This window comes from Mchenga conophoros, linkage group LG13 (assembly GCF_057382185.1).
Source record: "Mchenga conophoros isolate Kocher_MC1m ecotype Shallow Benthic linkage group LG13, M_conophoros_male_GT1.1, whole genome shotgun sequence".
Classification (NCBI taxonomy): Eukaryota; Metazoa; Chordata; class Actinopteri; order Cichliformes; family Cichlidae; genus Mchenga; species Mchenga conophoros.
This window is the reverse complement of record NC_140538.1, coordinates 2,310,592-2,432,487: the sequence shown is the minus strand read 5'-3', so window position 1 is coordinate 2,432,487 and position 121,896 is coordinate 2,310,592. Positions and strand designations below refer to the sequence as shown.

At 45.3% G+C, this 121,896-nt stretch overlaps 4 protein-coding genes, 1 long non-coding RNA gene and 2 other non-coding genes across 19 annotated transcripts; 3 read left to right on the top strand and 4 right to left on the bottom strand.

The window, feature by feature from the left end:
* Positions 1 to 8,942: 8,942 nt before the first annotated feature.
* LOC146560647 (clathrin heavy chain linker domain-containing protein 1-like) lies at positions 8,943 to 19,183 on the bottom strand. 5 transcript variants are annotated; one of them, XM_085296040.1, is made up of 12 exons: positions 18,703 to 19,170; positions 18,203 to 18,390; positions 17,920 to 18,008; positions 16,259 to 16,457; positions 14,938 to 15,053; positions 13,281 to 13,377; positions 13,086 to 13,192; positions 12,642 to 12,813; positions 12,374 to 12,576; positions 10,852 to 11,034; positions 9,816 to 10,027; positions 8,943 to 9,580 (listed from the first exon to the last, which is right to left on the bottom strand). In XM_085296040.1, exons 1-11 carry the CDS (start codon positions 18,892 to 18,894, stop codon positions 9,831 to 9,833), a joined length of 1,743 nt encoding a protein of 580 aa, XP_085152166.1. In that variant the 5' UTR covers positions 18,895 to 19,170; the 3' UTR covers positions 8,943 to 9,580; positions 9,816 to 9,830. The 5 variants fall into 5 exon arrangements, with proteins under 5 accessions (XP_085152166.1, XP_085152169.1, XP_085152168.1 ...); XM_085296039.1 differs by lacking the exon at positions 8,943 to 9,580 and having other exon boundaries at positions 9,612 to 10,027; positions 18,703 to 19,169; XM_085296041.1 differs by lacking the exon at positions 8,943 to 9,580 and having other exon boundaries at positions 9,616 to 10,027; positions 18,727 to 19,155.
* Positions 19,184 to 19,196: 13 nt separating this feature from the next.
* Positions 19,197 to 22,348, top strand: rps27a (ribosomal protein S27a). The gene is made up of 6 exons (XM_085296054.1): positions 19,197 to 19,284; positions 19,394 to 19,458; positions 19,846 to 19,900; positions 20,703 to 20,788; positions 21,949 to 22,080; positions 22,164 to 22,348. The coding sequence occupies exons 2-6, from the start codon at positions 19,411 to 19,413 to the stop codon at positions 22,311 to 22,313; spliced, it is 471 nt and encodes a 156-aa protein (XP_085152180.1). The 5' UTR covers positions 19,197 to 19,284; positions 19,394 to 19,410; the 3' UTR covers positions 22,314 to 22,348.
* A 1,141-nt stretch (positions 22,349 to 23,489) lies between these two features.
* Positions 23,490 to 64,173, bottom strand: LOC146560645 (bone morphogenetic protein receptor type-1A-like). Of its 3 annotated transcripts, XM_085296051.1 has the most exons (13): positions 63,881 to 64,173; positions 47,350 to 47,448; positions 33,996 to 34,289; positions 28,676 to 28,838; positions 28,487 to 28,589; positions 28,291 to 28,390; positions 28,059 to 28,146; positions 27,274 to 27,418; positions 26,852 to 27,044; positions 26,225 to 26,522; positions 25,973 to 26,148; positions 25,736 to 25,866; positions 23,490 to 25,380 (listed from the first exon to the last, which is right to left on the bottom strand). In XM_085296051.1, exons 3-13 carry the CDS (start codon positions 34,060 to 34,062, stop codon positions 25,255 to 25,257), a joined length of 1,590 nt encoding a protein of 529 aa, XP_085152177.1. In that variant the 5' UTR covers positions 34,063 to 34,289; positions 47,350 to 47,448; positions 63,881 to 64,173; the 3' UTR covers positions 23,490 to 25,254. The 3 variants fall into 3 exon arrangements, with proteins under 3 accessions (XP_085152177.1, XP_085152179.1, XP_085152178.1); XM_085296053.1 differs by lacking the exons at positions 47,350 to 47,448; positions 63,881 to 64,173 and adding an exon at positions 35,869 to 36,405; XM_085296052.1 differs by lacking the exons at positions 47,350 to 47,448; positions 63,881 to 64,173 and adding an exon at positions 34,473 to 34,614.
* Positions 64,174 to 82,041: 17,868 nt separating this feature from the next.
* Positions 82,042 to 85,992, top strand: LOC146560644 (uncharacterized). The gene is made up of 2 exons (XR_014894773.1): positions 82,042 to 82,455; positions 82,554 to 85,992. It is a non-coding gene; the product is annotated as an uncharacterized LOC146560644 (long non-coding RNA).
* Positions 85,313 to 121,454, bottom strand: LOC146560641 (LIM domain-binding protein 3-like). Of its 7 annotated transcripts, none has more exons than XM_085296033.1 (15): positions 121,344 to 121,454; positions 116,873 to 117,060; positions 105,815 to 105,966; positions 103,448 to 103,517; positions 100,670 to 100,692; positions 98,440 to 98,628; positions 96,216 to 96,379; positions 95,960 to 95,999; positions 92,774 to 92,830; positions 90,687 to 90,955; positions 90,216 to 90,609; positions 89,852 to 90,032; positions 89,586 to 89,706; positions 89,135 to 89,250; positions 85,313 to 89,026 (listed from the first exon to the last, which is right to left on the bottom strand). In XM_085296033.1, exons 2-15 carry the CDS (start codon positions 116,966 to 116,968, stop codon positions 88,937 to 88,939), a joined length of 1,962 nt encoding a protein of 653 aa, XP_085152159.1. In that variant the 5' UTR covers positions 116,969 to 117,060; positions 121,344 to 121,454; the 3' UTR covers positions 85,313 to 88,936. The 7 variants fall into 7 exon arrangements, with proteins under 7 accessions (XP_085152159.1, XP_085152164.1, XP_085152158.1 ...); XM_085296038.1 differs by lacking the exons at positions 100,670 to 100,692; positions 121,344 to 121,454 and adding exons at positions 102,522 to 102,688; positions 117,147 to 117,282; XM_085296032.1 differs by lacking the exon at positions 121,344 to 121,454 and adding an exon at positions 117,147 to 117,282.
* Positions 106,756 to 106,829, top strand: trnat-ugu (transfer RNA threonine (anticodon UGU)). The gene has a single exon. It is a non-coding gene; the product is annotated as a tRNA-Thr (tRNA).
* Positions 107,164 to 107,237, bottom strand: trnat-agu (transfer RNA threonine (anticodon AGU)). The gene has a single exon. It is a non-coding gene; the product is annotated as a tRNA-Thr (tRNA).
* Positions 121,455 to 121,896: the final 442 nt, after the last annotated feature.

Genomic DNA, 121,896 nt, shown 5'->3' with positions numbered 1-121,896 from the left:
CTCCTCGGCCTCCTTTAGCAGTAATGATATCTGTAACAAATGTAGCATATTTGCAGCTCTGGAGGCCAGGATTACTGAATTGGAGACTCGGCTTCGCACCCTTCATTCACCCGTAGCTAGCCAGGCCCCTGTAGCTGGTGCAGCCGAAGATAGCGTAGGCCCCGCTAGCTGTTCCCCGGCAGACCCCAAGCAGCTGGGGAAAGAGGGCGGCTGGGTGACGGTGAGGAGGAAGCATAGTCCTAAACAGAAGCCCCAGGTACACCAGCAACCCGTTCATGTGTCTAACCGTTCTTCCCCACTCGGCGACACACCCGCCGGGGGTCAAACTCTGGTAATTGGTGATTCTGTTCTCAGACATGTGAAGCTAGAGACACCGGCAACCATAGTCAATTGTCTTCCAGGGGCCAGAGCAGGCGACATTGAAGGAAATTTAAAACTGCTGGCTAAGGGTAAACGTAAATTCAGTAAGATCATAATTCACGTCGGCAGTAATGATACCCGGTTACGCCAATCGGAGGTCACTAAAATCAATATTGAATCGTGTGTAACTTTGCCAAAACAATGTGGGACTCTGTAGTTTTCTCTGGTCCCCTCCCCAATCAGACCAGGAGTGACATGTTTAGCCGCATGTTCTCCTTAAATTGCTGGCTGTCTGAGTGGTGTCCCAGAAACTATGTGGGCTTCATAGATAATTGGCAAACCTTCTGGAGGAAACCTAGTCTTGTTAGGAGAGACGGCATCCATCCCACTTTGGATGGAGCAGCTCTCATTTCTAGAAATATGGACAAATTTATTAAACCCCCCAAAATATGAGTATCCAGAGTTGGGACCAGGAAGCAGAGTTGCAGTCTTACACGCCTCTCTGCAGCTTCTCTCCTCCTGCTACCCCCCAAACCATCTCCATAGAGACTGTGTCAGCTTCCAAAAAGACAAAAAACAAACTAAAAACCAGCAACAAACAACTTAAACATAAAAAATCACAAAGAAAGAACAATACAGTATCCACATCTGAACCAAAGAGTAAAACAGTGAAATGTGGATTATTAAATATTAGGTCTCTCTCGGTCACGTGGTACGCCCGCCCAAGATGGCAGCTTAAGTTGGAGACGCGCACTCCTCTTCCCCCGAAACCTCGTTAAAAATAGGTCAGAGCCGGGTATTTGTCTTATTTGGGATCTGCCCTGGTAAATTCAGTGGAAGGAGTCAGAAGAATCATTACGTTTTACGCAACGATTCGATTATGCCGCGAGGAAAAACACACAACACTCAGGCTACTTCACTAACTACTATGGCGGAGACACCTGATGGAGTCGATGCCAGGTGTCCTTCCCAAGATGGTGTGGCGGCCGAGCTGACTTCTATAAGATCTCTGCTTGAGCAGGTAGCACAAGACATGACGGCGGTGAAAGGTGGTATCGAGTCTCTCAAGGAAGCTGTGAACAGTTTGGGTGTGAGAGTGGATGAAACAGAGACAAGAATTTCTCGATTGGAGGACGAAGAGGCTAAAGCCAGCTCAATATGTAAGATCTTGAAGATACAGAACCAGCGGCTGCAGGAAAAAGTAACGGCGCTTGAGGGTTCCTCACGGCGCCAGAATATTAGAATATCGGGTATTAGAGAAGGATCCGAAGGCAGTAATATTGAGGATTACGTGAAGAATCTGCTGTCTGAGGCTCTGGACATTGAGATGGGAGATTACTACGAAATAGATAGAATCCATCGAGTGGGGCCAGCTTTTCCGAAGTCCACTGCGGACTCCAGACCGAGACACATTATTGTTCGCTTCCTACGGGATAAAGCCAAGATGTCCGTGCTGGCGGCTGCCAGAAAAAAGGGGCAGATCGTTTGGAAAGGCATGAGAGTTCTTTTTTTCCAGGATTACGCTCAGGAGGTACAAGAAAAACGCAGGAAGTTTGATGAGGTGCGCCGCTTGTTGCAACAGTACAAGATTGGCTATTCTCTTCGTTTTCCGGCTGTTATGACTTTTTCAGTGGATAACCAGTATCATCAGTTTTCCAACCCAGCTGAGGCTAAGCAATTTCTAAGCGGCTTGGATTTGGTTAACATTCCGGGTGATGTAGATTAAGAGGATTTGATAAGCTATGGGTTGGTTTACTTCTGAGGGGGGGGGAGACGTAAGGAGGGACACCATCTGGGAATTTTTTTTGAGTGCCACGGACCTGCAATTTTTTATGTTTTCATGTTCTTTGGTTTTTTGTTTTTTTTTTTTTTTTTTTTTTTTTTTTTCTCGTGTTTGGTTTTGTTGTTGGTTTTGATGGTATGGTACCAATTGTCCTGTACAGACCTAATTTTTGGATCATTGGGTTGTCTCATGTTACTGGCTCTAAGAGTTGTTATATGGGTAAATGGGATATTCCTCTGGATAAATTTGTATAATAATTCGGCTCACATGGTGTTATGGAGTTATGTAAAATTGTGTCGTGGAATATAGCGGGTTGTCATAATGTTATTAAAAGGAAGAAAATCCTCACATATCTGAAACAGAAAAAGACTGATATAGCCCTGATTCAGGAGACCCATCTTGATGAGGCCGAATCATTAAAGCTTAAAAGAGACTGGGTGGCGCAGGTTTATTTTAGTGCATTTTCGGCTAGAAAAAGAGGGGTGGTCATATTGATTAGAAGAAACTTGGATTTTCAGGTCTTTAAGCATTATACAGATCAGGAGGGTAGATGGGTGGTTTTGGATGCATGTTTACAGGGGCGGAAAATGACATTGGTTAATATATATGCTCCTAATTCTCCTCAGCCACAATTTTTTCATGAACTCTGTAACATGGTGCGGACTATAGGTAACACACACATTGTAATTGGGGGAGATTTTAACCGGGTCAGGGATGTCTTATTGGATAAATCTTCCTGTACTGGACTAAGCAAGGACCCAACAAACGCGGCGGTGGACGTGATGTCAGAGGAACTGAGTCTAGTAGATATATGGAGACTTCTTCATCCTCAAGAAAGAGATTATACCTTTTTTTCGCATCCTCACTCAACCTACTCCAGGATAGATTACTTTTTGGTGTCCCGTTCTTTGGCAAGTCAAACTATTGGGTCCTCTATTGGTAACATTGCTATATCGGATCATGCTCCCATTGACCTTGTTCTTACTGACACTGATAATATTAAACCGTCACCTAGGTGGCGCTTGAATAACTCAATACTGAAGAATAAGGGTCATTGCGAATGTATAAGGGAAATGATAAAGGAGTTTTGGTTGTACAATGAGGGCTCTATTGACGACGTTGGAATGACCTGGGATGCTTTTAAGGCCTATTTGAGGGGGCGCCTTATTCAATATTGCTCCTTGATTAAAAAAGCTGAGAGGGATAAGCTGATGAAGTTGGAACAGGATATCAAGGAGCTTGAAAAACAACATATGTTGCTCCCAGAGAGGGACTTATGGAACAAATTAATTAAATTTAAATTTGAGATGAATAGCATATTGGAGAAAAAAGTGGAATATGCAATGTTTTGTCTAAATCAGAAGTACTTTGAACAAGGGGAGAGAACAGGTAAAATGTTGGCACACAGGGTTAAGCAGATAAAATCTAGTAACCTTATACCATCTATTTCTGATCCTAGTAATAATAATAAGTTGACTACTAGTAAAAAAGAAATAAATGATATTTTTACTAAATATTATCAGGAGCTGTACACTTCTAATGGACTGGTGGAGGAACAGAGGCTGTCAGATTTCTTCTCTTCTATTAAAATTCCCAGCCTGTCGGAAGATCAAAGAAGTATATTAGAAGGTAAGATTACATTAATTGAAGTTAAGCAGGCAATCGGCAGCCTTAGAGTGGGTAAATCTCCAGGTAATGATGGATTTCCATCAGATTTTTATAAGGTGTTTGTGGACGAACTAGCTCCAAGACTACTGTCGGTATATCAAGATGCGTTTCAAAGAGGGAGACTACCGTTTAGTATGCGATCGGCAGTGATCACGTTATTACATAAAAAAGGGAAAGACCCACAGCATTGTGGGAATTATCGCCCAATTTCATTAATTAATGTGGATGAAAAAATTATTTCTAAGATATTAGCTTTTAGGCTTGAAAAAGTTCTTCCGTATTTGGTGCATAGGGATCAGGTCGGTTTTGTGAAAAATAGAAGCTCTGCGGATAATCTACGTAGGTTATTGCATATACTCTGGAAGAGCAGGACTAAGCTAGACCCTGTTGTTGCCTTCTCTTTGGACGCAGAGAAAGCTTTTGATAAAGTTGAGTATCCTTTTCTGTTTCATACCTTGAAGAGATTTGGTTTCGGTCCCTTTTTTAGGCAGTGGATTCAGGTGGTATACACAGATCCAATGGCTACAGTTATTACCAATGGGATAATGTCACCCTCATTTTCGTTAAGTCGGGGTACTAGACAAGGTTCACCCTTATCACCTCTCATTTTTGCTCTGTTTTTGGAGCCTTTAGCCATAGCTTTACGTGAATGTAAGAAAATTAGAGGGGTGGATTTGGGTCAAGAAGAACATAAAACTTTTTTGTATGCGGATGATATGTTACTGATTTCAACTAACCCAGAACAGGCCGTTCCTGCAATTTCCTCAATTATTGATTCTTTCTCTGTAATCTCTGGATACACTATAAATTGGTCTAAGTCTGAAGCTATGCCTATTTCTAAATTGTGTCCGCCTGCTATGAGGAGTTCATGGCATTTCAAGTGGATGCCCGAGGGTCTGACTTATTTGGGGATTAAATTGACCCCTGGTTTAGACAACATAATGAAAGTAAATATTTCCCCAGTGATTCAAAATATCCGTTCGCTGTTGCAGAATTGGGTTAAAATAAATCTGTCCCTTTTGGGCAGAATTAATTTGGTGAAGATGATTATTGCCCCTAAACTTCAGTACTTTCTTCACATGTTACCGATAGCAGTCCCACATAATTTGCTAAAGCTTTATAATACATGTGTAGAGGGTTTTGTGTGGGCAGGTAAAAAGCCATTGTTCAATCGGTCTAAATTATATGCTGCTAAAGAGAGTGGTGGGTTGGCATTGTCTAAGATGGTCTGGTATCATTATGCTTTCTCCCTCTCTCAGTTAGTTAAGATACATAATTCCTCTACTGATAAGCCATCATGGGTTGGGATTGAGGAAAGTCTTGTGGCCCCTTCGTCTTTAGAGGCCTTCCTTACTCAGAAGGGAAGGCCAGTACCGTTTAAAGATCCAGTACTGTCTTTCATGCAAGAGACCTGGCTTAGAGCTCACCAATATACCAACAGCAGCCCTTATCTCACCGCTAGAGCCTCTATTTGGTATAATAAGAAAGTATTAATAGGTAAGAAACCGGTCTGGTGGGAGGCCTGGGCTAGGACAGGTATTAATCAGATGGGGGACCTATTTGGGCAGACTGGCATGAAATCGTTTGCAGAAATCAGACGAGAATTCAATTTGGATCCAAGGGAAATTTGGAGGTTTTTTCAAATAAGACATTGTATTAAAGCCATTTTGAAAAATAATCTAGACCCTCCATCTAGTGTTCAGAAGATGTTTGCAACCCCTGACAATAACAGAATCAGGGCATCTAAATTTTATGGGAGCTTCAGAGAGGCACACGCTCCCAGTTTGGGGGGACTGAGGCGGTGTTGGGAGAAAGATCTGGGTATCCAGATCTCAGAGGACAGTTGGAAGATGCTGATCTCATCATGGTATGTTTGCTCACCTGAAACACAGTCTCAACTTATCCAGTACAAGTTGCTTCACAGAAACTATTGGACACCCAGTAAATTAGTCAGGTTGAAGCTCGCAGATAAGGACATCTGTTGGAAATGTCAGCAGGAAGTCGGGACTCTAGTTCATATGTTGTATACATGTCGGAAAAATGATTATTTGTGGGATGGGATCATCAACTTGGTGAATGATATTTTTAAACTTAATCTTTCTAAATCTCCAGCTATATGCGTCCTGGGCCTACTACCTGACGATAACATTCTCTCAAAAAAACAGAGATTGTGGATGCGTCTGGCTTTTATAACTGGTTGCAGGGTAATTCTTAGGCATTGGAAGTCATCCAGCCCCTGTTCTTTCAAGGAATGGACCGAACAAATGTCTAGGATGGCATCATATGAACGGGTTATGTATAGAATGAAGGGAAGAGAAGATATTTTTGAGCAGGTCTGGGGTCCCTTTTTGCGGTACATTGACAATGTCTCTTAGACATTATGATAAATGGTCTCTTAGAAGGATATTTCATGTGTCATTGGTATTTTGGTTGTTGTCTTTTTTTTTTTTTTTTTTTTTTTTTTTTTTTTTGCACCAGGGGGTTTTACCCTTATTCGTTTTTGTTTTTGCTGATGTTTTCCAGGAGGCGGTGTATCATTTTGTTTCTCCTGGGTTTTATTTATTTTATTTATTTATTTATTTATGTAATTTTTTTTTTTTTTTTTTTTTTTTTTTTTTTTTTGTTTGTTAGTGTGTTGTTTGTTTGCTTGTATTAGTTTGTTTGTTTGTTTAGAAACGGACAGAGAACTGACAGTATGATTATTGCAGTTGTATATTTATTTATTAATGTTTCTGTCCATCCAAAAATATTAATAAAAAAAAAAAAAAAAAAAATATTAGGTCTCTCTCCTCCAAGTCTCTGTTAGTACATGACTTAATAATTGATCAACAAATTGATTTACTCTGCCTTACAGAAACCTGGTTGCAGCAGGATGATTATGTTAGTTTAAATGAATCAACACCCCCGAGTCATTCTAACTACAAGAAACCTCGAAGCACAGGCCGAGGGGGAGGTGTGGCAGCAATTTTTCACACCAGCCTGTTAATCAACCAAAGACCCAGACAGACTTAATTCATTTGAAAGCCTGATGCTTAGCCTTGTCCTCCCCAGTTGTAAAACTCAGAAACCAGTCTTACTTGTTATCATCTATCGTCCACCTGGTCCTTACACAGAGTTTCTGTCTGATTTCTCAGACTTTATATCTAATTTAGTTCTGAGCTCAGATAAAATAATTATTGTGGGTGATTTTAACATCCATGTAGATGCTAAGAATGACAGCCTCAACATGGCATTTAATCTGTTATTAGACTCAATTGGTTTCTCTCAAAATGTAAAAGAACCCACCCACCACTTTAATCACACTCTAGATCTTGTTTTAACATATGGCATAGAAACTGAACATTTAACAGTGTTTCCTGAAAACCCTCTCCTGTCTGATCATTTCCTGATAACATTTACATTTACAATAATTGATTACACAGCAGAGGAGAGTAGACTTTATCACAGTAGATGTCTTTCTGAAAGCGCTGTAACTAAGTTTAAGAATATAATCCACCCACTGTTATCATCTCCAATGCCCTGTACCAACACAGAGCAGAGCAGCTATCTGAACGCTACCCCAACAGAGGTCGATTATCTTGTTAATAATTTCACCTCCTCACTACGTACGACTCTGGATACTGTAGCTCCTGTGAAAACTAAGGTCTCAAATCAGAAGTACCTGACTCCGTGGTATAATTCTCAAACACGTAGCCTAAAGCAGATGACTCGTAAGCTGGAGAGGAAATGGCGTGTCACAAATTTAGAAGATCATCATTTAGCCTGGAGAAATAGTTTGCTGCTTTATAAGAAAGCCCTCCGCAAAGCCAGAACATCTTACTATTCATCACTGATTGAAGAAAATAACTTCAATAATTACTTCCTCCAAACCATCAACGTGTCTTTTAGACCCCATTCCTACAAAACTGCTCAAAGAAGTCCTGCCATTAATTAATGCTTCAATCTTAAATATGATCAACTTATCTCTAATAATCAGCTATGTACCACAGGCCTTCAAGCTGACTGTAGTTAAACCTTTACTTAAAAGTAGAATGGGAGGCAGAGCATTCAGTTTTCAGGCCCCTCTTCTGTGGAACCAGCTTCCAGTTTGGATTCAGGAGACAGACACTATCTCTACTTTTAAGATCAGGCTTCAAACTTTCCTTTTTGCTAAAGCATATAGTTAGGGCTGGACCAGGTGACCCTGGATCCTTCCTTAGTTATGCTGCAATAGACGTAGGCTGCTGGGGATTCCCATGATGCATTGCATTTTTCCTTTCCAGTCACCTTTCTCGCTCACTATGTATTAACAGACCTCTCTGCATTGAATCATATCTGTTATTAATCTCTGTCTCTCTTCCACAGCATGTCTTTATCCTGTCTTCCTTCTCTCACCCCAACCAATCACAGCAGATAAGATAAGATAAGATAAGATAACCTTTATTAGTCCCACACGTGGGAAATTTGTTTTGTCACAGCAGGAAGTGGACAGTGCAAAAGTTATGACGCAAAAATTAGGATACAATAAGAATAAATACAGTACACAACTGTACAGAATAGAATAAAATAAAATAAAATAAAATACTATATACAGTAGAATAAAATAAAATAAATATACAATAAGATAAAAATAGAATACAAATACTATATACAACTGAGTAAAGATACAACGATGACAGAAAGGATTATTGCACTTAGTGTTATTGCATATGTATGGATGTGTGTGCTTGATCAGTTAAAGTCTTTATTATGGAGTCTGACAGCAGTGGGGAGGAAAGACCTGCGAAATCTCTCCGTCCCACACCGTGGGTGCCGCAGTCTCCCACTGAAGGAGCTGCTCAGTGCTGTCACAGTCTGCTGCATGGGGTGGGAGATGTTGTCCAACAGGGATGACAGCTTAGCCGCCGTTCTCCTGTCACTCACCACCTCCACTGGGTCCAGAGGGCATCCTAGAACAGAGCTGGCCCCGCCCCTCCCTGAGCCTGGTTCTGCCGGAGGTTTCTTCCTGTTAAAAGGGAGTTTTTCCTTCTCACTGTCGCCAAAGTGCTTGCTCATAGGGGGTCATATGATTGCTGGGGTTTCCTCTGTATTATTGTAGGGTCTACTGTACGATATAAAGCGACTTGAGGTGACTGTTGTTGTGATTTGGCGCTATATAAATAAAATTCAATTGAATACAATAATTATAGTTTTTACAACTGTTTAATAATACTCACAATTGTACATCTACAATCTGTATAGTTTTCATATTTTTAACCATATGTATAACCTTTCATAGCCTGTACATACTTATAGTTATAGTATATTCATAACATACCTTCATACCGTTCACATTATAACATACCTATATTACAGAATATGCATCTATTCTATCTATATTATGGCTAAAACACTTCTGGATGGATGGAAACTGCATTTCGTTGCCTTGTACTTGTGACATGTGCAATGATAATAAAGTTGAATTCTCTTTTTTTCTATTCTATTCCAATCTATCCATCACTTTGTGCATGATTTTAAATATATATTGTTCTAATATCACAAAACAAATCAGAAGCAAAGAATGAAGACACGTGGAGACTTCCATGAGCAGCATAAAGCACAGCCGGCGCCTTCAGAGAGGCGAGGTCGTCCCAAAGCTCGCTGCTGCACTCTTTGATACCTTTCAGCAGGTGCAGGTGTGACTGCGGTTGTTTCTTATAGTTTCAGAATCTCCTGTTACTGTTTTATGCTTCACACCTGAGTGTTTTCAGCTGAAGCTCAGAGACTGCAGAGAGGAGCTCAGGTGTGATCCTAAGGGTGAATAAATACGTGAATAACAAGATTCAGACCAAAAACAACCAAAAAAAAGTCAGACGACTCTTTGCAGACTTCAGACGTTTTGTTTTGTTTATTGTGCAGTTATATCTTTGTGCCAGATTAGACATTTTAGTGAAAGCCATCCTGATTGGACACAAGGTGCTAACATGGAGTTAAAGTCTAAACTACCAGAACCTGTCTGTTGTTTCATGAGAAGGAGAAAATCTGCCTTCAAGTCCAGTCTTCACAGGTAAACGTGCTCCATGAGCCGGGCTCCCTCCGGGTCCGGGGTCACAATTCTGGTCCCGCTCTGACTCAGCAGGACGGACAGGATGGCCCGGCTCAGGTCGTCCCGCTCCAGCTCGGAGCACAGAGACACCACGTGGGTCCACACGTCCACCGAAGAGCCGACATCCCCCACGATCACTTCCTCTAAAGCCCCTGAGAAGAACAGCAGCACATGTATGTGTCTCAGAATCTTCTGTCCAAGCATCACGTCACAGGTGCTTTTATCCAAACAGACTGCTAACAAGTCTTATTTCATTGGCTGTTTTTAACAGCAACTATTTATCTGTCAGGGGACTCAGTAAAACCATTCCTCATCTTTCTTTCTCAACTTTAAAATAAAATGCAAAAACCCAAACAGTTCTCAGTTTGGGGCAGTCACTGTGTTACCTGTAGTAGGTGGCATGAGGCCACGCCCCCCCCTCAGAAACAAAAGCCACATATGATGAGTTTACACATCTGAAATAATGACCATCCGAGCCACAACAGTGGGCAGCTTTGGGTGATGTGTGGGGCTGTGTGGGCACAGCATCTCACCCAGTGACATGTGGACGAATCGCCTGAAAGCACAGATCAGCTCTGGTCTGTCTCTGGATTCCTGACTTTTCTTTTTATAAATAAACAGAACAGCTCATCGTTCCTCTACCAGGAGATTATAGACACTGCGTTAGCCTGCACAGCTGCAGAGGGAACAGCATCTGTGTACGTCACTGTGGATTATCCTCTGCAGTGATCATACAGCCTGCGTACATTTTGAATAAACATATAATACAGGAGGTAACGTGCAATAACACTTTAATGTTTCACAGGCTGCTGTCTTTACTTGTTAGAACTGTTCTGTAGTAGAGACGAGTCCAGAGTCCAGATGTCCCAGTTTTAGCACGTGTGTGTCACCGCTCACGTGTGAATCTAACACTCGTGGATGACTTCGTTGCAACACTTCTATAAGGAAGTGACCCGACGCCGTCTGCTCCACCCACCTCGCCCTCGGCTCACGAAGCTGTCCAGGAGCTGCAGCGCTACGGGCCGCCGCTGAGGGTCCGCCAGCAGAGCGGCACAAGCCCCGCCCACAGACAAGATGGCAGCACTGTCCTGCAGAGGCTCCGTCAGCAGCTGGAGGAGAGAGAGGCTGGGCGAGCGACACAGGACCCACATGCTGTCCTCTGAGAGAGAGAGAGAGAGAGAGAGAGTTATAACTCTCAGGGCGCCGTGAACACAGCCGGTGGGGCTCGGTGTGGATGAGAGCTGAAGCTGCCTTACATGTAGGACTAATGCAGAAACCCTCGAACTGCACGTGCTCAGTGAGACTGAAGCTCTCTGATGCTCTCTGATGCTTTACAGTTTATTATGATCAAACCATAATTATTTTGTGACGTTGCTCCTTCCACCTTTTCACACTTTCTGTGTGTGTTCGGACAGAGGTGGGAAGTCACCGAGTACAAATACTTAGTTACTGTTACTGTACTTAACGTCACATTTACCTAACTGATTTGAGTACATTTGTTAGACTCAAAATAGACTGAAATAAAGTTCTTTTTTTTCCATCTTCTAATATTATTTTATTACACTAATATAACACAAGGCTCAGTTAGCTTTGTGTACAAACAGCTTCCTGCAGAGCTGGTACTTTGTTACTTAAGTAAGGAAGGGAGGCTGATGCCAACTCCCACCTCCTCGACCTTTAGGACATGGATGAGGAGGAGGATGACTCCACCTTCCCTGCCCAGCAGTGTAGGCCGCCGAGTGCCTGTACGAGGTCTGCAAACGGGCTGCTACAAAGCTGGGTACCTCATGGCCAGCTGCCCAGGATGCAGAACGTGACCTGTTTGATGGCAGGAGGCTCCCACCAGCCTGCTCACCAAAGCAGCTTCTGCATGACAGTAATGACCTGCTGTTGGTCAAGCCCTTTACAAGCAAGCATCCAACCAAGCGCTGCTCTAAGCTCGAGGTGCAAGGGATGGGTGAGCTGGGGCTGCCCGAACCCCCGGCTGTGGAGCCTTCAGTGCTTCATCACCTTCACCCTAACCGAAGGGCGATCAGCTTCCTCCTGCATTTCTTTGCCCAGTGAGATAGATCGCCTCACTGCATCTATTTTAAGGGTGTACAAATATGCTGCACAGTCAGTGTGCTCTCTGGATGCAGACACACTGCTGTCGGTATATCAGGCACTCGTCAGCTGGACTCGGGGTCCCCAAAGCCAGCCATGAAATCCCCCTCCAGGGGAGCTGTCCTAGGGTGTGGGCGTGTAATGGGTCTATGACGGAGGTCATAGATGCAGCCTATGACCCGCGACCAAGGGTCTCTTTGGCCCAGCCCTGGAGACAATGACAGAGACGAGCTCTCGCACTCTGTGTCACCCTCTCCTCCCCCACAGATCTTTCATCTTATTAATAAAAATGACCCAAGACGAGACGCTAACGTTAGCCTGGAGCAGAAATGTCCTCACTACACTGGTTTAACACCAAAACTGGTCCTCACAGAGACACTTCCACACACACAGACCTGCTGTGAGGTCCTCGCAGTGCTTCAGGAACTCGGCAGCACTGTGGATCAGCCCTCTCCTGCACATGCTCAGTGCGGCCTTCCTGTGCAGCCTGCAGGCCTCATAGATAATAGTGGCCAACGTCAGACACAGGTCAGCCACGCCGGGGTTCTCCTGAGCATGCTCAGTCAGGATGTCACCCAGCTCCTCAGTGAAGGTCAGCCTGAGAGCAGAGAGAGTGTAAAGAAGGAGAAGCAGGGAAAGTGATGAAACTGACATGAAACTGACTTCTTATGGGTGACGGCGTAGCTGACGAGCTGCAGGGCGCCGCTCTGGAGGGCACAGGAGACGCCCTGGAGGGAGAGCGGAGCCGACAGCTCGCCATCGGCTCCAGCAGTGAACAGCAGCGCCCAGAAGAAGAGAAACGATGGGGAGAGCGAGCCCGGGAGGACCTCCACACCTGAAATAAGACAGAGGTCGTCACACACAGCAGTACCTTCATGAAGCACCACCAGCTGCAGTTCCTCTAACGTCCACCAGAAGCTCCAGCAGTGGGTGGGTGTCCGTAGACCAACCTATTTACCTGACAGGTTTATAAGACGATGACTTCCCACCTCAGCTGCACTCACAGGGTCTCTGGGATTGTTTCAGTGCTTTGGGTCAGACTAATTTCATCTTTGCTTGAAATCAACATAATCAGAGCCCTGATAACTGTGCAGGTGCTGTTCCCACCTTTGAACATCTCCATGGTGTCGATGTTCCTCAGGACTCCTCGAGGAGCTCTGGCGGCGATTAGAGCGGCGTCCTCGTACTGAGCCAACTCAAACAGCTCGAGAAACCTGAGGACAAAGGAGAAGCAGGAGACGGGCACTCGTCACACACACACACACACAAAAACTCATCAGAAGGGTTTTGTGGAAGCAGCACCTGTCCAGGTAATCTGACACAAGTTCAGATGCATCAGCTCCGGCCGGCTCCTGGTCCTCAAACAGCTGCTTGATGCTGCAGATGTCCTCGTCCGTCCCTGCAGGACAGAAACGCCATCTTTACAGTCACAGTCTGTCCACACTCATGTGTCAGGACAGGTAAAAGTCACCTGGTCTTCTCAACCTCTTAAAAGAATTTAAACGCAGCCTCAGATGAACAATAGCATGTGACAGCGTGTCATTATCTGCTTCCACAGGGGAGCGGCTCAGGTGCTGCCTGACCGTCAGCGAGTGACACGCCTCTGTAAAAGTAGACGTTTTGGCAGTTTGCAGGTCTGCATCGCTCAGGCGTGCGAACACATCAGCAGGACAAAGATCTGAGCACAGCTGCAAGTCTGCAACAGCACGTCTGCATGGAGCTGAAGCGACGCTGTAGAGAAGAGCGAAAACTGCTTCACAGTGATGAGACTGATGATGTCACATAGAAACCATCACTGGATTGCTTCTGGAGGAGGAGCTACAAGCTGCTGGATCAGGGGGCGGAGTCGGTTTGCTTTAGTTTCTGTCAAATACATACTGACGTGATGTCATATGTCACATGATTTTGTTCTTCTGAGGCTGCATTCATCAAATTTTAAGACCTGATGATTTTGATCTTTACACGTTGTTGGAATTGATATTTCTTATATTGTCATTTGTGCTAAAATATATAGATCATTGCCTTTATGTGTCCATATATGGCTACCGTTATGAAGAAAAAGCCAGACAGTCAGAGGATTTATCTTCTAACATTTCCTTTATCTGTGTCTGTGCTGACAAAATGTGCTTTCTTTATTCAGAGTGCAGCTTAGTCCAGAGATGTGTTACACATTTGGAAAGCAACATGTTCTGTTTCTTTTAAAGTCCAAGACTTCACACCTTTAAATGTTCGTCCGAGATATGACTTATTACAAGTTCCTGTTTTTATAGTTTAGCAAAACGCTTATTTCTGCTTTTCTGCTTTACTTGCATGCCTCATACACACAGTTTAAGTTCACTGAAAGGTCGAATGTCTATGTATAGTATAGCTGGACAGACACACACACACACACACACACTTGTAATTGCATATTCATGAATGATTGCTAGCTGACAATAAAAAGGGCTGTAGCGAGGGAATCAGTTGGAGTTGCTTGGACAGGCGAGTGACAACACTGCTCTCCAACGCTCCCCTTGCACGTGAAAAGTCCACTAGTGTCTGTGTGGTTGCTTTCAGTAACAGGTTCTGTTTACCAGCAGGGTTGACTTAAACCCAACACATGTCCTGATATGTAAACCCTTAGAGGTGACAGAGGAACGTTGTCTTTACCAGGAAAATAAACCCTAATTAGAAAATATAAAACTATGTTCCTCAGCAAAAAATTCAACATTTTTAGGATCTACTTAAAATAAACTGGAAAAAACAATTATACAAGTAAGAAAAGACGTAAAATATGTTTTAATAAAAATCTATATCTTTTTTTAATATTGAGCTAAATATCTCACCATTGTGGAAGTGTGTGGTGACGTGAAGCAGCACAGAGAAATCATTAATTGATGTTTTACCGCATTCGTTCTGGAGGTACGCAGTGATCACTGACACTGAACCCAAAACTCTGCTGACTGCAGCAGCGTCTCACCGTCTGCCTCCCTGATGTTCTCCAGAGTGGAACCCACGAGTTCCCCCAGAGGCGCCGGCTGACCCTCCTCCTCCCAGCTGCTCAGACAGTCCCACACGCTCCTCAGACGTTTGTATCTAGAGACAGAGAGGTGATCGTGGTCTTCAGCGGCTGAGCCTCAAATCCAAACCACACTTGGTAAACTCAAACCTGCAGTGACTGCTTTGGTCCACTTGGGGGCAGCAGACACATCACCTTTAACTTTGTGGTGCTCTGTATCAGCTGTTAGGAGCATCATCAGGGGTCAGACGCAGGTTTTGCATGTGGAAACAGTGGAGTACTGAAATACTGTGCAGATACAGTTCATGAGAATGAGATTCATCCTCGTGTCATTTATAATCTGCAGGTTCACATCAGGTCGCTCGTTTTGTCAGTTTTGGTTGGTTCACCTTAAATATTAAGCTGCTCTGATCATCTCTCTTTTACTTCCCTGCAACTTTTGTTACCTAATATTTCCGCTCCTCGTCTGACTGCTTATAATTCGGATGCGTTTGTTTCTGTGAGCGTCAGTGTGATGAGATCCAGTCTGAATAAACTGCGACACGTGGCGCTCGTACCTGATGTTGGATCTGATTCTCAGAATTCACTGGAGCAAAGTTACAAAAGTGCATTCTGGGTAAACTTTAAAGGCTGATATCAGCCTGTGGGAAGGATGTTAGAACATATGCAAGGGTTCATTGGTTATCAGGCTGACCTCTGACCCCGACTCCCTCTGGTCTGATTCTGAGGTCGTTCTTTCTCCAGGTTGTGTTCAGTTTGTAAGGACTCGTTCTGACTCTGGATACTTTGCTTCTGTCAAACTGTTCTTTGGTGCAGACGATGTTCAGGATGTTGTTCTGTGAGATCAGCATTAAAACAGAGCCGGAGCCCAAAGTCAGGTTTGTTTTTATTAAATCTGATTGCATGCTGACTTTCTGTCTAAAAGCTTTGTTTCCTGCTTTCATTATTTTCAATAATCTGTTTCCTGTTGGTGTCAAACATATTTCCTCATCTGCTCCTGCAGGAGTCTGCAGAGGTGCTCAGGAGGAAGAGATTCCCCAACCTTTCAAAATAAAAGGCACCTTTTTATCAAACTGAGATGATGTTTTTTTTCCTTTTAGGCATCTGGTGAAGGAGGAGCTTTACTGCATGACTACATCGTTGTGTTACTGACTTCAGGTGAAGGGTCCTTAATCCTTTAAGTAAAAATTCTAAAATATTCTGCACTCGTCCAGCATGAAGTCTTACTGATGACCTGCATATGTACAGAACTGTATGACTTCCTGTGAGTTTCTGCTCTTACAGGACTGTCAGGTGGTTGTTCTCGGCACTCAGCTCGTCTCTGCGGCATTTGGCGGCCTGCAGCTCGGCGTCCAACTTAGTTTTGACCTCCAGAGGAACACAGTGACTCTTTCTGTCCAGCAGAGCGTCTCTCTGCGCCTCCATGTCCTTCAGGTACCCGTCCAGAGCCTTGGGATCCTCAGACTCAGCCACTGTCAAACCTGCGAGATGACACCAGTGTGGAGATCAACCCTGGAGGACCTGACAGAATATTTAGCAGCTATGAATGACAGATCTGTGAGATCTACAAACACTACCACAGAGGGGTGTGTTGTGTTTTTGGAGGTGCTGAGACCCTTGGGCAGCACTGCTTTAAAAGCAGATCTGATCCTGAGGTGGAAACCACTGCACGGGCTGAGGCACACATCTGAAAACCCCTGGCATCGAACACAGATCATCTCTGCATCCACACATGGATCCAGAAACACTGCCGCTGGGCCTGAGCTCATTCAGCATGCACGATTAAGGCCCAGCTAATATGTTGTGTACGCTGCACTTTGAGCTTACTGAGACAGGACAAACCACTGTGAACGATCACATTATAAACACTGTGAACCGCTCCTGAAACAGGGAACTGCTCTTCATCCCAGCTCCAAGCAGGCGTTGCCGATTTGCAACAGTTAAAAACTAACAACCTGATTACCCCACATGCATATTTTATGAGGTTTTTTTACTCAGAAGCACCACTGCAGGACTTGGTTGTGCATTAGCAACAAAACGTTTAATTTGAGCCTGAGAGGGTTACATGTGGTATCCCCCAAGGATCCATTACAGGTCCTTTCCCGTTTTCATTAAACAGGTCAGCAGCTCCGTCTTTCAGGAACAGTGTCAGTGTTATAGTAGTGGGTTCTAGCCACCTGCCACGCATATCAGGAACTCTTTGACTGTGTGGATGAAATCCTGAATGAGAAAACTTTACCTGAACCACCGAGCTCTACAAATACCCGAACTACATGTTCAACCCACATCTTTGAAATGTAGCTGAGCATTTGAGTTTTTGTGTAAAGTTCTTTGACTTTTACTTTAATCAGATCAGTGAAGAAAAGCTTTCACCAACTGAAACGTTGTAAGGTAAAAGTCTGTTTGGTCTCTAAAGGTCCACGTCTTCATCAGCTCTCAGCTGGACCTCACTGGAAGTATCCTGGCAGCCTCGTTCTGTTACAACACAGGTGGAGAGCCTGACAGCAGAGTTTGCAGAAACTTCAATTATCCAATAACCTCAGTTAAAGGTGACAGCATGTCCATGTCCACACCCCTCATATGTAAACAATGACCAAAAAGCCGAGACAACAGCAAAACGTCTGTACTGCTAATCCATAATATTCCTTCACTCTGTAACATAATACACATCAATTAACTTCATATTTTACTTCCAGGACACTAAAGCTCAGCTATTATTATATTTATTCATTTGAATCTTTTTTTATTTGAAGGTTTTTATCATTTTGTTCTAGTATTTTATATTCTTTTAACATTTTGTTGCAGTTGTGTATTTTTGCTTCACTTTAATCATGTCCTTCGTATTTGTGTCTGTGGAGATGTGACATGCTAACATGTCTGCCTTGTATTTTCCCCTCACAGGCTTTGAGGACCCTGCGTTAACTCATCTATCTGAGGGTGTACCGGGCATCCATGTGCTCTGCTCTTTAGAAGTTTTCTCTCTCTCGAGCTCCTCCTGAAGTTCTGCTGTTTCCCTCTGAAGGGTGGAGATCCTGCAAAGAGACAAAAAGCATCAAAACAAAGGGAATGGAAAAATATCGACTAATAATTGTTGTTTTTTTCAGACAGTGTTTTTCTCACCTTCATCTCTGACAATGGTGACTTTTATTTACACATAAATCCCTGGAGGAAAGTTAATGTAGTCTACATACAGTGAGTCTTATTTACACAGACAGCCGTCACTCACCGCTCCCTCAGGTGGGCGGCTTGGCGCTCACAGGTAAGCAGTGATTTCCGGCGTGACTCGGAGGCTGCCATGGTTAGCCGTGCCGCCCTGGCTTCCTCCTCCCTCCTCTGCAGCTCCCTGATGGTGCTGTCATACTCCGACTTTACGGCCAACAGAAGCCTTTTATAGGCTGTTGCTCGTCCAATCACCTGACAGAACCAAGAAGGACACAGGAAAAGTTCATTTTCTTTTTTGGTTTAATTTTTCTCATTAATTTGTTTTTTTCTCTTTTGTAAATTGTCGAGTTTTTTCTAATAACTTTACATTTTTTGCAAATTCAGTTTGCATGTTTTATTATCAGGTAAATCTGTCACCCCGGGTTTTCCCTTAAAAACGGCAGTGGGGGTTTATACGAGTACCAGGGTCTTCTCCTTTTACAGAGTTTTTCAGATTTTCTGCTTTCCTCGTAAAGTTGCATTTTTGAAGAAGTAAACCTGTCCAGTTTTCCTTTTAAGTTTTACCGGGTTTTTTTTAAACTGTAACACCTTGCTGAATACGGAGCGGTGGACGGTGTATCGGAGCTCGTCGGGACCCTCCCCGGGACATTGCAGGCACTTCTTCTCGTGCTCCATGAACTCGTTTAAAGACCGGATGAAGCTCCGGTCGCTGTCAGTCGTCAGGATGTCGGCTGTGAAACGTGAACTGCGGGACATTTGTGCATCGGACGTTGTTCTTTACGATGATATTTTTAGGCTAACTTTCCGTTTAGTTTCCCTTCTTCCCACAATTTCAAGGGAATCCTCGCGTCGCCGTGGTTACCGCGAAAGTGCACCTGGGAAATTTTGTTTTTAGTAGATGAGTCGACTTTTTCTTTAAATAATCATCCAAATGATCATTAAAGTGTAAAGAAAATCGACATTAGCACTAAAAAATATACGTGGGAGAAAAAAAGACGCCAGAAAATGACTAAATATAGTGTTTGCGTTGTATTTTTGATCAGGCACCGGAACGGCGACCCTAACCCCTGCGAACGCGTGCAGAAAACCCCGTGTCTGGAGAGGAAAGCCCTCTTCTCATGATCCGCCATTAGGAGCAGACCGGTGGTAAGCTCGCGCTCTGTTTTTTGACGGGTTTTTGTTAAAAATCGGCACTTTTAAACTGACGTTTGGGCTCCAGCAGAGACTAAAGTGTCCTATGTGTCTTCCCGTGCAGGTGGATTGAACGCCAGGATGCAGATTTTCGTGAAAACCCTTACGGGGAAGACTATAACCCTCGAGGTGGGTGACGGGCTGTGATGGAGGGCAGCGGCGTTCACGGGCTGCCGTTAACCCGAGTTTTACTTATTGTGGAACTAGATTAGAGCGGCCGTTTGTACACGTAACTGATAGGTGCTGTGTGTTAACTGCAGCCGTGTGTTTGGAGGCGGTATCAGGCCGTAAAGTGACGCTGTACCGAAGGCTAACGGCTAAGCTATCCAGGGCAGTGTAAACACGTGGAGCGGGCGCAGCAGCTTAGTGCCGTGCTCGTAAACCCCTGATTAGTTGTAGTTAGTTAATAAAAGTGAATGTGTCATTCGTGTTTAAAGAGTTGTAATCTGCATGTGAGTAGAGCTTTGACCGGAAGCGCGTGCTGTCCCGGCTCACCTGTCCTCTCTGCTTCCACAGGTTGAGCCTTCAGACACCATCGAGAATGTCAAGGCCAAGATCCAGGACAAGGAGGGTGAGTGAGCCTGGCTGATTACTTTTACTCTATTACTTTGTGCATCATCAGGCCAGGAGGCGTTTTTATCCTAAAACAGGTGAATGTGGGAGGCTGAGCTGCAACGAAGCTTCCTGTGTTTACCTGAAAACACGTGATGAGCTTCGTGTTTGTAGAGAAACACAGACTGCTCGAAATAAGAACTCTTCAGAAATCACGTGTGAGCTGTCAGGGGTCGTAGTTCAGACTGTTTATAGATCACAGACCGCAGCAGGAGTCCGTGAGGGAGATGGTCGGTCTTACAGATGCATACTGAGGGCTTGGAAAGCATCATTACGGGGGTGTACGGGGCACACTTACAGGAGCATAAGTGTCAAATAACCAGGACAAACTGATGTTTAAATGTGAGTGAAACTTCCTGTGGGACGAACAGAAGTGCAGCTGTGTAGAGACAGCAGGGTGGTTGGTGATTAAAATAATCGTGTCAGTGTTTGAAGCGTTCGGGCCGCCGTATTTAAATAGGTGAAATGTGTTCGCCATCATCAGCCATCAGCACCATGAAGCTGACACATGAGCGTCACTGTCAAAATCATTTACAGTCACAGATATGTTCAAGCGGGACAGTGATTTAAAACGTGGTGTCACAGGGAGGCGGAGCTTCAACCATACTGCGTTTCTGAGGTGTGTGTGTGTGTGTGTGTGTGTGTGTGTGTTTCTGGAGTCCAGAAACCAAATGTATGCAGCAAAGCACAGGAAGTTCAAGTGCTGATTGATTACTGGGGTTCAGTGATGATCCTGATCAGCTGGTGTTTGCTCTCTGCAGGAATCCCTCCCGATCAGCAGAGGCTGATCTTCGCCGGGAAGCAGCTGGAAGATGGCCGCACGCTCTCCGACTACAACATCCAGAAGGTGAGCCGGGAACGCCGCCCCAGAGAAATGAAGGCTTTTCTGTAAATGTGGACTCAGAGTTCAGTTTGAGATTTAGAGCCAGCGTCATTCAAAGGTCATCTGATGAGCTGTTGCTGTGTTTTTTAATTTTACCTCTATTTTGGGTTTAATCGAGTTCCCAGAGCAGGGTTTAGATCAATTCTAGCTTCTAGCTGCATTTGGACAGATGTTGGAATAAAAACATCTGGATCAGAACCTCTTTGGAGCAGTTGGTTCATAAATTCAGACCAAAGCTCTGTGGTTCTGAGTCTGAGCTGTAATAACTGGCTCTGCAGTGGGACGTGTCGTTACTGAGGCCTCAGATTCAAACAGTTGGAACTAGAAACAGACTCGTGACGTGAGGCAGCGTTGGCTCACAGCAGGAGGTCCAGATGACAGGAATCCGGTTTTCATTTGACTTTTGGGGGAAAATCCAGGTCTGGAGTTGGTAACTGGGTCAGCTTTGGAGTCTGTCGCCCCCCGGTGGCTTAAATGAGTCCTGCAGGCTTAAACCTCCAGTCTGAATCCTCAGTGGATCCCACACAGGCTGTGCTGCCTTCAGCGGTTTCCACCTTCAGGACTGTGCTCGGGTGCAGCCAAGGAATTTTGCCTTGGCTGCACCCGATTTATGGAATAACCTCCATCGCTATACGCGAGTCTGATTCCATCCATTCCTTCAACCCACTTATTTATTCTCGCCTTTTCTACCAGTTAACGCTTGTTGTTAGCTTAATGCTTCTTATCTTCGGCTTATTCTTAATCATTTGACTGTTTTATCCTTTACACTTAGTTTTCTTCTGCTTTTGTTTTAATGCCATTCAGCCTGCCAGCATGTTTTGGTACCTTGCCATAGCAGTCATCCTTCCCGGTTACTTCATCCTATTCTCTTGCATGTTAAGCACTTTGGTACACCACTGGCTTTTAAATGTGCTGTATAAATAAAGTTTGTTGTTTTGTGACTTTTGTTTGAAGGCATGAATTAGATGCAGCAACATCAGCTGTGTCTGCCAGGTTCTCCCTGGTTTCCTGTCACCCTGACCCATCTAAGGGGCGGCGTTAAATTCAAGTCTCAAACTCGAGCGTGTTTTTACGCGTTTGTGTCGTCTGGCGTCCCTCTCACGCCTGTTTCTTGGTGTTTTCAGGAGTCAACTCTGCACTTGGTGCTGAGGCTGCGCGGTGGTGCCAAAAAGAGGAAGAAGAAGTCCTACACCACCCCCAAGAAGAACAAGCACAAGAGGAAGAAGGTCAAGCTCGCCGTGCTCAAATACTACAAGGTAAAAACGCCACCGGAGATGCGCTGGAGTTTGAGTTTTGTGCATTTTCGGTTTTAATGAAACCAACACTTTTCCTCCTTCAGGTGGACGAGAACGGTAAAATCCACCGGCTGAGGCGCGAGTGCCCCGCTGACGAGTGCGGCGCCGGCGTGTTCATGGCGAGCCACTTTGACCGTCACTACTGCGGGAAGTGCTGCCTCACCTACTGCTTCAACAAACCCGAGGACAAGTAGACAGGATGATAAATAAAGAAATGTTTGACTAAAAATGGTGACTGTGTTTCTGTTAAAGTAGTTTAAACGGGTCGTCGCTAATTTCAGATTTGAGCTTTAAGTCGTATTTTCTGTGACGTGAGAGGCCTCGGACACGTGCAGCTCATGTGAACAGCCAGATTTACTGATGTCAGCCGTTCTCCAGAGTTTCAGGTGTTTATTACTCGCAGGTCATCAAAACTAAAGTAGTGGAAAGGCCGTGCTGCACTGCAGTTTGACTTGTTAAAACCTCGTCATGCAAAGAGTCAGGAGTGCTTGAGTCACGTGGATATGGTGGCACTTTGATACCAACGTCACTGTGACACTGCTTTAACTGCTCACAGCTGGAAACGCACCACAGCTGTTCACCACCTGTAGTTGTCACATGACCAGGCTGCTCAGCGAGTGATCACCTGGAGATTCCTGCAGAATCAACAAACAGAACATTTGGAAGCTCACGACAAAGTTTAGATGAAACCAAAACTGACTGTAAAATCAGGGTTAATCTGTATTAGTACGATTTAAGGTTGAAACTACAAAAAACTTGAGTTAAATATTAATTCTAATGCAACAAGTTTCAGAATCAAAGTTCAAAACTTAAATGGAAATTTAAGTTTCAGTCCCAGGATCATTTTGTCACTGACATGGGATCAAAAACATTTTTAAAGTTAAAACTTTTAAAATGTTGAAGTATCCATGTCAATGCCAAAATGTAAAACTTGGATCACATGAATCCTGTAGTAAAGTTGATCTCTTTATTGGAAATGAACATTTAAAATCTTGACTAGATTTTTATAGGATTTTAAGGTATGTTTTTAAATAAATCTGAATTACCTGAAAATTGTATTAGTGATATTTATTAGTTAACCTTTGTTTTCCATTAGAAATAAAATATTTTCTCCAATAGTTTTTATAAATTAAAACGAATAACTTCAAATGGGAAGTTACAAAGTTTGAGTTGGTAAAAGTTGAAATGTAATAAGTTACTATTTTAATTTTGACTAAATCTCTCTGAATATTAGCACACTGACAACATGAGAAGTAAAATGAGAAAAGTCAATCCCAAATTTCTTTTGCTGGTAGAAACAAAAAAGGGATTAAATGCAGGATTTTCAAAGTAAAAGCTCGGGTGTGAAAGAAGCAGAGCGACGCTGTGGCTTTGTGTACTAAAATAAGAGTATTTATTTAAAAATCGGTACATTGGACAGACTGTATATAGAGTTTTCATTTCGTTGGTAAACTCATAAGGCACCATACCAGATGCTGTACAAAACACCAACAGCAGGAAACAAAAAGACTTTTACATATTCAAGATTATTTCTATACTGAGCTTTAATTACAGACACACTAAGGTTACTGCTTAAATAGCTGCTGTACGAACGTTAGCCTCATTCACGAGCAGCCAACATGCGAACCCACTGCCGCCGACACGAAACCGCTAACAGCGACCGTAGCCTAGCTTAGCACAAACTGTTAGCTTAGTGGCACCGCTGCTAAAACAGCAATTCTTACAGTTTAATTTCTACGTGTCCGAGAAACCCTATAAACACATCCAGAGTTGATGAGGCGAGGTTCCAGTCTTTGTGCTAAGCTAGGCTAAAAACATCCGGAACCAGTTTCCCAAATATTCCTAATGATTAAAGAAAACTCACCAGCAATAAGCCAATCAGCTCGAAGGGGACCTGTTCTGCTTTCTTACTTTCTGACTCACATAACGACCAACTTGACTGTATGCAGTTTCATATGATGACATAAACTTATGTAAAAATAATCCATGTCTTGTTGAGTCCAAACCTCAACAACGCCCCCCTCTGTGGACTTCCTCATCCACAGGGGCCGCGCTAGGGTTGGTCCAGAGTCAATGAAATCAAAGTCTTAAATATAATTCAACCCCGATGGCTCACAATTGCCCTGCAGACGAGCTGCAGTCAAATTTATTACACTGCTTTAAAAAGGAGTGATAAAGCGACCCCTCGGCAGTCTTCCAGAACCTGGCTAATCAGAATAAAGTCAGGCTTTGGGAGGTGGGCCTTAAAAAGGGCAAATATCCCATAAAACCGGATTACTTTAAAAATAAAATAAGCCAGATTTACAGTTCATCTACGCCAGCAAGAGGTGGAGGAACTCTCGAACATAAGGTACTGCCCCTCTGCTGGCTTCCAGAAGGTGGCCAATCAGAAGACAGTGAGCTGTGTGAGACAAAAGAGTACTATTTCAAAGGGTTAATCATACTAAGCCACTCTGAGCAGAATAAGTCCCCTTTCAAAGCGGTTACGTCGCTGAGATTTTCGTGAAGGTCTTCTTCGGGTTTGGCGCCACTTTGTTTTGTTTTTTAAAATTTCATCAGACAGACAGACGAACAGGACGGCAGACGTCTCCGTGCTGACCCCGCGACCTCCCGCCGGCGTCTCCGAGGAGTCGGCCGGACGTCAACACCACTGCAGCATAGTGTTCTGGTTTGAACTCCTCTCACGAGCAGGCACGGCATCTAAAGATAACGTTTATTTACACATTTAAATTCACATGTTATTATAGTACCTTATTCTGCTTATATTCAACTAAGCGTGGAGATGATATCTTAATATGGCAGGAGAACTCAGTCCTGAAGAGAAACAAAGAAAACATTTTCAAACAGGCGGAGGTGGAGGAAGCTCGGCGAGGTGGGTCCTCAAATAAAAAAAAAAAAAAAAATCTCAGTTCATTCATGAGGAATGAAAGCTCCGCCCCCCCTCAGGAAGTCGTCTGTATCTTTTGTTTGGCTTTCACAGAAAGCGTCACTCGGCGCAGAGAGAGGAGGAGGAAGAGGAGGAGACACAGTTCAGCCCTGAGATGGGTCCTTTGCTCTTTTAGCTCCTCCCCTTCATCCCCCTGATGAAGAGGCGGTCTGGGGCGGAGGTTGAGGTGAGTCTGGAGGAGGGTGGGGTCAGATCTTGATGTCCTGGGACTCCACCATCTTGGCGAGCGTCTTCTTCACTCTGAGGATGGTGAGGCGGGAGGCGGGGTTATGAGCCCAGCACTCTGACATCAGCTTCAGCATGGCCCGGAGGCACTGCGGACACAAACACGCCGTTAAAGGACGAACAGGAAGTCACGAGAACACAGCCGCTCTGACACCATCATTGTGACACCCAACTCTCTGCCGCCGGCACGGGAACACTTCCTGTCTGACCGCATCGCCAACGTATTTATCCGCACACACAGTTCAGACATGAGGATGGCAGAAAGAGACCGGCGACAGGTCAGCGGAGGAATACGTTTGGTGGTTAGGTCAGATAGGAAGTAGTCCTGGTATTGGCTGCTGTTTTGAATCAAAAGCTCGAACTTTCCCATCAGGCTGGAATAAAACAAACATCCTCGACAGTCGGGAGAGAGACAAAGCAGACAGGAAGTAGTCCGAGCCTCACCTCGTCGCTGTTCCAGCGGTTAGACACCGTCGGCCGCAGGCCCTTAACACACACCACCTCCAGCATGTCCTCATACGAGGGGTCAGAGGGCACCGTGTCGTAGTACGGCAGCTGGTAGTCCTCCACGATACCTGCACAGGAAACAACACCTGTATTAACGTCAGAGCGGCTGACGCGCCCAACAGCGGCTGACGTTCTTCTTCTGGTGTGTGTGAGTGTGCGTTTGTTTGTGCGTACCCCCGGTGACGCAGCGTCGGGTCATCTCCCAGACGATGAGTCCGAAGCTGTACATGTCGGCCATGATGTAGGCCTGGAAGTGGTTCTTGTTGAGGCTCTCGTCGAGGACCTCGGGGGCCATGTAGCGTCTCGTCCCCACCCGGGTGCTCAGGGGGATGTCCACTTCGTTCGTGTCACTATGGCAACACAACGAGAGGTTAGGTCAGCTGAGGCCAGAACAGCCTGAGAATGCACCACGGAGCAAACGCGAACCTGTTGAACTTGACGGCGAGGCCGAGGTCGGCGATGCAGCAGGTGCCGTTCTTCTTGATCAGGATGTTCTTGCTCTTCAGGTCGCGGTGGGCGATGGCCGGCTTGCCCTGCGTGCCGTAGATCTCCGTGTGCAGGTGGCAGAGGCCGCAGGCGGCCGAGTAGGCGAGCCGCAGCAGCGCCTGCGTGTCCAGCGTGGTCAGCTTCAGGAAGTCGTACAGCGAGCCATTCTCGTGGTAGTCTGTGATGAGGAAGAGCTGCGTGAAGGCGCCCGTGCCCTTAATGTCCGCCGCGATGAAGCCTGCAGAGGAGGAAGGTAAAAACATCCACCTGACATTATTTACTTTATATTCGCCTCAGGCACCCGGAGACCATTTCTTATTGGCCCGTGGTTAACGCGGTCTCTCTCCTCCGACACTCTGAACTTTCATGAAGCTGAAATAATCGTTCAGCTGTTTCTGCTGGGCAGCGGCGCCGTGCATAATCAAAATTGGCGTGTTGAACGCTCTGAGTCCTCGGGCTCGGACGGCATCATAAAGCTGCTCAGAACCCACGACTCGCTTACCGCGGGTCACATGACCTGCACCGTAACTTCGTGAGAACGCGGGCGTGTTTGGCGCACGAGCCTACCGAGGATGTTCTCGTGCCTCATCAGGACCGTCTGGTAGATCTCCGTCTCCCTGAACCAGCTGGCTTCCTCTCGGGTGAAGAAGACTTTTACGGCGACCTTCTCTCCCCTCCAGCGGCCCAGCCACACCTCGCCGTACCGCCCCTTTCCTATCTGACGTACCATCTGGATCTGCTTGGCGATGGTCCGCTGCACCTGAGGACGCAGAAAGGAAGTTTCAGAAGGGCGCTCCGAGTTTCCTGGTCGTTAACGTGGTCTGTGACCTTTGACCCGTTTTAAAAACAAAGCTCTTGTAATCAAACTGAAACTACCAGATAAAATAAAACTCAAAGAAACAAAAATAAATTCTAATAGAGAACAAAGTAAAGTCACTGCTGGTGCTGACTGTTCTTTAAATCAGAGCAGGTGTGTTTGTAGCTCCTACCAGCAGGGGGAGCCCTGAGCCGCTGCCTGAGCTCTGAGACTGATGAATGAGGTCTCTGAGCGACTCGCCCTCCCGGATGAAGACATCGTGCTCCTGGTCCTTATGGTTCTTATGATACCGCTGCCGGTCGCTCTTAAACTTATACCTGCACACAGACAGACAGACACACACACACACACACACACGCATCTCAGTTTGATTCATCAACAGTTTTACAAAAGGGTCCAAAGTGAGCATAATAAAAATGTCTGTGTGTGTTTACTACAGGTAAAAGTGAAGAAAATGTAAACAGGAAGCTGTCAGTTTTACTCTGAGAATGACTCCAAAATAAAAGCCTGAGCTAAGGAGCACTTTCTCTTTAACTTGACGTCTTTTTTTTAGGCTCAAATTTGACATGAAATATTTGCAGTTTTGCTTTCTGCTCACTTTCAGTCACATTATTTTGATTTTACTCGTATTCATTTCACATGTGATTTCCTGATGTTGCTGTTAGTTACTTCATTATTGCCTTGGATGTGTTAGTGTGTGTTGTGTGCTGGTTGAACCATTTAGTGACTGATCATTACGAGCAGTAAGAATTCACTACACCAGCCCACGTCAGGTGATTTATGCACGGCTATCGTCCTATCAGACATCAACAGGAAGTGAAAGCCAATGAGCTACAGACATGTCTGCGTTCCAACTAAACTGAAGTCTGCATCGCCGCCTCTCCCCGCCGACAGCAGCAGGTCCAACAGTCTCTGCTGACTCGAAGGTGTGCCGGTCGCTGCCAGGTGAGCTCTTACCTGTAGTAGTAAACCACGGTGATGCAGATCAGCGTGCAGCAGCAGACCGTCATGGAGATCAGGAAGGCCAGCCAGTGGGGGCTTCGTTCTGCACACGCACGCACGCACACACGCACGCGCACACACACACACACACACACACACACACACACACACACACACACACACATTAGTCGCCTGTGCGGCTTCACGAGCTCACCTGCTTCACACCTGCATCTGTGTTCCACGTTACCGGTGGGGGCCAGCGGGGGCAGCGTGGGCTGCAGGTCTCTGTTGCACAGGTCTGTGTTGCAGCACTCGATGGTCCTCCTGGTCTGAGCGTTGGGGGAGTCCTGCCGAGCAAACGGAGCCAATCACAACAGCAGGTCAGGAGGGAGGAGACACAGAGGCGAGAAAAGTGACAGACACGCCCACACAGACCGGCTCACCTTGCACTGGAAGTGAGAGCCTTCATACTTCATGCAGCCGGAGGTGAGCTGCACATCTCCGTGCTCGTCCTGCTCGATGATAGCGAAACACTGACCGTTCGTCCTGAAGACAGACATCATCATCATCATGATGGAGCAACGAGGACTCTACTCAGCAGTGACAGACTCTACTGCGCTGCTTCTACTCACTGGCAGGTGTAGTTGATGGCGTCGTCCGGGCAGTGACCCGAGCAGTAGCAGCTGAGGGATCGAGGGAGGTCCTCAGGTGCGATGGTGGGGCTGTCGCCAGGGCGCCGGGCCTCGGGTTTCACCCCCGTCCCCTGCAGGACGTGGTCCGGGTTCTGACCTGCGGCTGGACACGAAACAAACAGAAGTTAAAACATTTTTTAGTCTTTGGTGACGGCTGAGAGCAGCTCGGAGTGACTCCTGCAGGAGGTGAAACATTCTCCTCCATCAGCTGACGACAGCAGGAGCAGGACGGCTCCGTATAAGGACCACAGCAAACAAGACGGCGGGTCGGAGATCGCCGAGCAGAAATAAAGTTTGACGGTTTTTATGGGCGCGAGTGAATAGAATAGAAGAATAGAATAGAATAGCCTTTATTGTCATTGTACAGAGTACAACGAAATTGGAGTGCCACTCCCTTGTTGGTGCAAGATTCAATAATAAATATAAATGTAAAATATAAAAAGTACAAAAAAACAATCGTAAGTACTCAAACAATAGTATGTACGATATATACAGGATACAGCATTAATATAATGACAGTGACGGTATGAGTGGCGGCTCGCCTTCAGAGAGAGGATCAAAGGCAGAGACGGGGACGATGGTTCTTATCAGCTGTCTGCTCTTTATCTCAGTCCTCCTCTAATCTCCGCGCCTCCTTCTGCGCTGACGCCACCGCTCTCCTTCACGTTACTCCTCCTCCTCCTGTATTTGTCTTTCAGATCACTTTCAAACACCTCGTCACCTTCCTTCCTTCCTCAGAGTAAAGACGGCATGTGGACGTGCACGCCGTCATGCCTGGACATGAACTACCTGCTGGTAGCTCACCTCCAGTCCCGCCCTCCCCCTGCCCCTCCCCGAGAGTCGCTGTTACCGAATCACAGCTTTCATGTGCTGATCGTTTCCGTTTCCCTCCGAGAGCAACACAAAAGTTCATCCTGAGCAAAATCACCTCAAAGAAACTGATCATGCGATCATGTGACGGGGTAAAACAAACACCTGGATGCAGAACAGCTGGATCGTCTCTCTCAGCTCTTCAGTTATCGTCTGTTTCCTGTTTTTATTATCTGAAGTTGTGAAAGCGTGCGCCTGCGACGCCTCGCAGCACGTCATCACTTGCTTCCTGTTCGTTTTCTTTGGGGAACGCCTCTCGCTCTCACATGTTTGGACGTTCCTCCTCCTGCAAGGCTCGCCGTCGAGGCGGCCTAATGTCGCTGTTTCTGTTCGGACCACACCGGCTGCTCCAACCGTGCTCCGCCCTCAAGCCGCGCTGCCACTTTAAGAGCACGCAGGGGGAGTCAGATTACCCAGCGTCCTCTCTGCCAGACCTCAGTCTCCACTCCGGCGGCCGGCACAATTATTAAGCACACATGTGGACAGAGGCAGAGCAGAGGCTCCACCCGTCACTGCCTTTCACCCAATCAGAGGCCCGAGGGGGCGGTTCATGAGGGCCTTCAGGTCTAGACAATGATGACATCACTGCTCGCCGATTTTTTTTCCAGCAGAGAAAAAAAAAAAAAAAAAAGACTTTAAATGATGGAGACGGTTGTTTGAAAGCTGAGATGAGCTGCAGTCGCATCAGTCTGCTCACTGATTTCTCCTGTCAGATGATTTCCAGCTTTTAGATTTTTAACTTAAATTATTTTTAACCTTCTGGGTGAAAAAGCTCAGCTTTATAATTCACACACTGAACCGTCTGCAGTCTGTAATCAAACACACGAGTCTTTAATTACTGCCTGTGCTGAGTCACAGTTACCTGCCCACCACACACCTGAGCTCCCACATTATGTCCTAATCCCGCTCTGCTCGCCGTCACGCCAACATCAGCTCTTAACTTATTTACAATAAACAGCTTTAAGGTTTGATTGATTTTAATCTCACACTTGTTTTAAACATCAGCTGTGACCGTTTGAATATTGAGCAGAAACACACGACTCTCAGCTCTAACTCCACGTGTTATTTTATTTATAATCTCTTCGTCCTTATTCCCACTGTGGACTCGTCATGAAACATGGTTTCCTGTGTCCCGGCTGCCTCCTGTGGGCATCACTGTGACCCGAGTGCTGTCTGAAGGTGGAGGCCTCCATCTTTCCTTCATTCTCAGTGGTGACAGTTTGTCTCCTGTAAGGAAAATATTCCCGTGAAACCATAGAAACGGGAATATAACCCTTTGATCTAAACCATGTGGATCCTCTCACTCGGCTCCTCCTTTGTTTGTCTCCACTTTTACAACGCGAGCCCGTCGAGCACCGCCTCCCTCCCTTCCTCCTCCTCACCAACTTCCTGCCGGGGATGTTTATGCATTCGTGTTGCCAAGGTGACAGAGCAGCTGAAAAGCTTCCCAGCGAGCTAATTAACAACCTCGTTATAACCCTACAACGAGCAGCGCCGTGGAGAGGACGCGAGGAGTCTGAGGAGGAGTTAACACGGAAACACGGACGCAGCAGGAAGAGCGCGAGGAGCTGCTCCCAACAGCCGCGGCGTCGTGCTGCAGGAGGTTTGTGGATTCACTGTGATGTCACCACAGCTCTGTACCAAGTCAACCACTGCTGAGAGGGCGGGGCCTCGCCTGACTGACAGCGCTGACGGAGGAGAGGAAGTCAAAACTAGAAGCAAACAAAGTCTATCCGCAGCAGCAGCTCCGCCCATCAGTGTGAAACCGACCATCACGCCTTCCAGCGGCACAGCAGCTCGCAGTGCACACGGCACGTCTCCGAGGACAACGGCGAGTGTGATGGCCCGTCAGCCCCGGGGGAGCAGCTGGTTTGGACCCTGCAGCTCGCCGTCTCATCAGGAAATCTGCTGGCCAATGAAAGACAACCATGGACTTGACCCGCCCATCCACAGGCTCATCTTTGGTTTCTTCAACATCCTCGGGATAAAGATGGCCAACAGACGGCAGTGACCTTTATCATAACTCAAAGATCAGATGAACGAATGACTGAGCCACAGCCTGACAGCAGGTGGGAGAATGTGCTGTGATTACCTGTGTTTATGCTGCTTTAGAGAGAAGCCCCGCCCCCAACATTCAACTGACTCTGCCCTCCAAAATAAAATACGAAGTGTGCCGCCGCCGCCACGGCAGGGTCCGCAGAGAGGAAACAAACACCGCTTCCAAGGGTGAATAAGTATCCGGAGGGATTGACGGATATTTCCGGAGAACAATGGCTGTTTGGAGAGTGCAGCGCCGCCAACAGCTCGTACAGGAAACGGTTAATGTGCAGAGAGGAAGTGAGAGCGGCAACAATCAGTTCAACAGCTTCCTGCAGGGAGGGGAGGGGCTCAGAGCGCCGCTCCAGCCCTCGCTGTGAAGAAAATAGATCCGCTTTCTCCTCAGAACAACGGCTCAAATATTACTATGAACTTATTTTCACATCCAGTGTCTTTAAAGTCACAGGTGTGTGTGAGCAGCTAACTCAGGTATGATGATGTCACAGCGAATCGTCACGGACACGGGGACACGAGCTCGGGACAGCAGAGCATCTCTGACACATTTCACTGCCCAGCGTGTCTCAGCTCACCTGTCGCAGGTGTACAAGGTACTTATTGAAAGATCCTGACTGATCAGTAAAAACTCGTCATTGAACAAACGCACACACAGTATTAAAGGTGGACGCAGTCTCCGTTTGAACACGACGAGCTTTTCACCTGGCCACCAGGGGGCGCTAGCTGTGGCGCCCAGGAAGTCGTCCCTGTGTCCGACCTCGACTCTTTCCTGATGGTTTATGGGCTCAGACTGAAGACGGCGTTTTTGGTAAATTTACAGACACTCAGAGAGCTGCTCATTGGCTGACGAGCCTCCGTCTGAGTCAGAGCAGTGACGTTAACACGTCAGCTCCACCTCGCCGTCACTTTGTAAATGTCACAGACACAAGTGGCTTCCTGACGGAGTGAAGGCGGAGTCAGCAGGCGAGAAGGTGGATGGAAAAACAGTTTGATAAGACGGCGGAGAGTCGCTCCCTTCCTGAGATTACAGCCGGCTCTTATCAGCGGACTCTGGGTGTTTGGAGGTCAGAGAGTGGCGAGGGAGGGGACGACCTCTCTCACATCCTCTAACTCAGATCCACGCCAAGCTGGAACGCCTCCTCCGCCCTGAGACAAAGTTACAGAACAAAGGACTCAAACATAAGGCCCACGGGCCACAACCGGCCTTACAAAGGGTCCAATGTGGGCCACAGGAAGGAAAATGTGGAAATGCCAAAGAACCCGGCCATAAAGTCGGAACTTTTACGGCATTTTCATCGGTTTTACAGCCTTTTTATTAACGCCTGTCTGTTTCTTTTCCCCCACAGTTTACAGTAAAGTTACTTCCACACAGCGATCGATATTTTCTGTACGTTTTCTTACTTCCTCAGCCCAAAGCAGCGTGCAGACGGCACATCTCAGGGACTACATGTGTCTTCATCAGCTGTCAGGTTAAAGCGGTTTAAATGCATGTTTATGATTATAATACATTTAAAAGGATCCAAACAGCAGCTTCAGTGAAGCTCGTCTCCACCTGCAAACATCGAGCAGACGTTGGCTGCCATCGATCTGGAAAAGTCTCCCCTGTGAATAACCCACAGATGCCGAATTCAATGTGCGGGAAGAAGCTGCTGGGAATATTTTATCGGAAGCAGGAGGAGCGGCGTGACATTTCTGTTTCTGTCCTTATCGGTCGGCAGACACTTAAAAACAGCTTAAACAAAAGGCTGCTGTGTGCACAGGGAGGGGGGCGCCGCTTACAGACGAGCCCCACGGCGACTCTGTATGCTAACGTCGCCTGAAGTAGCGCTTATCTGCCGAGGACAAACTGAAGGGTTAATGAGTAACCGAGCAGCTCGTGGGTCAGAGAGGACACGTCTGAGCCCAGCGACACTAACTGGGACCATCGCAATCACACAAAAGACACGAGAAACGATTAATAAAAAAAAAAAAAAGATGGAGCTCAGGTGGAGTCCATGTGACCGGGAGACAGGAAGCTGTCACCAAACCGCAGCCTGATGAGGTCACTGGCAACAAAACGTGAAGCAGGAAGAGCCCAAGCTCAGTGATTAACAGCAGCTAAACTTTCAGAATAAAAGCACAGGTTTGTCCACTAATAACTGGATCATGTAGCTGACATATGAAGCCTTAAACATGTGGCCTTTCACTTCCTGTTTCTAAGTCTGACCCTGTGAGAAACACGCTGCCTGGTGCTGGTTCTGATGACGGTCACCATCATCTCTGTCCGTTGTGTTTCTGTGACACTGAAAAACAAACACTGGCACAGCTGCTCACTCCAACCAGCTTTTAAACATCTTACCGTCAGTTCTGAGGGACAGCAGCAGAGCGACGGCCGTCACCGCCACGCAGACCGGTAGACCTGGCATCCTGCAGCAGGCCCGGACCGACCCGACTGGGTCCCACACCGTCAACAAGACCTTCTGATGTGCCGGTCTGGGCGTGGAGAAGATAGTGTTATTGTTCTACGGCAGGAGTCTGAGGAGCAGGGAGGAGCTCCAGATAGAGGCAAGGGGAGGGTGGAGGTAATGGGGTGAAGGGCAATATCACAAAAACAGGTCCTCCTGGGTCTCACAGGCTCTGTGGGTCCAAAACCCTGAAGAAGAGAGAGAGAGAGAGAGAGAGATAGGGGATTCAGTAAGACTTCAACATCAGCTGATCAGGAAAGCCTCAGATCACAGGGCTGTCACAGGGCGAGAGAGCACTACAGACAACCCTCTTTTATTATAATTAGTTTCATTATTCATCTCTCTGGTGTTCGAACACTGTAGCTGCTCACGATTCTCAGAGGAAACATTTCTGCGCTCTTCCAGCTCCAGAGCTTTCCTCCCTGCTCTCCTACGGCAGCTTTGCACGATTCTCCGGTGAAAATAATCCTCCTTTATCTGATCCTGGGCCTCGACGCAGCCCCTCAGTTGATCCTGTACGAAACGAGCGGCTTCAGCAGCTTTCTGTTTCTGCAGCGTTGTAGTTATTAACTTTAATAACACTTCTTTCAAAAAAAAGGTGCGTTTCCAAAACACTTCCACACACACACACACACACACACACACACACACACACACACACCAACAGTTTGGGCCAAAACATTAGAATCACCTGCTCACATGAGAGCGATGATGATGATGATGAGAGCATGCTCCTCAGCATGCCGTGACCTAGTGACCCTGGCCGCCCGGCGCTGGCCTCCAGGGCCCGACTAACTACCCGACCATTTGTCCGGGGATGTTCTGCAATTACCGACGCTCGGGTCCTGCGCAGCTCTAATAACGTAACGTCGCAATTAGTGGGCGCCGAGAGAGGGCCAGAGGGGTGTGCAAGGGAATTAGCGGCGATGCGTGGCCGGTGTCTGTCACTTTTTATTTGCCCTCGGGCCTCAAACGGGTCCGACCTGTGACCCACTTTTCACACATCTCCAGAGAGACGGAGAACAAAGACGCACACACGGGACGGCGCCCAGGGCGGGTCGAGCGTACACGACAAACACGGCTTCAAATCCGAGGACAGGCATCGCTGAACGGTTTATTAATATTTACTAAACATTAATGCAAGAAAGCACATTTAGACACATTCTGCTGTTTGTCTACACAAACAGCAGAATGTGTCATCATGTATGGAAGGCTGAAGCTGCCAATGTGACCCATGACCCATTTAATTAAATAATGCTTAACATTATTTATCATCACTGAATTATTGATTTGGGGGGTTTTGGCTCCTCACACTCCCACAGCCACCCACCCAAGTCAACCCCACGACACAGTCTGAAGTACACCCATTTTCATAACTGCAATAAAGTCATAAACAAATCTTTAAAACTGAAAACAAGCTGAATCCATCCAATAAACCTCTGTGTTGGTGGGACACAGGAGCTGTGCTGTGATTGGTCAATCTGTTATTAGGTTTTATGCTGCGAGGCAACGGAGGTAAACTATGTGCTAATTCCACTTTAACAGAATTACAACGTTTAGCAGGAAGTTAGCAAGTTAGTTCCACCTAAAGCTGATCCACGATGTTCTGGACACGAACGAAAACAAAACTGGACGGCGTGTTAGAGAGACGACATCTTTTTACCCTCCAGTCCCGCCCTGCCCGAACATTCACACTCAGGATTTACTAAAGGTGTGTGTGTGTGTGGGCGTCTCTGAGTCGATATCACAGAGTGAAAAATTCTTCACCTCTTCGTCACAACAAAACCTCCAGTTTGTTTGCGGCTCTTCGCTCCATTTAAAGCCGACGGCGTGCGGCGATAACGCCGTCAGACGGGGCGGGCAAGTCGAGGCAGGCTCGGGACAGACCATCTGCTGCGACCCCCTCGGCACAGGAAGCACGCCTCCCCCAGCCGGTAATCGCCTGACACGTCCACTTCCCTTTGAAAACACCCACGGCTGTTATCACAACTGAAACGCACAAAAACACACAAAGTCGCCGTGGAGACCAAGACGCCAGAGAGACAAACGACTGAATCTGTCACCTCGCAGGAAGATCCTCAGACGCAGTTCACAAACGCTGCGGGTGAACTTTCACTCCTCCTCCTCTTCCTCATCGTGTTCAGACTCGTCTCCAACTTCTCGCTCTGCTGCAGTCAACAACAAACGCCTTTCTTCAGCACGGCGCTCATACCAGCAGATATCAAACTTCCAACCCACTGCAGGCCGAGATAATCGGCTCAGACTCGGGCTGCGGCGGCCTCCTCATCCTCCGCAGCTGTTTACAGTAAACAGGCTGAACTTACAGCACAAAACCCTCCAGCAGCCGCTGGCTACAAACAGTCTGTCCACTCAGGTTCGTCTGCACAGCGACGCCTTTGAGCAGCACATGGTTCAGAAGAACCAACCACTCAGGTAACCAATCCACACACAGGAACTCTGGGCTACTGCCACATTAGGACGTCCTCACAGCACTCCCACGACTCTGAGCATGAATATTCATCGATGCTAACACGAGAAGAAACAGTAACAACCATCTGTGAAAAGAGCAGCTGAGCTCCAAGCACCAATCAGCACAGAGGTCTTAATCACATGACAGGAAGTGTGCGCAGGTAAAACCAGTGTTTAAAATGGTAAATGGCCTGCATTTGTATAGCGCTTTTACTCAGTCCCTAAGGACTCCAAAGCGCTTTACACTACATTCAGCCATTCACACACGGTTTAAGAAGAACCGCTTCACGTAGAGCAGAGAAAGAAAAAACTCAACAGCTCACCTGAAATTCTGCATTTGAGCCTTCAGGGCTTCAAATCCCTGCGTCACCTGCGTAGCTGCACAGGTGCTCTCCGACGTCCACAGATGCTTTTTGCCCATTATTAAAATTTAAACGTAAACTCATCAGTGAGTGCTGGTACATAATCTGCACACCGAGCTGCACACATGTAAACTGAGCAGGTACTACTCCTGTGTACTTCTATTCTCTGTGACCTGCGACCCTGGAGGGGCCCTCCAACCCTACTTTGGGAACCAGCTGCCAGATTAAATCTCTTTCTTTACACAAGTAACGAAACACTGTGGATGTGTTCAAAGGAAGAGAAGCATTCAAATCTGAAGCAGGAGAATAACCGAATGAAAGCACGGGGTGAGATAAGAGCAGAGACCTTCGCGTGGGCACGTCATTTTATGACTCATCAGCTGTTATTCATCAGCTTTGAAAGGCCAGAAAACAAAGTTAAAGGTGCTGTTTGCAGATTTATTCACTCTGGATTTCCCCAGACCCGTAAAACAGAACGTCTAAATTCAAAAACAGGTCTTCCATAAATGAAGGTGCTGCCTGCAGTGGGATTCAAACCCACACCCTAACCCCTCCCTCTCTCGTCTCCTCAGCTAACAGAGGTTAATGTAGCGTAGCTGCTCTGGCGAGCTGGACGTCACGCCGGCGTCCTGGAGGAGGAACATTCACCGTGATGGTGGGAATGAAAGGAGGTATTGTTGGCGGTCCCACCTGTACAGAATAAACCGCCCTTATAGGGAACCACTGAGCCATAGCTGTCCCCCCAGGGGAAGGAATTTGAGGTCACGCTGCTCCGGGGATGCTGGGAAATTTGGTGGGATGAAACCCAAGCAGCGGGTTAAGACTTGTGGAGAAACAGTCCTTTAAAAGGCTTTTATGGAACAGGGCAGCTTCGGGTATAACAACTTTTCATTCGGCCATAAAACTATGAAGTAAAATGATATCTGTGCTGGAGGCTCAGGATACACAGTTTTACTCTGATTACTTTTATTGTTGCTGGCGTAGCTTCCTGTCTGACAGCTTGTTCTGGATGCTCTCGTGAACGTCAGCGTTTCAGAGCTCAAGCTGCTTTTGTACTTGTTTCAGCTCCACGATGATGATGTCAGAATGACCATAAATGGGGCTGATTAATGATTTGTTTTTGGCGTTCTGTGGTCAGGGTTTCATTTACCCAAATATAAAAGGCGTTTCTTCAAACAACAAAGATTCGTTAACAGCTGTGCCTACATGTGCAGTCACAGCCACGCTGCCCAGTTAAAGGCAGGAAACCCGATCCTGTGGTTGTAGCTCCTGGTATCGATGCAGATCGCTGGACGTTTGTGGAGAGATCTTCACAAATACACATCAAGCTGGAATCACAAAACCTGTGAGTCGTCTTAGTGTTCTAAAAAAGCACTCACAGGCATCCTTGTGGATCCACAGAAGGATTTTCAGCTCGGATCTGTACGTTTGAGTTTGGCCTGTCCCAGTGCAACCAGAAGCAGACCGGCCTGTGAGTCAGCAGGTAAATCTTTTTTTATTTTTTAAGTATTTGATGGCAGCTTTCAGCACTTCCCCCACTTCCCGTTACAGGAAAAACAAAAGCCGAACATGTGTTGTTCAGTCACGTGGCCTAAATGTTTCAGTCAGTTTTAATGCTACCAGCTCGCTGAGGAGAGAAACTCCCGGGCAGCTCCACTCTGATTTACAGACCTTCCAGCTCCTCCGAGAGCTGTAAAAACGCTGTAAAACGACACTGGACGCTGGCAGGGAGGGAGAGGTGGGGTGAAGGCATTAATAATCCAGCCCCAATACTGCCCCCCTCTCGATGGACTGCAGGGTGAGGGGCCAGACATCAATAATCAAGCTTTAATGCGCCTCCACTTCCTGTGCTGGAGGAGCGGCGGCGACAGACTAAATAAACACTACTGAGAGCTGATTGGAGGAGCCAGCAGCTCCTGCGCTCAATAAATAAATGCAGTAATGAGAGAGATGGGCATCAGGGGCGGTGGTGCAGGAGAATATTAGTGGGACTGGGGTGGAGGGATGGACGGAGGTGCTTTTTCCTTCTGCTGAGTTCCATCAAAATCAAATCAGAACCTGGACAGGCTGAAAGAATATTTCTGCGAAATCAAACGGACATTTTTCTAACCTCTCAGTCTGAGCTCCACTCCATCAAACTTTCCACTCGGCCTGAACGAGCTGATAAAATCTGAGCCGTCGTGAAAATCAGGATGAAAAACAAAGTGGATTTAATTTCACACATGCAAACTCAACGTTTCAAGAATCTGCTGAAGGAAAAAGATGCTAAAACATTCAAGTTACTCATTTCATGTTAAAAAAATGAAAATAAAACCATCTGAATAAGGACAGTGGACTCTAATGTGTTAAATACTTACAATTATCATTTATTTCTTACCCGACACCAGCTCGGGCTGTTTGTCAAAAGCTCTGAGGTAAAAACATGAGCCCCGTCGTTCTGTCCTTTTAGCCCAAGTTTGTATCGAAGCACGTCTGTGACAGCGAGAGCATCAAGGCTGCCTGTTCTCAGTTACGAGGCTTCCTGAGCCAATTTCAGGAGGTCCGTCCGTTAGCTGCAGCAGTACAGCTGTGTCCTCCTCGAGTGAGCGACACCAAGAAACCACCCACATGTGTGTCCCACAGACCCAACTCAATTCAAACCTCTCCTCTCCTGTATCAGGCCCTAAACGTATTTAACATGGGAGTCTGTGTTCACTGCATCATTCCATGTTTGGCACTCATCACCACCTGCACTCATGTATATATCTATCTACTTAGCACTTTTAATTCTTATTTTTTATGTCTATTTAAGCGTTATATGACAGTATGTTTGCACTAAGCACCGCAGCAATTTCCTAATGTTGTAAACCTGCTCAACATTTGGCAATAAAACCCTTTCTGATTCTGAGTCGATGGGGACTGACTGCTGGAGCCTCCGGTGGACACTAGAGGAACTGCAGTTTGAGCTGCTCTGGCGTTTGGTTTGGGGCTAAGGCCGTCCTTATGCTCGCTGCGTTGCGAGAGTCTCGGGTGTCACGTGACCATCCTCACATCGTGAGGCCATCTTTGCAGTGCATCGTGTGAGCACAGTCATGCCTGTTTTTGGCACGTTTAATGACAATGCTGCACAGAAGCTCAGAGACACACGGATGTTGGAACTGTTTGAAAACTTTTTTGTCAAAAGAATTTTGTAAAAACAGTTTCTGGTCTTCTGGTTTTGACTTCTCTTCATCAGCACGTGTGACATGCTACTGTCTGAGTGGTGATGTCTATCGTTTAGGAGAACACTGCAGCGGCAGCGAAGGCTCTACTGGCACCATAAAGCCTCGTCTGAGCACGGGAGCCTGAATGGTCCAAACTGACCAGCTACCCTAACCCTTTATCCCATCACTCCCTCTCGTTCTTTCCTCCTTGCTCTCCTTTGCTCCTCATCTTACTCCCTCTTCTCCTAGCATGCTCCATTTGCTGCCTTCCCTTCTCCCCCTCCTCTCTCCCATCCTTCCAGCTTTCCATCAGGTTTCTCTTTCTCGCCTCATCTCTCTCTGCCTCCATCTTGGCCCCGTTCCCCGGCCCCTCCAGGGGCCCCCTCCTTGCAGGCGGGCCTCTGGGTGCTGCAGCAGCCTCCTGTTGGTGTCGGCGCCCTGCCTGACATGCCTTTCAGGGCCTGGGAGACTGCAGGCCAGACTTTCTGGCTCCACTGCCATTGTTTGCCTGGCTGCTCTGTGCCTCTTCCCTGGCGATGGATTAGCATAAGAATACCCAGAATACCCCGAGCCCCGGTGAGCAGTGCTGCGGGCCTCTTCCCCCCTGCATCTTCCTTCTCCTAATCCTATTCTTCTCCATCCTTATTAGAGCTGGGCGATATATCGAGTTTTTAAAACATATCGATATATTTTTATACGAGATATAAGATGTGACAATATCCTTTATATCGATATAGTCTATGTTACGTTATAATTATAGTTGTGGAGCCGCAAGTTTGCCTCTCTTTCGTCCACTTTTGTCTCTACGCAACGTTACTCCGCCTCGCCTTCACTGAACACAACTCCCCCTCCTACCCCATCGCTTCACGTGCAGGCAGCGACAAGACGGACACGGCAAATCTCCGTTAACGAGTTACTGCGCATCGCCCCATGCGTGGGGCTGGACGGCGTCAACGTGCTAACGAGCTAAACATGCTAACGAGCTAACCGCGCTAACGAGCTAACAGCGCTAACCCTAAAATCCTTTCATTCTCTCAAAAGTTGATAGCGCGCCTTATGTATGAATTCTGGTTGTGCTTGATGGCCGCGAACCGATTTTATGTGGTACACGGCGTTCAGCAATCTGTCAAAAATGTTTGAGTACGACTTTGGTAAACTACGGAGCTGCACCGCTTGATAGATTGTCGGCGCATTACGGCTACCGAGGAGCTTCGCGGAGTGATACGTACTGTGCATCAACGTAATATTACCGTATTGTGTGTGTATAAGGACCATAAATGGCACCTGTAAGAGACGTGGTTATGAAGCGGATTTCAAACTCCAGGCTGTCAGTCACGCAGTAGAAGTTAGGAACAGAGCAGCTGTAAAATCTGTCTTTGTTATTACGCTCAGCGTCTTTTAGTTTACATTTTGACTGCACAATTGTGAGCTCTTTGTTTAGCACAAAAACAACCTTGTTTTCTTTTATTTATGGAGCATTATTATTTAATGAATGCTCATAATTTAATTTTGAGTAATTTTTCATGTACATCTGTGCTGTATGTTAATAAAAGTGCCTGTGTGACATCTGGGACACAGCTTTGACTAAGAACTCTCTTTTTGTTCTTACTTTATGGCTTAAAAAAAAAAAATCGAGATATATATCTTATATCGCCATCCAGCTAAAAAATATCGAGATATGAATTTTGGGTCATATCGCCCAGCCCTAATCCTTATCCTCCATCTAATCCCAGAAATTAACTCAAACGCACCTTTTCTTCTTCTTCCGTTGGGTTTATTAGCACTTTATTAACAGGATGAACTTTAAGCTGCCATCAGGTGACCCTACATGCAGATGTAACATGACGTCAAGGCCAAGAGCAACTCAGATGTCTTCCAGACTCTTATTAAGTAAGATTTATCATGAGAGGGCTGCCAGCACAGACACAGACTGCCAGAGCTTTTATTCTGAAAGCATCTTTCAATTTGTCGATGACATCACAAAGAGCTGATTTTAGTGTCCGAGTCTGACCCGTTGGTGCGCTCGCAGAAGAAAACGATGCTTTTGGTTTAAACTGAATGATTTGGGGGAATTGAAGCACAGAGTGCCTGAGCCTCACTTCAGTGGCACACGCCCTCACCGTGTGTGTGTGTGTGTGTGTGTGTGTGTGTGTGTGTGTGTGTGTGTGTGTGTGTGTGTGCGCGTGCGCACGCGCGAGGCAGAGCGGGCAGCAGCGAGGCTTAATTTCATTAGAGGCCGACAGAGGATCTGCAGAGCGGCTGCAGCACCAAACCGGAGGAGGAACATTTACTTCAACTCTTCATCATCGTGTTACTGCAGCACAGATTACCCACAATCCACAGGGGCAGCGCAGGTTTACGGGATCTTTTTTTTATTTTTATTTTTTTTATCAGTACGATCCGTTTATTGATTACGATCAAAGCTGGAGACAGAGGCTAACACGGGTCCCAGTTATATGATAATACAGCAGATCCGCTTAGTTCAGGATCCCTAAGCGTTTTTAATCATGCTAATCGCCATAGAAACAAGTCCATCCATCACTCCCAGTGCTGTGTGCCACGGCTGAGTCATAAAACAAACACACTCGGATCATAAAAACAACATTATGATCCTGAATCGCACGCCTGAGGGGAGAGGACGCTCAGGCAGCCGTCCCAGTTAAACCAGTTACCTCCACCAAAGTGGCTTCATGGGAGGTACTAAACATGCCGACCCCAGCCATCACGAGGTACCCCCCAACATCCAGATTTACCCCCCCATCCTCCCCCAAGGTCATAAATCCAATCAGAGGCACAGCAAACAAACACACAACAGCACTAAAAGTAAAACTTCTCAGAGACAACGGCTCATCGCGCACACGCACACACGCGCGCGCACACACACACACACACACACCTCAAATCAGATGCATAATGAAATCATATATTTAATATTTCAGTCTGAAGGTAAATAAAGCAAACTGCATTATCCAAACCCAGTTTATTTCTATAGCACGTTTAAAAACAACGTTTGCCCAAAGTGCTGAACAGAAGCACAAGATACAACCACGGACACTCACATAAAACCATATCAACTCAAGCCAGTCTGAACACTATCGAAAAAAAGCTGCGTTTCCAAAAGCATTTTAAAAACAGGAAACGAAGATGCCCGTCTAATATTTAAAGGCAGCGTATTCCAAAGTTTTGGGCTCGTTCTCTACGTTTAAGCCTCGATTTTGGGACAACAACAGCAGCTGATCTGAGGGTCCGTGAAGGAATATAAGGCTGAAGTAACTCGGAAAGGTATGAAGGAGCAAGACCATTAAGGCATTTATAAACCAGTGTTAGGGCTTAAATTAATTCTGTGATGAACAGGAAGCCAATGAAGAGAAGACAGGACAGGTGTTACATGTTCATAGCTGAAGACGAGCAAGAGATCGTTGGCCGACTCCAGAAAACAGCATTACAGCAGCCAAGCCGTGTTGAGGCAGGCATGATTACCTGCAGCTCTCCTCTCAGTAATTTTCAACTTTCTGAGCCCCGCCCCATCTGTCCACAAAAGCCCCGCCCATAAACCCCATCCAAAGCTCAATTCACATGGGCTTCATATATAGCACCAAATCAGTCAGCGTGAGGTAAAGACCTACAACCACACAGAGGAAACCCGACACTCTTGGCAACAGTGGGAAGGAAAAACTCCCTTTTAACTGTCTTGTGTGATGCACCCTGCAGGGGCACGTGGAGCAAAGTCTGTCTGCCCAATCACAGCCTTGCTTTATCACTTTTATAGCCAGCAAATTAAATAATCTGTTTCTGAGCGAGAGTAGGATTTCTGTTTGTAGCCACAGTCAGCTGATCTCTGCTGCATTTCGATTAACAGCCTCCTCCTTCACCTCCCCCTCAGACTCGCTTTTCACTCCGCCCTCCCCCCATTCCTCCTCCAAATGTTGCTGGAATGTGGGGAGCAGGTAATGGAAAACACCGACCCCCACCCTGCAGCTCTCCGGGCCAGGAAACCAGCGTCCTGCTGGCATTTCACCACGCAGCAGAGGAGAGGTCCAGAATTTTAGCACATATTTGAAACACAGAAAAACCTGTGAAAAATATAAAGAATCACAAAGGAGAACACGACAAACGTTAGGAAGTCAACCAGTTCAGCTCGTACTGAAACACTTCTATCATTGCTGAATGTAAACGGGGTTAAATGGGACTGTGCTTTACGTTACCCTCCCCTCATGCTGGATCAAACAACCTCAGCTTCCACACTTTCCTTCTTTAAACAGAGCGTTTATCACATCCTGCCACAGTTATCACAGATCTTTGGCCCATCCATCCGCCCTGGGCTCCTCTCTACAGTTATAGTGAAGCCATGCTACAAACAGAAACACTCTCACTCTCTGGACGTCCTCTTCCAGTAGGGGGGGGTCACGCTCAAGCTCATCCAGAGAAAACGAGGCTCTATGGAGCTTCTGGAGATGTTCACCATGTTAGACAGAAGCAGGTGGGCTCTGTTCACTGACGACCGTCTGTTTCTGTTTGGTGGGATTAACAGAAGTTCAGACTGGCTGCACAGCTCTGCACCAAAGTGCACTGAAGGATGTGCAGCTTGTTTCTGGTGGAGCTAAAACCGTCTCATCCCAGTATGAAGGAGGGGAAACTACAGAGACCTGAGCGCCAACAAGTTTTCCCACACACAATACAACTAAAATATGACGGTAACTTTGTGTGTGTCCATGTGTGTGTGGGTGTGTGTGTCCATGTGTATGTGGGTGTGTGTGTCCATGTGTATGTGGGTGTGTGTGTCCATGTGTGTGTGGGTGTGTGTGTCCATGTGTGTGTGGGTGTGTGTGTCCATGTGTATGTGGGTGTGTGTGTGGGTGGTCTGGTCAGACTGGACTGTGCAGAGAGGCTGGATGGTTTCATTCACCGTGTCACGCTGAAAATGCAGCCAGGCCACAAACGACACGATACAGGTGGTCCTGTGTGTGTGTGTGTGTGTGTGTGTGTGTGTGTGTGTGTGTGTAAACTGCAAATATGGATATAAAAATAAACGGAGCCAAAAAAGTGTGTTTTTTGCCAGTGTTTGTTAAAGAGCCATGTGACACTGTTAATGATGCCCTGCACTCATCAGTGTATCACTCAATGACAGATCAGTGTTCACACTAACCAGCACTGGCCTGGTTCAAGCACACTGGTCCATCATCATATAGTAGGGTGTATTTACTGGTCCAATCACGATCGAGCAATTAGGCCTGAGGTACAAAACGTCACTGAGATGTAGTTTAGAAATCACTGATCGTGAGTTTCAGCTAAAGCTCATAAATCTTCTTTGCATGGACGCCTGGACGTTAGACTAACAGCTGGGACATCTCACTCATGGCTTCACTGCAGTTAATGATGGTTAATCAGCCAACCAGGTCAGTGCTCATCGTCAGCACGTCCACTGAGGTGGCTGTACAGTAATGACATCAGTCATTAGTTTAATTAACATTTTCACAGCTTCCTTCTGTCGACTCCTGAGAGCAGGAACGATGTGAGGCCTTAAATTATTTCAAAACAGGTGAAATATACACTTTTAATCTGTTGTTACTGCTGCTGCTTTCATCTCTCCACGTTTGTTTATCTCAGATCCATCCACGAGCTGTGATGAACTCAGTTTTCCCCGAGCATTCGTCGCCACTCGTGACTTTCCTCGAAGTATGTGACTGCGTGCTGAAACCAGGCCGACTGCTGCCTTTGTTTCAGCGCGCGGTGACTCAGGCGTCTGAGTTTGAGCTCGCTGACAGACCTTCAAACAGAGCCGGCCAGTCTGCAGCACCAAATCGCTCCCATATGTCCCCGAGGAGCTCTGCCCCCCCACCTCCACGCTTCATTCACATGCGGCGGCGCGCAGGGCAAACCTGACAGGGTTCAACTGCAGTCAGGATTCCAGCTTTAACCGAGTGACAAAGAACATGTCAACAATCTCCAAAAATAGCAAACGAATGTCAGACGCAGCCGATTACGTGAGCGTCTGATAAAGTGTTCTCTCAGGCTGACTGCTAATGGCCGTCCTGTCACAGATAGCTACGCTGATAATAAAACACTAACAACGAGCTGGCTTTGCTGTTTTTCAGAAACATCAGTGAATAACCGACTGAAGGAAGCCAAAGAATCAGACCGTCTGCAGCTGTAACACTGCGTCGCATCAAAGTTAACCCTGAAGGCAACACGAGCCAAACACAGAGATTACAAACAAACAGGAGCTTCAAGTTTTTTCACTTTTAACAAAAGAGGAAAAGAAATGAAAACGTCTTCATGCTGAACACCGTCCGGCAGTCCTCGCAGCACGTTACCTGCATTACTGTCGACCCGATTATGATTACAGAGCCCAAAGAGCAGCGAGGCCACCTTCATCATCATCATCATCATCATCTTCACAGTAACTCATTCCCCTGCTGAGACCTGAGCAGTATTTCGATATTAGTTAGAGCCCTAATTTGGTGTGACATTACATAATGCCTCTCCAACTCCTGTAGCCCCGCCCCCATCACAGAAAACTGTTTTTTCCATTTTAACGTGTTCGTCTAATCCTTTCAAACACCCAGTGACACCAGCACTAACTGACCGAGGCCAGCCGGACGCAACGGCAGCAAAGCGGTGCGAGCATGCGTCCCCGCCCACTCTGATTAGGCTGTACTAAGGTGTGTGTGTCACGATTCAGCCCAAAAATATCAGACAGAAGCGCCGAGCTGACAGGATCCTCCTTTCCAACCTGACTGTCAACATTTTTGACCTTTAAAAGATCAACAGCACAGAGACGATCAAACCGGAGAACACAAAAAAAAAAAAAACTGTCATTGAGGGAGATTTAACCTTTTACACACATTCCAGAGCTTTTCTTAAACACTTCCCCTACAACACACACACACACACACACACACACACACACACACACACACACACACACTGATGGCGATGCAGCCATCGGCTTGCTGTAATCAGTGCTCTTCCTGCTCTGCTGTTAATCAAACCACATGACAGCTCCAATGACCCAATCAGAGCCTGCAATTAAAAGCCAGGAAGCCTCCTGATTGGCCAGCCTTTTCTTAAACAACCCTAGGGTCAAAGGTTAATCTCCTTGAAGCGCAAGACAGGCCCAGGCAATCAGAGTAATCACCGCAGCCATCCACAAAATATAAAGTTTGTTTGTATTTTCTGCAGATGTGACACATCAGTGTAGTGTAGTGTAGTGTAGTGTGTGTGTGTGTGTGTACCTGACTGTTGAGTCCATGGTGGAATAATGTGCCTCTCGGTACACGGCTCCATGGGAAACGTAGTGTAGAAGTCAGATCAAGCCAACATCACGGCGGCAGCTGAGAGAGAGGAAAACAACGACATGGTTATAACTCAGTGATGATCATACCTGCAGCACGTGTACCTGATTAACATCATCAATCATCATTAAGGCGGCAGCGTTTTCTGCCTGGCTGAAAACCCAAACAGAGGTCAGGAAAGCACGGGTTCAAATCAGTCCGGATCATCGTCCTCACTGACTGATGAAAGTGTTCCCAGGAGCCTCGAGGACCAAACGCCACCTTCCAAGACTGTGCACCCTCTGAAGGACCACCTTTAAAAAAAAATCCTCCTTAAGCTCTCCGGGCATGAACGCAGCTCATCATTAGCTCAGTGTTGATGTCAGATAAGTGGAACAGCGTGGCTGACAGACGGGGAGCCTCCTCCTCGCCTCCTCGGGCACAGAAGCCTTTTTATCTGAGCGCAGAGGCCTCCTCAAAGGAGGCTTTATGCAGCCGAGGAGGCCCATGTCCTCAGAGCAAATTAATATTCACACCCAGAGAGCCGAGAGGAGGAGAGTCCAACACCGAGGACTGACAGGAAGCTGCTCACACCACAGCCAGTCTGACAAAATAAGAGTCAGGTCCAAGTCCAGAAACCAGAAATAATAATTGTTGTAGAAGTAACAACAACAACAACAATAATAAAAAACAATAACAACAACAGCCACCTGTTGCCTTTTTTTCTTCGGCTCGAGTTGAGTTAAACAGCGAGTGAGTCTGAGCTTTAATGGAGCTTAAAATCCAGTAAAATCACTCACACACACACACACGTATATAAAATATATGTAAAAAAATAAAAATCACATTCAAACTGTGAAAGTAGTCCAAAATGCTACAGAGCAAATTACTAATCACACAAATCTGAACAAACTGCTGTAAAGGTCAAAGGTCAGGGCCCTAAGTGAGCAGTCCCTCCTCCTCACACTACACCTACGTGCAGCTGCCAAAACTAATACTCAGCTAGAGGTTCGGGCTCTTACTATGGTAGGAAAAGCATTATGTCAGTGGGATGTCCCCACGAAGATAGCAAACCAGACGCATGCGTGTGTGTGTGGCAGAAAACCCCGTCAGCGGTGAGTTATTATAGAAGAGAAGGGGAGAAAATAGATGTCCGAGGACGAGAGCGGTCACAAGCTTGGCCGACAGGAACACACACACACACACACACACACACACACACACACACACACCCCCCCTTGTGGGGACATCTCATTGACATAATGCTTTCCCTAACCATCAAAAATGAATGCCTAACCCTGACCCTTACTCTAAATACCTAACCATAACCTAATTGTAACCCTGACACTAAAACCACATTTTGAGCCTCAAAAATGCCTTCAAACCTAAGGGGACCAAAATCCTGGTCCCCACGAGGGCTGTATGTCCCCACAAGTATAGTAAAACTACCAATTTTTGGTCCCCATGAAGATGTTAATACCCGTCCCGACTGACTGGCTGAGTATGGAATTGCATAGTGACAACAGTATATCCTTACCAGCTGCACTTTGTTCTCCACTCTCATCCTCGTCGTTCAACTCCATCCCCAACCCCGTACTGGTACACTCATTAAAAATATGGGGCCAGTTTAGGACATACTTTAAACTCTTCTCAGCCCCATCTAACCATCTCTTTAAACCTTCGACCCAGGACGGTGGGTTTGTGGAGCGGCACAGAAGTGGAATTACTTGCTTTAAGGACCTATTCATAGCCAACAAACCAGCATCATTTGAACAACTTGCTAACAAATATATTCTTCCACCGTCACACTTTTTCAGATACTTGCAAACCAGGCACTTTATTTGTTCCCAGACTCCAGGCTCAAGCCTCCACTATTAGAAACTATCCTACGACTCAATCCAACCAACAGAGGGCTGATTTCCCTGCTTTAGAATAAAATGTTAAATTTGAGACATACCTGTCAAAGGAGCTTGCAAAGAAAAGCGTCTGGACTTCTTTAAGTTGCTTGAAGACGTTTCACCTCTCATCCGAGAAGAGGATGAGAGGTGAAACGTTTTCAAGCAACTTAAAGAAGTCCAGACGCTTTTCTTTGCAAGCTCCTTTGACTACGATGACCTGGATGACTGAGAACCTTCACAGACATATTGAGACATACCTCTTTATCCAAGCTCAAGACACTGTAGGAAGAAGACCTAGACGTAACCTTCTCTGACGAAACATGGGCCTCCATACTCAAACATGTCAACACAACATCATTATGCGCCCGCCACTGTTTAATCCAGTTCACACGGTGCATAGAGCCCATTTCTCAACATCCAGACTGTCCCGTATCCATCCTGAAATCACTCCACATTGTGACAGATGCAAAACTGCTGAAGCCTCACTGGTCCACATGTACTGGTCTTGTCCCAGTCTCGTTCAGTTCTGGACAGATGTTTTTCATACCTGTCCAGGATTCTCAGTGTGACGCTGGCCCCCTTCTTGCTCTGTTTGGCATCAGTGGGAATGAGGTGCTTCTACGCCTCTAAAAAAACAGACGACATCTTTCTGTTCCCTGTTAGCCAGGAGGGCAATCCTACTGAGGTGGCAGGACGCTCCCCCCCCACTCACAAACTGTGGTTATATGACCTCATGGCGTCAAATAAGACACTCACTCCAGAACTCTACTGGGAAATTTCAAAATCGATAAGAATTTTTCAGCAAACTCTCTTATGTCAGGTGTGGAAATCAGTGTTCAGGTGTCGGGCAGTGACCTGGGTGGGAATGAATGGGATTATTTTGCAGGGATTGTGTTACTTTGGGAAATATCATACATCTGTTTATATTTCCCTTTTTCTTTCTTTTTTTCTCCTTTTATTTGACAGCTGAAGATACATTTCTGAACCCACTTTACAGCCTAAATGTACTAGTTAACCCGAATGTACAGATCTGTAATCCTTTTTTCTTCCTGTTTAGATGTATAATATATATGTTTATATGTATAAAAGGAAAACCTCTTAATAAAAAGACCTAGTTTAAAAAAAAAAAAAAGTGCACATTGGAAAAGCCGTGAGGGAAACAACACGCTTGCTTGAATGCTTTATCATGACTGCGTGAAACTTACAAACCGCTTCCACTCTGATAATCGGACTCGAGCTGAAATCAATCGTTTCGACCAGATGAGCTGAACTGAAGGTCTCAACGACTCAGAGCCAGAAAGTCCTCGTGGCGATGTTTGTGTTACTCTAAGTGAGATCATCTGTTCTGATCCTCTTCAGTCAGAAGGGCGGTTAAATAAACGCCTCACACAGCCAGTTTGATCCTGGCGTGGACATCAGTCACATGTCAAAGCATTCCTCAGCTGCATTTCTGCTCGGCCTTTCAAAATAAAACTCCAAACTTTATTTAAAAACAAACAGAGATCCTATGGCAGTAAGACAAATGTGGCAGTGTTTACAGGTCTGTGGAGACGCAACAGCGTGGATGTTTATGGTCATAAGGTGGAGGCTGTTTCCTTTAAGAAGTGAATGAGAAGCAGCCCGCCATCCATCCAGTCAGGTGACAGTGAGCTCTGGGTGAGTGCTCATGATGCCCGTGATGATTTACCGTCACGGCGAGCTGTTTACACCAACCAGCTATTTAAAGGAAGCCCGACAGCCAGAGAGAGGGAGGGAGAAACAGCAAGCTGCTCAGTTCATGCTGACTGCATGTTATTAACACACACACACACACACACACACACACACACACACACACACACACCTCTCCGAATTATTCTTAGAATATAAACATGGATTCAGATGGGAGCTGAAATTCATTCTTGAAGAGGTTATTTTGGACATTTAACTAAATTCAAACAGGTAAGTTACTCAAAACAGAAGAACCTGCCTGCACAGCCTGTCAGTGAACATCAGCAGCCACGCTATTGGTCAGATAAGGACAATAAACAGATCTGGACGTCCAGTCCACCTGCCTTTAGCTGGAGCTGTAGTTCTGATAGTGTACCTCATGCACACCTCTCACAGCTTTGGCCTTGACGTCGTTCCTCCTGTCCAAAACAAACTGAACGAGACAGTTCACAGTATTGTGATCACCTGACGTGTAGATGTACTAGCAGTTTAAAAAGCTGCCTTATGGCCCACCTGAAGACTCATTTTTAATAATCAGCCGCCACAGTCAGCTCTGCTTTAAACTGGGCTTAGAGTGCTCCGGGGCAGCTGATGTTTACACGCAAATTCCAGCGTTTGAGTGACGTGTGAGATGCTGTGAAACCACAGTCTAACAGGAAAGCAGTGAAACCAGTCGTCCTTGTGTGAAAGCAGACGGGCAAAGCGCCCGAGCTGTGCCGGCACATAAACAAACACATGGCAGGACCAGAGAGGAGACGAGCTCAGGAGGAGGTCTGTCTGCAGCGGGGAGAGAAAACAAAGTCCAGCATTTAAACGCCGCTGAAGCCTCGCTATAGCGCTTGTGCGTCTGCTTCGCCTCAGGCCACACTGCGTCAACCTGATTCCCAAAGAAACCGCCAGTGCCGCTGGCCACCAAACTCGCCGTTTTACATCACCACCCCCGAACACAACACACATCAGAGGATCGACCCTGAACGAGGCGCTGCAGCCCGACAATCAGCCGTGCGTGTGGAATACTACAAATGCAAACACTGCCTTTGGTCACGGTGCTTACGAGGGGCGGTCAATCAGAAGACAGCTTCCTTAAAGGGGGAGGAGCTAAGAGCATCAATGACGTTTTAACCTGACCCAACCCTCCTGACCTCAATTCTGCACTTTGATGATGTGACTCGTCTTCCTGTCGGATGCTCTTAGTGATGCTCGGGCAGATTACAATTAACATGTGGAAACTGCTCCAACTGTCTCACCTGCAGCGGTGACAGGTGTACTGAGCTGTTCACCTACATTTTCCACAGCGTCGGAGTCTTCAGCGTGCACCGCAGGGCTGGACGGCGCTGCAAGGAAGTGGAAGCAAAGCGTTCAGATGTCCCACGTCTCAGATCCCAGCTTTCACAAAACCAACAGAGGAAGACGAGCGCAGGGATGAGACACTAATGGCATCAAAGCAAACAGCAGCCGGCAGCCAGAGATAATTGAAATTAACGAGCAGAAACCAGGAGGGAGCGGCGCTGTGTTCACAGACCCCGGGCGGAGTGGGAAAACTGAGGGGTGCCGGTCGTACAAGACAAACCGACTGAGACAGAAAAGGACCGTAAACACTCGGCTGTAACGGCTCGGTCCTCAAACAGTTTGCATAGTTCAGCTTCAGATTTATTTTCAAACTTCTAAAGCACTTAAAAACCAGACTCTGCTTATTTTCACCACTTAAGAACTGGCAAAAGAAAGAGTGGGAACAGGGCAGTAAATGAAGAGGGAGCGCCAATGTGACACTCACGCATAAGATTTTCTGCTTTGACATTAAAAAGACGACAAAGAAATCCAACCTTTACTAATACGTACGACAATGTGCTTGATACTTGTGTCTAAACTAACCCGACGACGTTTGTAGCTCAGTCCAGCAGACGCCTCCACCTGCACTCAGAGCAGATTACAACAATTTCAATGAAGCTGATTAACGATGAACTGTCGTTCTCACATAGAGAAAGTGCCGTAGAAGCTTTCGGTCTTCTGAAACTCAAAAAACTTGAGCCCAAACTCAAACACACCCTTCACAAAAAACAGATAAAAAAAGTTGAATTTATGAGGAAAAAAGATCTGAGTTTAAATGAACGTGTGATTGCTGGATGCTCGTGATGCTGTAACAATTATTTCCCCCGAAACACAAAAACAGATTGTACGGTTACCTGCTGACTGTCTGTGTGTTGGTAGCCTGGGCTGCTCAGGCATTTATTCGCTGTGTAGGTCTATAAGATTCAGCCATTTCTGAGAACAACCCAGTGCACACATTAAACTTCGTGCAAAACTGATTACTGCAAACAGCATGAAGGCTGGAGGACCGAGGCAGAGATCCACCGTCACCTGAATCCTGAGTCCACGATCGAGGTGGGGAGGAGACGGCTCCGTTAACGAGCTGGACACGGAGGGGAGGGGTCAGGATGGAGGTCAGGGGCCATCACCACTGCCCCCACCAGCTAGGAGGATTAGGAAAAACAAATCTGCCTGAAGAATGAAGGAGGAACTGAAACAGACGTCTGACAGTTCTTCCTATGAATCAGTCAGACAACCTCAGACTTCCTTTAAACAACAACAGATTTCCTAAAGGAGACTAACTTCAACTAGTTAACTTCTGCTAAAAACAAACTGACAGAATGAAGTCATACTTATGTAGAGAGCTGTGGTCAAACAGAACTAAAGAAATCATTTCTGTCTATAAATGTCCAGGAAATGTGTGTTTGGTCTGCAGATGCTCCAATACATCATCTTTACTTCATGCTTGAAATTTCACTTCAATTTTCTTTACACAGCACCAAATCACTTAAAGTAAAGACCCCACAATAATACCAGAGTGAGACAAACTTGACTGGAGCCAGTTGGTGACACCAACTCTGCTTCAAACACTGTAAAGTCTTGTTTTGTAACGAGGTTTTGTGATGAGGGGACAGAAAGCTCCGATTCCTCTGCTGTGGTTTGGTGAGACTTCAGATATCTGAAGTCGAGGAAATCAGCCCTGTTCGTTGCAGTCACATGACCGCACGAGTAATCACATTTAAAAGAGCCGGTTTGACGTGAAGCAGAGAGGGTATTCATCTGTCTTCATTGGGGGGGGGGGGTCTGCTGAATTATTTACTGGGATGGGTGGTGTGTATTTAAAGCTGAGATCGATACCACTGAAGGTCTGCTGGAGCCGCTGGAGGAAGGACGAGGTCGAAGCATAGAGGAGGTTTCGACCTTCAGCTGATGTCGATAAATTCAGCTATTTGCATTCATCAGTTTGGGAATTCATAGGGAGCATTTTACACTACGTTCCAACATCCAACAAGCTGCAGGCTTACATGCTTACAGAAGCAGCGGGTGGGCAGCTCAGTCGTTCACACAGACTGCTGCAGGCCAGTTCAAACTATGTTCTGACAACACAAACCTTTAACACAACTCTCAGCATCACAAGCTGAAGCTGAGGCGTCTCCTTCAGGGTGATTTACATCATACATCGTTATTTTCCAGATTAAGACACAAAACAAGTTCTGGATCAAAAACAGGCCAGAAGAGGAAGAACATTAAACATTACTTGTAAAAAAAAATGTTTCATTAGTTCAGCTTTGTGTTAAAATATAAATATTTCAAAGACATTTTTCACTAAATTACAAAACCTGAGTGAGAAAGAAAAATCATCTGAATCACCATCAAAGATTTCACCTAGAAAAATCTCCAACCAAACTTTTATTATATATATTCCTTAAACAGTATTCATTATAAATCAGCCCGAGCCCTCCTCGGTATCCAAGCAGCCCATCAGGGGTCCTCGGCCCACACTTTGGGTCACCATGTTAGAAAAAGTAACGCATGGACACAAACTGATTCATCTACACCCGAGTGACCTCTGCCACAAATCCAGGAGAAGGAAAAACGCTCAGGAGGAGGACATGAAATCTCTCTGCAGGGACGGAGGTGAAGAATCGTCCCTCTGTGCGCTCAGCTCCCATTTACTGCCTTTATTTATCTGCACAGAGGCTGGCCGCATGGAGGGGGAGGGGGGGAGGAGGAGGAGGAGGGTGGATTGCATGTTTTCCTCCCTGGCTCAGCCACTCTGTCTCCAGGCTGCTGGGGGGAGAGGAGGAGGAGGGAGGCGAGGCAGACAGAAGGGAGCGCTGGAGATGTGAAACCCGATCTCCTTTCCTCCTTCCTACCTTCATCCCTCCTCCTCTTCCTCCTCCAGCAATGCCACCTCGCCAGAGAGCCTCCGAGACTCCGAGTAATCTGATCCCCAGCCTGCCAGACTGGAAACCCACTCCGAGAAAAGGATGGAGGGAGGGAAGGAGGAGGAAAAGGAGAGGTGGAAATAGAGCAGAGGAAAAGGGAGAGATCCCCGAGCTCAACCTCCGAGGGTGGAAAGTCTCCCAGGAGAGGGAAAACTGAGACGGAGCGCTGGGAAGGAGGAGAAACAGATGGGGGGGGGGGGAAGCTCAGTGAGTTTGTAAAGCAGCTTTTAATAACAGAGCTGGGCCCGAAAAGGAGCCTGAACAACCAGAAGACTGCTTTCAGCTCTCCTGTGTGCTCGCTGCTCACCATCAGCCTGCCTCAGTGTTTAAGGTTATCGTGGAGAAATAACGCCAGCACCAGACAAACACCCCGAGCATCAAAACGACACAAACTGAGCATGAAAACCCTAAATCAGACGCCGCGAGCGTGTCGCACAGCAGCACGCCAACTTTAACAGAACATCTGATTCCAGCAGCGAGCTGGGCCGTGAGTTTTAAGGCCCCACCCACCACCGACCGCGTCACCTGACGTTGTAAAACCAGCGGCTAGCTGCCGTGTCACGATGATTCACAAATAATGAATCATTAACAAATCGCCTACAGTTTCTGCAGCCGCCTGCGCCTGATATTAATAATTTTGTGTTCTCGTTTATACTTTCTTCTGTTGGGCGACTGCATGGATGTGAAACAGCGACACACACGTCGCCAGCGTTTCCTCTGACCACCTCGTGGCTCACACCGCTCAGAGTCCCGGATCTTCTGTTATTCCAGTTTTATCCACAAAAACAATCAGACAGGCCAGAGCTGCCTGTTAGTCCACACACTGCTGCTAAAAATAATGGTTTGACTTTTGAACATTGAAGCTGGCAAACATGTGATGAGACTGTTGTCTACTGGTGGTGGTCAGAGGGCCCGGCCTCTGTCAGTGCGCCCCAGGGTGGCTGTGGCTACACTGTAGCTGCCATCACCAGTGTGTGAATGTGTGCGTGACTGGATGTGTAAAGCGCTTTGGGGTCTTTAGGGAGTAGTAAAGCTATACAAATACAGGCCATTTACCAAGAGCTGTTTACGACATCTTAAAAAGCCTCACAGACGTGTTTCAGATGAAGAGAAAAGTTTCTGCTGTTCTTTTTTTTTTTTCATCCATTATCTAATCCTATTTAACCCTTGTATGGTGTTCGGGTCTGTGAGACCCGTTTTCAGTTTTTCTCAAAAGAAAAATTAAACAATTAATTATTTTTTCAACCTGAAATTCATTGGCTTTGGCTTATTTTCTCTGAAGAACATAAATCTGAACTAATTTTCAGTGACCTCATACTGTACCTCCCCCCACGCATTTACATTACATACAAGGTGTTCGGGTCCACTGGACCCAGGTCTAATAAAAGTGTTGAAAGTGCAGGTCCTGTGTTCCCACACTCTGTCCTCCTCCTCTCTGGTGCTGCTGATAGTGTTTTCTTCCCCTCCTGCTCCGCACAAAGTTGCAACATTGTTGAAAATTCAACTATCAACACCGTCTGCTCTTACATTCCTGCACATTTTACCCTCTTTCTTGAGGGATCCAAATTTTATTTTCTCATACCCTGTCCCACCTGCAAATTAGGGGCATAATACTATAAATAAGACTTTGCCAGTGTGGTTCTTTATCACAACTGATCAAGATGGCAAAAGATTATCTGCTGCGAGGGCCATCCAATTGATTTTGGAAGAGAGAGGGGCTTCAGATGATGATGTTGACAAAGAGGTTTCAGAATATTTCACATTTCTGAAAATTCAGAGTCTGACAGTGACTTTGAAGAAGAGGATGAGGTTGAGCATCATTTAGTAACAAAACGAAGACGAGTACCCCATCTGCAGCCAGCTCCAGGACCAGAACAAGCCCACCAGACAGCAAGTGAAGAAATATGGATGTCAATAACTGGTGAAATTGAATGGTCTTCTTGCCCAAGAAATGAGCCACCCTGCAGAGCTGTTACTGTGATCAGCCAGGGCCAACACGGCTGGCAGTTACTCATGTGCAGGACATCAAGTCTTCATTTGAGCTTTTCATCCCAGATTCCATCCAGAAAATTATTCTGGATTGCAGTAATCTAGAAGGAAGGTGTGTTTTTGGAGAGAGGTGGAAGGAGACCAAATTAATCTAAGAACCCCAAAGGCCTACTTTGGGGTTTTTATCCTTGCAGGAGTTTTAAGGTCCAAAGGGGAATCGACAGAATCCCTGTGGGATGCAGAAACCGGCAAGAACCTATCCGTGCATCAGTGTCTCTGGAAAACTTCCACAAAATTTCCAGGATTATCCGTTTTGATAACCGAGACGACAGACCAGCTCGACGGCAGTGAGACAAGCTAGCTGCCATCAGGACAGTGTGGGATAAGTGTGTGCACCACCTCCCCCTGTTTTACAAACCTGGGCCTAATATCACCATTGATGAGCAGCTGATGTCATTTAGTTGTGAAACATATTGCTTCACGTGTAAATGTGTTGTGTCTTTACACTCACTCCACTTGATTATAACGGATTTATTTTTTTATAACATTTTATAAAAAAAAAACAAAAAACGAGAAGCACATTAATTCATAAATGTGATCTAACAAAGGTAAAGGGAAAAAATTAACCATGTTTGCTGTTCATATGGTTTGTAATTGGGATGAAGTAAACATCTGTTGAGTAATTTAACATAAAATTGTTTGATAGTGTTAATTTGGAAAGCCAAAACTCTAGCGGGTCCACCAGACCCATGAACACTGGCTGAGTAACAAAAATATGAACACCACACAAGGGTTAATAACAGACAAACCAGCAAAGTAACGCGTTCTTCCACCCGAGCCACACGGCGAGTCTGAGTTTTAAAATTCAAATACAAGGACAGGGCTTATCTGTGGGACAACAAACTTCAAAAGTCAGATTTATCTCAATCATCTTCTTTTCTTTATAGTTTGAACACAAAATTCCCACAAACACAGTCTGACGTGTGTGCAGGGATGGCATTTTCCTGTATCACAGACTCAAACTGGGATTTTTTAGCCATACCACATCAACCACCATCACAGCTACGGCCCGTCTCCAGGGTGATTCACCTCCTCTGGTTTTCTTTCTGAGCGCCTGAGAAGACATAACCGAGGGCGCGGTGACTCACGTTGCGGTCACGACGATATACCTGCTGCTCGGTCCGTGGCTTTTTGTCAGACCCGGGGACCACGAGTAGCCGTTTCCCACGTTGAGCAGTTTCAAAAATGGTGGTTTTGATTTTCGTGATTTAGACGCGCTCGTGACTCATCGAGTGACGCCACTGACCAGCCAATCGATGGCATGCAGCCTGACAACGTCACATTTTAATATCTGTACGAATCGCTTTGGGACCCCTGGCGAGCAGGTACTATGACCTAATGGAAAACCCTGAAAACCGCGGGGAGTCGATCCGAGCAGGTACGAATGGGAACGGGGCTCAAGTGTAGTGGTGCAGGCCGGGAACAGAGACGGGAGCAAGCTCGTGGGGGAAAGAGAGGAAATGAGTGAAAACGTCAAACGAGCACGTGGCTGCATTTCAGTGATACTCAGACTGCAGAGCTGAGCAATGACAACATCAGCAGCTGGATAAAGGTTTCCAACTGGTCCTTCAACTCACGTGTTCTCCATAGTAGCATAAATGCATAAAAATGAGGCTTTTATGAAAACACTGAATAAAAATGACTTCTTGAAAGACAATAAATGTACAGTTCAGTATACGAAGTGTGTTTGAATGGCAGAGATGAGCCATGGCTGAACGGGACTCACAGGCCTGAGTGTGCACTTCAGAATTATTCAATGTTTTAAGTTCAGCTAAAGTCAGTTTTATTTGCAAAGGACCAACTTACAAGAAACAGTCACATTTAAGGTGTTTTATACTGTAAATACTGACAGCCCAACAATCAGACGACCTCCTGTGAGCAAACACTTGGTAACAGTGGGAAGGAAGACCTCCCTCAGGCTGCGTCCACACTGGCCCAGATAGATTTGAAAATGGCGTTTTCGTCTGAAAACGCTCCGCGCCCACACTAGCGTGTTCAGTTGTTTTCACAGAGTTGTGCGTCCACACTGAAATGGCCGAAAACGCTTATGTTCCAGTGCTGCACATGTGTGAAGCGCAAGAAGATTTGCCCTGCCTCATTTCTGTCTGCCGCTTATTTACTTCCGTCTCTTTGAAACGTGGCAGCAGAATGTTGAGGAAAAGCACCGAGTTTGTTAAATGGACTCACAATGAGGTGGAGTCGTTGCTGCGAGTAACACAAAAGTACAAAGTTGCAAAAGCGAGTGAGAATTAGAAAAAAGAAGAAAAGCTCTGGAGCAGACTGATATGAAGTCTCCGTTTTCTCTGTCCACACTGCGACACATAAGCACCTTCAAATGTATTCGTTTTCGAGAGCGTTTTCAAAACGCTGTTTTTTCCTTCGGGGAAAACGCCGTCTCAGTGTGGACGGGCGGCCAAAACGGAGAGAAAACAGTGTGTTTTCAAACAAAGACGCATTAGTGTGGACGTAGCCTCAGGCTCAGGAAGGGGAGGCCATCTCAGACTGCTTGGAGGTTGGGAAGGTTGTGTGACCTGGACCCCATTCACAAAAGAGCTCACTAATGCCCCCTCCCCTTTTGTTTGATAAAAAGTCAAACTTTCAAAATAAAAGCGTGAGGCTTGTCCGTGATTAAACGGACGACTGTTTGAAGATGACAAACACACCTTTGCACACTTGGCTAAGAAAATGTAATCTGTGGCTGCACAAGGACACAGGGTTCAGCTACCCTGCAAGACTCCATTAGCATTAACTGGTGTTTTTCTATACACTGGTCTGGTCCCAGTGCAGAGGACTGGTGTCATTTTATAAGTATAGATCATTTAATTATGGGATAACAGAAGAAATCACAAATCCCTGGGAACGTCTTTAGGTTTCAAGAAGACAAAAAGAATTAAAAAACAAAACAAAAACAACTTTCACTTGAAACTTTAAAGAGTTTTTTATGTTTCTTTTTGTTTTAAACTATAAACATGACTCAAAAAATAAAGATTCAGTGGTTTTATGACACAAAGAGGAGGAGGTGGTGGAGGAGGCGGCGACTGCCAGTCTTATCTTTTTCAGACCCCCCCCCCTTCTCTCTCTCTGTTTCTCTTGTTGTGGCCTCGCTCACTCGCCTGCTGTCAGTGTTATTTCGGTTACAGCGATCTGGGCTTGGCTGAGGAATGTACAGCTGCCTGACATACGGATAATACTAGATTTTAATTTCTAACACCCCCTCTCTGCCCTGCCGTGTGCCTCTGCTCCCTATCAGGGAGGAGGAAGAGGAGGCGGCCTGCAAAGGTAGAGGCTGTGAGAGCAACAACGACATCGATGCTTTCTGTAGACCTTTTTAAAATACAGGAAACTTAAATGATGCTTTATATTTATTATAACAGAGTACGTGAGGCTGCAGGCAGGAAAAAGGAACCTGAAGACATCATTTGGTGGTTTCAGCCGTTTACACTGTGGAGGTTTGGATGCGTGCACAGACTGTCTGGTTTCTGTTTGTTAGCATCTCAAAGCTAACTACTCAACAGACCACAGACGGACATCCAGCTTAGACACCCTTAGACTTTAAACACAACACTCTTTAAAGACTTTGGATGCACTAAACAGAACTCAGACACAGTTAAAGCTTCTAAACATGTTAAAAACCCCTACAAGGCTATATACACCTTTACAGATTCTACAGGCTTTTAAAAATACTCAAACAGGCATTAAACAATATTAAAAGATTCTGTACCATTAACAGAGTTAAAGACGCAGCAAAAGACAAAACAAAGAAGACGACCCAGAGGGTTGGCATCTACTTTCGGCAACATTTCTAAAGCTTCTTCTTCCTGATTGTCACTGAAGACCTTTTAATGACCCATATGCAGGAGGCAGATAAATGCCAGCAGCCAGGTCTCACAGGGGCAGCCAAACAGGTTTTCCTCCTCTCCTCAGCAGCCATTAAAAGACGCCACCTAAAGCGATGCGGGTCAAAAATGTTTATCTGAGGCCCATTCGAGGCATCAGCAGTCGGCTTACAGTGAAAATAATATGTGTGTTATTATCCCTGCATCCATATTCAGTAAGCAAACATGCAAACAACCAGGAAATCAGCACCAAACACCCAAATACTCGTGTATTTTGTATATCTAAAGGTTGTGGTCTAATAATCAAACAGACGGTCGTTAGCATGTACGAGGATCGCTTCATGCAGGATTTTACTGCAACCATCCCAACACGCTGCAGTTCTCATGCCACAAACTCTTCAGGCGATGTTCGACCATGTGCCTCTATAATCATATCATCGGCACCAACGCTGGTATAAAACTTGGACTGATATTATAGCGTCATGTTGTCATGTTTAAGTTCCCTAATGTGTGCAACAGCAAGACAAGGCCAGACATGTCTGAGAGCGAGAGCAGCCTGTGACGATGATGATTTAGTACCTAAAGCAGGAGCTACTTCAACACCCAGCACACACCATCGAGCAGATGCTGCAAATCACATGTAAACACATGTAAACTCCAGTGCTAACGCCTCGTCACTGTCTGTAAAGTCACTGCTTTTACATTTACAGACGCTGCTGCAGAGATGCAAGCATCACTGGTAGGATGATCCCAAATGTTCTAGAAATATTGTGACATAACTCATATCGCCCACTCCTGCTGTAAATTAAACTAATGTTTGGCAATTTCATGTCATTCACCCACACAAGGCGGGCAGTTCGGGCTTCAGTGTTTTCCCTGCACATCTGGACTCGCTCTGCCTCCAGAGCCAAAAACGCTTCAACAGTTATTTTTACATTTCACACTAACGTCTGACACAACGACTCTGAAAACCTCACATCACATTTCATCTTAAGAGAATTCTAAGGACTCTAAAGACCACTTGGATTAAATTATTATTGTTGTGACGTTAAATCTCCTCTTTATTATTTCTGCATTGGTCATCAATGATCAAACACGACAGGGGTGAGTAAACGCACATATGAGCTGAACATGACAGAGCATCGTTAAAGAGCTCACACACCGTTTTTACTGAATAAAACAAACTGGTCCAGGTAACTGTGCTCGCTTTTACCCACATACTTCTCCTACAGTGTCGGCCTCGTGTTTGAGATTTTCATATGAGCAAACACCCTGAGAGTCTGTGCTGCAACGAAACCTGGAGGACGTCTACTGAATCAAGGCCACAGATGAATGTGCCTCATGATTGGGCTGTTCCAGTAATGGTTTTATATACAGGTGATTAAACTGTTCCCAGTATGAGCTGCCAGATGTGGTTGAATGTTAGATCCTGCAGTTTAACAGAAACCGTGAGTTAAAAATCAAGCCCCCCCCCCCCCAAATGTAAAATGAGTTTGACACACCTGGATTAGAGGACTGCTTCACTGTTTCACACAGTGCTGGGCAGGTGGATGTGCAGGTGTTTAGTTTTTTATTAGAGAAAGGTGTGAATGACATCACATTAAAGGTGCTCAGGAATCAGCTGCCTCTCCGGGAACTCTTTCATCCTGCTGTTGCACTACAGCAGCACTTTTTTAAGCTGATTTAAAATCTGTGATGTCTGATAAACAGATTATTGGAAAGATTACTCCCATGTCCGCGCATTTTAAAAATAGGAAATGGCCTTAGTTTAAATTTAAAGTATTTTAAACAAGTACTTTAAGATTTTTTTAAGGAGGTACAAGAAAATAAAAGTGACTCTTTCATGCTGCCTTATAAAACCTCTCAGATTGCAAAGACATAAAAGCCGCGATAGTTAATCGATTAGTCGATCAGTGAACTGTATTGATTATGAGCTGCAGACACGTGAATGATTAAAAGCGAGAAACATGGCGGAATAAACAAGAGACAGAACTAAGATCAAAACCACCTTAAAACACGCCGAAGCAGCCTGGAAACCTGGAGCTCACAGGTGGCTTTACCTGACTGCTCAGGTGGGTCAAAAATCAGAGTTTAAAGCAGGTAAACATACAGAAACACGGCTGCCCAGCCCACGATGCTAACCAGGTTAACAACACTGAAGGTCAGCAACGAAAAGCGCCGTAAAAAAACTTTGACAACAAACTTTAACCAGTTTTTCTTCTTCGTTTCAGCACCTTAAACCCGCTCAGAGCTAACTCGGAGCTAGCAGCGCTAACAGGAATGCGGCTAACCGAGCTGGAAACAAATTCTCCCGAAACAAACTTCACCAAACGCCCCCGAAAACACCCCTACACCCCAAAATAGTCCGAATCTAGGGTTTAAATAAAGCCCCTGTGAGTTTAAAGCGATAATCTGTCACTTTTTAAATCAAAAACGAGCCAAATTTCTGCTGCAGCAAAACTACAGCCAACTTTTTTTTTCCACGACAGCAGTTAGAGAAGGAGGGGATGCGTCTATCTGCTGGCACAGAAATAAAATCTGTACACGGATAAAATTTAATTCTCATTTTTTAACTTACATCCACAGTTAAACACACTAAAATTATTTTACACCCACACACACACGGGTCTACTTAAAGCTGCTTCACTGAAAAATAAAAATCCTAAGGGAGTGCGTGTGCTCCAGTAAATAGACGACGCTCAGATCCGCCGTCTGGACTGAAGTTTGGGATCGTTTGACTCACCTTTCTTCCTGTGTCTTTACTGTCTCCTGGATGTTCGAACCTTTTTCCCCCGCGTTACTTCATCCTGTAAGTCCGGTTCGAGCTCGCGCCAGCCTCCGTTATCCCGCACAGAAATCTATATTTCCAGACGTTTTTCGTTGGCGTCCCCCGCTCCGTGCGCTCCGCTCGCCTCTGCGGGTTTGCGCTGCTGTTGGACAGAAAAGCGAATACCAGGCAGAGATCGTCTCCTGAACTCGCGATGACTCACTGTGCAGCACAAAACACCCAGCCGAACTTCCGGTCGGAACGAGGGGTGTGTGGAAAATTTGCACGCGCTCACTGTTTCACCTCTCAGGTAACTTCAGAGGACCTGAGGTTTTGAGTGGCCCAGGTGTGAGGCTCTCGCGTTCTCCTATTTTCACTCCTTAAAAAAACCCAAACAATTATTTTTCTATTTTCTTCCTTTTTCTCTTTGTCCAGCATTATTTGCATCCTGTGTACCTGAATGACCTGCAAGTTAGAACATGTGTGTAGTATGAAGGATTCATTAATAAGTGCAATGTTATGCGTGCAATTGAACTGAATTTGCTGGAGGAACCCACCCGATGGATTAATAAAGTTTTATCCAATCCAATCTAATCCAGTACTAGGAAGTGTATTACCACCCTCACTATGATTGCTACATTCCTTCCTTTATTTCTATTTTCCTTTTTTTATTTGCTTTGTCTATATCTTGTAAAAAGTGTAACTTGACCTGGAGGGCTCTGCACAATAATTCCAGTGTGCATGGACTGTTGGTCCTGTGCGCAAATTGCAAATAAAAACCTTCAATCTAGAAATAGAATTACCTGGTCCTGATCATCAGAATCAGAAGACTTTATTTATCCCCAAGGGGCCAATTAACCAACAACAGAGCAGCACAACGCTGAAGACAAGGACAATAAGAAGAGGCAAAAGGAGTGAGATAATAAATAAATAAAAGTATATGGACAAATAAATGAGTGCCTCAGTGGTTGTGATTTGGCTTATGTTAATGAACTATGACATAAATCATCACGTTCGTTATGACTATAAAGAACTGTCTTCTTTTGGTATTTTCGGGGGCAAAGGAAACACATGTTGTAAAATCTCATTCTAATTATTTCAGTCTCAATGATTCAGCAAAATAAAAAATAAAGAAAGTATAAATGCTGAGCTTCACCATTGCAAATAATAATAATAATACTATTATATGAGGTATATGTAATACTGATTCAAATGCTAATTTAAAACAATAAATAAAATGTTATTAATTCAAAACATGGTATTTGATGATACAAATGTATGTTTGGGCTTCCTGTCGGTTCTAAAAGCTGAGCGACATATTTTCTTTTTCTATCTTTACAAAAACACATAAATACACAATCCTCCGAGTCAGCATCGTATCTGAGGTTTTGTTATACATCTGGAAAGTTGATTTAAAAATAATTTATAAACTTACTTTATATTTTTAGCCACTGGCAATCTGGGGCTTTAACAAAAATAACTGCCTAGAAAGTCAGTGATGTAGTCTAAGAGCTGTTTTTGGTGGCAGAGTGAGATCTCTTCCCTTCTTCACTCCTCTCTGAGTCCAATCTCTGCTGCTCAAAAACCCGCAGGCTTTTATTTTGAAATGCAATCAGGAGAGGGTACTAGCTCCATCTGGTGGCTCCAAAACGAACAGCATTATCATCGCTCAACAAGAACGACGATCGTTATCATGATGACGATGGTCAGACGATGAGGATGATGATGAGTATGATGTGTGGGTGTGACAGTCATGTGTTTCGTTTGGAGTTACAGAAAACTGATGACAGATAAAAATGAAAGAGATTTGTTTCTCTGAATATTTGCTGCCTCCAAACCATCAACCTGTCTTTTAGACCCCATTCCTACAAAACTGCTCAAAGAAGTCCTGCCATTAATTAATGCTTCGATCTTAAATATGATCAGCCTATCTCTAATGATCAGCTATGTACCACAGGCCTTCAAGCTGGCTGTAGTTAAACCTTTACTCAAAAAGCATCTCTAGACCCAGCAGTCTTAGCTAATTATAGGCCAATCTCCAACCTTCCTTTATATCAAACATCCTTGAAAGAGTAGTTGTCAAACAGCTAACAAATCATCTGCAGAGGAATGGTTTATTTGAAGAGTTTCAGTCAGGTTTCAGAGCTCAGCACAGCACAGAAACAGCTTTAGTGAAGGTTACAAATGATCTTCTTATGGCCTCTGACAGTGGACTCATCTCTGTGCTTGTCCTGCTAGACCTCAGTGCAGCGTTCGATACTGTCGACCATAATATCCTATTAGAGGGATTAGAACATGCTGTAGGTATTACAGGTACTGCACTGCAGTGGTTTGTATCATATCTATCTAATAGACTCCAGTTTGTGCATGTAAATGGAGAGTCCTCTTCACCCACTGAGGTTAATTATGGAGTTCCACAGGGTTCAGTGCTAGGACCAATTCTGTTTACATTATACATGCTTCCCTTAGGCAGCATCATTAGAAGACATAGCATACATTTACACTGCTATGCAGATGACACCCAGCTCTATCTGTCCATGAAGCCAGATAACACACACCAATGAGTTACACTGCAGGAATGTCTTAAAGACATAAAGACCTGGATGGCCGCTAACTTTCTGCTTCTTAATTCAGATCAAACTGAGGTTATTGTACTCGGCCCTGAAAAGCTTAGAAATATGGTATCTAACCAGATTCTTACTCTGGATGGCATTACCTCGGCCTCCAGTAACGCTGTGAGGAACCTTGGAGTCATTTTTGACCAGGACATGTCCTTCAACGCACATATTAAACAAATATATCAGACTGCTTTCTTCCATTTGCGCAACATCTCTAAAGTTAGAAATATCCTGTCTCAGAGTGACGCTGAAAAACTAGTTCATGCATTTATTACTTCCAGGCTGGACGACTGTAATTCATTATTATCAGGAAGTCCTAAAAACTCCCTGAAAAGCCTTCAGCTGATCCAAAATGCTGCAGCAAGAGTCCTGACAGGGACTAGAAAGAGAGAGCAGATTTCTCCTGTTGGCTTCCTGTTAAATCCAGAATTCAAAATCCTGCTCCTCACATACAAGGTCTTAAATAATCAGGCCCCATCTTATCTTAATGACCTTGTAGTACCATATCACCCTATTAGAGCACTTCGCTCTCGCTCTGCAGGCCTACTTGTTGTTCCTAGAGTATTTAAAAGTAGAATGGGAGGGAGAGCCTTCAGTTTTCAGGCCCCTCTTCTGTGGAACCAGCTTCCAGTTTGGATTCAGGAGACAGACACTATCTCTACTTTCAAGATTAGGCTTCAAACTTTCCTTTTTGCTAAAGCATATAGTTAGGGCTGGACCAGGTGACCCTGAATCCTCCCTTAGTTATGCTGTAATAGACGTAGGCTGCCGGGGATTCCCATGATGCACTGGGTGTTTCTTCTTCACTCACTATGTGTTAACAGACCTCTCTGCATTGAATCATATCTGTTATTAATCTCTGTCTCTCTTCCACAGCATGTCTTTATCCTGTCTTCCTTCTCTCACCCCAACCAATCACAGCAGATGGCCCCGCCCCTCCCTGAGCCTGGTTCTGCAGGAGGTTTCTTCCTGTTAAAAGGGAGTTTTTCCTTCCCACTGTCGCCAAAGTGCTGCTCATACGGGGTCATATGATTGTTGGGTTTTTCTCTGTATGTGTTATTGTAGGGTCTGCCTTACAATATAAAGAGTTTGAGGCGACTGTTGTTGTGATTTCATGCTGTATAAATAAAACTGAATTGAATTGAAATCAGGTCCACAGGCACCAGACGTCCCCTCACCATGGAAACAGGTGCACACACACACACACACACACACACACACACACACACACACACACACACACACACACACACACACACACACACACACACACAGAGGTGTAATCAACAAGTTAAATTTATAATCTTTGATATTTTTAAGAAAGGTACAAATGCAACATGATGTCTCCATGAGCTGATTTCAGGTTGTTTCAGGTTCAGATTTGTCAGTTTTTGTTCATAACAGATGAAAACAAAGTGATTTTGTGAGGAAGAGCCAAAGCAGCACTCAGTGTAAGGATCTGTATCACTCTGCTCGCCTCAGCTCTGTGCTTCCATTTTCACACTCAGCCACAGTAGCTTTGCATGATTCACAGTCCAAAGAGAGCACCGACCTGACGGAGCGGTCGTCGCTGCCGGTGACAGCCAGAGGCTTTTTGGGGTGAACGTCGAGCGCCCACAGCTCGCCCTCGCTGTGTCCCTGCATGATGAGCAGCGGCTTGTCCCGGTCCCGCACCATCACCTGCACAGGTACAACAACTCAAGAGCAGGTTTTCACATTTTAAAGCACCACATCACGCACGTTTCAGTGCCGATCTGAGCTGCTAAAACTGCCTGACATTAGAAACTCTTCACAGTTTTGATTAATGAGAACATTTTGTTGCCTGCGTGTCAGCAGGAGGTCTTCACAAAAATAAAACTCTTTGAAACGCGTCGCCGCAGGGAGGGAACAGCGTGAGGTTTCGTCTTCTTCCTCACCTCAAAGATCTCGCTGTCCTGCGTCCCTGCCAGGATCCGGTCGGCTCGCCAGCAGACGCTGCGAATAGACAGACCTGAAGGAGGGAGGAGAGGAAAGGAGAAGGTAAGGTGACACAAAACTGTCAAAACATCAGGAGAAAGACAAAAATAAAACCAGTGGAGAGGAAAAGAAGCAAACAGGAGGATAAAAATGGAAGACGACAGCGCTGCAGAGGAAGCAGGTCCTCGGTCTTGATGAACTCGGTGGTTAAATCCACTAAATAAATGAAGACGAGCTCCGCTGTCGCTGGCTGCTGGAGGCTGGAGAGGTGGCGGTGCAGCCAGGTGAGGGTGGACGGAGCTCCATGAACCTCTGGACTGCTTCGTTTTTTATTTTCACTTTAAAAGCACCAAAAATGATTCGGTTAGTTTTAGGAAAAGAATCCGGTTCGACTGAAACGCACACCTGCACTACAGCAGAGACACGTGGACACTCACATCATTCATCTCAGTTCAGAACACCCCCAGGAGGAGCGCAGGAGGTGTCTGATCAGAGGGAGATCTGGACTTTGTGAATGTAGTTCAACCTGCTGACTCAGCTCGGCTTCAACCTTCGTGTTTTTTTAAAGTTTTGCTGCTAAAACTGCTTTTTTCCACCATCGGAAATGTAATTAGCAGGGCTGCTCAGCAGCTCAGCGCTCGCCAATTAAGAGCATCTGCTGTGGCTGATGGCATCGCTCAGCATGTGATGTTTTCCTGTAATGTTGTTAGAAACTCCAGAGGTTCAGCAGCCAAAACAGGCCGACAGCAGAGGAGTTTGTGAGGCACGTGGGAAATAACTGGGAACGATTATTTTTTCTTCAGCTTCAGACGCAGGAAGAGCGCGGCGCACCGTGGGAGAGGAGAAGGAAGCAGAAACAAAGCGACTTCCTGTCCACGTACAGAGCAGCGAGAGGCGAAGAGGACGGGCTCGTCGTCTCATCGGGCGTGGAACTCCAACATTTTTAGGCGCCGATATATTAGCAGCCTTTCAGACTAATCCACCATGAGATGGCAGGTTTGTATCTGTTGGGTCACGTCGGTCAATGTCAGAACTCGGACGGATTCAAACCGTTGAGCGTTATAAGAAACAAGGAGAATCATGCAAAGCTGTCCTAGAGCAGGATGCTCCCACATTTCCTGTCCACAGATGTCACAGCGACTGGTTTCAGGATGTTTTTGAGGAGATGAACTTTGACGGTTAATCAGAAGCTCCATCGTGTCTGCAGCAGAGATGTGTTAAAGAGGAGAACTCGTTTCAAACTGACAAAACTTTTGCCTCCTTCCTTTCATCTTTTCTTCCTTTTTAACTTCTTCCTCAAAATCTTCAGAGAGGAGATTTTAAAAGGAGGCGGTGGGATTAATGGCTCGCCCTCGAGCTGCTCCTGAAGGAAGAGCGTACGTCTGCACCTCCTGCTGGGCAGCGACATTTCAGAGGAGGGGGAGGCGAGGGGTTCAAACAGCCACCACCTCTGGATTTGAGCTGAATCAGGTCAAATAAAGATGAGAAACCTCCTCAAAGAAAATCAGGTCATTTTAAAACCTTCAGCTGACAAAGAACCGTCGGGATGTAAGGACCGTTCCTCCTCATTGTTTAGAATAGAGATAAACCCGCCCCTCCCTCCCACCTGAGCCCCTCCCTCCCACCTGAGCCCCTCTCCGTACCTTAACTTTGCAGCCTCAAACGAACCTTTTCTGTTAAATCGTGTTAGAAGCTGAGACCTCGTCCCTGTGTGCACCTGTGTGATGCAACACTGTCACCTTTGCTGCTGTAATGACCTGCGGTGACCCCGTGACCGTACCTTTGTATCCCTGCTCGGCCTCTCGCAGGTCGATCTTAGTGATGGGTTTGAAGTCGACGTCCCACAGTCGGATGCAGCCGTCTCTGCCGCCCGTGGCGAAGCCCTCCTCGCAGGAATACATGCTGAAGATACCGGCCTGAGAACACACACGCATCCACACAATGAAGCAACGATGGACCCACGTCAGCCAGACGTGCAGACGAGTGTCACGCTGGCCTTCTGCTGCGACGGGAAGCAGAGGTGAGACTCACGCTGTGGGCGGACTGGACCGTTCGGATCAGGTTGAGTCCCTTCCAGACGTAAATGTCTCCGTTAAGCGCCCCGGAGTACGTGATGTCATCTTTAGCCGAGGCCACACACAAGATGGTCTGCAGGTCGCCCGTCTTCCCGAAAATCCCCCGCTTTGGTGTGAGAGCGTTACCGCACAGGGACCAGAACTGCGAACACAAACGGAGGCGGTCAGGAAGGAGACGGGGAGACACCTTCTTACTGTTCGAGGCCAGATCTGCGTCCTAGACGCAGATTAACGATGGACTTAGTTTCAAAAGCACATGTAAAGAGTGAGGGGAGGCAGTGGCGTGTCTAGAAAATTTTTGTTGGGGGGGCCAGGTAGGGGCACAGATTTGGAGAAGGGTGGCAGATTTAATTGGCAGATAATGTTTAAAAAAAAAATTCTACCAACCCTTAACCATAATTCAATAATCCTATAAACCTAATAACCAAATGCACTTTTAACTCTTATTAGAATGAGATTTTAACCACTACGGTGCAAAGTTTTTAGATACTGCGTTGATAAAGTACAAGAGATACAATCAGTGTTTTGTCAGTGTTTACTCAGCAATCAAGGACATCAATATTTGCATAGTATTTTTACTGACATATAGTGCACATATGTTTTGGGCAAAAACATTTTTGAATATTAAAATATGAACATTTGTAACAAACAATTGACAAATTAGCCAATGCCAATGCAAAACTTTCTCTGCCTGTTAAAAAAAGAAGATAATCTTCTCACAAACTGGTGTTTGATTTTGAAACAGGAAAAAAGTGGGGAAACAAATGAAAAGACTAACATTTGAATAAAACCTGAAAGCAAGTAAATACTTTCTATGCTGCCTTATGGTAAACTTTGGTAATATTGATAAAGAACAACACTGGCTGATGATGAAATACAGTCAGCTGGCATGGTGACACTGCCAGTATAACCTGCAGGGCTGGACTGGGACAAAAAAATTGGGCATTTTTACTACAGACCGACCCACCAGGTAGTAAAGCCATAAAGACTTTGACTGAAAACAAACCCTGTTGTGACAGTGATGTACAGTCTTGTTGGTATATGTATGATTTCTATACATTTTACGTCAGATAAAAACTTTGGTTGTAAGATTTAGATAATTATTTAATAAAAACTAGCTATTTTAAATGAGAATAAGAAAGAAAAGTATTTCTTTGTGCCCACCTTTCCCTGTTAATGCCCTACCTGGCCCCCTGGCAAAACTTTCCTAGACCCGCCCCTGCACAGTTACCAGCTGTCAGCTACATAAAAAAGGATCCTGGTGTTATTTGTCTCTCAGAAACAGTTGATAACTTCAACTCATTCATGTCACCTAAAAGGTAAACCTGTTTCTCCATCACCTGTTCAGCTCTGATGGTTCAGTAAGGACATCTCCTGGTTTCATCTTCATGTTTCCCTCTCACCACATATCCAAACCGACATCATGACCAGCAGCTTTACAGCTGTGGCTCCAGCAAACATCAGCTGATACTAGAAATTAATATTAAATAAATTCTAACAACAGCTGATCAAGCTTAAACGTGCTGCTGTTGTTTAGCGCAATATCTGCTGGTTTCCTCTTTCTGGCGCAAAGTGGGCGATAAACAAACAAGAGAGAAAAGCCGATCAGCTGATCATTGATCAGTTTCATGATTGAAGTAGCAACAGGAGAGGGAGGGGGGAGAATGAGAGGAGAGGCAGCTGTGCAGCGTAACGACAGAATAAATCCAGCTTTGTGTCTTTTCCATTCTAGCTAAAGTCCAGGACAAACTGCGTCTCTTCTCAGCTCAATACGAAACGTGTAATATTTTCTCTGAATGAGGGACCATTCCATTTTTTTAAGGAGCCGTTGGCAACTCTACTAACCTTATGAATAAAATAAAGTTCACTATCAGTAACATCATAGCACCACCCAGCTGTATAAAAACTCCATCATGCTGGCTAGAACGCAGTACGAGTTATTGCAACTGACAGTAAAAAGTCAGCATAACGAAAATAAACTCCACCTAAACTTGGTTCATATCTGACCCAGATAGACTGCAGGTCATAACTTCTTACCTGAAGTTCAGTTCACCTGACACTCGGACTGGTGGCTGCCTCGGGTCTCTCCTCCTGCCTCCCCTTCCCTCATCCACCTGCTGCCTCTGTGGAAGCCCCGCCATAGCCACCACCAAACAACGGAGTTATTTCTACACATCGACCTGCATCTGGCCAATCCACCACCTCTCATTGTTCATGCCGTTACAAAAAAAATAAAAAATAAGTCAAATAAGCCCGATGGCCAGTCCAGCTATGTTAACCTGCAACCAAATCTGCAGCTCCATACAGCAATGTTACGACTTAGATTATATCTTATAACTCATAACTCTTATGTTAGCTGCCCTCAGTAGCATACTGCCTGAAATATTCCACGGCTGCAATAATTCTTTAAGTGTTATTTTTTCCTTGGTATTCTAATTTCACCGAAGTTTACTAAACTCAACAAACTTAATATTACTTACCGGGACATTTATTCTGTCCTCATTTTCTTTCACCGAAAAATTGTTTCCTGCAGTGACGTCTTTCGCGCTTGGCTCTCCTACCTTTGCTAACGTGATGCACATAGCGCAGAAGCGATGCTGCATTCACTTACACTCGGATATCTGAGCGTCACCGTGAAAACATAATCGGACATTTGATATTTGATTGAATTTTATTGTTTTGCCTTTGGGGTGGCACCTGGGGTGGCCAGTCTGGTTTGGGGGGTGGCCTGTGCCCCCCCAGGCCACCCCGCTGGACACGCCATTGAGGGGAGGGGCTAACTGAAAGACCAACGGGCACCAGAAGTGTCAATCACACAGTAGCCCCGCCCTAAAACAAGCCCTCCCTTTTCCTTCTTTCTGACTCTAATTTATGAAGCACAGCATGTTTTACTGTGTCAGCACAAGATGTCCCAACAAATTCAGCTCAGACCACCACAGTGAGCATGTGAAAGGTTAAAGTTATGCTATGAAAATCTGCCGCCCTCCCTGTCTGCATAAGAACCAATGATCACCTTGACAACGGCTACATCGCAGTTCCCTCTGCAGAGTTTAAAACTAAACACACCTGAGCTTACTTCTTCACAAACACAGAAGCAAACATGGACCACGACCTGAAACACAAGCCTAAAAAGAAAAACAGGGCTGAGGACGCTAAAGCCAGTCATGAAGTGGCCACCATTCATGGAATCTACAGGCCAGAGGCGTTGGAAAAGCTACGTGAAGATGTGATGAGCATCATTGAACATTTCATGGAGGATGGCTTTCCGGTTTTAGACCGCTTCATGGAAGAGTTTCTGGAGAGCGATGGAGACACGACAGAAAGTGACGGAGATGCGAGAGAAAGTGACGGAGATGCGAGAGAAAGTGACGGAGACCCGAGAGAAAGTGACGGAGATGCGAGAGAAAGTGACGGAGACGCGAGAGAAAGTGACGGAGACGCGAGAGAAAGTGACGGAGACGCGAGAGAAAGTGACGGAGATGCGAGAGAAAGTGACGGAGACCTGAGAGAAAGTGACGGAGACGCGAGAGAAAGTGACGGAGATGCGAGAGAAAGTGACGGAGACGCGAGAGAAAGTGACGGAGATGCGAGAGAAAGGGGTCTGCGGAGGGAACAAGGAACCCAAACAGAGAGTGCCGAGGACGCACCTGCGAGAGGGTTACCGCGCATACCACTGAGGAGAACACTGAGAGCACTGGGAAGGAGGCTCCAGCAGGCTGGGGAAGAGTGATCTCCACCAACTCACCGAGCACGCTTTGGTCGTGTTTGTGTTCAAAACAGCAAATAAAAAAGAAAAAACAATCTAAATTGTCCTGGATTTGTCTTGTATTTAAATCCACAGCAGTGAACCATGTAAAGGTGCTTTTTGATATCTGGACTGGACTCTGATTGGATGAGAGAAGCTGAGCTGGGAGTTGTCTCCAGCTTTTATATCTGCTTCCTTCTCGGCTCGTTAGAGATATTTAATGACGGGCGTTCAGAGGAACTATTTTATTACCTCGAGTGAAACTAAGCGGCTACATGAAGGTGGAGAAGGTCAATGTGCTGACCAGTCATATTTCTGGGTAGGAGGAATACGTTACAGATTAACGATGGACTTAGTTTCAAAAGCACATGTAAAGAGGGAGGGGAGGGGCTAACTGAAAGACCAACGGGCACCAGAAGTGTCAATCACACAGTAGCCCCGCCCTAAAACAAGCCCTCCCTTTTCCTTCTTTCTGACTCTAATTTATGAAGCACAGCATGTTTTACTGTGTCAGCACAAGATGTCCCAACAAATTCAGCTCAGACCACCACAGTGAGCATGTGAAAGGTTAAAGTTATGCTATGAAAATCTGCCGCCCTCCCTGTCTGCATAAGAACCAATGATCACCTTGACAACAGCTACATCGCAGTTCCCTCTGCAGAGTTTAAAACTAAACACACCTGAGCTTACTTCTTCACAAACACAGAAGCAAACATGGACCACGACCTGAAACACAAGCCTAAAAAGAAAAACGGGGCTAAGGACGCTAAAGCCAGTCATGAAGTGGCCACCATTCATGGAATCTGTGGTGTATTCATAATTGTCTCTGGTACATTTGTTGTATGGGCAGTATGTGTTCACTGTTTGATTGTGTAATTACGTGTTACGCACTGGCAATGCATGCCGGTAGATAGTTTACAGGAAGTAAAAGAGATGGTCTTACCGCACACAGTGGTCCCGCGTACTTATTCAGATTCAGAGTAAGAATCACACATGGTGTCAGAAGTGCTGTGTGACTCGTAAGACTCCATACATCTGCCGAGTGTGAGGAGAAGGGGAAGGTGGAAACAAAATGCCGAATGACGACGTAGACGATCGTCCGAGGGCAGGAGTTAGCACCGCGGCTAGCACTCCCAGCGCTACGTTTAGCATCCAACCACCGGAGCCCTTTGATTTTTCCAAACCACACGAATGGACAAGATGGGTCCGTCGCTTCGAGAGATTCCGTCAGGCAAGTAATCTGTCTGCGAGCTCGGAGGAAAATCAAGTGAACACTCTCATATATTGTATGGGAGACGAAGCGGATGACGTCCTGAGAGGACTAAAGTTAAGTGATGTAGACCAACGGGACTATGCTAAAGTGAGAGATAGCTTCCACAACTTTTTCATTGTCAGGAAAAATGTTGTTTATGAGCGCGCACGTTTTAATATGCGCAAACAAGAGCCGAATGAGACTGTTGATGCATTCGTGACTGCCTTGCATGCATTAGCAGAGCACTGTAACTACGGACCGCTCCACGATGAGCTGATAAGAGACAGAATAGTAGTGGGCTTGGCCGACACGAGGCTGTCTGAGCGCATGCAGATGGAAAAAGACTTGGACTTGGATAAAGCTATAAATATGGCCAGGCAGTCAGAAGAAATCAAAAAGCAACAGTCAGCTTTGAGAAGTGAAACAAATGTAATGCATGTAAATGCGAAAACAGTTGACAGAGTGATACAAAAGCACGACAAAACAAAGTTCAACATGTTCAAAAATAAAACTGTCAAAACACAACAGCAATATAGCAAGAGACAAAGTAACAAATGCTACAAGTGCGGAGGCTCTCCACATCCGAAACCTGAGTGCCCAGCAAATGATGCAAAATGTCATTTATGTGGAAAAAAAGGTCACTACCAGCGAGTCTGCAGACAAAGCAAGACAGTGCAAAGTATTGAGGAGGAAGAGGAGCAAGGTTTCTTCCTAGGCTCAGTTTCCAGTGACGGCCAGGCGTGGACAGCCAACATACAAGTGAAAGATGCAAAAATCACTTTCAAACTGGATACTGGAGCAGATGTGACTGTAATAGCTGACTCAGACTTATCAAAGATTTTTGCTAACGAACACAGACCAGTTCTCCAGCAGCCAGAAAAACCTTTGTTAGGCCCTGGAAAAACACCACTGGACGTTGCAGGTTTTACAAAGCTACAGCTCAACTACGGAGCGAAACAGACAACAGAGAAGGTCTATGTTGTAAGAAACCTGAGCACTCCACTGCTAGGCCTGCCCGCCATTACAGCTCTTGGCCTGCTGGTGCGAGTTGACGCGGTTTCAATGGACACTCTGAAGACTACTTACCCTAAACTTTGCAATGGTCTAGGGAAAGTGCAGCGGGCCTATCACATTAAACTCAAACCGAATGCTGTGCCGTACTCACTCAAAACTCCGCGAAGGCTTCCTCTGCCTCTGATGGGAAGGGTAAAAGAGGAACTCCAACGAATGGAAGAGCTTGGTGTCATTACCCGAGTTGAGGAACCAACGGATTGGTGTGCCGGCATGGTTGTTGTTCCAAAGAAAAACAGCCCTAGGCTAAGACTTTGCGTAGACTTTACCGGACTAAATGAGTATGTGTGCAGGGAAAAATATGTGCTGCCATCGGTTGAACAAAGTCTCGGAATGCTCGCAGGAGCCAAAGTGTTTAGCAAACTGGATGCCAACATGGGCTTCTGGCAGATTCCCCTGTCCGATGAGTCTGCCAAACTCACCACCTTCATCACACCCTTTGGGCGGTTCCACTTTAACCGCCTACCGTTTGGGATCAACTCAGCGCCCGAACACTTTCAGCACATGATGGCGGAGGTCATCGAGGGTCTCGAAGGAGTGGTGTGTCACATTGACGATGTGTTGGTGTGGGGACGTAACCATCAGGAGCACGATTCCCGTCTCCATGCTACACTGCAAAGACTGGAAAAAGCAGGCATAACGCTGAATGTTGAAAAATGCGAGCTCTCCCAGAGCAAGGTTGCTTTCTTGGGTCACATCACAGCGGATACAGGAATCAGTCCTGACCCGAAGAAAACGGAGGCAATTACAGAAATGACAGAGCCAACTAATGTGTCAGAGTTGCGCAGTTTTCTGGGCATGGTGAATCAAGTGGGCAAGTTCATCCCCCATTTAGCTGAAAAAGACAAAGCCCTGCGAGATCTTCTTTCCAAAAAGAACGCATGGTATTGGGGAACTGACCAAGTGAGAGCTTTCAAAACATTACGAGATGCCCTGACCTCACCCCCAGTGCTCGCAATGTATGACCCCAACAGAGACATTAAAGTATCAGCAGATGCTTCATCCTATGGTCTCGGAGGTGTTCTTTTGCAGCTGTGGGAAGAAGGATGGCGACCAGTGGCGTATGCATCGAGGTCCCTTTCTCCTACAGAACAACGATACGCACAAGTGGAAAAAGAGGCACTGGCATCTACATGGGCGTGTGAGCGTTTTCGTGATTTCCTGATTGGTAAACATTTTTGTCTTGAAACGGACCACAAACCTCTCGTTTCCTTACTGGGAGGACAAGCTCTGGATCTCTTGCCACCCAGGATCCAGCGATTCAGAATGAGACTCATGCGTTACTCGTACACTGTGCAGTACGCCCCAGGGAAATCGCTCTGGACAGCAGATACTTTGTCCCGCTCACCTCTGAAAAAACCAATGAACCTGTCAGACAAAGAGCTAATGGAAAGCACAGACATATATGTCGACAGTATTGTAGCAAACATGCCTGTCAGTTCATCATATATGCAAACACTGAAGGAACAACTGAAAAGCGACAGTGTGTGTGCTCGCGTCATGGACATGTGCACCGAAGGCTGGCCAGAACATGCAAAACAAGAGCCTTTACTGCGAAATTACTGGCCTGACCGAGCCACGCTCACTGTTGAAGACGGCCTTTTGTTAAAAGACACACGGCTTGTCATTCCTTCAGCAATGAGAAACGAGGTGCTGGAAAAACTACACGAAGGACATCAAGGTGTTGTAAAATGTAAAGCTCGTGCACGCCAAACAGTGTGGTGGCCCGGGCTGAGTCAACAAATCTCTGAGATGGTGCTCAAGTGCAAAACGTGTATTCAAGAAAGACACAATAACAGTGAGCCACTCATGCCAACAGAATACCCTGCCCGCCCATGGCAGAGAGTGGGCACAGATCTTTTCGAGCTGGGAGGGAAAACTTACCTTCTCGCTGTTGACTATCACTCTAGATTTGTTGAGATTGCTTTGTTAAACAGGACAAAATCAAACGATGTCATTACTCACCTGAAATCTTTCTTTGCCCGTCACGGCATCCCAGAGGTCCTCATGTCTGATAATGGACCACAGTATTCAGGTCAAATCTTTACAGACTTTGCAGCAGCATACGGCTTCAAACACATCACAAGCAGTCCCAAGTTTCCGCAAAGTAATGGAGAAGCAGAACGTGCTGTGCAGACTGTAAAAAATCTTCTGAAAAAAGCAGCTGATCCTTATCTAGCTCTTCTTGCCTATAGAGCTACACCACTGCAGTCCGGATACAGCCCTGCAGAGCTTTTAATGGGCAGACGTCTGCGAACCACACTGCCGATGCTTCCATCGCAGCTGGAGCCCACACTGCCGGACAACGCACTGCTCGCTCGAAAGGAAAGGGAGAAGAGGATGATGGACATGGCAAACTTCAACAGGCGCCACCGCGCAAAACCTTTATGCAGCCTGTCCCCAGGAGAGCAAGTTTGGGTGACTGATGTCAAAACTACAGGCACTGTTATCCAAAATCACTCTACACCCCGATCATACACAGTGGAGTTACCACAAGGGACTGTGAGGCGTAATCGTGTGCATTTGATTCCTTTAAGTTTACCTGTGCATGAACCTGCTAATGTGCCTGTGTTGCAGAAGCCTCAAACACCCAGTGTGATCCCTGCTACACCTGTTAACACTGATGTGGTCAGAACCAAGTCAGGGAGGCCAATAGTTAAACCTAAAAAGTTAGATCTGTAAGAAAAAAAAAAAGGTTGTTGTTATGTAACTGTGTTATAAGGGTTTTGTAGAGCACAGTAAAATAAAGCTAAAAAGAGTTGTTAAGAAAAGAAAAGAACAAGAAAACAAAAACAAAAGGTTAAAAATGTAATGCAGATTGTTTGCCAGATGTTCTTGTATGGCTTTGAAAAAGAGAAGTTCTGTCCTGAGAAAAGGAATATTCTGTTTTTGTTTAAAAGGGGAGATGTGGTGTATTCATAATTGTCTCTGGTACATTTGTTGTATGGGCAGTATGTGTTCACTGTTTGATTGTGTAATTACGTGTTACGCACTGGCAATGCATGCCGGTAGATAGTTTACAGGAAGTAAAAGAGATGGTCTTACCGCACACAGTGGTCCCGCGTACTTATTCAGATTCAGAGTAAGAATCACACAGAATCTACAGGCCAGAGGCGTTGGAAAAGCTACGTGAAGATGTGATGAGCATCATTGAACATTTCATGGAGGATGGCTTTCCGGTTTTAGACCGCTTCATGGAAGAGTTTCTGGAGAGCGATGGAGACACGACAGAAAGTGACGGAGATGCGAGAGAAAGTGACGGAGACCCGAGAGAAAGTGACGGAGATGCGAGAGAAAGTGACGGAGATGCGAGAGAAAGTGACGGAGACACGAGAGAAAGTGACGGAGATGCGAGAGAAAGTGACGGAGACACGAGAGAAAGTGACGGAGATGCGAGAGACAGAGGTGGGACCAAGTCATTGTTTTGCAAGTCTCAAGTAAGTCTCAAGTCTTTATCCTCAAGTCTCAAGTCAAGTCTCAAGTAATGTCAGGCAAGTCAGAGTCGAGTCTCAAGTCACTGGTGTAAAAGTCCGAGTCAAGTCACAAGTCTGAAACTTTGAATTTCAAGTCCTTTCGAGTCTTTAAAAAAAAAAAACGAAAAAATAATGTTGCAGTTATGCTAAATGTAAATATTAGACCATGTAATTTTAAATCTGTGTTTTTCTCAACACATGACAAAAGTGAACGTAGAAAATATACACAAATTGTGAAATTGCACCTCTTTAAAATGCAGCTCAATTAAACCTAGCTCCAAGAATAATTTTCACCGACAGTTCTGAGATACGCTGCATGTTATTCTTGGATGCGGTTGTAGGACCGGCTTTAAAATCGCATGACAAAAATATCATACACATTAAAAAAACTGTATCACCAACGTAGCCTGGACAACATTTGCTAGTTAGATGAAGTCAGCTATCTCATCGTAGCATATTTATATGCATATTTATAATCATACGGTTCTTGGAGTGAGTGCATACACTCATGAAGTTTAGTAACTTCAGGTCACTGCAACAAGCCCAGGTACAGTTTACCGACGGATGGGTACAGGACCTTGAAATGCACCGTGTAGAACGAAAGACCATCGTACGTATCATAAGTTTACCAGTCTCACAAATTGTCGTCATAAATACACATTCCTTAACCGTTTATTAATAGGACCTTTGAGCTCAACGGTAATTAATTAGCAGTGGAAATAATTTCTGGTAGCATCACAGAAATGTAGCAGTGACAATAATATTGTATGCTGTAATCGTACTGGGCAATTAGTGATACAAAAAACCTGTTTTATCCTGTGAATAAAAGTATATGTTTTTGTCAATGTACCATAATAACAGAAGCGAAACGCAATATTGTGTCAGGACAATTCACTATTTATGCACAATAAATAAAGGAGCATAGCGCGACAATTTCTGTTCAGCGCCAGACTTGCTTGTAACCTATATCACCAATTATGTTATGAAAATGACGTATTAACTACTAAAAAACACTGACCTTCGTGTAAATGCTTGGAGCAGACTAACCTGTGAGCTGGAGTGTTCTGGGACGTTATATTTGGTCTTAGAATGGCTGCAATCCAGTCGCGTCTTTGTTACTTCGGAAACATGGCTCGAACAATTTCTCTTCAACGACATAATCCGATAACAACCGATCTCTTTACCCGTCGGCTTCCCGTGGCTGTCATGCGACCGGCTATTGCAGTTAATAATACAACAGCTTCTTGCCATTTTTGTGTTTCTTTTTATCGCTGTATAACTGATTTCAATTGAAAGCCTGCGTGCGCTAGTACCGCTTGCCACGAGTTCCCAGAATCCTTTGCGGTTCTACCCGTGAATGACGTCACATTTTCAATCTCTATATAATATGCATGTTAAATTTTATATTTGGGGTAAAATATCAAGTCTTTTCAAGTAAACCGGTTCAAGTCCAATTCAAGTCCCAAGTCATTGGTGTAAAAGTCCAAGTCAAGTCACAAGTCTTAGAACATTTTTTCAAGTCAAGTCTAAAGTCATAAAATTAATGACTCGAGTCTGACTCGAGTCCAAGTCATGTGACTCGAGTCCACACCTCTGGCGAGAGAAAGTGACGGAGACACGAGAGAAAGTGACGGAGATGCGAGAGAAAGTGACGGAGATGCGAGAGAAAGTGACGGAGATGCGAGAGAAAGGGGTCTGCGGAGGGAACAAGGAACCCAAACAGAGAGTGCCGAGGACGCACCTGTGAGAGGGTTACTGCGCATACCACTGAGGAGAACACTGAGAGCACTGGGAAGGAGGCTCCAGCAGGCTGGGGAAGAGTGATCTCCACCAACTCACCGAGCACGCTTTGGTCGTGTTTGTGTTTAAAACAGCAAATAAAAAAGAAAAAACAATCTAAATTGTCCTGGATTTGTCTTGTATTTAAATCCACAGCAGTGAACCATGTAAAGGTGCTTTTTGATATCTGGACTGGACTCTGATTGGATGAGAGAAGCTGAGCTGGGAGTTGTCTCCAGCTTTTATATCTGCTTCCTTCTCGGCTCGTTAGAGATATTTAATGACGGGCGTTCAGAGGAACTATTTTATTACCTCGAGTGAAACTAAGCGGCTACATGAAGGTGGAGAAGGTCAATGTGCTGACCAGTCATATTTCTGGGTAGGAGGAATACGTTACATTTTACTTCCACATTTCTGGAGACGAGCACAAAACGACGATTTCTGCGTTACCTTGATGTGCTTCACGCCGCAGCTCACCAGGCGGCTTTGCTGAAACGGATCCCAGCAGATGTCAAAGATCTGGAGAACAGAAGAAACGTCCGTTATCGGGTTTATGTGAAAACGCGTGCATGCACAGTGGAAGTACGATGAGAAGGAAACACTTTCAAACTCTGTAAAAGATTTTTTATTGAGATCTGATTGGTGTGTGGTGCTTCACGCTGATTTTCTGTCCCGCTCAGACGGCACCGCCCAGAGGCTTTGCCAGACGGCGGCAAGCAGCGAGGCTTAACTGCAGAGGAAGCTGATTGGTGCACGCTCTCACCCTGTCCGAGTGTCCCGTGGCCGTGGCCAGGATCTTCCCTCTCTTCCACTCCCAGATACACACCGTGTTCTTGGCGTCCAGGCCGACCGAGGCCAGCCGCTGCGGAGGAGAGACGAGGACGGTTACGCATCCAAAATGTCTACAAACAATTTAAAAAAGAGGCTGAACGTGCAGAAATCTGACAGCTCATCTGCTTCATACGTGCAAAAGCTTAATCCAAGCTGACAGAGGGCGGGGCTCCCTGCTCGATTAGCCTGACGCTCATGTGACGTGTTTGTAAGTGTAAATATAGCAACTCTGCAACATTTCAGATGAACTCAAGTTTATTTCTAACGACCAAACCTTTAAAGCGTTTTCAAAGGTTTGCTTGGAAAGGCTGAGGTCAAACTGCAGGAATGTCTTAAAGACATAAAGACCTGGATGGCCGCTAACTTTCTGCTTCTTAATTCAGATAAAACTGAGGTTATTGTACTCGGCCCTGAAAATCTTAGAAATATGGTATCTAAGCAGATTCTTACTCTGGATGGCATTACCTTGGCCTCCAGTAACACTGTGAGGAACCTTGGAGTCATGTTTGACCAGGACATGTCCTTCAACGCACATATTAAACAAATATATCAGACTGCTTTCTTCCATTTGTGCAACATCTCTAAAATTAGAAATATCCTGTCTCAGAGTGACGCTGAAAAACTAGTTCATGCATTTATTACTTCCAGGCTGGACGACTGTAATTCATTATTATCAGGAAGTCCTAAAAACTCCCTGAAAAGCCTTCAGCTGATCCAAAATGCTGCAGCAAGAGTCCTGACAGGGACTAGAAAGAGAGAGCAGATTTCTCCTGTTTTGGCTTCCTGTTAAATCCAGAATTCAAAATCCTGCTCCTCACATACAAGGTCTTAAATAATCAGGCCCCATCTTGTCTTAATGACCAGTGTTGGTGAAGTTACTTGAAAAAAGTAATCAGTAACTAATTACTGATTACTTCCCCAAAAAAGTAATCCCGTTACTTTACTGATTACTTATTTTCAAAAGTAATTAATTACTTAGTTACTTAGTTACTCTTTAAAAACACGATTTACAACCTGAAGAGGTGATAGAGCGATAGATCTTTCAGCCCAATTCTACTTTTTCTGCATAATCCATCATACAAAATGTAATCAAATGGAAAAGTATCTTTTTTTTAAACTTGTTTTATTAGTTTTAATCTTTTAACTTTATGCATCAAGCAAAAATGTAATTATATGCAACATTCTCTGACTGGAAGAGTTTAACATTTAAACCTATTTTCTGCACATTCCAGCACATAAAATAAAATATTTTTTGTGTTTACACTCAGTCTTTCAAATAGATGCAAGTAAAACACAGCAGAACATAAATAAAGTCACAGACTCAGCGGTCCTGTTGCTCTATTTTCACCTGTAAAGCAGGAGTGGGGCAGGCGGAGGTTTACCCTGGTGCATGTGTGCAGCGGTCAGTGGAAGAATCCGCGAGTTTCTCTGTGAGTTTCCCATTACGTCGTAGCTACTCGGTGCTTGTTGGAAGTTTAGGGGTTTTTTTCGCTGTAAAAATAAGTTTTCTTCCCACGCACAGCGGACACTAATGTTTTTGTCACTTTTTATGGAATCAAACTCAAAGTAAGGTCAGTACTTCCACGCTTTAAACGCTGCACGCTCATACTCTCTCTGCACTCGATATATGATCCATTGTTGATCTGCACACAGCTGTTGTCACGAACGGCGCACTCGCTTACGTCACTGTCATGAGATACTCTTGCAGAAAAATAACGGTTTTAGTAACGCAGTAACGCAGCGTTCCTACGGGAAAGTAACGGGGATCTAATTACCGTTTTTGCAATAGTAATCCCTTACTTTACTCGTTACTTGAAAAAAGTAATCAGATTACAGTAACGCGTGCCCATCACTGTTAATGACCTTGTAGTACCATATCACCCTATTAGAGCACTTGGCTCTCGCTCTGCAGGCCTACTTGTTGTTCCTAGAGTATTTAAAAGTAGAATGGGAGGCAGAGCCTTCAGTTTTCAGGCCCCTCTTCTGTGGAACCAGCTTCCAGTTTGGATTCAGGAGACAGACACTATCTCTACTTTCAAGATTAGGCTTCAAACTTTCCTTTTTGCTAAAGCATATAGTTAGGGCTGGACCAGGTGACCCTGAACCCTCCCTTAGTTATGCTGCAATAGACGTAGGCTGCCGGGGATTCCCATGATGCACTGAGTTTTTCTTCTTCACTCACTATGTATTAACAGACCTCTCTGCATTGAATCATATCTGTTATTAACCTCTGTCTCTCTTCCACAGCATGTCTTTATCCTGTCTTCCTTCTCTCTCCCCAACCAATCACAGCAGATGGCCCCGCCCCTCCCTGAGCCTGGTTCTGCTGGAGGTTTCTTCCTGTTAAAAGGGAGTTTTTCCTTCCCACTGTCACCAAAGTGCTGCTCATACGGGGTCACATGATTGTTGGGTTTTTCTCTGTATGTATTATTGTGCGATCTACTTTACAATATAAAGACCTTGAGGCGACTGTTGTTGTGATTTGGCGCTGTATAAATAAAACTGAATTGAATTTAATGTAGAAACATTTTGTAACACCTGCCAGATTTCATATGTTTTAGTTTATTATTTCAGTTTTAGCTTAAAATTGTTGATTTGTGATTGCACATTCAGGAGCTGAATATATTTTTATTTTCTTGCTTCTTAAACAAATCTTCATATCAGAAAAATGAATCAATTAGATGTTTCCAGAAGATGCTTCCAGGTGTTTGAAGTGCTCAGTTTATTCAACCTGCAACACAAAAACTCTTCAAATGTTCAAAACCTGTTAAACAAAAAGTAAAGCAGAGTTCTTCACTCACAGTATGACATCATTACTTACAAACACTCAAAAATAACAGTGAACAGACGCGTTAGCTTGTCTTTTTTTCACAAACTGATCCTGATATGCCGCATGCACACATTCATCCTCAGAAAAACACACAAACTGTATAAAAGTACAATTCAGAGTAAAAACTGTACACCGGCACACAAACTGGTCAGTGTGCCAGTCAGACCGAGCAGAGGTGGATTTCAGCAAAGGCACGGTTCTCTGCAGGGAGACAAACGCTTTCATTTAAATCACAGAATAAAACTAAAGTTTAAATCAAAGAATCAGAGGCTCCGTTCACACTACTCAACAACCAAAGTTTATAAGCTGTGCTCAACCCAAAAGCTTACTTATTTGCAGTTCCTCTACTGGTCACTAGGTGTAACTAAAACACCTCGCCTGTACTAGCAAATTAAAGATGAAAAAATCAAATTTTTCTCCAGAAAACAGTGTAGTACTTTAAAAAAATAAAATAAAAATTAGTTCCAAGCTCCTCTTGTTCTTTTACCAAACGTTTCACAATTCTGAAAGTTTCTGTTTGCTTAGTTGCAGTTCCTCTAGTGGCCACCTGAGGCTGCTATAACATACGAAGTGTGTTCAGATGCTTTTCATTCTTTTATGTGAGTTTTATTTTATTTTTCAAAAAAGAATCATATTATATTGTTATGGGGGTTAGTTGGGGTTCCTCTCATGGCCTCTAGATGTTCCCAAAACGATTTGTAGTGAAATGCAAAAATAAAATTACATTTGAAAAAATTACAACAAAACCCCCCATTATAGTCATTTTTTAAATTCATCTCTTAGAAACTTATCACAAAGTCTTTTCTGTTTATAGAATGATTTAATATAATGAAAGTTCCATTTGCGCAATTGCACTTCCTCTAATCACCACCAGAGGCCACTAAAACACCACAGCAGTGTTAAATCAGTTTGGGAAGTAAACAAAGTCAGATGATTTTAATTATTTTATATACTCTATTATTCAGTTTGTTACAGTCACAGTGGTGTGGTGTCTCTTTAATGTAACATAAGTCAAGGGGTTATGAGGTCATTAGTGTGCACCACTGCCCTCTCTGATTTATGGGAACAAAGTGCTTGCTCTCCAGAAACCTTTGCAACGCTACGGGCTGTATGAACACTGTGTGTCATGTTTGATAAGTAGCAGCCGTTCAACCGGGCCTTGTATGGTTGATGAAGAGGAGGTGCATTAACGGATATGCTGTGGAATTCCCAGTACCAGTGTGATCGTGTATTCTTCCTGCTATCCTGCTAAGGTTTCGACCGCCTCCTCTCAACCACTGAACACAACCCAACATTACAACGGAGTTTAACTCAACAAAGGACTGGAATTGAATTACATTGTGGGTTGCTCTGTTGTTGGCCACTAGGTGGTGCTAAAACATGCTGCCTTTAATGACAAAAGCGGAACAAAGTAAAAAAACAAAAACGTAGATTTTTTTAAAGGAAAATCCAGCTTTCAGAAACACAATGCTTCTTCTGTTTACAGAATTTTTTAATACACCAAGAGTTTCTGTTTGCTTAGCTGCACTTCTTCTAGTGGCCACAGGAGGACGCTAAAATAGGGTGACTGGTTATTAGAACATGAACCATGGCGTAGTTTTTAAAATGTAAAAAAGTCTTTATGTGCTTAATGATTAAGTCTTAGCAGAGAACAAGTCAAATGAAAGATCTGAATTAAGTTGTGGTTTGCTGATGTTCCTTTAATGGCCAAGAGAGGCTCCTAAAAACTGTCTTTGTATTAAAAACGTATGAAAATTAACAGAGAAACGCTTTTAAAAACCTTCACTGAAGTCCGTTTCCCCAACTGTAATGATCTAAGTACATATAAGATTATTCTGTGTTTTACAACCATGAGAGCAGCCACATGTTTGATGCCACAAAAAAAATAAAGAAAATACAAAGTCTAATCTTTTTCAGATTTGGGAGGATTCACGGTCTGCAGTGTGGGCGGAGCCATTGTGTTGTTAACAGTCAGACTAAGGTTATCACATTTACAGTGTAGTTAAAACACACACACACATAAATCATCATGAAATCAGTACTTAAACTTAACCACGTGATGCCAAGCGCTCTGAAACAAACATGAATCAAATAACTAATCATTTGCACGCAGCAGTGACGATATACTAGCGTCTCAATAAAGATCACACTGTCGAATAAATATGAAATTCAAGGTTATTTCTCCCCCCGAAGCACGTGAAGTCGAAGAGCTGTCTCACCTGAGCAGGTTCACCTGAACAAACAAGTCCAAATGCACCTTAGTGCGGCGTGAGAGCAGAAGCACACCTGCACTTGGAGCCCAACAGCTTCTGTGGTCAGTTTAACGTTTCCAGTTTATCTAGACTCCGTCACTCACACAGTATCTCTGTGCGTTTAGATGCGGTTTTCACATTTAAAACATCTGGAGGTTCACCTGCTCAGGCGGGGCCACAGAAACGTGTCACCTGTCGTGTGTTCATGCCCCCAGAGTCGGAGTAGTGACGACAGGTTGCAACGTCAGAAACACTTTTCAGTCTTTTTTATCTCCAATTTGCTGCTGTTTATAGATTTTTCAGCTTCTCTGCAGTCTGTTGTTTCACTTCGTATTGCCTCATAAAAACTTTCATATAATTTTATTTTAGTCTAAAAGGGAAATAAAAATATTAAAGTCGCATTCAAACAGTCAACAGAGGCACATTACCAAAAATAGTCCAAAAATGGTGAGAACAATATCCGCTATACGGAGTCCAGAGAGTGCCACTCTACAAAGTTTAATTATAATAAATTTGTAATTTCATTCATATGAAATAATTCACAAGTTAACTTGAAATTTTAAACACTACAAACCAAGCCAAAAAAAAGTACTAATAAAACTTTATAATTTTTATTTCTGACATTTTTTTTCATTAAAATAATAACTTTATCAAAATAATAAAAAAAAACTCTCTTAACCCTCTTAACCCTAAATATCCCACTACTTTAACCCCGTGTTTAAGAGAAAAATAAACATACTTCATACACTCTGTTATTGATATTTATTAGAAAGAATTTCTTCCTCATATTATAATATTATTATTTAGACTTACTTAAATATCTATTTAATCCTTATTGCATAGCTTAGCCAGTTTAATATTTTTGTTGTTATAAGTTTGATTATTATTATTAAACACTAAAAAATATAATATTTAATTTGGCACCTTGCAGACTCCCTACAGTCACCTGTATTTCTGCAGCTCAGCAGTCTCTCACACACACACACACTTTTTCGGGTAGAAAAATAAACCACAGTCCGTGATGCGACGGGTCGGATGGATCTGAAGCAGAATCATCAGGCAGCAGAAATTTGAAATTTGCACAAAAAAAAGAAAAAAACCCAGCGTTTCCACACATGTTGGTGGCGTGATGAGGCGTGATCCGGCGGGTTTACACGTTGATGGCGTGAGCGTGCTTCTTGCACAGAGGTTTATCTTTCTTTGAGTAGAAGGGCTGACCCTCGAGGTTCACGTGGCAGACCTGCAGACGAGAAAACCGGGGTGAAAAACTTCAAACTGACCTCTGCTCCCCTGCATCGAAGATTTAAACAACCGGACCCCCTCAGACCCAGCTGCTCGTGGTCCTTACCGCACAAACAAAGCAGGTATCGTGCCAGGTGTGACCCAGAGCCTCGATGAACTTATCGCCAGCTTCCACTGGGAAGTCGCACCCATGACACTTAGTGCTGAACAGCGCGATGTAATCTGAGCGACACAGAGATAGGAAGTGTTGAAGATGGCAGCCGTGAGTCCAAAAACAGTGAATCATGAAGTACGTAATCCCTGTTAATCTGTTTCACACACTTTGTTCTACTCTTGGATCTTTTTGATGTCACACAGGGCACACAGAAGCTCCACACACTTGTTGTTTGTGGGGGCAGGGCCAATCAAAAGAAAGAGGAGTTAAAATTGAGGGGCTGCACTGAGACTCTGATTAGCAGTTCCTTCTCTGAGCGTGATGCATGTGACAGTTTTTTGTGTCTGCCTGATGTCTGTGCAGCTTTTCTCGCAGCTGTGATGAAGGCGTGGTGTCGGCATACCTTTCTCGCAGTACGGCTCTCCGTCCTCCATGTGGAAGAGGCTGTTTCCAAAGGCTTTCCCACAGGCAGCGCACACAAAGCAGGTGGTGTGCCATGTCTGCCGTAGGGCGTGCATCACTTCCTGCGACATACAGCGTGACAAGATTTAATAAGGTCTAATCAGCCTCTAGTGTCACATATGGGTGGCATTTCAGTGCAAAACTTATGGTTTTATAACATTAAATAAAGGAAAATAAAATCAGAAATGGTGTCTGAAAATTTCTCACCCCCATGATCTTGGTGTTGCAGCGAGCGCAGGTCGGGGCGAAAAACTCTTCGTAGCAGTTCTCACAGTACACGTTGTTCTGTTCCTCCACGAAGCTGACGTCAGCCAGAGACATGTGGCAGTAGTGACAGTTAAACTCCTCGGGGTGCCAGGACCGGCCGAGGGCCACCAGGAATGGACCCCTGCAACAACAGCAGCAGCATTTTAAGTAATTTGATTTTAATTTGCCCTTAAAGTGACATTGTTTCATTAACGTCACTCGTTTTAACCCAAAGGAGGAACCTCAGGAGCAAAATAATAAAGCACCAACAGCTGCAGTTCCTCTGATCTCCACTTGAGGCTCCAGAAGTGTGTCAGTGCGTTACCTGATGACGCTGTTGCAGGCCCCGCATAGAGGCGTGCGACTGCTGGCTGCAAACCTCTCCGCTCTTTGGGCCACGCCTCTGGCCACAGGTGGAAAGGGGGCGGGGCTAGAGGTCATGGGTCCAGGGCTGGGGGTGATGGGGGCGGGGCTGGGAGCTGCATGCCCAGCAGGGGAGGGGTTAGGGATGTACGCTGGTGGGGGAGGGGCGGCCTGGGGCAGTGGCTGCACCTTGATGGTGCTGGAGGTGGTCTTGCCGGGGTCGAACTTATCAGCGAAGTTTGAGTCGGTCACCCACGGGGGTCTGTTGGAGGATGCTGGAGCAGCCAGAAGCGGGGCCGGGGCGGCGGCTGGAGGGCGGTGCTGCGGTGGCACTGCAGCTGGAGCCATAGGTGGTGCTGTGGGTGGAAGAAGTATAAATATGTGTATATAAATATTATATGTGCAAGTTAATATAAACAAAACAGAAACTCACCTGGCTGTGAAGGGTAGATGCAGGCAGTACTGACTACCTTAGGGGGGGCGGAGCCAACAGGGATCTGAATTGAGCTCTGTTGAGTGGGTGGAGCCTGCTGTGTGGGTGGTTGTTGGTACTGCTGTGGCATTGGTTGATACTGCTGTGGGGGCCGAGCTTGTGGAGCTTGCTGCATAGGTGCATGTTGGTATTGCTGTGGTATTGGCTGGTACTGCTGTGGGTGTGGAACTTGTGGCGCCGGCTGCATGGTAGGATGTGCACCGTACTGGCTGGAGAGGGAAAGAAATGTCATTATTACCTATTTAGAATGATTTCCAAATGGTTCTGTCATCAGGTTCAGTTTTGTACTTGGGGGCTCGTCCGGGATTTTTAGTCATAGTGAGCCTCAAGTAGTTAGCCTCAGTGGTAGTTATGGTATTAACTACTTCAGGTTGTACTCAAAAAAAACTTTAACTAAGCTAAGCATGTTTCGAACCACAAGCTAAGTTAGTCATCAACACTGACTCAAATTGTAATCTCATCAATGGGTGTAAAGATCCTGAAAGATGCGTTTTTCATTGTTGTGTCTGACTTTTAGGCTGTAACACTGTGTTATTAAGAATTTAATGCTTTCTTCTAGCAGTTTCCATCTAATATATGTGGAATTCACTAGATTTACTTTGATAAATATTCCAACATTGAATGAAGTTTTAGCTGATATTATTGATGCCTTTGACATGCTTACATGTTCGTGCATTTCATTAGCTATATCAGATATTTAAGATAAAGATAAAGTTTTGCTGTTGTTACACACACAGTAGAGCTGGGTACATAGGAAATCTTCTGCAGAGCTTAGAGTCAAACAAATACTATATACATGTAGTATTTATATTATGTAGTCATTTATCCATGTGATTAGAGTGGATCAGAAACGCTTTTAAAAACTTTTTAAAAATTAATAGCTCCATCAGTGGAGCTATTAATTTGAACTACATTTCAACAATCAATTTAATTTCTAGCTAGATTTTCTAGAGCACATTTAACTATTTTCACTTTTTCTATATATTTATGAATTTTCAGCTAAAAAATGACCCATAACGTTGAACTCTTTCAGCAGTTTTGCTGATTTTAGTGTTAACCATGTGCTTTTCGGGTTTAGGTAACTGTTTCTGCTGGTTTTAAATTTCTCTCTAAACTGTTTAACTAACCTTTCTTCTAATTTTTGTGAATATGGCGGTTAGGGTTAGTCTAGGCTTCCAAGCATCCCCTGAGGTGCAGATACTCACTGTTTTTAAACAGAAACCTCTACAGACCACATTCAGGTTTGGTTTGCATCCTGGACTGAGTCAAAAATGCTCTTAAACTGGTTCTAACTGTGAATCGTCATCTGAATATAGATAAGTTGCAGTAAACAGTGATTACAGCCAGGCTGCTGCACTGTTTTATGAATCAAAAATGTAATTTGTGAGCCAAAAGTTGGGCTTTGGAGTGATTCGAATGTTTATGATGTTTTTACACTCTCTGGATGTGTCAATATAATATTGTCACAGACAACAAGCATATAGAAACTAGCATCAACAGCTTGTTTGAAAGAAAGAATAAAATGTTGAGCAGGACAGAAGCACAAAGGGTCCTCTTTCAAGAAGTGTTGACAGGTTTTGGGGTGTAAACCTGCAGTTTTTCTTTCTGGGGGTATCAGTCTCAGGTCTGGGTGTTTAGCAGCAGCTTAGCTGTATCAGACTTACCTGATGTAAACAAGGTTAGTGTTAGGGTAGAGAGCTTCAAACCAAAACTGAATTCAGCTTCATTAACAAACAGCAACAAAAGCTTTAAGGTCCTTCCTTCAGAGGGCGTTAGCAGAGACTCAGCCTGTTATTCAGCTGATGAAATGATGGTGAGGTTACTGACTGTTACTCAGGTGTTACATGATCCTGACAGAACTGCCAGAGTTATGGGTTCAAACACCACCTGTGCACAAAACCCTAACAATCCACTTGTGTGCCGCCAGGAGTTTTAGCTGAAGAAGCCTCCGTTTAAAAGCAGCTGCTGTGTTACTGAGTGCTGTGAAGCCCACGGCCGCGAGCGCACCTGCCCGCAGGGGTTTGTACCTGGAGACTGCAGCTCTGTACTGGAGGCCGAAACCAGCGGCAGGCTGTCTCTTCAGGCTGCGGGCATAGAGACAACAGCAGCAGAGGTCATCCAAACTGAGACGCTACGTCCCCATCCTGACCCCCGCTCTCTCCCCCATGATGTTACTCAGGTGCGACTCGGATTGACCATCAACCTTTTTCTTTCTGTCTAACAAATAATCAATAATCAAATCAGGACCCAAAGACCCAAAAATAAGAAACTTCATCGCCTTCACCAGACCAACAACGCCACAGACAGAAGATCCTTCAGGAAACTGCCAGACAGCTTAAAGACAGCCGACAGGATGACGTCACCTCGCTGCTTTGGTCTCAGAAACATTGGATCAAATGTCAAAAAGGTTTTTTTCTATTCTGCAAAAACATTTGTACAAAGCACAGAGATCAAACCAGAGGAAACTCTGACACGATCACTCAGATGTGGTTCCTGAAAGACAGTAATGGCTCTGAAGCGTGACAACTATGTGGATTTAGTTCAGTGTAACTCCAGCAAATGAAGAAACAACAAAAAGCCGAAAAACAAGCAGATGAAACCCACATGTCAGACTCTCCCTTCAGCACGTGAATGCAACACTGAAAGTCTGGGAGCATATATCCTTAAAAAAATCACATCAACACACCAAAGCTTTGGAGAGCCAAGAGGTGATTATTATTTCCTGCTGAGCAAATAGACCATTTGTCCAGGTTTTTATTTTATTTTACTGAACTCTGTTTTATTCCCCGTGTCCCGTCGTGTGCTGATGTCATGGCTGATCTCAGCTCTTAACCCCTTGATTTCCTTCTTCCTTGCACTCTTTGCAACCTTGTCACTGTGTCTCTTATAATCATCATGAAGCTGTTTAAGCTGCACAGACCTGCATGAAAAGAAGTCAGCGTAAGCCCAGGTGGATTTAAACACTCTGATTATCTCAGTTTTTTCCTCTTGGATCTGGATGGTGTCATAGAGGGTGGATATTCCTAATATAGTCATCGCAGACGCCAAAGCCACACCCACCAAACTTGGCCTAAATGCAGGAGGAGGAGCTAAAACAGCTTGTTTCAGACGCAGGATGAACTGTGACTCATGCAAAGCTGCAGAGCTTCTATTTAACAGATTAGCTCTGCTTTAAAGGAACAGAGAGACATCGTAGGACATAAACTTTTATTCTGAGAGTGTTTTCCTGCACACGATAGATTATTTTGATTTGTGAAACATGCAAAGCTACTTCAGAAAGGCTTTTAAAAACCTAATTTATTTGCTTCTACTCAGTTTTTCTTTCCATGGACAGAGGAATAAGACAAAGGATTTTATATTTAGCCAACCAACATGTGTTTGTTAGTCAGAGATAAGCCAGTCAGCACTAGTCATTCTACATTAGAGGTGTACGGACACCAGCTCCTTGTTTCAGGCTGAGGACTTTGCTGCACAAAGCCATTCAGATAAATAAGAAATAATTAAAACTTGTGCCAGAATAAGAACACAGATCCTGAGATAAGCAGAATAAACCACCTTTAACTGATAGATTTTTCCATTTCCCAGCATGATCGGGATCATGAAGCTGGATTTTGCAGTGAAAATTTTCTTTCTGTGTCTTTGCTTCTCTGCTTTGAGGCTTCCAGCTCAGCCCTGTAAGTCTAATCCAGCTGCTTCCTCCTTGATGACTTACAGCTAAAGAGAAAAAAAGCACACAGTCTCTTTATTGGCGGATAAAAGCTTGACCTCTGCTCCTATTGATTCACGGTGAGTCATTGGACGGCGTATGGACTCTGACGAAGGACAGAGGGGAGCCGGAGCTTTGAGGGGGAGGAGGTTGTATTTCAGTCCAAATTAGGGGGGGGGGCAGAGATCGATGGTGCATAATGGAGGGTTGATTAAATAAGTGCACGGAGAATAGAAAGCTCCATCCATCAGAGCTGGGACGGGGTGTATGGGTGGGGCGGGGTTGAAAGGTTTGCTCATCCTCTCGGAGACTCGGCTGTGATGAGATTTCAGACGAGCCGCTGGGGAAACAGGAAGTCATGGAAAACAGACTGAGGGCAGTGACACCTTCAGAGGTCGTCAGCGGACGTTCGGCCCAGCCCTCACCTGCAGCTCACCACACCTGGCTTGTCTGACAGCGCGGACTCTTAGACTGTCCTCGGCCACATAAAGCCCTGTTTAGGACTTCTGAGCCACGCAAGGTTTAAGGTGGTGTAACTGAGATATAAGTAGCCATGTGTCTGCCGTCTGAGGCACCTGATCCCTGAAACCAGCATTAGACCCAAAACTCTTAAACACAGACACTTATTTGCACATGCTAACTCACAGCAGCCTGTTTAAACTGGGCATGCTCCAAACCTGACAGTCTCAGCTGTTCATGTTTCTGCAGGTGAAATGTGGAGATTTTAACTGCGAGCTGTGAGCTTCACCGCCTGTTGATAACCTGATGTCTGCAGAGTCCTGCAGAGTGTCGAGTACCTGCAGGCTGCATACTTTAGTTTGACTGTATGACGTCACACAGGCTGAGAGTAAAAAGTCTGCTTTGTCACGTTTGCGGTTTTTGCTTGACTTTCAATTTTTCCTGCCTCGGCTAAACGTGACAATAAAGAGCTGGAGGATGACTCTCCTCTGCACACTGGTTTTCTCTCTTTAACCAATCAACACCAGTTACCAGTAATCAATAAAGAAAGGACCAAAGAGGCGGGGAGTCCCTCGTGGTGCCCCACCAATTTTTTAAATGATGTTTCCTCTGAGCAAATACACACACACACATTCTCGTTTTGATATCTCAGTGAGGACATCTATTTGACAGAATCCCTAGCTACTCACCTCAACCAAAAATGAACCCCAGCCATAACCTAACTGTAACCCTGAGACTAAACCCACACTATGAGCCTCAAAAATGCCTTCAAACCCGTGAGGACGAACACTGTCCCCACAAGGACGTCGAAACAGGTACACACACACACACACACACAGTCCGGTGTCCCCTCCTGCTGGTCACATGAGCTCATTACACGTGAGCAGATTCAAAAGGCTTCAGACACCAACCAATCACATCGCGTTTACGTATATATCAGAGCCTCAAACAGAGACCACCTGTGCAGGTGTTCTCATGTCCGGGGCAGATGAGGTCGAGACTACAGGTGAGGGGGTCAGCAGCTGACTACTGGAGCTCTGCTGCCTACCTGCTCCTCTTCACAGCCGCCGCCTCCTCTTCAGTGAGCGCTGTAACAGAAACAGAGGAGAGGGGGCGACACTGAGCACCTGATGATCAGATTTAACTTTAAAATCATTCCCACAGGTAATCGTTTACTCTAATTACACACCTTTGTTTGTATGGAAACATACATGAGTCTGTTCTTGCTTTTATTTGCTCTTTTAAATAATTGAGGATAATACGGGGAAGAGGAAGAGGAGGAAGAGGAGGAAGAGGACACTTACAGGACTCGGTGCCGGTCATGTGGGCCAGGACCTGGAAGGACTTGGACTGCACGTTGGTGCTGCGGCGGCTCCATTCGCTCAGCTCCGGGTCCTTCTCTGTGCTCTGGACGGCCTGATAGACCAGCGAGGCGCTGTCCACGAGGCGGTCCATGACTGGGACAGAACTGGGACCACAGACAGGGGGCGCCACGTCGCCCACGACCAAAGCGAGTGAAAAATAAAGAGACAGTGAAGCACGAGCTGTGGGCCCAGCAGTGAACGGAAACAAGTTTTCCCTGCCCAAAGTTTTGACGTCCTTTTAACCCTGGAATTAAATATCTGATATTTCAAAGGTCACACGAACAAAACGTTACTGAAGGTGATGGAGCAAAGAGGAAGCCGGACTCGCATGTCTGAGGACGGTTTGTTAGAAAAAGGAACAAACGGAGATAAAACACAGAAAGAGGCTCAGAACATTCAGCTTTGAGTCTCTTTGTGTATCTCACGTGTTTAATTTGTGCATCTTTGTGACTTTATTCCATCTGTTTTTCTGTCTCTTTTTTTTGTCCAGCCCAGGCAGACCTGAACCTTTCTGCTCATTTCTACTTCCTTATTTATGTTCTTTGTCTTGTCCTGCACCTCGCAGCAGCTCACCCTGTTTGAAACCAGCTGTTCTGCCTGCTTGCTTCTGATTGGCTCTCTCTTATAAACGGAAACCTCGGCAGGGTTTTTGCAGCTTTGGTCATTTTTCTGAACATCCACCAGTTTGTGCTGTGAAGTCAGTTTCTTCTCTTTCAGGCTGTTTTCAGTCTTTTAATCTTTGTGTGGATGTTCGGGTCTCTTTGTGGTTACAGATGCTAACATTAAAAACTATTAATGACACCATTGTGTTGTTTTCCATCTTTCTGAGGTTTTTTTTAGTAGTTTGAAATCTTTTGTTGTTCTTTAAGGCCCCTCTACCTGCAGTGCACCTGTATTTGGCTCCGCCCTGCAGGACTGCAGCCTGTCGGCTGATTCTGGTGACACGTGTCATGTTTCTGTCTTGTGTTTGATGTTTGATCTTTCAAAGCTTTAACACAACTCAGGGGAACCAAAGCTTTTACTGGCTCTCAGTGAAGGACGCACGGTGAGGGAGGAGGAGGATATCATACTGGACTGTAATTGGTTTTCCAGAGATGCCCCCTCCTGTACAGATGAGTAGTTTTATTCAGGCTTATATTTCAATAAGAGCGGCTTTATCGGGGTCTAAAATTAGAGAGGCTGAAATAAAGAATGGGCATGGAGACCTTTGGAGGGGGACAGTACACAGCGACAGCGCTACATCTCAGAGGAAGAGCAGGCGAGGAAGACACCACCAAAAACACAGCAGTAACATGACTTTATCAGCAGTTTCTGACAAATCAGTGCGACTGGAAATGCATTCGGCAACAAGACGATAGGTAACAGGGTCAAACGTGATCACGAGCGAAGAAATTGGGATGACCTGCTCAGACAGAGGGAACGTCTCTCTGGGGGACATTTGACTCGGACTGGTCCACCTCATACGGACCGACTCCCACAGCACACCCGAGGCTTCAGCCACACAACACACGACGCACAAAAAAACAGGATCCCAGAGCAGCCCGAACCAAAAATTCTGCTTTCTGATATCACGGAAACCTTAGCAGTTCCTCGAAGCCACCACAGAAGAAGTCCCCCTCTCCCCACATGTGCACAAACAGGCAGCACAATATTGCAGCACCAAAATCATCACCACCAGTGTCAGCGATGAGCCGGACGTGAAGCGGGCTGAGACCAAAGAGGACGGACAGAAAGGAGAGGACAGGTGGAGGACACTTAAATAGAGTAAAGAGAAGAAAAGGGAGGAAGAGGCAACGAAGGGAAAAAGACAAAAACAACAAATGAAAAGTAATTTCTCATCAAGAAATATCTGTGGGTTGAGTACTCGAAGCATCAGCCTGTAAACTGAACGCTGCTGCCTGTAACACATCCACGTGTTAGAAAACTACAAATATGGATGATCAGCCCTCAGCAGGACTGATAGTAACTGTGTTAGTCATTACCCAGGTGGTGTTGTGGCTTTTGATGTTTTTGATACTGAGTGTAAAAAACTGGTGGCAGGGTTGAGGGGTGCACGTGGGTACAGAAGAGGAAGATGAGGATGTCAGGAGGAAGAATTAGAGATAAGTCAACGTAGAAAGATGGAAGGAGGACGTGGAGAGGGAGGAGGAGGTGGTGTTCATACCCAGCGTCGTGGCCCTTGGTCTGTGTTTGTCCCGCGATGGCGTCCATGATGGAGTCCTGTGAATACATACTGATGGGCGTGTTGTACTGGGCGTGGATGATGGTGGCCTTACCGCCGGGGCCTTTTACTTCAATGGGCTTGCTGGTGGAGAGGGCGGAGTCCATCAGCACGCTGGGATTGAAGCCGGCACTGTCGGGTGGGGAAGAGGAGGGGAAAAGGTGGAGATAAAGGAGGCGATGGAGGGACGGAGGTGAGGCGTGTGGGTGAAGGTGATGGGTTTGTCATGCTCACAGCAGACGGACTAGTGAGGCTAAAGTTTTCAGGCTAAAGCTGAATGTTTCCAACAGAATCTCCATTTAAGGTGGAAACCCCACCCACAGCATCACGACAGACTACAGAAAACTCTGAGTGGCGTCCCACAGCGATCCGTTCTCCGCCCACTCAGACTCAAAAATTATGCTGACTTTGATTCATTTGATTACATGTAAAAAATGTATGTTGTAAAACAGATTCCATTAAATATAAATTAGATTTGTGTGATTGAGGTTCACAGGATTAACTGTTAATACCAAGCAGGTCTTCCTTAATTAATTTGAACAAAAGAACCTTTGATTTAATAGATTTCATCTGCTTCAGTCTGCTTCACATTCATGAGGGTGAAGAATCTTTTGTTTTTAGTGCATTATGCTCTAGATAATAACAACAAATATCAGGAATATATCTGTTTTTTATGTATATGTTTTTTAAGGCTAATAATAATAATAATAATAATAATAAATTCTCCACATGACTGTAAAGTACAACTATAACGTGTTTATTAAATCACCTCTCATGAATCAAGAAAACAAGAAAATCTGTCAATAACAAAAATATCAGATCAATAGTTTTTGGGGAAAACAAAAAAGTGAATATTTTATAGCCAAATTTGTGAAGGTACAACTTTCAATAATAATCAAACCAAAATTCAAACCAAGTTTTTACAATCTGCATGTTCAGACATGCAGATTATTATTATTATTATTATTATTATTATTAATAATAATCATAATCATAATAATCATAATCATAATCATAATAATCATAATCATAATAATCATAATCATGATAATAATAATCTGCATGTTCAGACATGCAGATTATTATTATTATTATTATTAATAATCATAATCATAATCATCATAATAATAATCATAATCATAATAATGATAATAATAATAATAATAATAATGATAATCTGCATGTTCAGACATGCAGATTATCATTATTATTATGATGATGATGATTATTAATAATCATCATAATAATAATAATGATAATAATAATAATAGTAATGAGTAAATGACTAATTTTGTATCTTAAGCAGAAAACTATAATTTTTTTCTGTCTTTTGAGTACATTTAAAATCCACAGATAACAAACATAATTATATAGTTAATCTAACTGATAACAGAGCTCGTGCATACAGGTGGATTAAGCAGCTGTCACATGAACTCTGGTGACCGTCTAATAAATTCGTGCCACACTGCAGATGCTGAACCATTAGATGAATCTACCTCAAAGCTTGTTGCTGCAAAACGCTGATAAAAATACTAAATTTAACCCTTTTTTCTGCAAATATTGGACTTCCAAAGGACTCACTGGACACAAGCTGAAACCACTCCTATAAAATTAGGTCATTTTTTTGTGGGTAATAAATACAACATGAGCGATGGTCTTTACAGCTGCAGAGAAAAAGGAAAAGTCTTATTTCCACTTCAACAAAACCCAAACTGGTTTCTGCACATTGGTTAGAAACGACTGACGATGCTTTAAATTTCATGCTTGAAACATTCGCATGCGTCCACCGCAAAACGTCACAGCAGCTCATTTAAGCAGTGCGTCAAACCATGACCTTTAATCCCAGAACACAAACGTATCAGAGCAGGAACACAGCTGACATTTAGTCCACTTCACTGCTGCACAAAAGCAACCTGAAGGCTGAAGCTTCTCACGCTCTAGCAGGCTTTTATTCTGAAAACTTTCCTGTAGAGTTGCCTCAGAAAAACACCAAATAATGAAAAAACCACAGAAAGCAAAATGCATCATGCAGCCAGCTGTTCCGCAATTTCAGTTTGCATGGATAATTTTGAAATAGAGTCTGTAAAGCTGCAGGACCGCACTCGCCATCACCCCACGCCATGCCTTAAACAAACACACATCCAAGATGCATTCAGCTGCAGAGGATACTAACGGTGGAGCGGCGGGGGGGAAAACCTTGCTTGACCAACAGCAGGGACAGAAGAGAGGACGAACACGTGGAAGGACAAAGGAGGGAAGACAGAGGAGAATATGATGTTAGAAAACATATTCAGCATCATTCACTGTCCATCAGAGGTCAGAGGTCACATCCTCTGTTGGCTGCTGTGACGTCCGCTCTGCGAGTGAAGAGGAAGATTTAATCACAGCCTGTTCACAGATCCCACAGATCCCAGCTTCAGGGGATGGAGCCTGAGGCAGACTTTGCTGGGGTCACGTGTCTTCTGGACATTTTTTAAAGTTTCTTTGTTTTGGTCTTCTCTTATTCTGTCTTGTCATCACAGATACATAATTATGCATAATGTTATTTATCTGTTTACCTTTTCTTAATTTACGATTCTAATTCTTTGGATTAGGATGTATTTTTCTTCTTATTGCTCCTCTTCTCATTAACAGCAGTGGTGATATTATTATTATTGTTATCAGTAATATTAGTAGAAATAATAACCAGGGGTGTGCATACTTAAGTGTAAACCTATTTATGGAAGTGCAGGAACGTATCAACGTTAACTTTGAGACGAGCTACTGTACATGATTAATATAACATGTGCGGAAAAAACACATAAATGGTGATAATCTTTGTGAGTTTCATCTAAGAAGAGTCAGCGACATATGTGCATATGGTATGATAATTACAGCAGGATCATTATTATTATGTGTGTGTGTGTGTGTGTGTGTCCAGAGGGTCCCCTGACCTTTAAAAGCAGCCAAACAAACTAACAGGTGTTTGGGCTCTTCGGTGACGGAGTAACTGAATCACATTATTAATGGCGCGCGTGTGTGTGTGTGTGTGTGTGTGTGTCACTGTATACGTGTTCGTGACTGTAAACACACACCTCCACTGCAGCTGCAGCTGATGCAGAAGTGTTTGGATCGGTCGGCTCATTGCACCTTTTTCTGTAAAGTAACGTGTGACGTGACGCTCTTCTGCTCCCAGCTTGGAAACAGTCACTGACATCGCAGCACAACACAAACTCCACATAAGGTCAAAGGCTAACGCTGAGGTGGCCTAACTCATGATTTACATAGAGACAACATTACACAGCAATCTAAGGTTAGCCAGCTAGCTGTAACTTAGCTGCACAGCACGTATCTGAGCTCCATCGCGTCCAGGTCAGCTGTTCATATTTGCAAATGCACATTGTTGCAGTGGCCTGCAGTTTGCACGGGAGACGCCAGCTTGTCTGCAAACACTTGCCAAGTACAATCTGAGAGGTGGACCTCCTTCAGGGTATGAAAACATCAAGTCCGCATTGAGAACATTAGTAAGTTTTAGAGTAAGTGTGGTGTGTGTATGGGTGGAGCTGCAGTTTAACATGTTTTTTTTAGGACACGTGACAGCATCACTGATTTGGTTTCACTTTTATGACACTGAAGGTTCAGATGCACTCATGTTTCTCCTCTTTGGAGTCAAAGGTCAAAGGTTACTGAGATTACTGCAAGGTTAACATGAACCTATAGTATAAAAAGTCCTCTTGAAGGGGGCGGAGCTAAAACAGCTTGACCTATAGGCTGAGCAGAAGCCCAGTATCAGATAAAGAAGGATTATTTCAAACTGTGAATCATGCAGAGCTGCTGAACGAGAATCCAGGACTATAAATGTAGAAATGAGCAGAATGGGTCCACGTGAATTATTTTGTATGAACCGAGACACCGGAGACAGCAGTTACTGGTACCGCACCAAACAGGAAACGTATTTTTCTTCCTCTTTGAACCATCTTTGAATCTGTTTCTGCTTCTTGACCTCTCATCAAACATGTCGCCGGGCTTCTAACGCCTCCACCTACCCCGCAGGCCGACCCGCCTGCATCGCGGCCATCTCCCTAAGAGTTTCCTCTGAGTACAGGCCGATGGGGGAGTTATACTGCCTCCTCTGAGCGGGGCTGACCGCCGCCGCACGCCCCCCGGGAGAGTCTGCCTCTGCAGGCCCGGAGGAGGTACTGCGGCCGTTTACCTGCACCGATGGAGGCGTCAGGAAGGGGAGGAGACAGGAAGGAGAGGGAGCAGAGCACACGCTTAAAAGACGATATATTTTTTTTAATCAAGGTGCTGTTATTCTAACCATGGGATCCTTTCAGTATAAAAGCCTGAAAGCATAAAGTGACTGAGAAAATCATCAAAAAGAAAAAATAAATAATTATTGTGAAAATAAATAAACTGACCAAATACATTCCTTTCATTTTAAGTTAATCTGTTGGATCAATTATCATCACTGCTGGAAATCTCTTAACTTAAACAGGAAATGAAATTCATCATGACTGCTCCTGTTTCTGTTTTCCTGCATTTTTGTTTTTGCACAAAACATTTTTGAGGTGCTAAGTTTGGCCTTTCTTGCATTTTTTTCCTGCAGCCACCAGGGGGCAGCAGCCATATACATTTCTCCAAAATACCTTTAATTGGTGTGTGTGTGTGTGTGTGTGTGTGTGTGTGTGTGTGTGGGGGGGGGGGGGTTGTTTCACTGTAGACAAAAATAACCAGTGCTGCACAAATACAGGACAATGATTAAAAACATAAATGTGACTACAGAATAAAATGATCCAATGCATATGAATAAGTTACTTCACTATGAGGAAACCTGTATGCGTGCATTACAGTGTTGTTACTTCTCTGTAATCATTGTACGCTGCCAGATATGCCAACAAAACAAAGGTGAAGTAAATTCATCCTGTTGAAGAATAAAATAATGATTTTGATGCATAATGGGTTCATTTACCTGCTGGTGAGGGACGACGGGAATCGTGGCGTCCATTCTCGGTGCCGCCATCGGAATCGGACGCTTCGACCTGCACGGAGAAAAGAAAGAGAGGCATTGACGCTCGCATCGTGAAATGAAAGGAGGGCAGCTTATCTAAGAGAGAGAAGATGAAAATGAAACGTGAAGGTTTTAATTCTCGTGCGCTCCTCTGAATATTTGTGCCTCGTAGAAACGACCATAAAGTCTGGTTTTCATCAATCATCTGCATTCTGACAGATTAACAGTGTAGTCTGTCAGAGCGGCAGCGTGACAGCGTCCATCCAGCAGGTTTAATAATCAAAAACAAACTGAAACCACCGTGTGATGAAACGTCTAAGCAGGACTTTTACAAATCACTTTACTTGTGGCTATTATAGAAAAAACATCAGCAGCAGGAAAAGCTTCAATTTCTCCAGAGAAAATAATAAAAGGAGGTCAGATGTTAAAGCAGACTGACGACAGAAAACAGCAAAATTGAAGTCGGATAAAATTGCAGCAAATGGAAGAAAAGGTGAAAGTAAGGGCACAAAACCAAAAAAAGTCAGCTCCAAATGCTCGCCTCAAGAAATGAAAGACAAGGTCTGAGAGCTGCGATGAGAATGAACACAAAGAGAACGTCTGCTCTGAAGAGTAATGAAGCTTCCTGCTGCAGGCCACAGGGCCAACCACAGCCTCACTGTTTCCAGCCTGACCCGACGTCAGGGGAAATTTCTTTTACTCCACTCAGCACTGTCGCCTGTTCAGCAGCTCTCAGTTCATATTCAAGATTCAGAGACTTCACCTGACAGTGGATCACTATAGGAACACCAGGAGGTGAAAAAAAGTCATCAGGGGTGGGGAACTCCAGGCCTCGAAGGCTGGTGTGAGACCCCCTCAACCTGTCTTGAAGTTCTCCAGAGGCCTGGTAATGAACTAGTCATGTGATTCAGGTGTGCTGACCCAGGGTGAGATCTAAAACCTGCAGGACACCGGCCCTCGAGGCCTGGAGTTCCCCACCCCTGTCCTACATGTTGGCAGCTTTAGCTGCTAGCTGCCTGCTAGGCTTTGCCTTAGCTAACAGGAGTCCTTGAACTGGACCTCTGCACCATGTCTGTGCTGTTGGAGTTACCCAGCTAGTAACGCATCTGTCTTCTAAACAGAAGATACCATAACCAGGCTCAGGGAGGGGCGGGGCCATCTGAAAGCAGCAGGGGGCGACTCCTGTGGTCGAGAAAAGAAGCAAAATGATGTTTTCGGTCCCATTAGAATAAAAGAGAATCAAACAGGATGTTATGATGACGATAAGGTTGTGGTTATCTTCAGTGTACGGTCTTCTGAGGTTTTTATCTCACCCTCTGTCTCTTCACAGGTTTGTTACGGTCGTTTTGTTCTGGTGGGAAAAGGAAAATGACCCCGATATGAAAACTTGAGTGAAGTCAGTTTATTGTGAGCGGTCCGCCTCATTGGTCAATACAGCTCGAGGGTGAGCGGGGGTTAACAATGACTTCCTGGCCTGTTTCCACCGCTTCATCACAAGCTTGAATTCACACCAGCAAAACATTTAAAACAACAATAGGAAAGAAAAACGGCGTCTCTTCATCCTGAGCTGAGCGTCTTATCTTCATCACCCGAGGCTCCGTGGTTATGAGAGACCGCAGGAAGCGCTTTGTGGACCAACATTCATTTCCCCTCTCAGCTGTCAGACGTCTTCATGGCACAAAGAGACGTAAACGTAATGGCTGAAAGGAGGAATTGATCCGAGCGCAAAGGATGCAGCAGACTGAGGGAAATCCCAAAATCCACAACCTTCATTCCAGGCAGTGGCTGTGCGCTTCAATCCAACATCGCACACAGGACAACAGGATCAAAACATCTAACCCGGAAAACCGAAGAACTAAAAGAAAGAAAAGAAACTTCACAAACTACATTTCAGACAGAGGATGAGCTGAGGCGGTGCACGGAGGCTTAATATCACACAAAGAAGGATTATTTTGAACTGTGAATCATGCAAAGCTGTTGCAGGAGATTGTGAGGATAAAATATGGAGGTGCAGATGAGCAGAACCTGTCCACTTTAAACCCAACAGGACTTTTTAGTTATGATATCTGACCAGTTTTTCTGCAGAGCGAATAACAAATGCAAAAAACACAGAATCATAAAAACCGTCAGACACCTTCAGATCTTCTGACGCCCCAGACGAGTTATTACCAATCAATGTGACCTCAGAGACTGGCAGGTGTAACTGTCACCTGTGTGGGGCCTAAAAGGTTTACATTTTCACATCAACATCTGAGCTCCAGACAGCAGGAGGACAAACAGGAAGCTGTTACAGACAGGAAGTGTGAGCAGGGAGGAGTCGGTTCTTACTTGGACATGGTGAGTGCCAGGTTGTAGTTTGCCATCTTGATTTTGTTCTGGGCCTCCAGGTGAGTCATCCCCTCGGTGCTGACGCCATCGATGGCGACGATGACATCACCCTGCATCAGGTTGCCCTGCGCCGCCTTGCTGCCTGGAGAGATCTGTCCAAACACAGAGACGACCACGTGTGAGTCACCTTTCACAGGTCAGCGCGCACTCGTTCATCCTGAAATGGTTTTCCACGAAACAATCCATGAAATGGGAAAAGATTTAATCAGCTTTAAAACGTCTGCACAACCTAATCTGGACACGTTACAGAAACAGCGCGTCAGCACGGTGAGGCCTCAACTTTCACGCTTCAGTTTCTCAGAGGAAAACACGAGAGGAGCTTTTCACAGAGCTGGAAGACGTTTCGATGTTAGACAGAAAAACAGACGTTCCTGCTCTCATGAGTTAGCTGTGAGGTTTTAAAGACAGAAGCAAATCACTCCTCATCACCAGGATTTGGCATTTTGAACCATCCACATGAAGCCCCGCAGTGACGTCATCAGTTCTTTATGTAAGAGCACTTTGGCATCTGCTTGGAACCACACTGTGGGACAGCCACCATTGAGGACACCAAGTCGCATTTTTGTATTTTTGTGTTGAAATTTCATCCCAGAGAAGTTTCAGGTTGCTCTACACACCAACAGAAAGTGCCCTCCTGTTGTTAACGCTGCATCAGCATGGCTTTATTTGGTGGGGGCGGTTTAGGCTTGACTTTAAATTCAGTCTGGGAACAGAAGAAGACGCTAACAGTGACACTGTTCCTGGACACTTTGGGGTTCTGGATCTTTAATATATTTCAATTCAATTTTATTTTTATCTCCAAATCACAGCAGCAGTTACCTCGAGGTGCTTTAGATTGTAAGTTAGCAATAATACAGAGAAACCCCAAACCTCAGTCCCAAGGCTCTGTGGCTTAGCTGGTCAAAGCGCCTGTTTTGTAAACAGGAGCTCCTGGGTTCAAATCCCAGCAGTTCCTTTTAGTACACCTTTATTACTTCCCCCTTTAATCAGGCCTAAGATCCATTGGACTTCATGTGACCCTAACAATTGACATCATGCGGGAGGCTGTATGTGGTCCTCCTGGTGACTGCAGGGATGCACGCATTCAGAGGAAGGTTCCTACAAAACAACAGCCTTTTACCATTTTTTGATAGATGTGTACGATAAGCTAGCATTCTGAGCGTGTTTATAAAATGCTGACCTGCAAGTCGAGACCAAGTGTAAAATCATAATTTATTTGAAAGTGAGACTTTGGATTCCTGCTGAAAGGAAACGGTACAAAAACACAGCTGCTGTGTGAGACGCCAAACAGGCACTGCTGGGATTTGAACCCAGGATCTCCTGCTTACTAGACAGGTGCTTTAACCAGCTGAGCCACAGCGCCTCCTGCATGTGATCATTTCCTGTATCTCACACTGTGATATGTGGAAGCTGTTGTTACGAGTTCAAAATTGGGGATGGAAACAAGAAAAAAAACCACAATAACAACACTGGTCCGGCCGGGTTGAGTCAAACGATGATTTTAATGATCACACGCGTGGGAGATGGACACTGTATGCAGACAGCCTCTGATCTCAAAATGGTGGAGCATTGCTCAAACTTTTATAGCGTCTGGTGCCTCCACCTTATCATAAAAAGCCTAAACATTTACATGCTTTCTCTCACACGGCGTCTAAGCTACGACCTTGGCTCCCTGCTTATCTGCTCCTGCTGAGATGGGGCAGAAAACTCCAGCATGTTCTCTTCTAATCAGACAAATAAGACAATAACTCTCTGTGAACAGTATTTCTTATAACTCAGCAGTATAATGCATCATAAAGCAATGTCATTCATTCACAACAAGTCAGCAGTTTAATGTCATGCAAATCAGTTTAACTAATGCAATAGTTATCAGCTTCTTCTAATTCAGGAGAATAATGCAAACTAAACTACATAATAATTCACAATCTTTAATTAGGGATATAACATGGCATAAAATAACACTACAATCCAACACTGTCCAATCGGGCCTCTTGTCTGTGCTCCATGCCTGGTTGAAGAGGAGCTCACGATGGTGCCCTGATCATGTGATGTCTCACATCATCAACAGTGGCTCAACGATCTTCAGGAGCGCCTCCAAGGGGGACGGCCCCCTCTGGGGGGTTTTCACCTGTTTTAGAAGTGAAGAGTTTCTAAATGTGAACATCTCACGGACAGAAGAAGTCCAGCTGCTGTCGGTTCAGGCTCTCCAGACCAGCATGGATGACCTCTGGCTGCTGTTGCTGTCCATGGTGCTGAAATGATGCTACTGATATTATTAATTATTTCTATATGATATTATTTGAGTAAGAGAGAGAATATGAGATGGTCCCAAAATGGTCCGTCACCCAGGGCGTCTCACCGAGACGCTACGCCTGTTTGTCAAACATCAGGGTGGAGCGGATCAGGGGCATTTTGCAACCTTGCAGCTATACCCACATGGCAGGATTTATGTTCCAGCTCCCCTTTAAACCTCTTACTGGTGATGAGGTGAGAGCCTCCAGTAGTTACTGAGCACAGGGACTGAGCTCGCTGTGGTATCACCGGAGTTTATTAATCAAATACAGAGCAGGAGGATGGAAAAATCAATGGAGGAATATGAAGTGTGAGAGTTGGCTGGAGGATCCTCCATCAGCTTGTTGGATGTGACCCAGCACCCTGCTTCATCCTGCAGCTCTGATCCAATCTTTGTCCAAAAGGATGGCGTGGTTGGTGCACAAATACATGGTTACCATCATTATCTTCTCTCCATGCAGTGTACCATTACTGAGAGCACATCTACCCTCAGACGAGCTTCACTGCTTTGTCTCTGAGCAGTGCAGGGCTGGGACGGCAGAGTCCTGGGAAGATGACAAGCTCGACATCGTTACGGCTCGCTCTGTCCTCCCGAACCTCAGAAGCCTGCAGAAGCTCAGACTAGTCTAATCTCAGTGTTTTCACACACACACCATCTTAACTGATTCAAGGGAGGAACCTTGTTTAAAAAGACCAGCGGCCCAATCAGGGGATAATCAGGGGTCTGGCTGAGGTGCTGTAGCTTAGCCGGTCAAAGCATCTGCCTTGTAAATAGGAGATCCTGGGTTCAAATCCCAGCAGTGTTTTCATATAAATTAAATTAAAGTTTAACTTATCTGACTTCACTGAACCTGCTGATTTAATCTGTTCAGACAATCAAGGTGGGACAGAGAAATGGAAGATGGGTCAATAAACACAAGCAGCAGGACGACTGTCAGCTGTTTAGTCCTCGGTGATTCAGGAATACGATGCCAAACTTGGCTGGTTTGCTGCTCTGAGTCAAAGGAAAACCACAGATGGAGTTAAATGGCATGAACCACATGGATGCACGGCTGTGATTTGAATCCAGGATCTCCTGTTTACAAGGCAAGCACATTAACCTGTTAAGCTACAGCACCTGCTATGAGAAGCTAAAGCTAACATATTTGCTGCTTCTTTAACCAGGTTAAACAATGTTATTATAACTAGGTGATCATATGGTTCAACATCCATCACAGGTCATCAATGGCTGTTCAGTTTTCTCACCAAAGCTGGAATCATTCATTTATACTTAGATGCTCTTCATTATCAGACTTTAATAAAAGAGGCTGATGGAAGGGCTGCTCTCAACATGAGGTGAGATTTAATCTGGGGGAGAGAACCAGTGTTTCTTACATGTGGGGGTGGAAAGTTCCACAGCCTGGGAGCAGAGCTTTCGGGTGGTCTGTGCTGGTAGGAGGGGTTCTGGTAATAATGGGGCCAGCAGAGTTTTGAACCAGTTGAAGCTGATGGAGGGATTTTTGGGGGAGACCATGCAAGAGAGAATTACAACAGTCAAGGCGGGAGGTAACGAGACCGTGGACAAGAATGGACGCAGACTGGGTGGAAAGACAAGGATGTGTTAATGTTGCGTAGATGGAAACAGGCAGAACAGCTGAGATTACTGATGGGAGAGTGAACTGTGATGACATCAAGGCTCTGAGGTGAGGGGAAAACTGTGGAGTTAGTGAGAAATGGTTTGCCTTCACTAGGTTGGATTTAGTGCCAATAAAAAGGATTTCAGTTTTATCCTCATTGAGCTTAAGAAAATTAGAGATGAACATCCATGAACCTGGAGGAGGTTAATGGATGTAGTGATGGAGGAGGATGCTGGGTTAGGAGATGATGTGCTCTACAGAGACCTGAGGGAAGCAGCTGTAAGAAGGAACGGAAGGAAATCTTCAGCAAAAGCAGGAAGGAGGAGGTGCTGTAGGTCCGCAGGTCAGAGCACCTGCATGTAAACAGGTGCTCTGACCTGCTGGGTTCAAGTCCCAGCAGTGCCTGAAGGAGCTTTTTCTACATATTTCACTGCGACATCACCCTGATGATCTGGCTGTAGGAGCTGTCGGCCTCTCTCATCCAAACGTTTGTTTGCTGCTTTCAGCTTTTCTCGTCACGGCCGAGCTGCAACAATGTGAGGCCTGTCCAGGCGGCAGAGTGGCCTAGTTTCACTGGGAGCTGACCTACATACACACACACACGCACGGACACACACACAGATACACGTTAGGGGTGTCCGAAGTGAGATGACATCAGAGGAGGCGGGTCTCCTTCTCTTTATGGTCACTCGTCTCCTCTCTGGACAAGAAAGAGTTAGAACTGAGGCTCTGGACTTTCTCTGACAGCAGCGACAGTAACAGTAGATGAGCTGAGAAAGCAGAGATAAGACGTGTGTGTGTGTGTCGGCGTGTGTGTGTGTCTGTGCGTGGGTGTGTGTCCTTCAGAGGCTAAAAACAGCCCGCTGCCTGTCAGCAGCTGCTCGCCGCCTCGCTGCAGAGATAAACTGCAGCTGATTATTTCTCACATCGATTCATAAAGTTAACTTTTATCTGTTTGCGTCAGGTTTTTTTTGCATGCCTGTGTAACATTTTGTCCCACAGCTGTGGGCTGAGTGGATCTGTGACGGCCACTCCTTCCCGTCGTCCTCACAGTGGTTTTGCTTCATCCTTCAGTCTGAATGTTTGTTGCTTCTTTCTGTCTCTTTTTGATCATCTTCCATCCTCAAATAACCATTTGTGTCACCTTTGTGTGTCCTTGCATGTGTGTGTTTGTGTGTAGGGATTCAATTCTATGCCTTCTAGTTTTTAAATTCTTACTGTTTTTTACTTGTATTGCTTTTATTTATTTATCTTTTTAGATTCAAATAGCTGTACGCTTTATAAATGAAGTTATTATTATTGTTATTTATTATTTGTATCCTTTATTTTGCACTTTCTCTGATTCTTTTGGCCTCCTCACAGTTGATTTCATTTTCTTTGTTTTTCTGTTTTACATCCTCTTTGTGTCTTTTTGTGCGTATGGTTGTTTTCCATTTCTGTGTTGGTGCTTTTTGTTGCTTGCTGCACTCTGTTTGCATCCCTTTTCAGACATTTTGCATCCCCTGGGCTTCAATTTGCACGAGTGATTATTGTACATCTCTTTTAGCATTTCATATTTTGCATCCTTAAATTATCATTTCATCTTTTGAGTTCATTTTGTGTGTCCTCTTCTGTGAGTGCACATCCTTTTGTAGCAGCTTTTCATCTGTATGAAGTTTGTTTTTGGTCCTTTTCCCTCCATTTTTATGCATTTTGCAGGCATATTTTGATCTTTTTCAGCGGTTGTATATCTGGTATGTGCACGTTGTCTCTTTTTGCTAACTCTGCGCCTCCTCACAGTTGTTTTGAATCTGTTGTGGGTCCAGCATGACTGAAGAAGGCCACAGTTGTTTTGACCCTCCTGCTTAGTCTAAAGAAACGCACCTCTGTGCAGTCTGAAAAAGCTGCTTGGTCTATTTGTGTCGATCTCACAGCTGAAACTTGTATTCAACTCCCCGCTGACCTACTAAACCGAGTCCAGTCTTAGTTCACACGTCTTATTTGGGGTTTCCTGAAGCCATTTGGGATCCCCTGACCATCAGCAGCATGTGCAGCTGTGGCAGGAAGCAGCGGGGTCAGCGGGGAGCTCGCCGAGTGCTGAGTCAGCTCCGTGTGTTTGTTACAGCGGGCATCGAATTACCGCCGGCTCGGCTTTCGCCCCGACTGTAAAACTCGAGCGAGCTTTGAGCTGTGAGAGGAGCAGCAGGAACGCTCAGAGCCCCGTGAAGCTTTGTAAGAAAATCACTAATTAAACACAAACATGAAGTAAAAGCACAGGAATCTCTGCTGCGTGGGAACAAAGGTCATTTATGTCTGAAAAAACAGCCACAGAGAAAGACTGATGTGTCCTTCAGCAACTGCAGACTTTCTGGTATTTACTTTTTCATCTTTGATTTCTTTAGCTGAGAACAGAAATGCCTCAAAACAAGAAGAAAGTCTTTGCTTTCACACAAACACACCTCTAGCTGCTCAGAGAGACATTTAAAGATGTGTTTCTAACTCATCTTCCCAACATTTGGGGACAATCCCACAAACGGACTCGGAGTCGATGACGTAAACAGGAGATCTCTAGTTCTGCCTTTCAAACAAACTCACATGTGTGAAAAATATATCACAACAAAAAAGTTTTTTTAATAGATTTTGTAGCTATAGCTACAAAATTCTTTTGTGTTTGCATGAAAGCAAAGAGACAAATGTTCTTGTTTATGAACCTTTCCTCAGTTTGGTCTGAGTAACCAAATCCACAGATCAGACTCTTTAACTTTCTTATTGACGAGTGTGGTTCTGCTACGTATACCAAAACATCATCTGTGTACACTGAGATTTCGTATTCTTCATATTTGATCTGATCTCCTTTGATGTGGTTGTGCTGATGATTCTGTGCTAATAGTAAACAGTACAAAGAGCTGCTGTGCAAAGGTTTGGACAGAAAGACCCTCGAGGTGGTGACACTGTTTTCAAGTCAAAGAAGCAAAGCAGAAATCTTGACGGCATTTTAAAATCAACTCTAAATCAACCTCACAGCCAGGAGGACTCAGCTGTAAGAAGCTGCAGTGCCCTCAGGAGGCGTGCAGCTTAGCTGGTTGAAGCGTCTGTCTCGTAAACAGGAGAGCCTGGGTTCAGATCCCAGTAGAGCATGCTTTACAACAGACCTGGTAAACAGGCTGAATGAGCTTTTATCTCTGGGCTGCACAAATGAAACCCATCATGTTCTAGATTCTGGATGATGTAGACAGCGTTGGCCTGACACTGAAAAAAGCTCCTGCAGTGTGTCCGTGCATATCCTGCTGTTACTAGACTGTCATCTGGACAGGATGACATTAGAAATATTGGCTAAAATCTGCAGAACATTTGGGCTTCTTAAACGCCATCTGTCACCTATTGCATACATAAATCCTTCACTCCAAATAACCTAAATCAGAGATGCTGTTTGTAAAATACTAAAAAACCGTTCAAAGGATAAAAACAGTGGAAATGACCTGGAGATGTTGGCTGTAAAACAAAACTGGAAACTTTTAGAGGGTGTGCAAACTGCGCAGAGACGTTTCCATGGATTAAAGCGGCACGAATCCTGCTCCGTGTGAACACTTCCTCACTGCTGCTGGTCCTTTAGAGGCCACCAGCTGTCACTTTTTCAGCCTCGAATCGTCCCAAACTCCCAGACACGACTTCAGAACAATCGCCGCTGCCGGCCCGAAGGAAGGACTGAAGTCATTTGGCTCTAAATATATTCAAACAAGGCGCTGACAGAGCGCAGAGGAACACTGAGATGGAGAAGATTCATTACAAATCCTTTTAACTTAAAGCAGCAAAGCTTAAAGTGAAGCTCCTGCAGCTTCTCAACCAATCAGGGATGAAACATGCAGACTGTCCGGCACTGTGACATCACTCAGTGGTACACACTGTGGTACACACTGTATGGCAGTTATCTGCTACATGAGCTGGTCTGTGATCCAGTTAAAAAGTAAGAAGTCGTTACTATTTAAATAATCCAAGTGAGAGTCACACTGGACCTGTTTGACCCACACTTCACTCATGTTCAGGGGAAAGGGTGCATCTGTTGGGGACTATTTTGAGCAGCAGATTAATCCACATCTGTGCCGGTGCAGCGACATGCATTTCATTCCTTCTGGAGCTCTGCAGCTCAAAACATTGACGGAGAGATGTCGGGCTTTGAAGGAAAGCTTGGATGGGGAGAATCCTGTGACCCTGCTGATATTCTCTTTGAGCGCTGAGCAGCAGATTGGATCTAACTCAGCCTCGTCTGCCTGTAAATCCCACCTCTTCACCGCCGCTCCCTGAACCTCATGCTCTGAACAATGAACCAGCGAGCAGAGAGGGATGATGGGAATATGAACACTGCTGAATTTCCTTCCTCACTGGTATTAGTTTAAGTCTGTTGAGCATTTGACAGGATGCAAGTGTGTCTGGCCTACAGCAGCAGTGAGAAGGGAAAGCAGACATGTCTAAATCATGGCAGCGTTGGCCGACGGAGCTGCTTTACATGATCCGCCAGCAAAAGTAAAGATGCATTTCATTTTAACCACAGAATCGGTTATCAATTGGCGTCACACGTTCATGTGCAGGAGTCACTGTGAAGGGCTTTTATTGTGAAAGGAAGGAACAGGAAGAAGCTCCATCTGACTTCCTGTCCTGATGGAGCAGCAGCAGGCTGCAGCAGGGTCGTTACAAACCGACTCAGGACGGAAAACGTTGACAGGGACGTGAACTTGGATCCGAGCCGACAATCAGGCAGAAACTGGAGGGTCGGATGGAAAAGGAAGGTCCTCGTTCTCAGTTCTTCACGTAGAGCATCATCGGCACTAGAGGTGAAACGAGGTCCATGTAGCAGAAGTCTGTTAATACTCGTGAATCCACAGTTCATTCAGAACTTTTTGTGTGGTTGTATGGTTGGTGTAACATGACTGTCACATCCCAGAGCGAGGAGCAGAGGTCCTGCCAGCCTCTCCGGGGTTAAACCAGTCGCTGACTCTCACACAGACAGAGGTTCTGCTCGAGTCTTATTTTTGGCTCGTCTCCGGCAACGTGGAAACACCTCCCACCAACTCCGTCAGCGAGGTGCAACCTGAGAGGCAAAACCCGGGGCCAAAAACAGCTCCTCGAACCAGGAACACAAGATTTACTGTTCCTGTACGAGTGCTGCCCTGACACAGACATAAGGTCTCACTTCAATCATCAAGTGAAACAATTTAAGAATAAAAAACTAAAAAGGTTCTGAATCGTGAGGCTTTGTTTCAGCCCTGTGACTGTTCTGGACGACTAAACATGATTTAGTATCTCAAAGAGGACCTCCATCTTTCTCAGCCTGACGGAGGAGCTGCGTAAAGTGCGTGGAGCTGTTAACAAACAGCGCGCTCACAGAGGCTGATGAGCGTAACAGCTGAGCAGGGGGAGCGCTGAAGGTCGGCCGTCCCCGAATGAATGAGTCCTCACAGCGTGTGTGTGTGTCTGTGTGTGTCTGTGTGTGTGTCTGTGTGTGTCTGTGTGTGTGCGTTTTTATCACTGCTGCTGTTGTAGGGTCCTAAATCTGTTCACAGTCATGTTGTGGGGACCTGCGTCTGTCTCTCCTGTGGGAGGACTCGGTTTAAGGTGAATGCAATGATGGAAACTGTGGAGCCGCCAGCAGAGACTTGGATTACAGATGCAGTGAATAACAATGGAAGAGCAGCAGCACCCAAACACAACACAAAACATCTGTAGGCTAAATGTGTGGAACAGAGGCTCACATGAACATCTGGAACATCCTGCCAAGTTAAACAGTTTGAATAAAAGTACAGCAACATATATGAACCCCAGTAAACACAGCTCAGGGTCCAAAACCACCAAAGTCGGCTGGACAATAACTGCAAATCAGAAAGAAACATAAAATGAACCCGAGCCCATCACAAAGAGACGCACAAGAAAACTAACAGAAACACAACAACCCGAAAGGGTCAGAGGCTTGAACTACAAGAAAGACACAAAACTGCCAAACTGAGCTGCAAAAAGACGACTTACAACCTGACAAAAGACACAGAATTACCTGAACGAACCAGGACAGACGCAAAAAACAACTGAACAATTAAAAAAACGTTAAAAAGACCCAAAACACAAACAAACCCCCGAATTTAACAACCACAAAAAGTCTCAAAATCACTAAAAAGAAAAGAAACCCAAAGAATTTAACTACACAACAACTGCACCAAAAGGCAGAAATACCAGAGAGAGAGACATTTAATGACCGTAAAAGGAAAAGAAACTAAAATTAGATGCAAAACTACAGAAATAAGTTGTTCAGTATCTCCAAAACCATGCAGACTAGCTGCACTGCAAACCCAAACAACCCACAGAGACACCAAATAACAGCAAGAGGACAAAAACAATCAGCACTGATGCAACGTGACCTGAAAAATGCAAAACTGCCAACAAGAGGCTACACAAAGCTGCAGCCACAGCTTTTGTCCCAACACATCAGGCATCACATCCAAAATCACCAATCAGAACCCGACACAGAGGTCAAAGGTCATCAACATCCCACCAGCAGATTACAGTGGAGCTGCAGGAACTTCGTCTCTCCATCTGTCCAGAGAGGCGAGGCTCCGAAAGCAACACCAGCTCCAGTTTCAGGCCTCCACCTCTGCTTCGGCCTCCCTACCTGACCGGGGGGGTCGACGGGCTTCACTGATTCAAAAAGAAATCAGCCACACATCAGAGATTATGTCCCAAAGCAGCCACGTCTCCTCAGCTGGACTCGAAATGGAATTAGTCTACAGCAGGTTGAGTTTAATGACTCATGAGCACGTCGAACAGACCCGAGGCTCACACCAGCTCGGATTTTAAATATTAATCATTAAAGTTTCAGTAACAATGCTGAGGGGAATTTTGAGCTTTATTTTGAAAGAATACAGATGACAGGAAATAAGGCAGGACATGCAACAATGGTTTGCATCTTAAACCGTCCCAGCTTCGTCTTTCTAGATTCATTCCCTTTTGTAACACCACTAAGGACTCAGACTGGGACACAGATATCAGAGACTCACATCTGTCAGCCAAACACAGAAATTGGGCGAAGCTGCAGGTGAAAAAGTGCGTTTCCTGTCCGATTTCCTACCCTGGAGATGGTCAGCGGCATGTTGAAGTCCTTGCCCCCCTGCAGCCTGAAGCCCCAGGGCCCGGGGCCGGGCAGCGACACGGTGTAGGTGCTCATTCTTCTTCCACACAACTACAAAGATCCTTCAAAGTCAGAGCAGAGTTTCTGGAACAAAACCCACCGGCAGCTGCAGGAGACACGGGACGGCTCTGAAAGCAGAGAGGCGATAGAGAGAGAGGGCGTGAAGCAGGTGAAGCAATCACGGAGGAAAGAAAAATGAGTGAAATGCACCAACCGAAGAGGAAGAGAACGAGTCGCAGCAGCTGAGAGGAGAAAGAGGAGGACCTGCCTGCTTGGACGGGCTGAAGTGACAGCCTAAGAATAGCCTCAGACAGTGGTGTGGCATTGTGGGGGGGCGGTGGGGTGAGGCGGGGTGAGGCAGGGCAGGGGGGTCTGCAGGGAAAGGAGGGGGGGTGGACTTATATGGCGTGAAAGGGGACACCCGGTATGCCAGGCTCGCCGTGATTCACAGCGGCTAATATAGACCAGCAGATTCTTCTAGACCCTCCTCACTGCCCCCCTCAATCATGCAGCGCCCAGGGTCTCCCACGCATCCAATCAGGGGCAGCGTCAGGAAACGTCTCATTATCTCGGTGGCGATAAAGCCCAAACAGAAAGGCCACGAGTGGAGTGGCACTGATAGCTTAAAGGTCAGCAGGTTCAAATCCCTCCACGGGTCGCTGCCGAAGGCGTCAGCGAGGCCCGAGCCCGACTTCACCCGTCAGGGGAACGCTCTGAGCCTCGTGGACTCAGAAGAAAAGTGTCCACCTGTCAGGACTGTCCTCAGGTTTACCCAGCCTAAAGGACTCCAACACCTACAGAAAACTACAAACATGACCGCCACAGAGAGCCAGTGCAGCCAAACACAGAGCCGATAACCTCAAAGAACGGCAAAGTAATCACACAGAGATTAAACCTCTCAACACCAGATGAAATTTATCTTTACGAAGATTCAAAAGTAAACGATTAATGTCCGACAAAGAGAAGCACGATGACCACAACAGGACTCAGCTGCCACAAATAGACCTCGAGAGGACGACAGCTTAGAGAGACGCAAGACACAAAATGATAACGAAGAGACAAAAAAGCCTCAAATTAGGTGGAAAATGACAAAACGGGACAAAAACCGCTACAAAGACACACAAACAGACCCTCAAAAGACAACAATCCACAAATATTAGCACAAAAACTAGAGAGAGGCAAGAAAGAGCCAAAAACTGCAGAAACAATCACAGAGACAAGCAAACACACACGAGGGAACCTGACAGGACAAAATGAGAAGCCCAACAAAGTGAGTCTGAATCAGCACATTCAGTGTTTTTAAAGGCGACACACGAAGCCCACGAGAGCATACGGGTCAGATGTTATCGGGGTAACACCACCTTCTGCCTGATGGTGGGCAGGGTGGTGTCAGTGCGCACACTGGGAACCAGAAATGCTGTTTGTAGGTGTAATTTGGGGGGCAGAGTCACACCTATAAATCTCACGTTTTTAATTCAGGTGGTGCTCCATGTGTTGTATGTGGTCTTCATTAAATATGATAAAGTCTGTGAACTTTCCAAACACCTGAGGAGGCTGCAGGACTTTAAACAGCCCAGGTACCCCGAGCACACCTGTGGACGCCCCTCTAACAGGTGCGTGTCAGATGGAGTGAGGCACTGTGGTTAAAGCGCTAGCCAGCTAAACAGGAGATTGTGGGTTTGAATTCCAGCACCGCCTGCTTATTAACAGGAAGATGAAAAAGCAGCTCTTCTCTCCAAGCAACAGTGAGTCAAAAACCACCAGAGGTGCAGAGCCCTCACTGCTCACACAGGCTGGGGGCGATCGGCCCTCTGCACCGACTGACAGGCTGATCCCAGAGCAGCGCTGAGCCTGTTATATCACCGGCTAAGTTTAGACTCTGAGAGGCAGAGTGGACTGGGACGGAGCTGTTTAAGGTTTTAGAAACTTTTATTTAAACCATCCATCTATAACAGTCCTTACCAATGTTCCCTCTAAGCTGCGCACGTGCAGCTAATCCACGTGGTTGAAAGGCTATGACAGCGTCCTTATGTGCCGACACCGGTGTTTTAGCAAAGCGGCTGATGTGGAGTGAAGCCACGTTAATGACAACGTGTACAACCATTGGAGATGTGAGCAGGACAGACGGAACAACTGACGGAAACAGTGTGGACTTTATACCAGTTTTTAAATTGTGTTGATCGGCCGTGTAAAACCAGAGTTATGATAAAATATCTGCAGTGTTTGGTTTTCTTCCTGAATACTGTCGTTGTTTATATTTACTGCAGGAAGAAACGGTAAAAACGGCGTTTTATAAGGAAAACGCTCGAAAGCCTGTGAGAAAAAACAGCCCCCCTCCAGCCTTTCCTATTGGTGGAAAAATGTACCATGTGGACCAATCAAAACATGATATGGCAACATGGCATTTAGTTGTTTAGGGAGGGGGAAGTTTTAGGAGTGACGGCGTGTTTGAGATGTGAGAGATTTGCTACGTTTAGCACAAATCTTGTGTAGTTAGTGTGTAGTGTAGTCAGTAGTTTTGTTGTGTGTCAGAACAATGAGGCGACTGCTGAGTGTTACAGGTGTTACAGCAGTGATACATCTGCTGCTGTCAGGCCTGCAGGTATCAGGCTGTTGTTCTCCTTCATCTCATAGTGGACAGGAATTATTTTTTGCAGCGGCACAAATAATTTGTGTGGCATCAGATTTGATGCAGAGCAGCTGATTGTTCTGTAAATAGTTTGAAATGTTTGTTTAAAAAACGCTTTGGCTGCATTTTTAGGTAAACAGCTGCAAAACACTTTGTTACTTTTTTGAAGAAGTAACTATATAGTTAATTTCCCAGCATTGGTCATTATTTACTGTATTTTGCAGACAGAGAGTTACAGACTCTCTCCCAGACTCAGACTCATCATACAAGTCAGAGCTTTATAAAAAAAATAATAAGAAAGTTGTGTTTTCAAAATTGGAGTTGAAGTTTTTTTTTCCTTCCAACAGTGTTAACATGCTGCACAGGTCACAAACAAGATTTGTTTAAATTTTCATTGTAAGTGGGCTAAAGCAGTTAATTAAGAGTCGTCTAACATAAATGCTGTAATTTGATAATTTTAATAAACATGTAACTTGGATGGATTAGATGCCGACGTGACCACAGTGCACACGTCTGCTGTCGCTCACAGTGGACCTAGGGACGCTGAGGGAGTTTGTGTGTTCGCTCAGACACATGGAAAATTAGAGGGAACATTGGTCCTGACTCATAACAATCATCACTAAAATCTCACTGACAAACTGCAATGAGTGTTATCCACGTAAACGCGTCAGAAAAGATCGCTTATTTATCCATAAAAGGAACGCATGCTCAATGGTTTTTCAGGGTCTAAGTTAGGAGTGTAAATGTTTAACCAACACTGAGAAACACCAAAAGCTGCAGTTCCTGTGGCGTCCAGCAGAGGCAGCAGTGAGTCAGTCTCCATAGACTCCCATGTTAAAACTTTCCAGCACAAACAAACATTTTTTACAGCCTGATACACAAACTGTTTGGTCTCTGTGGATCATTTTGTGGCTGCTTCAAAGTTAGAGTTCAGAAACGAATTACTGTGACCATCTTTTATATACAGTCTGTGGTTAAGCCAGAAATAAGGAGCTGTGGGTTTAATGTGCAGGCCTGGCTTCTGTTACTCAGAACTAAAATGAAGCTTTGTGGATCAGCACTGCAGGGACGTGTAAAGCGAACCCTGCTGACCCTCAGCGAGGAGTTTAAAACAAACTGAGTCAACCTGAAGGCATGAGAGCGGAGGGGAAACCATCCACAGCCACAGCAGTGATACTGATCCCCCCCAGCATAGAGCCACAGCTGACCTCTGAGCATGTGTGAATAGTTTGTCATTTTAAACAGCTTCTTAATGGAGCTGCCTCTTTGCATGAAAGGTCAGCTGGTGAGTTACAGCCTGCTGTGTCTGTAAACATCAGCTACATCCTGTTTGTGAAGACAAACTCACAAACAAACGTAACAAGATAATGAAGCTCTAAAATCTGAGTCCAATAAAAGCCTCAGACGTCACAAAGTCGTTATTACTCTTCCTAAACTCGACGCTTCCGGTTTCTGCTCTCAGGTGGTCTGCAGACTGACACCGCCCACCTGCTCTCTGCTCCGCCCAGCTCGGCGCACAGAACCTAACGCACACCCTCAGAATAAGTAAAACCCACCAGGTGAGGCTTCAGGCTCCTCTTCTGTCATACCTGAGAGCTGACCCCACCCACCGACCCGGTGAGCCGGGAGAAGCTGTCGGTGTGACCGGCCGCAGCAGCTGCGAGCCGGCGGGCGGTGCGACTTGTTGCCGGTTGTGGTGGTGATGCAGGAGGTGGAGAAGGAGGATTAAACAGTAGAAAGCAGAGGGTGGAGACGGGAGGAAAGGGTCTGAGAGGCGGGTACCTGCCGTCGCTGTGCAGCTCCGACACACCGAGCGGAGTGGCCTGCCGCGATCACGGGATCCTGCTCCGCTCCTCGGGCACAGAGCAGCAGGGAGGCCGGGGGCAGGAGGAGGGCAGCAGGGGTGTTAACAGCGGATTTTCATTAGCAGGATTTTATTTAAAGAGGCAGGAGGCACCTGAAACCGCGCAGAGCTCCAGGTAAACACAGAAAACAGGAGCATCCGGAGCCAAACGCGTCACTCTGCGTTCATGTTCATCTATTTAATTATATCCGTAAAGAAACGAGCAAATACACTGAACGGGATTATGAAAGGATTAAAGAAATGAAAGAAATGACCTGTTTTGTATTATTAAACCTTCATTATAATCAGTCTAGTTTTTATAGGCCTGTGAAGTGTATTCATCACATTTCTGTGGTAAATACATGTTTAATGTGTGCAGCGTTAAACACAGGCTGTATAACAGAGATGACTCTGTGACGGGCATGTTTTATATCACTCATGAGCAGTGTTGGTCACGTTACCTGAAAAAAACAATCAGTAACTAATTACTGA

Excerpts from the sequence above, each read along its gene's own strand:
- rps27a (XM_085296054.1), top strand. The coding sequence starts at position 19,411 with ATGCAGATTTTCGTGAAAACCCTTACGGGGAAGACTATAACCCTCGAG. Across the intron at positions 19,901-20,702 it reads CAAGATCCAGGACAAGGAGG|GAATCCCTCCCGATCAGCAG; the intron begins GTGAGTGAGCCT and ends TGCTCTCTGCAG. Across the intron at positions 22,081-22,163 it reads CCGTGCTCAAATACTACAAG|GTGGACGAGAACGGTAAAAT; the intron begins GTAAAAACGCCA and ends TTCCTCCTTCAG.
- LOC146560647 (XM_085296040.1), bottom strand. The coding sequence starts at position 18,894 with ATGTCCCGCAGTTCACGTTTCACAGCCGACATCCTGACGACTGACAGC. Across the intron at positions 13,378-14,937 it reads GAACATCAGGGAGGCAGACG|GGACGGACGAGGACATCTGC; the intron begins GTGAGACGCTGC and ends TCTGTCCTGCAG. Across the intron at positions 13,193-13,280 it reads GTGTCAGATTACCTGGACAG|GTTTCTCGAGCTGTTTGAGT; the intron begins GTGCTGCTTCCA and ends CTTTGTCCTCAG.
- LOC146560641 (XM_085296038.1), bottom strand. The coding sequence starts at position 116,968 with ATGAGCACCTACACCGTGTCGCTGCCCGGCCCCGGGCCCTGGGGCTTC. Across the intron at positions 92,831-95,959 it reads GCGGCTGTGAAGAGGAGCAG|CCTGAAGAGACAGCCTGCCG; the intron begins GTAGGCAGCAGA and ends CTATGCCCGCAG. Across the intron at positions 89,707-89,851 it reads GCAACACCAAGATCATGGGG|GAAGTGATGCACGCCCTACG; the intron begins GTGAGAAATTTT and ends TGTATGTCGCAG.
- LOC146560645 (XM_085296051.1), bottom strand. The coding sequence starts at position 34,062 with ATGCCAGGTCTACCGGTCTGCGTGGCGGTGACGGCCGTCGCTCTGCTG. Across the intron at positions 28,147-28,290 it reads GCCCCCGCTGGCCCCCACCG|AACGAAGCCCCCACTGGCTG; the intron begins GTAACGTGGAAC and ends GTGCGTGTGCAG. Across the intron at positions 25,867-25,972 it reads CCGACGCTGCGTCACCGGGG|GTATCGTGGAGGACTACCAG; the intron begins GTACGCACAAAC and ends TTTCCTGTGCAG.